The 139,741-nt window shown below is 50.4% G+C and overlaps 5 protein-coding genes and 1 long non-coding RNA gene across 9 annotated transcripts in view; 3 read left to right on the top strand and 3 right to left on the bottom strand.

Annotated features, from left to right (window-relative positions):
- The window catches only part of CCDC61 (coiled-coil domain containing 61), an 18,231-nt gene extending 5,407 nt beyond the window's left edge, over positions 1–12,824 (top strand). For 2 of the 3 annotated variants that reach the window (XM_020898081.2, XM_020898080.2), the window contains exons 2-14: positions 2,425–2,583; positions 2,835–2,917; positions 5,749–5,906; positions 6,474–6,635; positions 9,403–9,613; positions 9,692–9,774; positions 10,468–10,637; positions 10,746–10,821; positions 11,115–11,254; positions 11,329–11,407; positions 11,587–11,641; positions 12,324–12,402; positions 12,512–12,824. In XM_020898081.2, coding sequence (XP_020753740.2) covers positions 2,436–2,583; positions 2,835–2,917; positions 5,749–5,906; positions 6,474–6,635; positions 9,403–9,613; positions 9,692–9,774; positions 10,468–10,637; positions 10,746–10,821; positions 11,115–11,254; positions 11,329–11,407; positions 11,587–11,641; positions 12,324–12,402; positions 12,512–12,609 — 1,542 coding nt within the window. In that variant the 5' untranslated portion in view covers positions 2,425–2,435 and the 3' untranslated portion in view covers positions 12,610–12,824. The remainder of the gene's footprint in view (positions 1–2,424; positions 2,584–2,834; positions 2,918–5,748; positions 5,907–6,473; positions 6,636–9,402; positions 9,614–9,691; positions 9,775–10,467; positions 10,638–10,745; positions 10,822–11,114; positions 11,255–11,328; positions 11,408–11,586; positions 11,642–12,323; positions 12,403–12,511) is intronic. The other variant, XM_070450677.1, reaches the window with a different exon arrangement.
- A 559-nt stretch (positions 12,825–13,383) lies between these two features.
- On the bottom strand, positions 13,384–17,603 carry PGLYRP1 (peptidoglycan recognition protein 1). Its single transcript, XM_020898019.2, has 3 exons — positions 17,194–17,603; positions 14,336–14,457; positions 13,384–13,648 (listed from the first exon to the last, which is right to left on the bottom strand). Exons 1-3 carry the CDS (start codon positions 17,463–17,465, stop codon positions 13,467–13,469), a joined length of 576 nt encoding a protein of 191 aa, XP_020753678.1. The 5' UTR covers positions 17,466–17,603; the 3' UTR covers positions 13,384–13,466.
- Positions 17,604–29,980: 12,377 nt separating this feature from the next.
- Positions 29,981–56,087, bottom strand: LOC110139878 (insulin growth factor-like family member 1). The gene is made up of 4 exons (XM_070451578.1): positions 55,949–56,087; positions 31,191–31,244; positions 30,814–31,078; positions 29,981–30,152 (listed from the first exon to the last, which is right to left on the bottom strand). Exons 1-4 carry the CDS (start codon positions 56,085–56,087, stop codon positions 30,140–30,142), a joined length of 471 nt encoding a protein of 156 aa, XP_070307679.1. The 3' UTR covers positions 29,981–30,139.
- Positions 56,051–88,663, top strand: HIF3A (hypoxia inducible factor 3 subunit alpha). 2 transcript variants are annotated; one of them, XM_020898075.2, is made up of 15 exons: positions 56,051–56,111; positions 62,231–62,421; positions 63,830–63,975; positions 65,846–65,930; positions 66,369–66,481; positions 66,988–67,196; positions 68,771–68,877; positions 69,043–69,190; positions 74,944–75,062; positions 76,075–76,265; positions 77,343–77,447; positions 79,581–79,852; positions 81,201–81,318; positions 82,872–82,953; positions 84,404–88,663. In XM_020898075.2, the coding sequence occupies exons 1-15, from the start codon at positions 56,086–56,088 to the stop codon at positions 84,499–84,501; spliced, it is 2,010 nt and encodes a 669-aa protein (XP_020753734.2). In that variant the 5' UTR covers positions 56,051–56,085; the 3' UTR covers positions 84,502–88,663. The 2 variants fall into 2 exon arrangements, with proteins under 2 accessions (XP_020753734.2, XP_020753735.2); XM_020898076.2 differs by lacking the exons at positions 79,581–79,852; positions 84,404–88,663 and having other exon boundaries at positions 82,872–83,005.
- LOC139029825 (uncharacterized) lies at positions 79,650–89,093 on the bottom strand. The gene is made up of 2 exons (XR_011482056.1): positions 89,008–89,093; positions 79,650–83,008 (listed from the first exon to the last, which is right to left on the bottom strand). It is a non-coding gene; the product is annotated as an uncharacterized lncRNA (long non-coding RNA).
- A 247-nt stretch (positions 89,094–89,340) lies between these two features.
- On the top strand, positions 89,341–110,654 carry PPP5C (protein phosphatase 5 catalytic subunit). The gene is made up of 13 exons (XM_070450676.1): positions 89,341–89,481; positions 95,474–95,715; positions 101,581–101,728; positions 102,345–102,466; positions 104,440–104,505; positions 104,810–104,908; positions 105,734–105,839; positions 107,900–108,042; positions 108,141–108,228; positions 108,712–108,752; positions 108,848–109,026; positions 109,882–109,963; positions 110,137–110,654. The coding sequence occupies exons 1-13, from the start codon at positions 89,361–89,363 to the stop codon at positions 110,197–110,199; spliced, it is 1,500 nt and encodes a 499-aa protein (XP_070306777.1). The 5' UTR covers positions 89,341–89,360; the 3' UTR covers positions 110,200–110,654.
- Positions 110,655–139,741: the final 29,087 nt, after the last annotated feature.

The raw sequence follows: 139,741 nt of genomic DNA, 5'->3' as shown, positions 1-139,741 counted from the left end.
AGTTCCCCAACCAGGGATTGAACCCAGGCCCTCTGCAGTGAAAGCAAGGAGTCCTAACCACTGGACCAGCAGCGAATTCCCAGGGCTCGTCTTTTTCTCAAAATATTAAATTTTCTATTATCAGACTTCAGGAAGGACTAAACTGGGGAAAATGTGAGGACCAAAGGAGGTGATGGGAAGAGAAGGAAGTTAAGCACAGGAGGGGTCCCAGGGATCTGAGTAGGGGGCAGCTGTTGGTGGCTTTGTCTTTGGAGCACCTGTGGGACTCTGGACGGCGCTGTTTGTCTTGCGGAGCCACAGTTTCTCCATCTGTACACTTGGGAGAGAATGGGCTTGCCTTGTCTTTCTAGTCCCTCTCAAGCTCAGAAACAAAACAGAGTAGTAATAATAAGAATAATGATGGTCAGGTGTGGGGATGAAATAGATGAAGAGGATTAAGAGACACAAACCTCCAGTTATAAAGCAAGCCACATAATATGGTCAATAATATTGAAGTAACTTTGTATGGGGACAGATGGTTCCTAGACTTATCATGGTGATCATTCCATTATGTGTATAGATGTCAAGTCACTGTGAAACTAACATAATGTCCATCAATTACATTTCAATAAAAAAAAAGTGATGATGATGCCGATACATATTGAATGCTTGGTGTGTGTCATGCATGGCTCAATTTTGCTGAGATTTTAACATGGTTAATTCATTTAATCTTTACACCAATCCAAGGAGATGAATGCTGTTATCCTCCTATGGGCTTACAAAGGCCTGCAGGAACATCATCTGGCCCGTTACATCTCTTATCTCCTCACTTTCCCCTCTCCCTCCCTCACGTTGACCTCCTTGCTGTTTTAAGAATGAACTAGGAACATCCCACCTTGAAGACTTTGCCTGGCTGTTCCCTCTACTTGGAGCCTGTTCCCCAGATATTCACCTGTCTCCCCTCTTCCCTCCAGGCCTCTGCTCAGTGAGGAGGGCATGGCGCTTCCTTGGCCACCTTAGCTAAAAGAGCAACCCCCACCCCCCTAGCATCCTCTTTCTCCTTTTGACATTTTTAGGTCTCTAACTATTGCTACCCTTTTGAGGGTAGGGATAGAATCTGGTTTCTCAGCATATCCTTAGCACCCAGGATAGCATGTGCTTTATTTTTTTCTTTTTAAACTGGAGTACAATTGCTTTACAATGTTGTGTTAGTTTTGGCTGTACAATGTGAATCAGCTATAAATGTACATGTATCCCCCTCATCTTGTGCGTCCCTCCCAGCCACCCTCCACCCCACCCCTCTAGGTCATCACAGAGCCAAGCTGAGCTCCCCGTGCTCTATCTGTTCTGCGAGTTAGAGTGTATATGTCAGTGCTACTCTCTCAATCCGTCCCACTCTCTCCTTCCCCCTGCCTGTGTCCTTAAGACCATTTCCTACATCTGCGTCTCTGTTCCTGCCCTGCAGGTAGGTTCCATTCTGCACCAAATGGTTCCAAATCTGTACCATTTTTCTAGATGCCGTATATATGCGTTAATATGCAATATTTGTTTTTCTTTCTCTGACTTACTTCACTCAGTATGTCAGGGCATGTGCTTTAAGGATAAGGAATCTGGCTCCAGGAGAGGTTAAGTTTCTCGCCCATGTACATGCCCAGAGCTGAAGCTGGTTATGAACCCAGGCAGCCCGGGGCTGGCATTCTGAATGGTTCCCTAGAACTCGGGCTGAGGATGGAGGCCTGGCCCCCTGCTCCAGCTCCTCTAGCACCAACAGTGAGTGGTAGTCCTGTTGGCTAAGAGAAAGTCCTTATACTCGCAATGGACTAATGAAGAAGATCAATTATTAATTCAGTGTAAATGCTTCAGGTGTCTCATGGAGAATCTGTTAGCCATGCACTGGCTCTTCTCTTGACTTGGGCCACGCTGCTTAGGGGTAGCCACATGGTTTGTTCCCTGACCTCCTTCAGTTCTCTGCCCAAATGTCACCTCCACAGAAGGCCTGCCCTTGACCCCCTATTTAAAATCCCTGCCCAGCCTGATCTCAATGCTCCATCTCTCTTTCCTGCTTGACCTTTTCTTCGCAAATGTTTGAATAAATGAACAAGTAATAAATATATAATGCATATAAGGATTAATAAATTAATAATATTATTAATCATGATTCTCTTATTGGAAATCATATATTCTATTAATCAGCATATATTAGGCTTAATAACGTGCAGAACACAGTTCCCAGGGCCTTTATGTGTATTGTTCAATGTCATCCTCATGCCAGCTCTATGAGGTAGGTGCTGTTTCTGTACCCATTTTCCAGATGAGGAAACGAAGCAGAGAGAGGCAGAGTCTCTTTCCTAAGGTGGTACATTGGTGGGACCAGGATTCTGGCCTTCCAGCTCCTAAGCCTGGGCTCTCAGCCCCTCTGGGTCTCTGTCTCGTCTGCCTCTCCAGCGACACTGGCCATGGACCAGCCAGCTGGCCTGCAGGTAGACTACGTCTTCCGGGGTGTGGAGCACGCCGTGCGGGTGACGGTGTCTGGGCAGGTGCTGGAGCTGGAGGTGGAGGACCGGATGACGGCCGACCAGTGGCGGGGCGAGTTCGATGCCAGCTGTGAGTATGCCTGCCTGGGTGGGCTCGCCTGTCCTTCCCCAGAGTCAGCGTCTCCCAGAAGATGAGGCCAGTCAGGATCCTGCCCACCTGGCCCTTCTACCTGACCAGAGCTCTCTAAGGGGGGGAGGGTGTCTAGGACTCATCCCTGGGGCCAGAGGCACTCGTGTTGGGGAAAGGTGGAAAGCTTGGGTGCATTGCCCTTGGGCTGGGCAAGTGATCAGACCTCAGGAAGGACTTTTCTCTCTACCTAGTCATCGAAGATTTGACTCACAAGACAGGGAACTTCAAACAGTTCAGCATCTTCTGTAACATGCTGGAGTCGGCCCTCACCCAGGTAGGGGCCAGGGTTGGGGGAGGTTTCTGTCCTTTGGGTCCCTGGGAGGGTAGACGCCCGTCTGATGTATGCAAGACCTTCTACTTCTCTTTCATTGAGGAAATGGAGGGCTGTCTTTTCTTCTTTCCCAAATGTACATGGCTTATTCTCATTGTAATTGTGATGACAGTGATTCTCATGGAGAAAATTCAAGTCACAGAGAAATGTAAAGAAGAAAGTAAAAATCCCTGCATTCCTCATGCTCACTCCTGGTATTATTTTGTTAGTATTTTGATGAAAATCACTCCAGCCATCTCTCCATTTCTCTATTCACTTGTGAACATGTGTGGTATGTATATTTGTAGATCTCTAATTTTACAGAGTTGATAAATTTCCCAAGGTATTCTGTAACCTTTTACACAGATCCAACAGTATTTCATAAAAATTTAGTCATATCAGTGGATGTAGCTAATCATTTCACCTACTGGGAATCTGTTGTGTGCCAGGCACTGGGAATACAACACTGAACAAAAGACACAAAATCTGCCCTCATGAACCTGACATTCTAGTGCTCCCACTAGACAGATGATTGAAAAAAAAGAAATGTCAAGTAGTTGAAAGTATTAATAGGAAAAAAAGAAGCAGGTTGGAACATAGATACTATTCAGACATCATTTGAAAACTGTGAACTGCATTATTTCTCTGATTATGGATAAAGTTAACACTCATAAAATTGTGATGATATTAATGTGTGTGACTTATAAAGTGAGAGTCTTAATTCCCTTTCTATCCCTCGCCTTAGACTGTTAACATTTTGGTGTCTATAGGCAATATAGCATAGTGGCCAAGATTATGGATGCTAAAGTCAGACTCATCACTACCACTTACTACTTGGGTGCCTGGGGCCAATTACTTCCCCTCCATGTCTTAGGTTTCCTATCCGTAATGTGGGAATGATAGTCCCCTTTTCATAGTGTTATGCAGGTTAAATGAGTTTTATGTAAAAAGCTTAGAATAGTGCCTGACTCACAATAAGCACTAAACAGGTGTTGTCTATTTTTATTATTATTGTAACTTTTGAGTTTGTCATCTTTGTTAGTCGTTGCTTAGCATTCAAGTGTACCCATGCATCATGATTTATTTAACCCAGAGGTTCTCAAACTTTTTGGTCTCAGGACCCTTTTATATGCTTAAAAATTACCAAGGATACCAAAGAGCTTTTGTTTATGCCTGTTTCATCTAGCATTATTTGTTTGCCATGTTATAAATTAAAACAGAAAAATATAAAGATATTTATGAACTCATTTAAAAACAACAATAACAAAGCAGTTATTGACCTAAGTAATATTTCTAGGAATAGTAGTCTCAAAACCAAAATTATTTAGAAAGAAATGTCATTTTTTAAAAAAAAATTATCACAACTCTCTTTAATGTCTGGCTTAATAGATAACTGCTAGGTTCTCATGTGCTTCTTCAGTCTGTTGTGATGTGTCCTGGTTGCCATACATGCAGGGGAAAAAAAATCCTTCTTAGGAGGATATGTAGCTGGCAAAGGGAGTCCTTTAATAGTTTTTTCAGATAATTCTGCTCACACATTAAAATCGGATACGTCATAGTTTCTGAAAGGTTTCTTGCAGTGTGGAATCTGAAACCATATCAATGAATTTTTCCTATTCTGTCATATTGAAATCTATTGGCATATCTTGTACTTTGCAAGATCTTTTTACCTATTTTGTAACATCATGGGTTTGTAATATCACTTGTAACATCAGGAGTTGGTCATTTGGGAAATATTGCTTCATGGAATCTTGCAGATCTTTCAGAGGTTGACACATTTCATTATACAGTATCAGGAAGTCACATTTGTTAATATCCCCACTGATCTGGCCAGGAAAATCTTTCAACATTGAGAAGCTGTTAAGCCCGCAGTGGCAGGTACAAGTTTTCTAAAATTTGAATTTTCACTTTAAAGGTTGAATTTTATCGTTGCCAACAAATACTGTTAGCTGTTTTTCTTCAAGTGACAGGCTCACTTTGTTCATTTTTGAGAAAATGCTTGCCAAACATCAAAGACTAAATAACCATAGTTTTGCCTGTCAGTACCTTTTCAAGTAAAAATAGTGTTCCATGAAAAAGTGGCTAATTTAGCTCCAAGTTCAGTCCCACAGGTGGTTTTCTTAGAAAGTGTCACACTTTGATATGCAGCCAAATGTGGACTTTCTATTTTGTCACACACAGTAGTAAACATCTGTGTACTCAAGGGTCAAGATTCAAAACAATTAATAAGTTTTGCAGGTTCATCAGGGACATTCCTAGGTTCCATTTTCTGTTTTTATCTATCTCTTTGTGTGTTTCTCTCTGCCTCCCCGCCCCCCCCCCCCCCAAGTGGAGACTGTAGGGCAGGAGTGGAATATACAACAGTTGCTAGTACATTCGATGCCCCGGCTTGAATTCTGCTAATGGGCACCAGCAGTTTTACCCACCATGACTTTTGTACCATCAGTGCACAAGTCAGCACGGCAAGAAAAGGCAGATGACATCTTAGTGTTATTCTGCAAGTTGTTTTGACTGCATGTACTCCCCTAAAAGGGTCTCGGGGACCCCCAGGGCTGTGTAGACAACGCTTGGAAGTCACAGCACTAAGCTGTCTCCTGTGGCTGAGAGTTGAGGTTCTTTCCAGTTTGTCCCCCTGATGATATCCTGCACCACAGGGCCATCTTGACCCATAGCCCCAGGGTAGGCAGGCCCATCTAGCCCAACAAATGATCAGGGCATGGCCCGGGTGTGTATGTTGTGTGATCTGGGAGTGGCCATGTTGCGTCTTTTGGCAACTCCTCCATTCTCTCCAACAGAGCAGTGAGTCAGTCACCCTTGACCTGCTGACCTACACAGATCTGGAGTCCCTGCGGAACCGAAAGATGGGGGGTTGCCCAGGCCCCTTGGCCTCAAGGTCTGCCCAGCTCAACTCCAAGCGCTACCTGATCCTCATCTACTCTGTGGAGTTTGACAGGTGGGTACAAGGGTACCCACCAGGCTGATAGCTGGTGGTCAGGCGGAAGAGGATGTGGCTCGGACTTAGGAACCCCTGGTACCCAGGCAAGGTGGGGATATTGCTTAAGCCTTGCCTTTGAAAAGTTGAGGTTTATGTGATTTAGTATTGTGTTTGGCTGCAAGTATCAGGATAACCGTTACCAGGGCCCTAAACAATAGTTTAGCACATAACAAGATGTCTAGGTAGGTGGCTGCTACTCAACAGCTCCATTAGGGACTCAGGTTCCTTCTCTTTTTGTTTTTCTTTTGTCATCTTTGACGTATTGGCTTTTTGACCTCATCCTTATCTCTTTCTGGTCACAAAATAGCTGCCGGACCTCCAGACATTACATCTGTATCAAAGCAGAAGGGAATGAAACAGAACTGTGCTTGCTAATTGTATCTACTGTTTTCATCAGGAAAACAAAAGTGTTCCCAGAAGACTCTCAACCAATTTCATGTAGTAGTGTTTGGCCAGAAATGGTCACCTGTCCTTTCCCAGGTGGATTCTTGGCCTCTGAGATGCCATGGTTCTAATCCTTCTCAGGATTCACTACCCGCTGCCCCTCCCGTACCAGGGCAAGCCAGACCCTGTGGTCCTGCAGGGCATCATTCGCTCACTAAAGGAGGAGCTGAGCCGCCTTCGAGGGCTGGATGTCCAGGACACTCGGGACGGCCGGGAAACTGAGATCTGGCACCTGCGGGAACAGTGAGTCTTGGGGGTAGGGTGGGCAGCAGGGGCTGGGGGAGGGGACACATCCCATCATGCACCGCAGGACCCAGTGCTTAGCAGTGTTGGAAAGATGGCCCTCCCTCATTCCCCAGATATTTATTCTGTGCCCCTCCTTTGTGCCTGCCATGTGTTAATGGTGCTGGGGACACAGCAATGACTGAGACAGTCCTGGTTCTGTCCTCCTGGGGCTCCCAGTCCAGTAGGGAAGACAATGTCCGCAGTCAGAGAAGATTCACCATGGATGGGGGAGTGCAGAGGGGGACCTGACTGCCTGGTGAGGCTGGGGTGTCCCACACAAAGGGCAAGGCAGGTGCAAAGGCAGAGTGTGAGGCAGGGCTCTATTCAGTCGAATCCACCTTCACCAAGCGCCTTTTTTTTACTGACCTTTCCCTGCCCATGGGGTAGTGCTCGCCCAGGGGGCAGAGACATTGATCACATACCCACCTGAGTATATTGCAAATAGAGATGGAGTGAGACAGGAAAGGGAGCCTCTGCTTTGGGAGGCTGTAACAGGAACCTGGTAGGTTCTTGGGGTGGGGAAGAGTGTTCTAGGCAGAGGGAACAGCATGTGCAAAGGCTGTGCTTGGTGAGAATGTTTTGAAAACAAGGGGAGTGAAAGAGTGAAGTGAGAAAAGCACAGGTGCCTAGCATATTTACTGAGTGCCTGCTCTATGCTTCAGACTTGGTCTCCATCTGGTGTGGTCCTACACATTGGGGAGGGCTAATACTATCTTTAGTATTAATAATAATACCAATAGCTAATGTTTATTGAGCATTTAACTGTGTGCCAGGGACTCTGTTCAGTACTGTAATGATTTAATTCGTTTAATCCTCCCAAAGTACGCACTACTACCATTTTATAGAAAACAGGCCCAGAGAGGTTAGAGAATTTGCCCCATACACAGTGAAGTAATATGGCCAGGCTTGACCTAGAATCCAAGCAATCAGCTCAAGCCCCTTTCCCTTCCTCAGCCACTGTGCACTGGTGGCAGGACTGAGCGCTCAGGAAGGACCAGACCTCTGCCCTTTCAGCGGTGGGAGCTCTTTGGGCTGGAGAACCCTGTGATTCTTCCTGCTGTGTGCATGTGTTTCCCAGGATGGCCACAAGACGGCGCCCTCTGCCCTGAGAGCCATAGCCGGACAATTCTTGAAGTTAGGGAGTTTGGAAAGACGCCAAGATTCATTCATTCACTCATCCAACATTTAATGAGTTCCTACGGTGTGCCATGTACACTTCCCGGCCCTACTTGATGTTTATTGAGCCATCACTCAGTGCTGGACACGGTCTAAGCACTCTTTATAGATTCCTACAACCTTATCGGTAGGTGGTGTTATAATCCAGCTTCACAGAGATGTGAAGCTGCCCCAGGTCACACAGCTTGTAGGAGCTGGAATAGAGTTGAGTACAGTCAGCCTCGCCACAAAACCTGGATCCCGACACTGGGCTTGACCAGAGAGCTGGGGGAAGGATAGATAGAAAACAGATAATCATGCTGATCAGTGATTGGTGCTGCGAAGGAAGTGTACAGAGAGCCGGGTGAGGCGGGAGGCAGGGGGGGGGGGGGGTGGCGGCAGAGACTTGAGGGACCTGACCTCACCCCTGGCTGGGGTGGGGGGCCAGGCAGGCTTCACTGGGGACTTGATGTTTGGAGGATGAGTGGAGTCATTCCTGCCAGGAGGAGGAGAGCTGGTTCAGGAGGGAACTGCATTTGAAAAGAGCATCGTGGGAGAGGGAGGTGGGAGGAGAGGAGGGGAGCGGGGAAGTCAGCTGGAAGGGACCAAATGGAGAAGCTCCTTGGAGAGTGTCGGGGAGCCACAGAGTTTTAAAAAACGTTTAATTAGGAAAAATCCCAAGCATACACAGAAGTAGCAGTATAACACACAGGTACTTGTGCCCCAGCTTCAATAGTTATCTAACACATTTTGCCCATCTTATTTGATCTACACCCTTTCCTGTCCTCTGAGAAGCAAATCCCAGATATTGGATCTCCTCTGTAAACATTTCAATATGTATCTTTTAACATATAAGGTTATTTTTGATAAACAAACATAAGCACTGTTATGACATCCAACAAAGCTAACAAAAATACCTTAATGCCAGGGTAAACAAATGTCTTTTAGTAATTTGCTTGTGTGAATAATTATTCAGGCCCCACATTACAGTTTGTTGATATGTTTCTTAAATCTCTTAATTTATTACAGTCCCCTCTACCTCCTTTTTTCATGCTGCTGCTTTGTGGAAGAAGCCAGTTTATTTATACAGTTTCCCACATTCTGGATTTTCTTTTCTTTTTTTTGCCACATGGCTTTTGGGATCTTAGTTCCCCAACCAGGGATTGAACCCCTTCCCCTCTGCAGTGGAAGCAAGGGCGAAGTCTTAACCACTGGACCACCAGGGGTCTTGTTGGTTTTTATCACTGTGATTCATGTAGTCCCCTGTATTTCCTGTGAAGTGGTTGTTAAGCCGATAGGTTAATCAGATTCAGGTTTCTGGGGCGCCTTCCTCCGCGGTCCTGTGTATCTGCCTGGTGTCAGGTGATGTTGGGACTGGTGGGTGTGGACGTTGAGAGCTGGATCCTTGTCTTAAAAAGGTCCTGTCAACCCAGCATCTCTTGGTGGTTTTTAATTGCATTTCTCTAATTACCGATCAACAAGCGGTGCGTGCCCACCCGGGTGGAGGGCAGAGTACGGGACCGTGGCCCTCACCCGGCCCCGGCATTCGCCTTCTACCTCCTCCTCCCAGGGTGTCACGCTTGGCGTCTGAGAAACGCGACCTGGAGGCCCAGCTGGGCAGGTCGCGCGAAGAGGCGCTGGCCGGGCGGGCGGCGCGCCAGGAGGTCGAGTCGCTACGCGGGCTTGTGCGCGGGCTGGAGCTGGAGTTGCGGCAGGAGCGCGGCCTCGGGCACCGCGGGTCCGGCCGCCGAAGCCAGGATTGCCGCCGCCTGGCCAAGGAGGTGAGGGGGCGGGGCGGCCGGCGGGGCCCGGACTTTGGCTTCAGTCTGGACCTCCACGCCCCTCTTCCCTCCTGGCAGCTCGAAGAGGTGAAGGCGTCGGAGCGGAGCCTGCGTGCCCGGCTGAAGGCGTTGAACACCGAGCTGGCCCTGTACAAGAGGGGGTGAGGGGCGCGCCTGGGGCGGGGCCTCGACGCTTCGGACCTGCGGGTGGGCTCCGGGGCGAGATGGTCGGGGCGGAGCTCAGGTGGCTGGGCGGGGCCTGAGGGACGGGGCGGGGCCCAGGTAGGATGGAGAGGATGGTGGGGCCTGAGAGTGGGCGGGAATGGAGGGATGGGAGGGACCTAATGGACTGCCAGCGGCTTAGGGAAGAAGTCTGTAGTTGAAGACGATGGGCGGGGTCTGTAGAGAGATGGGCAGGCCTGAGGCGGCATTTGGGAGGCCGGATCTGGAGCTAGGGACCGCAGAGGGGCGGAGCCTGAAGGCTAGTTGAGCGAGAGGGCGTGGCTAAGCAGATAGAGATCCCGGTGATGTTTGCTGGCATGTATTGGGGTGCGTGTTGAAAAATTGGGGATGATTTCCAGGGAGCTTGGGAGACCTCTGGGAGAAGGGTCTTCTGAGAGGATGTGTTAGAATGTAGGGAACTGACAGATGGTTTTTTTTAGGGGGGTGGTTGGGTTCTGAGCGGTGAAGCCTGGGGGAAAGAGATCTGTGAGGACCGTGTGTAAGAATGTGAATGTTAAGAGTTGACTGCGGGGGTGGAGGGGGGTTGGGACTGAATGTTCGAAGATGGTGCAGTCCAGGAAGAGTGTTGTCGCCGGTGGGAAACTTACAGTGCGTTGCGTCTGTGCTCCCAGGAGACGGACCCCGCCGGTGGTGTCGTCCTCGGCGCGGGAAGATAGGGCTTCCACGTCCCGGGAGCGCTCCACGTCGCGTGGCCGTGGTGCCGCCCGCTCTTCATCCCGGGAGAGCGGCCGCGGGGGCCGGGGTCGAGGTCGCCCTGCCCGCCCCTCGCCCTCGCCCACAGGTCTGTGACGGCCCTGCCCTGCCCGTGGGAGGAGGTGGGTGGGACTAGAACTGTGGGGGCGTGACCCCAACCTCCTCCTTTCCACACCCCACCCCCACCCGGTCCTAGGTGGTCGCGTGCCCCGTTTCGACCCAACAGCCTTTGTGAAAGCCAAGGAGAAGAAGCAGAGAGAGATCAAGATGAAGTTAGAGCATGTTTCATCCTCACCTGCCCCTAGCCCTGCCCCTTTCCCTGCCGCTCTGAAGCACACCTTCATCCAACCCCTTCTCCCATCTCCATCACCTGTCGCCTGCTCTGCTTCCCACCCGACCTCCATCTCCTCTCCTCTCCTGATCGCCCCCTGGCTTGTCTCTCACACCCCTCCCTAGTCTGTGTTTCCGCATGGTTTCCCCCTGTTTAGCTGTGACCCGAAGGGGCTCAGCCACGCCTTTCCCGGGACTGGGCGCACAGGTGGACGCCTCATTTCTCGTCCCCCAGGCAGCAGCAGCGGAACCGATTGGGCAGCGGAGGAAGTGGGGACGGCCCGTCCGTCTCCTGGTCTCGCCAGACTCGGCCGCCGGCAGCGGTGACCGGTCGAGGAGACGCGGCTAACCGCTCCCGAAACCGCAGCTCCTCGGGTAACTGGGCTGGCGGGAGGTCTGGGCAGGACTGTGGCCGGTGCGCGAGGCTTACACTCTCCATCTCCCCCTAGTGGACAGTTTCCGTAGCCGCTACTCGTCCGCCAGCTCCTGCAGCGAGTTAGAGGATTTCTCCGAGTCCCTCCCTCGAGGGTAAAACTTTGGCTGGGGGAAAGAAAGGACCGCCTCCAAACGAATGTCTGGGGAGATTGGAAACACTCTTTTGAGGGGAGATTGGGTGATGGATGCTGGAGCCTTGAAAGCTTGGAACAGTGCGAGATGGGAGGTGCCCCAGACTTTTCGCATTGGTTCTGATCACCCCCTCCTCTCAGCGTTCACCGCCGCGGGAAGCCGCCCAGCCCCACCACGTGGAGTGGGTTCAATACAGTGAGTGTCTTTCCTGGGCTTTGGAGAAGGCGGGGCAGCATTAAACCACCAGAAGCTCCGCTCTTTTCCTCCCATGATTCCATTCTAGGGGGCCGGGTTGTAAAAGGCGGTTCGGGTTTCCTCTGGAGACCTTCGGGTTGGAGGGGAGAATGACGGTGCGGTGGAGGCTGGCTGTTGTTTAGTCACTAAGTCGTGTCCGACTCTTTGCAACCCCAAGGATTGTAGCCTGCCAGGCTCCCCGGTCCGTGGGACTTCCCAGGCAAGAATACTGGAGTGGGTTGCCATTTCCTTCTCCAGGGGGATCTTCCCGACTCAGGGATGGAACCCGCACCTCCTCCATTGGCCAGCAGGTTCTTTACCACTGAGTCGAAAGGGATGCTGATTAACAGCAAGGCTCTGGCCTCAAATTGCCAGGTCTTAAAACTTGCCTCCGCTTGCTATAACGTGTGTGATTGAGGGAGTTACTTAGCTTCTGTAGCTATCAATAGTTTATCGGCTAAATGGGAATGGTAATAGTATTCACCTCAGAAGGTTCTGGTGAAGATACAAGGCTCTTGTTTTGCATAAGTGCTCAGCAGATGTCACCCCTTATTTTTGTGAGGTCCTTTAGTTCAGAATTTCTGGTGGGGTTTGGGGGGTGCGGGAATAGAGGGTGCCTGACCCCCTTTCCTGCCATCCCCAGCAGCAGAAGTCCACCCCCCTTGAACGTGGTCGCCGTCAGAGACGCCTGGCCAGTTCGGGGAGCTGGGTTCCCATCAAAGGTGAGCCTGGGACTCCACACCTCCCCCTGCCCCAGAGCCCACTGGGACGGTACCGAGGGCAGGATTTTGGGCCCCTTACAGACCCCCACACCCATGCCTGCTCTCACAGAGTACAGCTCAGACCACCAGGCGGCTGACATGGCCGAAATAGATGCCCGCCTGAAAGCCTTGCAGGAATACATGAACCGACTGGACACGCGGTCGTGACCTCGGATGTGGACTACTGCTCCTCCAACTCCACCCACCGCTGGATTCGGTGTGGGGGTGGGGCTGGTGTGTCCTGGCCCCGCCCAGGCCCCCGCCCCTCCTGGTGCTCTTAGGGGTCTCAGGGTGTGAGGCCCCACCCCACCCCCTCCCGTGGGCATGGCATGCTGGGAGGGAGGGTAAGTGAGTTTTGTAAATAAACGTATTTGCCTTTGGGATCCCTCAGTTTATGACTGAAGGGTCAGGGTGGAGTGGGGAGAAATGAAGATCTGGTGACTGGAATGGCAGGGTGTTTAAACTGGGACCTGTGTGTATCTCTGGCTATGACTGGGAGGCAGATGGTACAGGTTCCGGAAAGACTCCCGCACTTTCTAAAGCAATGAAAGGGGGGGACCCGAGGGTTGGGAGTGAGCAGCTCATCCCCACAGCGATCCACGCAGAGATGGCTGCACTGGATGTCTTTGGTGGTGAGGTAGAGAGGGGGTGTCTTGTAGTGTGGCTCACTGTCCGGGAGGTGAGGACCCCTGAACTGCTGGTGGTGATGTCTCAGCGGACTTGGTGCTAATTCCTGGCGCTCTGACCTGAGACCTCCGGGTTCTGAGCTGTGATGTTGCTTCCGAGCTGGGATCTCTGGGGTCTTGGGTCAGGGTCGGCACCTCTGGGTTCTGAGCACCAGCAAGGTCAGGGCTCTGGGAGGTGGTGGGGGAGGGGGTGGTGTGAGGCTGAGGTCTGTGGGAGGGAGAGAGAAGAGGCGTATGGCAGGACACAGGAATACAATTTGAGCTTCGCCTTTATTGGGGCAGGGGGAGCCAGTGGGGTTTCTGATGGGATGGGTGGGGTGTGAGAAGACGGGCAGGACCTCACACGCTGCGGTAATGTGGCCACTGCTGGATGATTTTATAGAGCTGGTCCCCTGGAGAGAGCGTCTGCTGCACATCCCGGTGTCCTTTGACCTCGTAGTTAGGAGTCAGGTATCCCTGAGCCGCGCCACAAGCCAGCAGGCTCTGGGCCGCCTTGAGAGCACGGGCCGGGGGCACCCGATCTGGGAGAAAGGCAGGAGTTAGGCTGGGGCTTCCTCCAAGGGCTGAGGGCGTGTGGGCAGTGCTGTGATGTTGCACTGCGAGCTGGCCCACTTGGGCCCAGAACCCGCCTGCCACTGCTCTGTGCCTCAGTTTTCTCATCTGTGAAAGGGGAGAATGACAGCACCGGCCCACAGGGCTAGGGGACGGCAAGATGAGTGACTGTATAGAGCCAGCCCTCCGCAAGTGTTGGCCATCAAGATGATCATTTATTCACCCTCCTCTGCCCCCAGACCTTCCCATCCGATCCACAGCAATAGCTGCCACTTATCAAGCACTTCTGGGGCTTCCCTGGTAGCTCAGACGGTAAGGAATCTACCCGCAATGCAGGAGACCTGGGTTTGATCCCTAGGCCGGGAAGATTCCCCTGGAGGAGGAAATGGCAATCCATTCCAAGCACTTCTCAGGTTAACCCTAACCCTCCAGTTCATGGACTGACCTAAGAACTTTTATAGAGATGAACTCGTCATCACTGAAACCATGTGGTTGGAAATGGACTTTATCCAAAAGAGGAAACGAGGCTCAGAGAAACAGAATCACGCCTGAGGTCACAGAGCTTGTAGGTGACAGAGGCTCCCAGCCATGACGCACCACGAAGTGCCATCCCCCAGGACCCACGTCAGCCCCCTCGCTGATGGCTGGACACTTACTCATGTAGTTGCCCATGAAGGAGATGCCGATGGATATGGGGTTCCACGTGGCTCCAGAGTGGGCACCTATGGTGTTCCAGCCCCGGCCCTCATACACGAGCCCATCTTCTCCGATCAGGAAACTGTGGGTGGGAGAGTGATGGAGGGCTTCCTGGGGGAGGACTCCTTCTCCCTCCTCTGCTTACCCCACCCCGTCCCTGCCCCTGCCACTCACAATTTCCCCAGAAACCCTGCTCCTTATCCCCTAATCTTCCACAATAAAAAGTGATCCTGGCCCTTGCTATTTGGCAAGCACAGTTCTAGGTGCAGCTTTTTGCATCCCTAACTCCATGAGCTGCCACTGCCCCCATCCCGTAACTACTCAGAGAGGTGGCTGAGTGACCTCTGCCCGAGGTCACACAGCTGGATTTTCACCCAGGTCTCTGTGACTCCCGTCCACATGGTCTGATTCCTTGCTCTCTCCTGCCTCCCTGGAGGATTGGTTGAGCTCTTGATTCGTTGACTTCTCACGTGGAATCCTCTGAGGCAGACACTGCTGTCATCTCCACTTTAAGCTGAGGAAGCTGACTTAGAGTATTTACCCAAGGTCCTATCCTGGAGACTAGTGAGTTCTCAGGACTCTCTACTGAGAAGCTCCCCAGCCTGCTTCCAGCTTCCTCTTCCCTGCTGGGATGCACTTGATTGACAGGATCAGGGACTCGAGGGTTGGCACGGCAACCAGACACAAACCCTGGAGCCCCAGCACCTGTCTCCTTGAGGCTTCCAATCCTAGAAGCAGATCCTTCAGACGTACTCATTCAGCATGTCTTGATTGAGCGAGTTTGATTGGGCACGTTGGAATTAAGCCCAGGTGGCTGGGCTTCCCAGGTGGCTCTGGGGTAGAGAACCCATCTTCTGCCAACACAGAAGATCTTAAGAGACGCAGGTTCGATCCCTGCGTTGGGTAGACACCCTGGAGGAGGGTGTGACAACCCACTCCAGTATTCTTGCCTGGAGAATCCCATGGAGAGAGGAGCCTGGCTACAGTTATGGGGGTGCAGAGTCGGACATGACTGAGGATCTGAGCACATGCAAATTAACCAGAAGATTGGCTTTTTGGAGACTTGAGATTGGCCCCCTCAGCCCTCTGGCTCATGAGGTGGTCAAGAATGCACAGGACATGGGAATTCCTGATATTGGGTGCTGACATCACCACTTGGGATACCAGATTCTCAGAATACAGACTGAAGAGACTAGAAATACCACAGTGATGCTGACCACCAGGACTGGGCTGGGCATGGCCCTGCCACAGCCCCTGCCCCTGGCACAAGCAATTGGTACTCTCTGTATCTTTGTTAAATGGACGCGTCTCATTTAAACATCAAACACCACCACCAGGTTGGGTGGTCAGGAGCCCCATCTTACAGGTGAAGAAACTGAGGCTCCGAACAAGATGTGACAAGGAAGGGAGATTCAAAACATTGGGATCAGACTCTGCAGCCTAAAATTGGAGGAACAAACTTCAGTCAGGTTTCCTCTAAAGTGATTTAGACCAGAGGCCCCGAAGCCAAACTCTCTGGACTTCACTCCTTCAGGGAAACACTTAGAATCGGACTGCCCAACTCCTGGAAACAAAATTTTGAAGTTGAGACCTTTGGATTGTAATGTCTGGAGCCGGAAGAGCTGGAGATAACTCTCGGAGGCTTCTCGATTTCTCTGAGTGAGGTCCTCAGATTTCCTGGCCTCACCCCAGCCCTATGGAAGCATCTCTCAGGATGCAGCCTAGGAGTCTGCATTCCCAGTGAGGCGATTCTGGTGCTTACGGAGGCCCGAGACTCAATTAGAGTACAAATCCGTGTGTGGGACCCCAGCCTAGTCCCCTGGAGAGGGAGCTGGCGAGCGTGGGCCCCAGAGGCAGATCTAACCAATCCCGGCCCCTGTTTCTGCCCTTAGCCCCTGCCATCTGTTCTCCAAACCACAGCCAGAGGGAGTTTCTTGGACCCCAAGCCGGCTGGCATCCCTCTCACGGCTGCTGTCTGACAGTAGAACCGAGGTCCTCCCTGTAGCCCATCTGCCCCCTGCCGACCTCTTCCTCCTCACTTGATATCACTTTCCAGCTAGCTCCAGCCACCCTGACCTCTGTCCCTCAGGCCTGACCCCTTCCCTCGGCCTCCTGGCCTTTACCTCTGCAGTACCCCCAGTTCACTGCCCTGCGGCCCACGGCTCCCTCGTCAATCCCTCTGTTCCCTTTATCCAGCGCTTCCATCACCGTCTAAATTCATCTCGTGGACTTCGCTTATTTCTCACCTGTTGCTGCCTGCTGGTCTTTACATCCCTCTGGGCTAGATTCTGTGTCCACGGCTGGGTCCCCATGCTAGCCCCTGGCACACAGTAACAGACCATGCATCTGGGGGCTCCCACTGCACGCCAGGCAGTGTTCTAAGGTGTATTGGCTGGCTCAGCAATGGAGTGGCCCACGACCCCGTCGACTTTGCAGAGGGAGAGGACCCTGAAGCTGAGAGAGGGGCATGCCTGCCCCAGGGCTCAGCCAGGGGTAAAGGGAGCTGGGACGTAACCCCAACCCCGGCCTCACCAGGCACTAGACTTTACCAGGCGAATCCAGTGCACAGGACTTGTTCCTGCACCTGCAAAACCTCTCCCTTCCCCTGGGGTCAGAGCTCGGACAGCAGCCCCTTCCCCTCCCCCTTGCAGGTCCGCAGTGCCTGCACATGCTCAGCCCTAAGCGGCGACCCTGCATCCGGCATCCGGCATCCGGCATCCGGCGGCTCTAGAATCGGGTCCCCGCGGTCTCCCGTCGCCCCCGCGCGCTTCTCTCCCTACATCCGCGGCTCCAGCCCCTGCCTCCCCTGCGCACTCACTTGTAGCCCACGTCGCACCAGCCCAGCTGCTGCATGTGGTAGTACTGCACGTTTTGGGCCTGCTGCTGGCACGAGGCCGGAGTGCCGCAGACGCTGCCCGCCGTGTGCGACACCACGACGTAGCGTACGGGCTGTCTTAGCTTCTGGCTGCACGTGGACGCCCGGGCTTTCCACTCTTGGCGGGTCACGATGGGGCCGCAGTCTTTTTGAGCCGCCCCGAGGCCCAGGAGGGCGAGGAGGGCCCAGGCGAGCAGCGCGCAGCGGCGAGACATGGCAGGCAGGACGCGCGGAGATGCCTAGGGCGCGCAGCCGGTCCTGGGCCTTTATCTGCGGGGACGCGGTGGGGGCAGTGGGTTGGAGGGAGCCCTGCGGGAAAGGTCTTGCCTCACTCACGCCCGGGAGGGACTCCTCTTCCTTCTCGGGCGGGGCCCCAACAGGATGTGGTAGGGTCAGGTCTGGGCGGGGTGGGGAGAGGGGAGCCTGCTCATCCAGCTGGGAGTCGGGGGTGGGGAGAGGCACACGGGCCCCCCCGGGCGAAACCGTGGTTTCTGGAAGACTCAGTGTCTGGATCTCTCCTCTGCTTTGTCTCTGCCCTCGGTGGGGCATTGGACAACTCACCAGGAACTTCAAACCAGGAGGAGAGAAAACCGGGAGGCCCTGAGGCCTCTTCTCCCTTCTTCCTGCAAGGAACTGAAGGAACACCGGGGCCCATTTTTGAAAACACTTCTGGGCCTAAGCCCGATGTCATTTAACCCTTGCAGCAAATGGAAGAGGTGCATCATGGAAAGCCCACTTCACAGTTGAGTCAACTGAGGCCGGAAGTGGGCTGATCACCTTGCTGATACATGGGAGGTAGGAGAGCCTGGTGGTCCAGAACCCCCATTCAGAGCCAGAATGTTTGTGTTTGAAGCTGGTGACATTCCAGTGTGTGAGCTTGCACAAGTGACTTTAACCTTTCTGTGACTCAGTTTTCCCCACCTGCAAAATGGGCCTGATACTATAAAGTCTGTAATTCATGGGATGATCGCTTAGAAGATGTGTGACTCCGAGTGCCACATAAGCTTCACCAGGATTCAACCTCAGATCTGCCCTTAGTCAGACGCCCTAAGCTCCATCCTCCACAGGAGGGATCCTGAGGTCCAGAGAGGAACAGCCATTACCTAGCATCACTCAGTGGCTTGGGATCACAGATGGGGCAGAAGACTTCCCCGGGGACTCTGCCCTGCCCAGGCCTCCTTTCCCATGACCTCCTAGAGGCACTTGCTGTGTTCAGGGAAGACTCTAGTTTGTTTTCCCTTCTACTTTGGTAGATTAAAAAAAAAAAAAGTAACATATGCTTCACTTTAATGTATAGCAGAAGCTAACATAACGTTGTAGATCAACCATGCTCTAATGAAAAATTTTTAAAGGACTTCCCTGGTGGTCCTATGGTCGAGAGGCCAGCTGCCAATGCAGATGACACAGGTTTGATGCCTGGTGCAGGCGGATTCCACATGCCGAGGGGCAGCTAAGCCCACAAACCACAACTACTGAGCCCACACTCTAGAGCCCATGTGCCACGACTACTGAAGCCCGCATGCCAAGAGCCCGGGCTTTGCAACAAGAGAACCCATCACAGTGAGAAACCTGTGCACCGAAACTAGAGAGTAGCCGCTGCTGGCTGTAACTGGAGAAAGTCAGCTCGCAGCAAAAAGACCCAGTGCAACAAAAAATAAATACATGAAAAAAATTAAAAGTAATGTATGCTAGCTGTAACAAGTTGAATTGACACAAATGTTAATCAGCTGTGTCCCCCTCTGTCCAGCCCTGCCCACCCGAGGTCACCAGTGGGAACAGTGTGATATATTTTCTTCCACCATGTTCTCCATGCTCATACAGATCATGTTTATACCCGTGATATTGCTGAATGGCTCACCAGGCATCCTCAAGCAAGTTCATGAATTATCTCAGTTTGTGCTCCCAGCAAGGTGTGTGAGGCAGATATTATTAACCTGCCTTTTCTATAATCAAGGAAGCTGAGACACAAAAGGGTTATTACATTCAGGGAGAAGATGGTGATGCCTGGATATTGCCACAAGTTTCAGACTCCAGAGATTAAGCTCTAAACCACATTCTGCTTCCTACAAACATACATATATGGACACTTTTTAAAAAATAAAATTAAATCAAATCCATAAGGGTGGTGTCATCTGCATATCTGAGGTTATTGATATTTCTCCCGGCAATCTTGATTCCAGCTTGTGCTGCTTCTAGCCCAGCGTTTCTCATGTTGTACTCTGCATATAAGTTAAATAAGCAGGGTGACAATATACAGCCTTGATGTACTCCTTTTCCTATTTGGAACCAGTCTGTTGTTCCATGTGCAGTTCTAACTGTTGCTTCCTGACCTGCATACAGGTTTCTCAAGAGGCAGGTCAGGTGGTCTGGCATGCCCATCTCTTTCAGAATTTTTCACAGTTTTTTGTGATTCACACAGTCAAAGGCTTTGGCATAGTCAATAAAGCAGAAATAGGTGTTTTTCTGGAACTCTCTTGCTTTTTTGATGATCCAGCGGATGTTGGCAATTTGATCTCTGGTTCCTCTGCCTTTTCTAAAACCAGCTTGAACATCTGGAAGTTCACGGTTCATGTATTGCTGAAGCCTGGTTTGGAGAATTTTAAGCATTACTTTATTAGTGTGTGAGATGAGTGCAGTTGTGTGGTAGTTTGAGCATTCTTTGGCATTGCCTTTCTTTGGGATTGGAATGAAAACTGACCTTTTTCAGTCCTGTGGCCACTGCTGAGTTTTCCAAATTTGCTGGCATAGCATCGATTTGCCTTTTGTCACCTAATATTTCATAGGCATCTCTCTATGCCTAGGGGCAATACATCTACGTAGTTCTAATCTGCCTTTCATGATAGTTACATAATAATTCTTTTTTAAATTTTGTTTTTGGCTGTGCTGGGTCTTCCTTGCTGCACGCAGACTTTCTCTAGTGAGCAGGGGCCACTGTCTAGTTGCAGTACACGGGCTTCTCACTGCAGTGGCTTCTATTGAGGAGCGCGGGCTGTAGGCAGGCAGGCCCAGTAGTTGCAGCTCACGGGCTCCAGAGCACAGGCCCGGTACTTGCAGCTCACGGGCTCTAGAGCACAGGCTCGGTAGTTGTGGCGCTCGGGCTGAGCTGCTCTTCGACACGTGAGATCTTCCTGGATCAGGGATCCAACCCATGTCCCCTGCACTGGTAGGCAGATTCTTAAACAACTGGGCCACCAGGGAAGTCTGACATTTCTTCTTTGAAGATTTTCAGTCCCTCTTTACCATCTCACCCAGTGCTGCACAAAATATTATTGTAAGACATAGCAGCCCTTGGAGAAGGAAATGGCAACCCACTCCAGTATTCTTGCCTGGAAAAATCCACAGACAGAGGAGTCTGGCGGGCTGAAGTCCATGGGATTACATGACTGAGCATGTGTGCACGAGGGTGGAGGGAGATGGGTTGGTAGCAATAAACTGGTAGAACTAAAAAAAAAAAAAAAAGACATAGCAGCCTTACACATTGGAGTGTTTATAAATTATACATATAGACTTGCTAGGTCTAAGGGTATACATATTTAATAGATATTACCAGATTGTTTTCCCCAGAAGACTGTTAACAGTTCATATTTCTACTACTAATGTATTAGAGCCCCCACTCACCCCAGAAGTGGGTGTTATCACTTCTTAAATTTATGGGTATAAAGTGAAATCTCTTTGGAACATTAATTGGTGATTTTATGACCACTCGAGGGACTTAGTATTTCTCTGTTTGCGGCCATTTGGATGTGTCTTTGGTCAGTTGTCTTTAATTTTCCATTGCCAATTAAAAAAACAATGGATTGTTTGCCTGTTTCTTATCAATTTGCAAAGTGAAGAAAACAACCCCATTACTGGGATTGTTGAGTTGTTGAGTATGTATATTTTGTCTCAGTTCTTTTTAAGAGCATTAAAATCAGGTACATATAGAAAAAGGTACAAATGCACTTTATAGAGTTAATACAATTAATAAAATAGAATTGATAGTTAATAGAGTGAACAGTGGAGAGCTCTGTTACTTTCATACCATGAGGATACCATGCACAAATATTCTGGTCAGGAAAAAGCTACATTTTAGATTTTATTAGATATTGCTTAATGGCATTCCAAAAGAAGTTTTAGTGTTTAGTTTCCCCAGCAATGTGATCAGTCCAAGGAATGGTATCTCATTATTGTCTTACTTGCATTTCCTCAACCTTAGACAGGTGACTATCTTTTTACATATTAACGGATGTTTGTGTCCATCTTCTGGGAACTGTTTATTTCTTTAATCATTTCCTGTTGGGTTTTTGCATATGAGGATTTAACCCTATGTCTCTCAAATGTACTGCAAATCTTTTCCTCCATTCTATTAAAGTTTTTAAAAAATAGTTTGTTTTCTGTCTTACCTTAAGAAGATCTTTCCACAAATAAGATTATAAAACATTTTCCTTTAATAAAATGTTACTGTGTGTTTTGCTTTTAGACCTTTACCTGGGTTGGAATTTATAATTGCGTATGGTGTGAGCCTAGTTTTACATTTCAGCCCTGCCATGTATTAGCTGAATAACCTTGGGCAACTGGACAGCATTTGACATAGCTGAACACTTCCTTCTCCTCAAAATGCTCACTTCCTTTAGCTTTTGTGTCATAAAGACTTTCTTGATTTTCCTTCTACTTCTCTGGCTGGCCTTTTGTTCTCACTTTCAGACTCATTCTTCCCTTCTTGATAATTATACTCTTTCTGCCAGGTGATCTTATCCAGACAATAGCTTCAGTCACACCAAAATGCAGATGACTTTCCTATTTTTATGTCTGAGCTCTCAGCTGAATTCTGGATCTGCATATCCACCTGCCTACTTGATATCTCCACTGGGGTGTTCCAGAGGCACCTCAGACGCCAGATTTCCAAAATGGGTCATGATTCCCTCCTCCAGAATTGGCCCTCTTCTAGGACTCCCTGTCTGAGGGAATGATACGATCATCTTCCAGTTACAAAAGCCATAAATCTGAGTACCATCCTTGACCATCTCCTACTCTCTCCCCAAAAATCAGCACCCAAAATGATGCCCAGCACCAAGCAGGTGCTCAATAGATAGTTACTGAATGACTGGACACCTGTTTAATCCATCCCTAAGTCATGACGCTGCTATCTCCTAAATACTACACCCCACCTTTTTGTCTTTTGGTTGCGCTGGGTCTTCATTGCTCGGCAGGGACTTCTGCTAGTTGCTGTGAGCAGGGGCTTCTCCAGTTGCAGAGCACGAGCTCTAGAGTGTGCAGGCTTAGGAGTTGTGGCACACAGGTTTAGTTGCTCCACAGTATATGGGATCTTCCAGGACCAGGGATCAAATCCATGTCCCCTGCATTGGCAGGCAGATTCTTAATTACTGGACCACCAGGGTGGTCCGTCTCCTAAATACCGTCTAAATCAGGGTACTCCTGTCTATTTCTGCCTTCTCCACTCAGATTCAGTTACCATTTTCTCGCACCTGGATTTTGCTCCTACCTCATCAACGACCTTGCATCTTGCACCCTGGCCCCTGTGAGGCCCAGGCTCAAATCAAAAAGCCAGTCATATTTTTTTCTGTGGTTTCTCCTGACTCAGGATGAGACCCACACTCCTCGCCATGGCCAACAGAATGGGCTGCTTCCACCCCAGCCTCACCTCCATTGTGGCCAAGACCTTCTTCCGGAGCCTCCCAGCCACCCTACCCTCTTGCCGTCTGTGAAGAAACTTTGACTACCTTGCCCCCGGGGGACTCTGTTACAAAGAGGAACTTGAAGAAATCCCACAACCTTGTACTTTAACTTTCAGATTACAAAACACTCAACTAACCTTTTGTAAAAAGACAGAAATGTTTACACATCATATTCCTTAACGAAACTAAGTGTGCAATCATTAGCTAGGTGGGGTGAAGACTTCCTTTGTTAGAATTTTATTTATTCTATATCTTGTCAGCCTAAAATTGAGACATGCCCCTGTGAACATTTAGAGCAATTCATAACAATGGGTAATTGTTATATTTCCTTGAACCTTGAGACTGTATTACTTGAGTCTTTTAAATATTTTTAATGTAATTTTAAAATATTTATTTATTTAAATATCTGGCTGTGTCAGGTATGAACTCTTAGTTGCAGTATGTGGGATCTAGTTCCCTGACCATGGATCAAACCCCCACCCCCTGCATTGGGAGCTTAGAGTCTTAGCCACTGGATCACCAGGAAGTCCCATGTTAAGTTTTCAATTGAAGTATAGTTGATTTACAATATTGAGTTAGTTTCAGGGGTACAGCAAAGTGATTCAGTCACACACATATTTAAATATATATGTGTTTATATTCTTTTTCAGATTCTCTTCCCTTATAAATTATTACAAAATATTGAATATAGTTCCCTGTGCAACACATTAGGTCTTTGTTGGTTATCTATTTTATATATAGTACTACTTGAATACGTTTTTGATAGGATGAAATTAGATTTATTTGCTATGTTTTAGGAAGCTGAATTTTTAAAATATTTAATTCATTAGCTGTTGTTTGATTTTTAAAATACTTAATTCAGCCGGTATAAACCCCCTCTAGATTTTCTTGCAGTTAGTAAAAAATTACTTGTTTTTTTGTTATAGCAACAATGATCGGAGTCCAATTAAATGGTGATTCTAGCAAGAACAAGTTTAAAACACAAAGCAGAGTCCTTACGTTTCCCTCGACGTTCCCAAGCGTAGAATGTTCCCTGCTCACCTGCTCCATCCTAATTGTCACTTACTAGTTCTTCAGTGTCACCGTCTCAGACTGACACTACCTTTCTGATATCTTGGACTAAGACAAACCCTGCTATTTTACTTTCCCCACACTATTTCCATCTCTGTATTTGTCACAACTGTAGTTATAAACCTCCCTGTTTAATTCTTTAATCTTTGTTTCTCCTCTACAGTGAGGTCTCTAAGAAGGGCCATCATATAATTTATTGTCCAAACCATGACACCTAATAGTGAATGAGGGAGCCCTTAATATTTATGTTGCATCAATGGGCAACCATGAGATTGTCCCCAAAAGTACAGGATGTATAATTGCCCTATTTAAAGATAAAAAATGGGCTATCATTTCCCCCTCCCACACACCATTATATCCTAAGTTCTAAGCACATAGTTGGTAATAAATGCATGTGAATATCACATGTTGAGTCACCCTCGATTTCTCCATCTATGAAATGGACTTCGTAACAGTGCCTCCCTCACAGGGCTGTTGTAAACACTGGGGCTGCCTCTCACACGATGGTTGATAAATAAGAGTACAGATGGAGGCCTACATACCCTATTGTTAAAGATTTAAAAGTTATACACCCAGAACTTCCCTGGTGGTCCAGTGAGTAAGACTCTACGATCCCAATGCAGGGGGTCCAGGTTCCGTCCTTGGTCAGGGAACTAGATCCCACGTGGGTACTGCAGTGAAGATCTTAGGTGCCACAGCTAAGACCTGGTGCAGCCAAAGTAAATAAATATTTAAAAATATGTTGATTTATTTGGCTGCGTTGGGTCTTCCATGGGATCTTCACTGTGGTACAGGGTTTAGTTGCCCCACAGCATGTAGGATCTTAGTCCCCCGACCAGGGATTGAACACACGTCTCTTACATTGGAAGGCAGATTCTTAACCACTGGACCACCAGGGAAGTCCAAATAGTTTTTAAAAGTTTTACACCAAGCAAACAGCTGCTAAACAAAATATGATCTACCCTCTTCACAAAGACACCTCTAAAAAAGAAAACAGAAAAATACGTGCAAAGTGATAGTCCCTATCAAATGACTCTGGGTGGTGTAATTTCAAAGTGGACTTCCTTTTCTGCCTAAGTCCTTGGTTCACTCTAGGGAGATAGGGTGGGGGAAGGGGGGCAGCTTTCTCCCACATTTATTGGATCGCGAGGGTATCCTCTGTCAGTCTTCCAGTGATTTGCAATGCTCATGTGATAAACACTCGTTTTTCAGTCCCTTTTTATTGGGGAGGGGACTGCTCTCCTTTCACACCGCCCTCCTCCCCATCCAGGACTCCCTATAGGTGTCTTCTCCCCTCACCTGGGCTAACTCTAGCAACCTCCATTCACAGGTGCTCCCAGCTCCCCATCCTGCAGGAATGGAGAGGAACTGGAGGCTGGAAGATCCCATTTGAATTTAGAATTCCCTGACACCTTGGAATTCTACCCAGGAGCATGGAGACTTCCAGACAGGAGGCCCCTCCACTCCTAACTGGAAGACCACCCCTCTTCTTTTCCAAATGCCCTTTCCCCATCCCACCCTGGGGGCTACTGTGCACCCCACCAGCTTGCCCCTGCTCTGTCCACAGCCCCAGAGACAGGGCAGTTTCCTCAGGTTTAGACGTACACTCCCGATCCCCTCACATCACTGACTCAGGGAACAGGCCCATGTGCAAGTTTCAGAAAAAGGCTAAGAGCTACTTGTTCAGCAAATTCAGGGGCCTCGAGGTCCCAGACCATATCCAGAAATGGGGACTCGGGCAGATTTTAGCTCTTGGGGATGCCTTGCCCTGCGGAGACAGACTCAAGCCTAAATCTGAGGGCAAAAGTGATGTTAATTCCAGTCCATATAGCTTACTAAGTACGTGTTGTGTGTCCCACCTACCTGTTGTAGGTGCTAGGAATTCAGCTGTGAGCTAAACAGGACTTCCAGCACTCACGTTCTAGTGGGGAAGACATACAGTAAATAAGGACACGAATAACTACTTCTGAAAAGCCTGGTACACTGTATTTCACTTGGATGATGCAGCTAGCGTGCCTGGCAGGTAACAGGTGCCCTGGGTGTGTAGCGCCGTCAGCTCTGACCTGTGGATTATTCTTGGCCTTGTGGGAGATGGAGCATCCTTCCCCGCGCGGATCCCCACTTTCGCCGCCAGAGGGCGCGCCGACTCTGTTTGTCCACACGCGTCTCTGCGAGTTTTCTCCCTCAGGATCACTTAGCCTCGAAGGAGTCCTGTTCTGTGATTTTCCTGGGGGCTTGTCTCTACCGTGACATAACTGCTGTCCCTCACTGCTCTGCCCCCACAGCGACCAGGTATGCGGTCGGGACTGGGGTGGAGCGTCCCCCGTGCACCCCGCATGAGTTGTACTAGTGGACGTGGGTTGGGGGATTCCAAGCGCTGGACCAAAGTATATGAAGCGAACGCGTGAGGTCAGTGGTGAGGCTGGCCACACACCCGACCCCTCTGGAAATGCGGAACAAGGAGTCTAAGTGTGTGAGTCAGGGGTTTGCATGAGAGCCATCTTCGGGCAATGGAGGTGCTGGCCTGCTGAGATGGGTACCGAGGACCGCCCCAGCCTGCCAATGCCGCCGCATGCGCATCTCCTGATGGGGTGCAGAGGTGAAGAGTAAGCAAATGGCGGGCAGCTTTGGGTGATGAGAAGCTGTGGGAAAAGGTCCTTTTGACAGGTCCCTGTCACTCTCTGTCTACTCCCGTCCACACTTTCTGGCCCCAAATGTTTCAGGCCTATCTGTGCTTTCCCTGCCTCCGCTCCCAGACCAGTCATTTCTCCAAGGAGCTCTGTTCCTTTGAGCCAGGAAAGGCTTTTGGTCTTTTTTTTGTTGTTGTTGTTGTTTCCTTTACTAAAAAAAAATTTATGTATTTGGTGCACCAGGTCTTGGTTGCCGCACTTGGGATCTTTACTTTCGGCGTGTGGGGTCTAGTTCCCTGATCAGGGATCCAACCTGGGGCTCCTGCATAGGAACTCAACCACTGGATCACCAAGGAAGCCCCTACAGGTGTGGAATTTTTAATAAAATGCTTAGTATATTGGAAAGCACTTTCCACACCAATGGACGTTTTTCATCAAGGGGTTTAGAGAGAGGAGCCCATGAATCATGGTGACTGGGTATAGAATGGAAGATGAGAATAGTCAGTTTTTGCCCTGCACCATCTCTCCCATGGTCACCTCCATCTCCTAGAAATGGGAATCTTCTCTCAAACACAATGAGTTCATCATTCCATAAGCTCTCCAAGGGGGTGACTTTGCCACAATCTTAGTCAAGGCCCCAGTGGGCCCAGAAATGCGCCAACCAAGGCTGCTTCAAGTCCCATGCCAGGACTGGAGGTCACATAGGCACTAGAACTTTTCTCATTCTGGGCCATGTGTCACTGTGCTGAGCTGGTGGTGTCTGTGGAGAGGGTCCCACAGCACCTCAGAAATGATGGGGACAGTTCTCCTATCCCAACCTGAGGTGATTTTCAAAGCCCCACCTCTACCACCCCTCCTCCAGTAAAACAGCAAGAGAATCTACTGCCAGTCTCCCCCACCCAGCTCCCTCTTCTAGAATCTCACCCAGAAGGGACTGTGTCAACCTTGTTCAGTCACTAAGTCATGTCCGATTCTTTGCAGCCCCAGGGACTGTGGCCCTCCAGGCTCCTCTGTCCCTGGGATTGCCCAGGCAAGAATACTGGCATGGGTTGCCATTTCCTTCTCCAGGGGATTTTCCTGATTCCTTCGAAATGCAGGGATTGCACCTGCATCTCCAGCATTGGCAGCAGGATTCTTCACCCCTGAGCCACCTGGGAAGCCCTGTGTCAACATTACAGCAAGCAAAGTCTGATGGTGAGGAGAAAGATGGGTGGATCTGAACCCTGAGGGTATAGACTAAGAAAAGAGGCAACTGGGAAGGACAGAGAAAGGGTAGAAGAAAGAGAAAAAGTTGAGGGACACTTAGAGGCAAGATAAGAATCAGTAGATTTCAACCTGAAGTTCCCATAGGCTCTCACCTACAATCCTGTGCTGCCTGGCCCTTGATTTGAATGAAGACTGGGACCCACCCACAGGGCTAGATTCTGAGTGCCCCACCCCCATGCCCTGTCCCACATTCCTACTCCCTCATCTGCAGCCCCACCTCCAGATCTTCTCTTTCAGTTCAGTTGCTCAGTTGTGTCCCACTCTTGGCGACCCGTGGACTGCAGCATGCCAGGCCTCCCTGTCCATCACCAACTCCCGGAGTCTGCTCAAACTCATGTCCATTGAGTCGGTGATGCCATCCAACCATCTCATCCTCTGTCATCCCTTCTCTTCCTGCCTTCAATCTTTCCCATCATCACGGTCTTTTCCAGTGAGTCGGCTCTTTGCATCAGGTGGCCAAAGTATTGGAGTTTCAGCTTCAGCATCAGTCCTTCCAATGAATATTCAGGACTGATATCCTTTAGGATGGGCTGGTTGGGTCTCCTTGCAGTCCAAGGGACTCTGAAGAGTCTTCTCCAACACCACAGTTTAAAATCATCAATTCATTGGCACTCGGCTTTCTTTATAGTCCAACTCTCACATCCATACACGACTATTGGAAAAACCATAGCTTTGACTAGACGGACCTTTGTCGGCAAAGTAATATCTCTGCTTTTTAATATGCTGTCTAGTTTGGTCATAGCTTATCTTCTCTTTATTTTTATTTTCTTAATTAATTTTTGTGGTGTGCAGTATCTTAATTCCCCGACAAGGGATGGCACCAGTGCAGTGGGCACTTCCCTTGCAGTGGAAGCATGGAGGACTGTTTTTCTTTTTTCACCCTTCATTTTATTTATTTATATTTATTTTTATTGGAATATAATTGCTTTATAATATTGTAAATATAATATTTTACAATGTTACAATATAATATTGTAAAATATAATATTTAGCTTCTGCTGTACAATGAAGTGGATCAGCTCTATGCGTACATACATCTCCTCTCTCTTGGACCTCCCTTCCATCCCCCCGTCCCACCCCTCTGGGTCATCACAGAGCACAGAGCTGAGGCCCCTGGGCTCTACACCAGGTTCCCACTAGCTATCGACTTTACACATGGTGGAGTCTTCACCACTGGACCACCAGGGAAGGCCCCAGCCACATCTGCACCCAGCCCCCTTCTGGAACGTTCTGGTGAAGAATGACTTGAAAGGGTGTCCAGACCCACCTCCCCACCCTGGAACCAAACTCCTTCCTCTCTCCTTGCACTTACTTCATGGGCCAGTCCCATCCCTTCCTGGACTCTTTTTGAGTTGTGAAAGAAATGGAAATTATTTTTCATATGTGTTACTTTTATACTTACATAAAACAATTTTATATCAGAATTACACAGAATAGAGGATACCTCTTGTCCCTGAATTGGGTGTGTCCCCAGATGGGCCTCCGACAATCATAGCCCTCTCCCCCACTTTCTGTTCTAAGCTCTCATGGAATGCCGGTGTCACTGGGTGTGTGCCTTTAGAGGGGCCTGGGCTGAACTGACCTTTGGTTAAAGGTTCAAACATTCCAGAAGTTTCTAGGCCCTTCTCTGAGCAGAACTGACTCCAGAGGAGGAAAGTCTTACAAATTGACCACTCTGAACTTTCTCTCTGCTCTGCCTTACTAAGTTCAGATATGTCCGTTTCCAGAATCTTGTAAAGCCGCATATTTTGATTTCTTTCTAGGAAATCGTTTTTGGAGACCAGCAAATCCTTCCTTTGTGAGAGTCCCAACACTACAATTTTCGGGCCGGTGCAAAGTCCAGCCCCGGGCTTGGATTTCCAAGAGAGGGGAGACTTTTTTTCCTGCCTCCTGGTGCCCCGCTCAGAAGCGCCCCGCCCCGCGCTGAGCCCAGTGCCCGCCAGGGGGCGCGCCGACCCACCCTCCCTCCTTGGTTAGGGGGTTGGGAAAGACCAGTCCAGACTCGGGCTCCGCGCCGAAGACCCCGTCCCTCCCTTCCTGTGAGTCGCGTCCCCCACCCTGTCGAGATCAGTGCAAGAAAGCGGAGCCTTGTGATTGAAATGGAATTTTTATTCAGGGCAACCAGCAGGTCATGGTAACTTGAAATTTGTTCTTAAGTGGAAAAGTGGGTATATCTTGCCTCCTTTGGAAGTGGAGAAAGGACTCCGTCTGCATCGCGCCGTGATAGAATATGTAAGGTTGTAGAATTCATATTGTGCTCCTGGTGGAGAAAATGCCAAAGGGAATGACGGATCTCATTAAGGGTCCCCAGGGTCAGCCTGGGGATTGATCATCCCTCACAGTATTGGTCTTAGGGGTCATTGTGAGAGGTCAGGGTCCTGGGGACATCCAACAGCAAAGTAACCTCTCACGAATGTCCAGGGTCATAGAAAGGGGACCAGTCCCCCTACTCAGTACAGATTTAGGATGACTGTTACAAAGGAGACAGAATAAGGAGGGAGGGATTGAATCTGAGTGTCTCCTATCCCCCCCCAAACCCACTCCGTGTCCCAGATCTAAGGGGACAACACACCTCTTCAGGCTCATTCAGGGCGCAGCATCCAACCGACCTGTGATCGTCTGTCAGCCAACACTGGAGAGAGAGAGAGGGAGCAAGGGAGAGATGGACGAGGGGAGGGATGGACAGATTACGGGCAAAGGAGTGGAAAAGAAAGACATGAGCCAACCAACAAAGAGGAAGAAATAGATATAAAAACAAAAGGAGAAAGAAGCAACAGGGAAGGGAGAGGTGGATGGAATGGGGACGGGGACAGAAGGACCCAGAAAAGCACTGGGCCGGGGGGAGTTGGATCGTAGAACGGGTCTCCAGACCGCCCCTCTCCTCCACGCCGCCTCCTCCCTTGGAAGGCACAGAACCTCACCTGCTACAGACCCGATCATCCGAGGATGGGGCTGAGTAACAACTGTGACCTTTCACCTTCACCACGAAGGACTCCCGGGGCCTGTTGACCAACCACGGGCAGCACTGCTCGAAGCAGACCCTAAAGGTGCAGTTTCCGCACTTCTGGGTCCTGCCCAGGGGTACCACAGCATCATCATAGCAACAGTCCTGCCGGGGGTCGTAGAACTTGTCTCCACATCTCTCGTGTGACTGGCACAGCAACAGCTGAGGGCCTGTGGGGGACACTGGAGGAAACAGAGATGATGTTGCCCTGGCAGCAGGATGGGCAAGTCCTGGGCTGGGGTCTTCTGGGAGCGGCACCCCACCCCCAAGTGTCCACGTCCCTCCTGGGCTCACCTGGGGCACCGTGTGAGCAGAGAAGCAAAAGGATGCAGACAGCAGCCAAGACAGCTGTGGGAGAAAAAAGGGCTGACGTGTGGCAGATGGGGCAGCCACTGGAGCTCAGCCTGGAGGAGGGAAGGTCCCAGGGGGTGTCTGTCCTGACCGAGGCTCGGGGAAAGGTTAGAGGCGGACCTGTGTTAGGTGTCTGGGGATTATGGGTCTGTGGAAGTTGAGAGGAGGCCGGCAGGACTCAGGGAAATAGGTTTGGGGTTCTGAGAGATGTGGGTGTTCCCCTGGGAGGGAAGAGTTCAGAGCAGGAGGCTCAGCTGGGTCAAGCGCTAAAGGCAGCTGAGCTGACACTGGTGTCGTGTTGCATCCATGACCAATATTAAAATTTAGACGCTGGGATTTGGGGTGGGAGCCTGTCATAATGTATGGCATTGGGCATGAGTTTGGAAATTGATCAGGGACATGGATGGGGCTGCTCTTGATTTTCCCAAGTGGTTCAGGGCTAATAAACAGTCCTGCCAATGCAGGAAGCACGGGTTCGATCCCTGGGTCAGGAAGATCCCCTGGAGAAGAGAATGGCAACCCAATCCTGTATTCTTGCCTGGAGAATCCCATGAACAGAGGAGCCTGGTGGGCTACAGTCCATGGGGTCCCAAAGAGCTGGACATGACTGAGCAACTGAGCAGGCATGCACGCCCTTGGGGATGTGGAAAGGGTTCCGCTATAATGGAGTCACTTGTCTGGCTGGGGGCTAGGGAAGAGGAGTAATGGACTGAGGCGAGGATGGGATCGAGGCTGATTTTGGATTTGGGCTCGAAGAGAGTCGGGATTTGGTCCTTCTTACCCAGGATGCAGCATCGTGGAGTCATGGCTCTGGGTTGGCTGCGGTGGAGTGGAAGGAAGTGTGGCAGATCCCAGCAGGTGGTTTTATACTACACCCCTCCCCCCCCCCACCTGCCCCAGAAAGCAGTTCATGCTGTCATCAGCTCTCCTGTCTTCCTGCCAGGCCTGCAGAGACACGCTGGGCCCCTGGGGCAGCAACAGGTTTCAGATGTGAGTTTGGTCACGTCACTGTCGAACATGATGTCAATCCTTGAGAGCCAGGAGAGGAGACCGATGGGACCCCCTCCTCCCCCCCCCCCCCCCCCCCGCCACCAGAGCCTCCCTCTCACCCCCCACACTGCGGCCTCTTTTGCAAACAAGGATCCTTGGGGTCCTTCCCACTCTCCCAGGATGAATCCACCCACCAGCTTTTCCATCAGATCCTCTAAGTCTTCTACTTTCTGGACTTTTTTTTTTTTTAATAATTTTGTTTATTTATTTTTGGCGATGCTGGGTCTTCGTTGCTGCATGTGGGTTTTTCTCTAGTTGAGGGGAGCAGGGGCTGCTCTCCAGTTGCGGGGTGCAGGCTTCTCATTGCAGTGGCTTCCCTTCTTGCCGAGCACAGGCACTCGGGCTTCAGGAGTTGCTGCAGGTGGACTCAGTAGCTACGGCTCCCGGGCTCTAGAGCACAGTCTCAATAGCTGTGATGCACGGGCTTTGTTGTTCTGCAGCAGGTGGGAACTTCTTGGATCAGGGGTTGAACCCAGGACTTCTGCATTGGCAGGAGGACTCTTTGTCACTGAGCCATCAAGGAAGCCCAACCCTTTTTTTCTTTAAGTCTAGAATAGATGACAGACACATTTAAGAGCCTGGCAATAACAATTCATTGAGAATGAGCTGTGTGGCAAGGCCTGTGTTAGACAGGTTGCTGCGGGTGCAGTGATTACTCAGTAGCATCGTAGAGGGTACAGACCATCCTTAAGACCATGATGACTCAGAGAGGTCAGCTTTGGGTAAAAACTCAGTGGCTATGGGAGCCCAGATTAAGGTGGGAGGTCGTGAGATGCCTTGAGTGTTCAGGGAGGGATTCCTGGAAGAGGGGATATGTGAGCTAATATTTCAAGGATGAGGCTGAACTGTATTTTAGGAAGGCGGAGCCCCAGAGAGAGTGGAAGGCGGACGAGGGAGCTGGAGCGAGTGGGAGGGGGGCAGGGTCAGTCCCTCGTGAGCCTCGAGGACTCAGGACTTTATCCTTAATGCACTGGGCACCGTGTCCATGTCCTGAGCATGAAAGGAGAGTATTCAGATCTGTGTCTATGAATATCCCAGCAGGTCTGCTCTGAGGAGGGTGGACAGGAAGGTTGAGACTAAGTTAGGAGCCCAGGGAAGATCCTGCTACAGCAGAAATACATGTGCAGGGGCCAGAGTCCTAAATGTTTTCTTTTTCCCATTGATGCTCTCCAACTGTGGTGCTGGAAAAGACTCTTGGGAGTCCCTTGGAGAGCAAGGAGATCACACCAGTCAATCCTAAAGGAAATCAACCCTGAATATTTATTGGAGGGACTGATGCTGAGGCTAAAGCTCCAATACTTAGGTTACCTGATGCAAAGAGCCAACTCATTGGAAAAGACCCTGATGCTGGGAAAGATTGAAGGCAGGAGGAGAAGTGGGTAACAGAGGATGAGATGGTTGGATAGCATCACCGAGTCGATGGACATCAGTTTGAGCAAGCTCCAGGAGATGGTGATGGATAGGGAAGCCTGGGGTGCTGCAGTCCTTGGGGTCTTAAAGAGTCGGACACGACTGAGCGACTGAACAACAACAAAAAAAGGTGCAGGGTGCAGCATGCTCCCCTCCCGGCCCACGTCGCCCCTTGGAGTTAGGGGCATTTTGCAGTCGCTGAGTAGTTCCCAACTGTGGGCTGCAACATTTTAGTAGCTTAGACAACCACTCAAGTTGGTCATCAGCTATATCACTTTTTAATTGAAGAAAATATAGATTAGGGAATGAATTAGTGTGTGCTGCAAAGAATCTTCTTTCCAGGTTCTTTTTTTAAAAATTATTGACTTTTATATAATATAAAGGTATATATTATAGCTGCTTTACAATATCATGTTAGTTTCTGCTGTACAGAAAAGTGAATCAGCTGTATGTTTCCATATATCCCCTCTTTTTTGGATTTCTTTCCAATTTAGGTCACCACAGAGTTTCCTGTGCTATACAGTAGGTTCTCATTAGTTGTCTATTTTATACACAGTAGGAATAGTGTATATATGTCAGTCCCAACCTCCCAATTCATCCCGCGCCCCCACTTCCCCCTTGGGCATCCATGCATTGTTCTCTGTCTGTGTCTCTGTTTCTGCTTTGCAAATAAGATCACTTGTACCATTTTTCTAGATTCCACACATACAGGATATTTGTTTCTGTCTTTTGACTTCAATCTGTATGATGATCTTGAGACCAATCCACGTCTCTGCTAATTGCACAGAATCTTATTAATTATTTCACAATTAAATATTGTGTACTGCAGCTCGCCTTCAGGAATGTTGGAACCCATGTAATGATGTAATGTTTGCTTGTTTTCTGGCCGAGTTGCGGGTGTTGGTTAACGAAGTCATGAATGGAGGAGGCTTGAAGCAAGGGTGGATCCTCCTTTGCCGAATGCTAGTTGTCAAGTCATGTTCTGCAGTTTGGAGCAGCACATTGCTCCTGACCTTGATTCCATTCGCTTCCTGGAATCGCTCCAGGAGGACAGTTGCCTCTGTGAGTATCTGGGGTGCTGTAGATGCCTGGATAGCAGCCAGGATGCGGCAGAAGACATGTTTTCTAGGGCAGGGTTAGGGTTCTGTTTCTGAAGAGAGACGAGCCCAGACCTCACTCCTGGGCCGGGAGCTGAGTCACTGAAGAGCAGGAGAGTGAAAGGAGATCAGGACAGAGGTGGGGAGCCTGGGTGCTGCCCGGAGAGCAGCGCCAGCTCTGAGATTTGTAGACACTTGTGTGGGTGCTCAGTTATTTCAGCTGTGTCCCACTCTTCTCGATCACATGGACTGTAGCCCACCAGGCTCCTCTGCCCATGGGGTTCTCCAGGCAAGAACACTGCAGTGAGTTGCCATGCCCTCCTCCCAGGGATCTTCCCAACCCTGGGAATCCACAGCCATTAACTCAACAGCACTGAGACTTTGGGATAAGGTAACCCCGGGTTCACATCTTGCCTCGGCCCCTTCCTGAGGTATCGAAAAGCCCTTGCAAAAACTTCTGTCCCATCCTACCACCAGCCTCCTCAGAGAACCCCATCTACTGTGCCCACCATGAGAACTCACTGTCTGGGATGGCTCTGTCTTCTGCATGTGTGTGTGTGTGCGTGTGTGTGTGTGAGTTGCTTGGTTGTGCCCGATTCTTTGCGACCCCATGGACTATAGCCCTCCAGGCTCCTCTGTCCATGGGATTCTCCAGGCAAGAATACTGGAGTGGGCTGCCATTTCCTCCTCCAGGGGATCTTCCCAACCCAGGGATCAAACCCATGTCTCCTGCATTAGCAAGAAAATTCTTTACCACTGAGACACATGGGAAGTCACCTTCCACATCAGAGCCTAGATCTGTGAGAGGGGATCTGGCCTGTATTGACCGAAGCCATCTCTAGGTGTTGGGACCTGCCTCTACTTATGGCTAGAGAAAGTTCTAGCTGTCTCGGCAACAAGTGTAAGATCCTGACTTCAAACAACTATTTGTTTTATTCTCTCATTCTGTTTCTTGAATCCAAGCAAGATGCTGACCCAAGGTCCCACTGGGGGTTAGTGACTCAGGCTGGACAAGATCCCAGGTCTCCTGAACCCCAGTGCAGGGGCCTCTGGACATCCTTGGCCCAGACCATCTAGGAAGGACAAGCAGCCTCTGCTCATAGATCACCACTCTGGGGAAGACCCAGGTTAACGTTCCCATGTATCCTGGCTGGGGCTGGCAAGCTGGCTCCTAGGTGTGATACCAGGGGTTTGCTGTCAGTTCCTGCTCTCACCAATTCCCTACTGGCTTCCCCATTGCCCCAGGAATAAATAGACTAGGTCTTCCTCCTGGCAGTATCTGGGTGTTATTTCCATCTGGCCTTAGGGAGCCTCTCCCAGGAAACAGGCAGGAATGAGGTAGATTTTCAAGTGTATGGAAGGAATGTCAGGTATGCAGGAGGAGGGGCTGGGGCTCCCCAGAACCACGAGGTTCCTCCCCTGCTGGCTGATGGGGAGGCTGTGCCCTGCTTTGCACAACCCTATCCCTGGGATCACACAAACAGATCCCTGCTCCTTGCAACGTGACTTCAGGTGACCAAAGCATGGTCTGGCTTGACCCAGCCCTGGTTGGATCCTCCAAATGATATAGTCGATTAAGAGCTTATGTGTCTTAGGAGTGGCTGGAGGAAGAGGCTCTAGGCTGTGTCTCCTTGCATTGATCTAGGATCCAGATACTCTCGTTTCTGCTCAGTGGCTTGTTGGCACCTCAGAGCTGTTGCCTAAACTCACGGTTGCTGCTGGGGAAACACCTGGTGACTCCATGACTGTGATGTGCAGGGCTTCAAATACAGCTGGAACCCCAGCTGCCAGGGCTTGTGGGAAAGGCAGACTGATGCTTCCCAGCCTCTGCAGACAAGGAGGCCCTCAGTGAAGAGGGCCAGTGAAGGGCGATGGTGCCAAGTGTCCTTCCTACACATTCCTCATGGTTCCCCATTGCCCTCGGCTTATAATAACTCCGTGTGTGTGTGTGTGTGTGTGTGTGTGTGTGTGTGTGAGTTGCTTAGTTGGGCCCGACTCTTTGTGACCCCATGGACTGTAGCCCGCCAGGCTCCTCTGTCCATGGGGTTCTCCAGGCAAGAATACTGGAGTGGGTTGCCGTGCCCTCCTCCAGAGGATCTTCCCAACCCTGAGAATCCACAGCACTGAGACTTTGGGATAAGGTAACCCTGGGTTCGCATCTTGCCTCGGCCCCTTCTTGAAGTACTGAAAAACCCTTGCAAAAACTTCTGTCCCATCCTACCACCAGCCTCCTCAGAGAACCCCTTCCTACTGTGCCCACCATGAGAACTCACCATCTGGGATGGCTCTGTCTTCTGTGTGCGTGTGTGCTCAGTCATGTCTGACTCTTTGCAACCCCATGGACTGTAACCCTCCAGGTTCCTCTGTCCATGGGATTCTCCAGGCAAGAATACTGGAGTGGGCTGCCATGCCCTCCTCCAGGGGATCTTCCCAACCCAGGGATCAAGCCCCAGTCTCCTGCATTACAGGCAGATCCTTTACCATCAGAGCCGCCAGGGAAACCTTATTACAACCCAGATATCTCCCGTGGCTCAACAGCTATGTCCTCAGTTGTATGCCTCACCACTCTCTTCCCGCCTCTTGTGTGTCCCCAACACCCCCAAGTTCCGTGGTTCATACATGATGGTTTCGGCCAGACCCTCTCCCCACTCTCTTCACGTGCCTTCCATTCACCCCCCAGATTTCAGTTTAAACACCACCCTCCTGAGATGTCCCTCAATTCAGAGGATGAGGTCTGTAACATTATGACATCCTGATAACATCTTGGACATCGTCTCCTGAGCACTTTTCCGTTTTTTGTGGCTTTGTTGTCAAGAAAGACACTTGAGAATCAGGCCTCGTTGTGCCTCAGTGAGAAGGGAATGAGTTTCGTCTGGAACCAAACAGATCAAGGGTTTCAGATTGAGATAAACCACACCAGCGGTAACCCTGCATGAGCAGGTGGGGATCTAAATCACACTGTAAAGTGAAGCTACTCGGGGGGAAGTATCGTTCCAGCAACAGAACTAACGAGAGGTTGGTCAGCACCGGTGTTGTGGACAGTTCCCTGTGTTCCCTGGACTGACAACATCTTCTGCATTGAAATGTTTTTACTTTTCGTTTTTTGGAGAATTAAGTGTATTTATTTTTGGCCATGCTGGGTCTTCACGGCTGCTTGGGCTTTTCTCTAGTTGTGGCGAACTCCTCTAGTTGCAATGCAGGGGCCGCTCATCACGTGGATTCTCTTGTTGCAGAACACAGGCTTTAGGCCTCTTGGGCTTCAGCGGTTGTGGCTCCCGGGCTTTAGAGCACAAGTCCAATAGTTGTGGTGCACGGATTCAGTTGTTCCAAGGCAGGTGGGATCCTCCCAGACTAGGGATCAAACCTGTGTCTCCTGCATTGGCAGGCGGATTCTTTACCACTGAGCCACCAGAGAAGCCCTCGATTTTCAGTTACAATTCTGTATATATTCTGGAGACTACCTTTCAGATCTTTATTAGATTTGTGATTTGCAAATATTTTCTCCTATTCTGTGAGTTGCATTTTCACTTTCTCGACAGTATCCTTTGATACACAGAACTTTAAACTTTTTAAAAAGCCCAGTATAGCCTGTATTTTTTTTTTCCTTTGCCTGTTTGCTTTTGGTGTCATGTCTAAGAAACGATTTTCAAATCCAAGGCCATGAACATTTACTCTGTTGTTTCTTCTAAGATTTTTCTAGTTTTAACTCTTCCATTTAGGGTTTTTTAAAAGGTGATTTAAATTTTATTATTTTGCTTGTGCTGGGCTTCATTGCTGCGTGGGCTTTTTCTCTAGTTGTGGCGAGTCGGGGCTACTCTTCTTTGCAGCATGTGGGTGTCTCATTGCAGCGGCTTCTCTTGTGGAGCACAGGCTGTAGGCCCACGGGCTTCGGTAGATGCAGTGTGCGGGCTCTAGGGTGTTTGAGCTTCAGTAGTTTTGATTCCTGGGCTCAGTAGTTGTGGCTCATGGGCTCTAGAGCGCAGGTTCAGTAGCTGTGGCAAACAGGCTTAATTGTCCCATGGTATGTGGGATCTTCCCAGACCAGGGATCGAACTGTGTCCTCTGCATTGACAGGCAGATTCTTATTCACTGGGCCACCAGGAAAGCTTTTTAAAGTTTTTAAAGTGAAGACAAAATCATGGAAGATAGGAGAGTGTGCACGGCAGAGAATCTTCACAAATACTTGGTAATCACGTAGTTTTGGACTGTGTGTAACTCACATAATGATGCAGTATCTATTTTTCCCAGTGAGTCACATAGATTAATAAACACACAAGAGATTGGAAAGACTCTGGGCACAGGCTTGCCTGCTGCTTTCCAAAGATCCGGTGACTTGCTGTCCCATTGTGTCTTTCAAAAAAACGGGCTCAGCTCTCACGTCGTCCAGCCCAGGTGTTTGGCACCCAGTCCAGTAGGCTTGGCACCCAGCGTGGTGTTTCTACCAAAAAGAGGGTGGAGGTTGGTGTGGACATGGGCCAGTTCCCAAGAGAAGCCAATTGCCCAGGGCGGGCTTGGAGTTGGCATCTCTCGGGAGTGAGGAGCCAGTCCTGCCCCCATCCGGAGTTCAGAGCCTGGCCTCTCCGGGTGGCTGAGTCAGTTCCTGGGTGGACAAGTGGGAAGAGATTAGGGCAGTGGGAGTGGTTCTGAGAGCTATACTCAGGGAGGCTGTGGGGGGCCCGACCAGGGCGCCATAGACACAGAGGATACCAGCCCCCAAAGTGATGAGGCTTTGGAGTCAGAGAGCCCTGGGTTTGAACTTCTACAAATAGGCCATTTATAGGCAACACCTTGCATGAGAAGTCTCAGTTTCTCATGTTGGACTCTGACAGTTTTTTAAAAAAATAATAATTTTATTTATTTATTGGCGGGGCTGGGTTCTTCGTTGCTGCGTGGGCTCCTCTCTAGCTGAGGCGAGCGGGGGTTACTCTCTAGTTTCAGCGCTCAGGCTTCTCATTGCGGTGTCTTCTCTCGTTTCGGAGCCCAGGCTCTAACCTGGGAGGGCTTCTGTAGTTGTGGTCCCCTCGCTCCAGAGCACTGGCTCAATAATTGCGGCACCTGGGCTTAATTGCTCTATGGCCTGCGGCATCTTCGTGACCCAGGGATCCAACTTGCGTCTCCTGCATTGGCAGGCAGATTCTTTACTGCTGAGTCACCAGGGAAGTCCAAGCAGCTTTTTATTTTTATTTTATTTTGTTGAAGTATGGTTGATTTACAATGTTGTGTTCATTTCTGCTGTACAGCCAAGTGATTCATTGTACATATACATACATTCTTTTTCATATTTTTTTTATTATGATTTATCGCAGGATATTGGATATAGTTCCCTGTGCCATATGGCAGGACCTTGTTGCTTATCCATCCCGTATACGCAAATTTGCATCTGGTAACCCCAAACTCCCAAGTCTGTTCTCTATGTTTGTGTGACTCTGATAGCTTTTGAGCTTCACCTCACTCACCTCCAAGGCATTTCTGGGGAGACCATGCTCTCCTTCCCTTCGGGTCAGAAGGAAAGTCACACCCTCAACCCCAGTCCACATTCAAGAACCTCACTCTGGAGCTTCCCTGGTGGTTCAGTGGTAAAGAATCCTCCTGCTAATGCAGTAGACACAGGTTCCATCTCTGATCCGGGAAGGTTCCACATGCCTGGGAGCAACTAAGTCCATGGGCCATAACTATTGAGACTCTGCTATGGGGTGCAGCGAGTCGCAACTACTGAACCTACATGCGCTAGAGCTCATGCTCTGCAACAAGAGAAACGCTGGCGCAGGAACAGAGACCCAACACCACCAGAAATAAATAAAAATAAAAAAAACAAACCTCACTCTGACCCCAGGCCCTGGACCCAAGAACGAAATCAAAGTCACCGTTCATATTTGCTTCACATGGCACTGAACCCCCTTGGGGGAGGCCTGTTGCTGTTGTCTAGGGGAAACATAAGCAATATTTTACATACAGCGGTGCCTGAGTGTTGTTCGGTCATCCAGGACCATTCTTGGACAGTCATCGGCCCAGGGGGCAGCAGAAGCAACTGAAAGCCCACATCAGCAGTCCCCAAACACAGCGACTTCCCTGGTGGTCCAGTGGTTAAGAATTCACCTGCCAATGCAGGGGACACAGGTTTGATCTCTGGGCTGGAATCTAAGATCCCACGTGCCCCAAGGCAGCTGAGCCCGGGCGCCACATCTGCTGAGCCTGCAAGCCCTAGAGCCCGTGCTCCACAAGAGAAGCCACTGCAATGAGAAGTTCACGCACTGAAACTGCAGAGTAGCCCCCACTCACTGCAACTAGAGGAAAGTCTAGGCAGCAACGAAGACCCAGCACAATCAAAAATAAAATGAATTAAATTTTAAAAAAATAGCAACAGTCCCCAAACAAGTTGCCTGTCATCTGGGGATGAGTCTGGGATCTCCACTGGACCTGGAGCTCCATGAAGACAGGGACCACGGCTGCCTCATCACCACCATGGTCTTAGGTGCTCCCACTGGCAAAGGATGCTCAGAAAACCATGGGAAACAAGAGATGCTGGAAGCCTCATTGGTTGTAATCTCTCACCTCAGTTCCCTGGAACAGTTCACCTCAGACCCTGGCATGAGGCCCCACTGCAGGTCAGAGACACAGTCCTGACTGGTCCCAGACACCCTAAATCCCAACCAGGGAAACTCCATCAGGCTCAAGCCCAGCCCCTGAGAAAGTGCAAGGAGGCCCTGCATTCAGGGACTCCTGAACAAACACCAGCAATGCTTCTGGAATGTACCGCTCATCTGCGGAGTCAGGGACTTCCCCTCAGCACCAGGGTGTAAAAAGACTGAACTTCCTCCTGGGTTGTAGGAAGTTTTATCGCCATCTGGTCTCAGGGATCCCCTACTAGGGAGCAGGTAGGAACTTGGTGGAACTTCATATTTTCTGAAGCAATGTCAGGTATGCAGCATGCCCGTTAGGAGGCAAGACAGGGACTCCCCAGGGCCAGAGGGCCCCAACCTCTGATGTCTTATCGTGCTATTTATTCTCCCTGCAGACGTCAATGTCACAGGCTGGTCCCTGCTCCCTGTAACACAGGCGACCACTTGCCACACCTGATGGTCAGGCCACATCCCTTCCTGCTTCAGATATTGTGAATCAGCAGAAGCAGCAGTCACAACAACAGAAAAAAAAGCTACTCAAATGACAAATGACAACAAATAGAAGGACTTTTACAGCGAATGGGATCTGATCCATCTCTGGCAGGGCTGCAAGTGTTGAATCCATGTCAGAAGCCCTAGAGATGACCTGTAACAACACCTCTGAACTAGAAACTTTAAATTTTTTAAAATTTAATTTTAAAACTTTAATTAAAAAATGTTAATTGAAGTGTCATTGATTTAGGATGTGGTGTTAGTTTCAGGTGTAATTAGTTCATTTCAAAGTGAACAGGGAACTCTATTTCCCAAGGAAGAGATTGGGGCAGGGACTTCCCTGGTGAGGCATAGGTAAAGAATCCACCTGCCAATGTAGGATGGAGAAGGAAATGGCAACCCACTCCAGTGTTCTTGCCTGGAGAATCCCGTGGACAGAGGAGCCTGGTGGGCTGCTCTCCATGGGGTCGCAAACAGTTGGACATGACTGAAGCGACTTCGCATGCACGCATACATTGGAGAAGGTAATGGCAACTCACTCCAGTGTTCTTGCCTGGAGAATCCCAGGGATGGAGGAGCCTGGTGGGCTGCTGTCTATGGGGTCGCACAGAGTTGGGCATGACCCAGCACAGCCAAAAATAAATAAATAAAATTATTTTTTTTTAAAAAGAATCCGCTTTGCAAGGTAGGGAATCAGGTTTGATCCCTGGTTGGGGAATTAAGATCCCACATATTTGGGAGCAGCTAAGCCTGAGCGCCACAACTCCCGAGCCCACAGGCCACAGCTAGAGAGTCTGTCTCTGCTGCAATGGAAGATCTCATGGGGCACAACGAAGATCCTGTGTACTGCAACCGAGACCTGATGGACCCAAGTAAGTAGATCAAAAAAAATTGGGGACATTTTTGGGTAGGATGTAAAACCAATTCACTTGGGCATAAACAGTATTATGTTTTACGTGAATAAGAATAGACTAGAATACCAGAGAAAGTGCTCTGAGCAGAATCCTCAGCTATGTTGTTTCACGCTCTTTTCTCTGTGACTGTATATGAGCCGCATAATGATGTAGTATCTATTTCCCTCGGTGAGTCACTAAACCCAGTGGTTAGTACACTTGGGAATAGAGAAGGTTTGGGGGAATCACCTTCTCTTTTCCTGAGAAACCCTAACTTAACCTGCCCCATCACGTCGTGTTCCCGTGAAGGGGTTCCTCTCTGGTCCTCAGTGTTACCAGGAGTGTCCTGGAGGAATGCAAACCTGGTCAGCGCGATCAGGAAGGGACGTGAGGCCAGACCCGGATCCCGGCCGGGGTGAGGGAGAGGGGCACGGTGCGGAGGCCAGCGCGGGGAGTAGCATCACCGAAGAGGGAGGAGCACAGCCCCCCACCCCCCGGCCTGGAGCCTAGTGTCTCAGGGCCGCTGAGTTAGGCCCTGCGGTGGGACAGAGGAGGGGTCCCCGACACCGCAGGGGAGACTCAGAGGCTTGCTGTTGGGAGGACAGCAGGGGGCCAGGCCAGGGCTCGATGGACTCTGAGAGCCCTGACTCGACAGCCATGAGGCTTTGGGCTGGCATCCTGCTTCTGTTCCTTCTCAAGTGTCATTAAAAACCATTACACGTGGTGCTATCCAGTGCCACCGCCAGCTCCTTCAGAGACCCCCCCACTCCGCTTCTGCCTGATCTCAGCTGGCCTCAGCCTGCAGCGGCTTGAGGCAGGATTTCAGTTCCCTGCCAGAGACTGGAGTCATTTCAGTTCAGTTCAGTCGCTCAGTCGTGTCCGACTCTTTGCGACCCCATGGACTGCAGCACGCCAGGCCTCCCTGTCCACCACCAACTCCCGGAGTTTACTCAGGCCGCCGCAACGAGAGCACCAAATCCTAACCACTAGCCCACCAGGGACCAGGGGTCAGTGACAAGGCCCAGGCCCATCAGCTTTCTAGAAATAAATTTCCACATAGAGAGGGAAAGAGATGTGATGCAAGGCGAGTGTTTACTGAGAGGAGTAAAAGTGTGTGTGGATAGACACGTGGGAGGGCTCACCGAAAGTTACACCCTCAGGGTGGTTTGAATCACTTTTCTGGCGCATTTCTCCCGGGTCTCCTTTGTCCAGTCATCTTGCTCCCATGTGTTCACGTGCATCTCTTAGCCAACATGGAATCTAGTGAAAATGGCTATGGGTGGGAGGACATCACTTACTAATCGGTGACACCTATTGGCATTTCTGTGCATGTCATTGACTTTGAGGATGAGGAGCATGTGGTTTTTTGTCTCCTATCTGGGCAGGGCCCGGCTCCTCTCTTGCTCCTGCTGCTCTGGGGTTTCTCTTCACAGGGAACCATTCCAGCTGTTCACCCTGGGGCCCATCTGTCTCCTGCCTCTTGCCCTCCTGGGTCCTGTCTGTGTGCGGATGGCTCTGACTTCTGCTCCTGAGCCCAGCTCTGTGAGGATGCTGAGCAGAAGCTATCTCAGCTGTTGGGACTCTGTCTCTACTGTGTGTAAAAGATGCTGGGTTTCTGGATGGTAAGTATGAAATCAATTGGCCATTTATTGAATTCTCTCAACCTGATCCCTGGATTCAAGCAAGACACTAGGCTGAGGTCCCATGCTGGTCGGTGATACAGGCTGGAATAACCCCCAGGCCCCCTAAATCCCTCCAAGAGCCTCCAACCCCGCTGGCCCAGCCCATCTGGGAAAGGCAGGCCAGCCCTCGTCACAGACACCCCTGAATAAGACCCGCCATGTCCTTCCCCCAGCTCCAAGTCCAGGATGGCAGGGCCGGGCTCCTGGATGGGAAAGCCAGGATGAGGCTGTAAGTTCCCGTTTTCACCTGCTTTGTTGCTGGATTTCCCTTTGTCCCAAGAATAAATGGACTAAGTCTTCCTCCTGGCAGCATCTAGTGTTGTTTTTATGTGGCCAGAGAGAACCTCTCCCAGGAAACTTACAGGAGGTGGACTTACAGGAGGGCAGAGTGTCAGGTATGCAGGAGAAGGAGCTGGGGGTAGAAGCATGACCCAGAGAAAGGCACCTGGTTTTTAGGACTTACGGAGGCCTTTGTTTGTGTGTCAATGCACGACCCAGAAATTTTTTTTTGTTTGTTTTGCTGTATAATTTCTATTTTTAAACATTTTTATTGGAGTAGAGTTGATTTACAATGTTGTGTTAATTTCTGATGTACAGCAAAGAGGTTCATATACATATATACTTTTCCATGATGGTTTATTACAGGATATTGAATATATTTCCCTGTGATTTACAGTTGGACTCTGTTGTTTGTCCAGGCTATATATACCAGTTTACATCTGTTCATCACAAACTCCATCCCATCCCTCCCCAGTCCCCTCTCACTCTTAGCAACCACAAGTCAGAGTCTGTTTCTGTTTTGAAGATAGGTTCATTTGTGTTGTATTTTAGATTCCATGTGTAAGTGATATCACACGGTATTTGTGTTTCTCTTTCTGATTTATTTCACTTCGTATGATAATCTCTAGGTGCATCCATGTTACTGCAAGTGGCATTATTTCATTCTATTTTATGGCTGAGTAGCATCCCATTGTATATATGTACCACATCTTTATCCATTCATCCATTGATGGACATTTAGATAGTTTCCATTTCTTGGCTATCACGAATAGTGCTGCTATGAACATAGGGATGCATGTATCTTTTTGAATTGTAGTCTTCTGTGAATATATATGACCAGAAGTGGGATTGCTTGATCACACGGTAGTTCTATTTTTAATTTTCTGAGGAAGCTCCATGTTGTTTTCCATAGTAGCTGCACCAACTTACATTCCCACCAACAGTGTAGAAGGGTTCCCGTATTTTCCACACCCTCTCCAGGATTTATTATTTTTAGACTTTAAATCATGGCCATTCTATAATGAGGTGATACCTCATTATAGTTGCATTTCCCGAGTAATTAGTGACGTCAACCAGTTCATATTTTTACAAGCAGAATGAGTGATTCTGAGGGAGGGATTCCTGTCCTTGAGCGCATGCCCCTCAGGTGCTGTGTGTGCAACTCCCAAACTTCCATGCCATCTATGATTTGGTTTTGAGTCCCTCAGGCTGTGAAGACCGATCGTTTAATGAGAACACACAGAACCTCTCATGTCTCTACAGACCTACTGTCCGCCTCTCACATCACCATACACCCCTGTCAAAACCTTAACCCTGACACCCTGCTTCCTTTACCCCCTGATCGGACATCCCAAAATGCTGTCCCCAGTATCAGATTATTATCTTGTCCTAGATTAGATTTATCAGAAATCCCTCTTCTCCAAGTTGCTGCTGATGCTGCTAAGTCTCTTCAGTCGTGTCCAACTCTGTGCGATCCCATAGACGGCAGCCCACCAGGCTCCTCCATCCCTGGGATTCTCCAGGCAAGAACACTGGAGTGGGTTGCCATTTCCTTCTCCAGGGGATCTTCCCAATGCAGGGATCAAACAAGTGTCTCCTGCACTAGCCAGGGATCCTTCACTACTGTGCCACCAGGGAAACCCCACAGTAGGTCCTGCTAAGTGAGTTCAGAAAGGTGAATGAATGGCTTTCATTCAAATTGGCATAAGGGCAGAGGAATGAAGGTTAACATCTGTACTGACAGCCCGTATGCCTTTGTGGTGTGAAGGACTTGTGTCTGTTATGGGAACAGACAGGATCTATGACAGCACCTGGTACCCCTCTCCATCTGCTAAACTGGATACTACCCAACTCATGAGTATTTGAGTAAAACCAATAAGATCTTTAAAATGAACTCAGTTGAATTTTGTTTCCTAACACTTTTCCCCTCCACAGACAGGAAAGAAAAAGACAAGCCCTCTTCCTGTTACAGGATCAGGGAACCAGGTCAGTATTATGAGAATTGGTCCAAAAAAAACCACACAAGTATTTATTTTGCCTTTCACATAAGACCTGGACCTCAGGACATACAGTTAGTGGAAAAATAATTTTTTTCTTCATAGACGTAATCCAAACAAAAAAAGGTTGGGATAAAGGGCAGGATTACATGATTACTATTTTTGTGACTCATGAATGAATGGATCTAAGCAGTAACCAGAGATGAATGGCTGTGGACATTGTAACTTGAAGGAATGCTATGCGCCACCTGGTGGAAGCACAGAACACGGGCAACAAAGTACCAACGTTATACACAAGTATTCTTCCCTGGTGGGTTTCCCCGCTGGCTCAGCGGTAAACAATCTGCCTGTCAACGCAGAATACACAGGTTCCATCCCCCGGTCAGGAAGATCCCCTGGAGAAGGAAGTGGCAACCCACTCCAGTATTCTTGCCTGGGAAATCCCATGGACAGAGGAGCCTGGTGGGCTACAGCCCATGGGGTCACAAAAGAGCCGGACACAACTTAGCGACTAAACAATACCAGAACAAGAGACATTGACAGGCTCAAATCATTAAAAGTAATCAAAGTTAATTTCATGGGTAGTGATATAAATCAGAATCATGTGTCCCAGGAAAGGATGCAATAAGAAAACTGAATCCCTTCTGATGTGTTCCTACCAGAGATACATATCCTGGAGTGAATGATGAGCAAACATCAGACAACCCCAAATCGAGGGATGTTCTACCAAATAATCGGCCTGTAAGCTTCAGAAGACTGAAGACTGAATTTCCCTGGTGGTCCAGTGGTTAAGAATCTGTCTGCCAATACAGGGACCATGAGTTGGATCCCTGGTCCCGGAAGATCCCACATACCACTGGGCAACTAAGCCGGCGGGCCGCAACTGCTGGGCCTGGGAGCTGAAACTACTAAGCTCACGAGCTGCAGCTACTGAAGCCCGTGTATCCTACAGCACGCGCTCTGCAACAAGAGAAGCCGCAGCAATAAGAAGCACCACAAGGAAGACCAGAGCATCCAAAAAATAAATAAAGTTATAAAAATAAATTGAAAGTGTTAAAATACGTAATCAGTGTGATCTTAACCTGTACATTGCCATTTCACAACCAATCGGACACACACACACACACTTTTTAGGTGTGTATGTTTGAGTGTATATATCATCACATCCACCAGGGGGCGTGTCAGGCTTAGATTAGGGTTTGATTGCTTTTCCAACATTTAGGTAGAGGACTGGTTCTCGTATGATTTGGTCTCAAAACACCTTTATATTCTTAAAAATTATTGAGGAAAGGAGAATCATTTTTATAACATCTCTTTATTTGTTTATTTTAGCCACACTGGGCAGCATGCAGGATTTTAGTTCCCTGGCCAGGGATCGAACAGGTGCCCCCTGCCTTGTGAGCATGGGAATCTTAACCACTGGATTGCCTGGGAAATCTCCAGGATCCTGAGTCTTTGTGTGGGTAACATACAATATGGTGTGATGTTCATCCAGCTCTCTGAAAAAAAAAAAAAAAAAACTATGATATAATGTCTCTGTGGTGTACATCCTCCAAACCAGGCCCATTTCATGCTACCAAAGATTTAACAATTGGCACATATGATCAGAAATTAAACAATTCACTCTCAAGAGCCAGTAAGAACTGGCACCAGACACCACAGGACAGCTCTTCCTATTTACCTTATATTAGTCTAAACTGATCATTCTTAAAAATTCTTATTTATTTATCTGGCTGCACTGGGTCTCAGTTGTGGCAAGTGGGATCTAGTTCCCCAACCAGGGTTTGAACCTGGGCCCCCTGTACTTCACTGGGAGCACGGAGTCCCAGTCACTGGATGACCAGGGAAGCCCCTAGACTGATAATCTTTTAAAGATTTTTTTGATTGGAAAGTAGCAGTGATAAATACACTGCATGCTAATATCAGAGCAATGACATACTCAAATATCACATGGCCTCTGGAAAACTTTACCTTATAGTGGGAAGTAGCATAAGGCCAGGGGACTTCCCTGGTGATCCAGTGGCTAAGACTCCACACTTCCAATACAGGGGACTGGGGTTTGAACTCTGGTCAGGTAACTAGACTCCCACATGCTGCTAAGACCTGGCACACAGCCAAATAAATTTTTAAAAGAGTAGCACCAATAACGTCTTAGTATTCTGGTCCTACAGAGCTCATGAAAGAAGCTCAGAGACTCCCAAGGGTCTGCAGACCATACTTTGGGAATCACTGGCTTAGTGATATAATAATATCAATTGACTGTAATAATAGATACAAAATCTATTCAATCCAGTACCCCCTTTAAAAATAGTAGATTTTTTAAAAATATTGATTTTATTACCAGGAAATGAAATTCATGCACAGACTAACTCATCTGTACCTATAATCTTTAATTAAAAATTATGGTAGGACTTCCCTGGTGGTGCACTGGGTAAGAATCTGCCTGCCAATGTCAGGGACCTAGGTTCAGTCCCTGGTCCAGGAAGATCCCACGTGTCGTGGAGCAATTAAGCCCATGCACCACAACTACAAAGCCCATCCTCTAGAGCCTGAAAGCTGAAACTGCTGAGCTCACATGCTGCAACTACTGAAACCCGTCCACCTAGAACCTGTGCTCCGCAACTAGAGACTAGCCCTTTCTCTCCACAACTAGAGAAAGCCCACCCACAAACAAAGACCCCAGCGCAACCAAACATAAAATTAATTTAAAAATTATGGCAAGATATTATCCACAGTATAGAAAAGAACCAAAAGAAAAATAAGCTCAATAGTCCTTTACTAAACATGTGTGTTTAAGAATGAAGGAGGTGTTTGATTTTTAGAAAGGTGGTTTGTGTACATGATATGTATGAGGTCAGCCCAGCTGGGTTCAGGGTGACTCCTGGAAGCAAACAGATCAATATTCCCACAGTGAAATGTGGGCTGTTTACACCACAGTAGGATAAATATAGATCACCAAAGTAGCCCATGTGGGGTCAGCCTTTGCCATCAAGTACACTCGATGACACTATCTCCTTTTGGGAGCTCTTTGGATCTCCAAATTGTGGATGACTGATGGTGAGTCTGTAATTTATGATAAATAAGAAGTGCTCCATTAGGTCAACATTCTCAGACATTACAGGGCCGGATGTCCCTGCTTTTGATGACTAATAAGTTTAGATTTAAAGTGAATAAGACAAGATCCAGTCAAATGTCTATCTTTCTTGATAGATGACATTTTGATATAAGGGCTAAATGAAAAAATTCATATATCTATTAAGAGAGAAGAAAAAACAGAGTGACTGGCTAATTTGTCTGGCACTCAAATACCCTAAAGACGGGGAATGTCAGTGCTATGATTCTCTAATGTGAGAATCAGTTCAGTCCCTTAGTCGTGTCCGACTCTTTGTGACCCCATGGACTGCAGCACTCCAGGCCTCCCTGTCCATCACCAACTCCTGGAGTTTATTCAAACTCATGTCCATTGAGTCGGTGATGACATCCAACCATCTTATCCTCTGTCGTCCCCTTCTCCTCCTGCCTTCAATCTATCCCAGCATCAGGGTCTTTTCCAATGAGTCAGTTCTTCGCGTCAGGTGGCCAAAGTATTGGAATTTCAGCTTCAGCATCAGTCCTTCCGATGAACACCCAGGACTGATTTCCTTTAGGATGGACTGGTTGGATCTCCTTGCAGTCCAAGGGACTCTCAAGAGTCTCCAACTCCACAGTTCAAAAGCATCAATTCTTTGGGACTCAGCTTTCTTTATAGTCCAACTCTCACATCCATACATGACCACTGGAAAAATCATAGCTTTGACTAGACAGACACTTGTTGACAAAGTAATGTCTCTGCTTTTTAAGATGCTGTTCAGGTTGGTCATAACTTTTCTTCCAAGGAGCAAGTGTCTTTTAATTTCATGGCTGCAATCACCATCTGCAGTGATTTTGGAGCCCCAAAAATAAAAATCCAACTCTCACATATGTACATGACTACTGGGAAAACCATACCTTTGACTATACAAACAATTGTCCACAAAGTGCTGTCTTTGCTTTTTAATATACTGTCTAGGTTTGTCACAGTTTTCCTTCCAAGGAGCAATCATCTTTTAATTTCATGACTGCAGTCATGGTCCACGGTGTTTTTGGAGCCCAAGAAAAGAGAACTTGTCTCCACTTTCCCCCTTCTATTTACAATGAAGGGATGGGACCGAATGCCATGATCTTTGTTTTCAGAATGTTGAGTTTTAAGCCAGCTTTTGCACTCTCTTCTTTCACCCTCATCAAGAGGCTCTTCAGTTCCTCTTTGCTTTCTTCCATTAGAGTGGCATCATCTACATATCTGAGGTTGTTGATATATTAAAATAATGCAAAATTCTTGCTGGCTATAGGTAAAAATGGGAGCCTCTGTAGCCTAAGATGGCCGTTAAGAGATTCTTCTTGCACCCCATTCGAGCAGGAACCCAGGAAACCACTTCTGGTCCAGGCTGCACACTGCATCACAATAATCTGGATTCCCGGGCCACCAAATGTCAGAGGACTTACAGATTTACACACATCTCCTACGATGGCTCCAAGAGCTGAGACTTGCTCACTGAACTTCAAAGGAGGGATGTACCAGGGAGCAGGGGAACTTCGAGAACTGGGGAGGAGTGTCCAGGCCTCCAGAGTCTAAGGAGAGGTTTCACTGCAGGGGGCACCAAAGCCCTGAGCACTCGCGCAAGGGGACTTGGGTCACTGTATCTATCACTCCCATGGCGGGGCGGTTTCCTGCGTTTACACCAACATACACATCAGAGTCTTCACAGAGAACCATGGGATGCAAGAGATTTTTAGATGCGTGTGCTTATAGTCGTGCGTGTGAGTTTCGCGTGTCTTATGGATGACAGGTGCCGTTGTTACAGAACCCAGATAACTACACGCGTCACTTATCTGTGTATGCATCAGCACACATCCACGTGCCAACAGCAACAAGCAGGCTGACATCAAGCTATGCCTAAGGCCAAGACGGGCTTCCCTGGTGGCTCAGCTGTAAAGAATCCGCCTGCCAACGCAAGAGACTCGGTTTCCATCCCAGGGTTGGGGAGATCCCCTGGAGAAGGAAATGGCAACCCACTCCAACATTCTTGCATGGGAAATCTCATGGACTGAGGAGCGTGGCGGGCTGCAGTCCATGGGGTGCCAAAAGAGTCGGAGGACACAACTTAGCGGCTGAACAACAAGGCCAAGACATAGATCTCGATCGTGGAACGTGCCAGCTCGTGCATTTGTCAGAATCCACGTGTTGCTCCTGACTTGTGTGTTAATGGCAGCCTGTTACGTAACACCTATGTGTGTGACATCAAAATGCACATGGACATGTATGCACGTGAACTTGTGGGTAGTGACCGTGCCTGTCTGAGCTATGCCTGTTCACCCTCCAGAATGGACCCCCTTGACTGGCAGGGGAGTGAAGATTTGGAAACAATAGTCTAATCTGCTTCAGGGTTTGTTTGTTTTTTTTTTTTAAACTAAGAGCATTTTACAGAAATGATTCAGTCACGGAGAAATGAAGCAACATGCCCAAGCTCCCACAGCTGGAAGTGATGGAGTCAAAATTTGAACCCACGCAGGCTGGCTCTAGAACCATGGATCATAACCACTGATCAGCAGGAAAATAATGCTGCCCTCATAATGGAGCTGCGCTGATGTTCCAGTAAGAGCAGGGCTTGCACTTGGCATAGAGCCCGTGCATAACACTTAGGACTCGTCCTATTTAATCATTCGTCTGGTTCCAGGTTGGCTTGGCTCGAGTTTGGAGGGATTTTCTGCTCCTGGCAGTGTTCCAGGAATGCCAGCTGACCTTTATAAGCCCATGTTATTAGGAGTCAGAGCCAGGGAAGGGGAGAGCTGAGATAAAATCAAATCACAAGATGGGACGTCCCTGGTGGTCCGGCAGTTAGGACTCCGAGCTCCTAATGCAGGGGGCCCAAGTTTGATCCTTAGTCAGGGAACTAGATCACACCTGCCACAACTAAGACCAGGTGCAGCCAAATAAATAAATATGTTTAAAAATTAAAATAAGAATTAGATCACAAGAGGTGGAGGTTGTAGAGTGGTTAGGAGCTATTCCCCCCAGTCTTCGACAGCAGGGAGAGTGAGTCACATAGAAGTGAACATCAGCAAGTGAAACATCCAAGCAGATGTACAGAAAACAGCAGCCAGGAATGCTGACTTGTCAGACTGGGTATGTTCACGGTTCTGGGGCTTTGTTACTGAGCCCTATTTCCCTGTTGATAAAATAAGCATTTTTTTCTCTAATATCCCAAAGCCTAAGACTCCACCTCCATGGCACTGCTTGTAGGCAGAACTCCAAGGTAATGTTCTGTAAAAAGTGTGGCAGATATTTTCCCCAAATAGCTGCAGTAATGTTTCCAGGTCCACATGTTTTTCCCTGTGGAAGCTTGATCTTTCCCATCAGGATGTGGAGTCTCTTTCCCTCCACTGGGCAGGATTTTGTGATTGCCTTGACGAAAGGAATGAGAAGGAAGTGATGCTGCATGACTCCCAAGGCTAGGTCATAAAGGAGATACAACTTCGGCATGTGTCCTCACTCACTTCCTCTCCACTGGGACTTGGAAGCCATGATGGGAGGAAGCCCAAGCAGCCACATGGAAGGACCACATGTAGATGCTCCAGCCACAGTTCCCAGGTGAGGTTCTAGGTGACAGGCAGCATCAACCACCAAGCAGGTGAGTGAGGAAGCGTCAGATCATTCCAGCTTCCCTTGCCAGGGGCCTGGGTTTGATCCCTGATCAGCAAACTAGGTAGGATCGATCCCATAAGCCATGCAGCTCAGGCAAAAAAAAAAAAAAAAAAAAATTAACTCCTTTTTAAAAAATTAATCAATTTATTTGACTACATCATGTCTTAGTTGCAGCATGTGGGATCTTTGATCTAAGATGTGGCATGCAAGATCTTTTTATTGCAGCATGTGAACTCATTTGCAGCATGTGGGATTTGGTTCCCTGACCAGGGATTGAACTCAGGACCCCTGCTTTGGGAGCACGGAGTCTTAGCCACCAGACTACCAGGGAAGTCCCCCAAACATATCCTTTTAGCAAAAATTAGAAACTATTTCAACAAACACATTTCCTGTATTGCTTTTGCTTCCAGGAACAACCAAGTGAAGTTTAATGTTAACCTAGATCATAGATACCTGGCACATCTGTGTATATAAGTTTTAGTCCTGTTTTAATTTTTGTTTAACATACGCTAGTTTTCCTTGGACACCATAAATCCTCAGATTGGCTATCTGCTGTGAGTTGGATAACCTCTGCTTCCTTGAATAGGACACTGCTTCTCCTGCAGCCCTTTCTAAATTTGGCCTCTTATTCACACGTCTCTCTCCTGAAGTTCAGGACATAGTCTCTCAGTTTATCAAGATTCCTTTGAGGGTAAGCAGCTGACATCAACTCAACTAATCTAAGCACAGAATAAATAAATAAAACAATATTTAATAACAACAGCAACCACCAAAAACCCCATAATGGTTCCATGATTAAAATGGTGTTCAGGTATGGCCAAATCGAGGCACCTAAGTGCTAGTGTCAAGACTATCTTTCACAAACTTTCATTTCTGCTTTCCTCTGCATTGACATTCATCTCATAAAGCCTTTCTCAGCAACAGAGACCCATAAGCTCCAGGCTCACATCTCACCAGCTTGGCAACTCCAGTAGAAAGAACACCTTTCATGATAGTTGCAGCAAATGTCTCTGGGCTGGTTGTCACTAGACTAGTTAGGTCACACACCTTCCCTGAACTAATCACTGTGATCTGAGAAACAGAATAAACTGGCTAGGTCTAGTCCCTGGTGGCTAAGTGGTAGAGAATCCAACTGCCAATGCAGGAGACTGGTTCAATCCCTGGGTCGAGACGATCCCTGAGAGTAGGAAACAGCAACCCTCTTCAGTATTCTTGCCTGGGAATGGTGGGCTACAGTCCATGGGGTTGCAAGAGTCTGACATGACTTAGTTATTAAACCAACCCATCACCAGTCCCTGGAGCTGGTGTTGGTAGGGCTATGGCCAGTCCCGCTCAAATTAAATAGACGGAGGGACTTCCCTGGTCCAATGGCTGAAACTCTGCGCTCCCAATGCATGCGGGCTTGGGTTCGGTCTCTGGTCACGGAACTATATCCTACATGCCGCAACTAAGAGTTCATATGCTGAAACTAAAGATCCCATGTGCTGCAACTATGACCCGGTGCAGCCAAATAAATAAATAAGTAAAAGTATTTTTAAAAAAAAGGATTAAGAGGAAAGAAGTATTTCCCCAAAAGAAAACTGAGTGGGATACTAGGGTGGACAAAACCCACAGATTTCTGCTATAGTGTCCTTTTCTCTGCCCAAAGCTGCATCCAGAATACTGACCTGCGGTGGATCAACACCCACCTTAGACACGTAACACTCCTTGGTGACCTCGCGTCTCTACCTTCTCACTTACTAGAAAGCTACCACTTCTCCGCTCTTCTGAAAAGTGGGTGTGATTGAGTTTTACATATTTACCTGACATAAACTTAATCACTCACCAGTGAGAACCTGAAAAGGGAGTTCGAGAGGCAAGGAGGCGGGGTTGGGGACCTGAGGGGTGCCAGACCGGAGGAGCGGGGACCAGGGGGCGTGGGCGCGAGACGGAGGGATGGGAGGGTGGAGGGAAGGGGCAGGGGACTGAGGGGGACGGCGGGGTACAGAAGGGGAGGGACCGCAGAACTGGGGCGGGTGGGGTCGGGAGTTGGGGGCGGAGAAGCAAAGCGGGGGACTCGGTGGATAAGGAAGACGAGACAGAGTAGGCGGAGCTGGGCGACTCCGGAGGCAGAGCTGGGCCACTGGAGGGGGTGGGATTGGAAGTCGGAGGGGCCCGTCTGGGGGTAGAAAGTGGAGGTAGAAAGTGAGGTGGGAGTTAGAGGGTGGGGGCTGGGGTGTAAGGGACAGAGAGAACTAGGTGGATTCAGAAGAGAGTCGGAAGCTTGGCGGGATAGACTGGGCCAGAAGGCGAGGCCCGTCGACTGTGCATGGGGCGGGTGACACTGCCTAGAAGTCCGCGGCAAGGGGTGTGGCGGGGTGTGTGTGTGTATTCCTCGGGACCCGCCCCCTGCACACACACACTCGCCTGGCGTTCTAAGGCTCGGTCTCTGGTCCCGCCTCTTTCTTGGAAGTGACAGACCGATCAACCAATCAGAGCCGCGGGCAGGGCGCGGGGCAGCCAACCGCGCGGCGGGAGGAGGGGCTGAGGAGGGGGCTCGCGGGGCAGGGGAGGGGGCTAGGGGCCTCGAAGGGCTCCGGAGCTGCGACTGGCGAGTCATGGCGCTGGGACTACAGCGCGCAAGGTACTGGGCTTCGCGGGCAGGAGTGATGAGAACTGGGGGCTCTTCTTCCAGCGACCCCTGAGCCGGGTGGGGAAGGAGCGGGTGCAAGCCTAGGGCGCCCTCGGACGCGCGGTTGCAGGCACATCCCCGCCGCACCCTCCACCCTAGGGGATCGCAGGGGTGGGGGCATTTCCCCAAGCCCAGGCTGCCACGCCCCTCTAGCCAGGAGCGACTCTGGGGTCTTGGTCCCCGATTTCCTGCTGCTCCGGGTTCGCTTCCCCTTCTGATTAGGGGTGAAACTCGGGGTCCCCACGGAATTGGGGTGGTTGCACTTGAGCAGTTCCCGGGCTTCTGCGGGAGGCATTTTTCTTCTTCAGAGTAACTTTTCTGGCCTCCGAGCCCCCAGAATTGAGGTTGTTCTTTGACACAAGACCCCTGGGGTCCTAGGAGATACGGGACAGCCCCAAATTAGCCTTCCCAGATAAAGGGAGTCTCTTAGAATTGGGAGTCAGCTATTGATTCAAGAGAGAACCTCTATAACTGGACCCTCCCTGACACCGTTTCCCAAACCTTGGGTTGCCTAGAAATAGACAGAGGCGGTCACCTTTAAGAAGCCACCTGGGGGACCCTTCCCAAGGGCTTTTTTGTATTCTTGTGAAAGGTAGGGTCATCCCTTCAATAATAGGAACACAGCCTGACCCACTTCCCAAAGTCTAGCCTCTTATCTGACTCCCCCAACCCCACCCAGTCCCTGTGATGGTGGGAAGCGGCACCCAAGCCTTATTTGGGAAGACCCCAGAGAGGGTGCTGTGCCTGCTTCAGTGCGAGCTGGGCGCGCCCCCTGCCGCAGTGGCCAGCTAGGTCATCCTGGGCAGGGAGTGGGTTTCTGTGTTCTCTTCCCAACAGGTGCAGATCTGCTGGGCAGTACAGGGAACTGGTGTTCTGGGTCCACAGCCAGGGGGTCCTATCTGACCATGTTTTCATGGGACCCCGGAAAGTATCTCAAGCCCTTGATTTCTCCCGTCCAATCTGAGGCGTCCAGGAAGCCTCACCCCCTTCCCTCCTCCCTGGCTTCACAGGTCTGATTGGATCCATCTACACCCCCATGTTTTCACATCCCCCCCCCCTCACCTATACTCTCTCCCCCCGCCCCCAGTTCTATTCCAGTCTCTGGCTCTGCGCCTGCCAGGGAAACTCTATCCCACCCTTTCTGGGCCAGCCCTGCCCCAGCCCCTCCTGGCTGGGTGGGGGCCCCTCTTGGCTGAGCTGGGGGCGCTCCCCCTCCCCATCTAAGGACAGCCCTTTCCTTTGGTGTCATCTGAGCCTGCGCACCACCCACTCATAACTTGCATCCGGATCCCGGCCACGCTCCATCCCCTTCTGCACCCCTAGGATGGCATTTGGGCCAAAGAGGGTCTGGGTGATGGTGAGTGGGCCCTCATACTCCCTTACTGCTTCCCCCTCTTCCAGCTCTGGCTAACTGCCGTCCCACTCCAGGCAAGGGTGATTCTCGGGAAGCACTTAACCCTGGGTGTCCCTCAGGTCAGAGGGTTCCCAGAGAACATAAGACTTGGGGTACAGGCACCCCACTGGATTACCAGGTCTTTGAGAATGTGCAGAGTCAGGAGTAGAGAGACACCCCCGACCCCCTTCCCCAAGTCCCTTCTCCAACCCAAACCCTGCCTCTGGCCTTTTCAGGCCACCTCGGGGCAATGCCAAGAGGATCCTTGCATGATTCAGCCTAAGGCCCCCCAGATCCTCTATACTTTTTGCAAGACCCCAAATACCCAGTCGACTGTCAGGAGAGAGAGGCCCAGGAGCAGCCCCAAATATGGGGCCTGTGTCCCCACTTTCTCCGTGCCTTTGCTCTCAGGGGCAAGTTCTTCAGAGCAGAGAAGTGGGCTTCTCCCTCTCCTGGTGGGGGGGGGGCACCAGGCCCTACTCCCCATTCCAGGCCTTACCCTGGGGCCTCCCGGTTGGGCTCCACCCCCTGTTCTCTGCTGGAACACAGAGGAAGGGTGGCAGGGCTCCAACTGCACGTCTCAACCTGGGCAGAATGCCAAGGGGCTGGACCAGGGCTGGGCATGGGGCCAGCTGAGGAGACTGGCCAGCTGGGGAAATCCGGAGGCAGCAGGGGTGGGAGCAAGGGAAAGGACGGGGGTCCCTTGGGTGGCATGCCCACCAAAGCATGGCACTTAAAAGCCCAGGCCCCAAAGTCAGGGTTCAAATCGCAGCTCACCAGCTTCCTGGCTGTGTGGCTTTACGCCAGCAGGCTGCTCTCTGAGCTTCAGTTTCATAGCCTGGAAAATGAGAGTTCTACTTCCCATCTCCTGCACCAGATCTAGATGAGGAGTGGTGAGGGGACAGACCTTTGAGACAGAATACTCCATAGGAGGGCAACAAACTGTGTTCAAGTCAGACAGGATTCTGGGCAAAAGCAAATGCGTGGTTGGATTAACAGAAGCGTTGAGCACAGCTGCACATTGGTCGAGGGTCCTGGGATTACCAGCTTGGTGACTTGGGCTGGTAATGCAATTGCTTGGAGACTCGGTTTCTGACTCTATAAAAGGGAGATCACTTTTCCAGGTGCTTAGGGTTGTTGAAGGGAGTTAATGGGGTCTCTAAGCTCATGAGTTTTCAATATACCAGAGCTATCATTATTATTAGTATCACTATGATTTAGTCTTTTTCTCAAGGTATTATGTAAAAGTCACATGTGTGATTGCACACACATACCACACCACAGGTTTACCACCGAAGCCCGAGGGTTTCTCCAGAGCCTACGAGTCTCCTCAGCCTTCCATCCCTGATGTGGACAAAGAGGGAATAATAAAAGTTGCCTGCAATGCCGGAGACCCAGGTTCGATGCCTGGGTTGGGAAGATCCCCTGGGGAAGGGGATAGGCTACTCACTCCAGTATTCTTGGGCTTCTCTCATGGCTCAGACAGTAAAGAATCTGCGTGCAATGCAGGAGACCTGGGTTTGATCCCTGGGTTGGGAAGATCCCCTGGAGGAGGGCGTGGCAACCCACTCCAGTATTCTTGCCTGAAGAATTCTGCTCCAGTCCATGGGGTCGCAAAGAGTCCACCTATATATAGCATTGACCAATTGCCAGCCTCGATTCTAAGCCCTTGACGTACAGTAACTCCTTTAGTCTTCACAACAGCCCCATGAGTTTGTGCTGTTCTTGGGCACAGGGAGGCCATGCAACTTGCCCAAAGTCACACAGCTAATAAATCATGGAGTCGAGACTGGAAGGCTGAACCAGAGGAATTAACCCCAAGTCTGTTTAAAGAGAAAGGCCAGGGACTTCCTTGGTGGTTGAGTGGCTAAGTCTTCGCCTTCCAGTGCAGCTGGTAGGGGTTCCATCCCTGGTCAGACCAGGGAGCTACGATCCCACATGCCTGGGGGCCAAAGAAAAACCCCAAAACAAGAAAACAGAAGCAACAATGTAACAAATTCAATAAAAACTTTAATAATAATAATAAAATAAAAATATATAAATAAATACAGAGAAAGGCCAGAGACTAGACAGCTTGTGGAGTAAGTGAGAGACCCACCCACACTTGCTGTCAGGATATCTGGAGAACAGGCTGGGAGCTGGAGGGAGGGTCCTGCCGCAGCCACCAGCTAGCTCCTATGAAGGGAGAAGGAGTCGGCCACAGAGAGGATTATAGAGCCCAGTTGCCCCGGAGGTGGGGGGGCCAGCCCCACCCCTACCCCCGTCCCTGTTCCCATTCCCTGTTCCCTCTGTCTGGGCCCCCAGCTCAGGCCCGCCCACCCCCACCCTCTGGGCAGGAAGACAAACAAGGCTGGAACAGAACGGGACAGCAGGACGGAATGTCCTCTGGGCAGAGGAGGACTGGAGGCCCCTGCCCCCCACCAGCCAGGAGGGAGGGGATGAGGGCAGTTGCTGGCTCCCTCCACCCCTCCACCCAGCCTGTCCCCTTCTGTGCCTCCCTCTCACTTGCATGAGGAGATTTTTCCCATCTGTACAGAGACAGGAGGTACCACGTGCCTCCCTCCATTGTGCCTGGGGGTGGCGCTGCAGGGCTCCTGTTTGGAGGAGCAGTTGATGCCCCAGAAATGGCCTCTAGCTTTTAGGAAGGTCAGCTTCCCCCTCTTGGGTTTTGCTTCCATGGAAGTTGTGGAAGGGGCTGGGGGGAGTGGTTCATAAGACAGGAATTAGAAGAATGAAGGCTTTGAAATCTCACTGCCCGAGTTCAGATCCCAACTCTTCCAGTTAATGGCTTTATGACTCTGGGGGCGAAGGATTTACCTTTTCAGAGTCTCAGTTTCCCCTTTGTGAAATGGAGGTTTCAGAGCCTAGGCTTTCTTTAAAAAAAAAAAAAAATTATTTATTTGGCTGCCTCTGGTCTTATTTGCAGCGCCTGGGCTTAGTTGCCCCATAGCGTGTGGGATTTTAGTTCCCCTATCAGGGATCAAACCCTTGTCTCCTGCATTGGAAGGTGGATTGTTAACCATTGGACCACCAGGGAAGTCCCAGCCTAGGGCTTTCTTAGGATTGAATGAGTACACGTAGGCTGAGTCCTTACTTAGTGCAATGCCAGACTCATAAATACTTGGCAAATTATAGCTGCTTATTAGTGGTTTTTCATACTGTCCATGGGGTTCTCCAGGCAAGGATACTGGAGTGGGTTGCCATTTATAGCCAACTCACTGGAGAAGACCTTGATCCTGGGAAAAATTGAAGGTCAAAGGAGAAGGGGTGGAAGAGGATGAGATGGTTAGATAGCATCACCGACTCAGTGAACATGAATTTGAGCAAACTCCGGGAGAGAGTGGAGGACAGAGGAGGCTGGTGTGCTGTACTCCATGGAGTTGCAAAGAGTTGTACACAACTTAGCAAGGGAACAACAAATTTATGGTTTTTTATCAATAGTAGTATCTCAATACAGATAAGATTACATATACTATACTATATGTAACATATTCTTATCATTTTTCCCCCCAAAACTATAGAGTTTGGATTCAGAGAGACCTGGAGTTTGACTTTTAAGACAGTGCAGAAATAGGAAGAAATACTAAAACCTGGAGATAATCCAGGGCAATACAATAGGAGACAAGGGTTCGATCCCTGGGTCAGGAAGATCCCCTGGAGAAGGAAATGGCAAACTACTCCAGTATTCTGGAGAGTCCCATGGACAGAGGAGCCTGGCGGGCTGTAGTCCATAGGATCACAAAGAGTTGGACACGACTGAAGCAACTCAGCACGTACATACAACAAAGGAAACTGAAGAATTCAGGCAGAACAGTGTTCACTCCTTGTGGGCAAGCACTGCACCTCTCTGTGCCTGGGTTTCCCTGTTCAATGGGATGTTGTTACCTTCCTCCTAGGGATGTCTGAGCTACATGGGTTAATTTAAGTTACACACATGGCACAGGGTCTGACATAATAGTAAAAGCTGGATAAGTGGCGGATATTTCTGAAAACAAACAAAAAAACACGATAACTTTCTACTTCCAACCCCACACGCAGAATTCAAGCATTTGAAATAGATTAAAAGGCAGGGGTGAGTGGTTAGCCATTGGCTGAACAGAACCCCCCAAGACCCTAGGGATGGTTTGCTATATCTCCCTGGCAGGGCCCCGGGAGGTGGGTCGTTGGACTTTGAGACCTGTACTCCAAGATTCTGAGAACTCAGCTCAGCTGAGGAGGGAAAAGGGCAGGAGACGGGGTTCAGGGAGGTTGTAGGGCAGAGGGCCTGGAGGGGGCTGTATGCATCTTCTTGCACCCTCCCCTCCCTGGTTCCTGACCATCTCTGCCAGCCTCCTCCCAGCAGGAGGCCTCCCTGTTACCCAGTCGCCCCAAGCCCGGGGAATAATCAGCAGATAAGTCAGGGAGGGGACAGGGCGGCCCTGGGCACGCCTTGGAGAGGAGGGAGGCACCGGAGGGCAGCATGGGCTGGGGCACGGACAATAAAACCCGAGGCTAGGAGAGACTCCATAGAATAACCCACCCAGAGAGCTCCAGGAACTCGCCCGGGCCACACAGCGAGGCCTGCACAGTCGCGGCTCTTGACTTCTCTGAGACCCATGTGGCAGCACACCACGTGCTTGCCGCATCCAACTCTTTCCCTTCCCGGAGCGCCCCCAGTGAACGCAGGCCATGCCCGCAGGTCGAGCACGGAGCTGCGCAAGGAGAAGTCCCGGGATGCGGCCCGCAGCCGGCGCAGCCAGGAGACCGAGGTGTTGTACCAGTTGGCGCACACGCTGCCCTTCGCGCGCGGGGTCAGCGCCCACCTGGACAAGGCCTCCATCATGCGCCTCACCATCAGCTACCTGCGCATGCACCGCCTCTGCACCGCAGGTGAGCCTCGCCCCCGGGAATTCCCACCTGGGCAAGGCCCCGCCCTTGGAAAGGTACATCCCGAGGAGACCCCTCCTCTGGGAAGCCGCGTCCCAAAGGCCCGGCTCCCAGATGGCTTCCCTGCGGAGCCCCGCCCCTCTGGAATCCAAGTCCCTGGAGAGGCCCCGCCTCTTCGAGTTCTGGCCAATCGGAATCCAGTCCTAGGAATCCCCGTCCTCTTAGAAGTCTGTCATTTGTTAGGCCCCGCCCGTTGGAATGCTCCCTTGCATAGCTCCGCCTTCTTAGAATTAGAACGCTAGGGAATAGAAGGCTCAGCCCCTAAAGAATCCGCCTGCAAAGCAAGTGACCCGGATTCCATCCCTGGGTCGGTCGATTCCCTTGGAGAAGGGAATGGCTACCCACTCCAGTATTCTTGCCTGGAGAGTTCCATGGACAGAGGAGCCTGGCAGGCTATATAGTCCATGCGGTCACAAAGAGTCAGACAGAACTGCACGGCTACCACTTTCACTTCACTGTTTCCACTAAACTCCCTAAGGCACTTGGACCCTTAGGATTTGGTCCCCTGTTCAGGGTTATATTGTTTGTCCCCTTGAATTCCCACCCTGTTAAACTAAAATTCAGCAGGAAGCCTTCTCTCTCTCTTTCTCACACACACACCCCTTAGAATCCCAGGACCCTGAAAAGATTTTATTATGGGGAAAGTGGAGTCATCCTCTGGAGATTCTGCCCCCTTAGACTTTCCTGTCTTGTATTCTGCCCTCCTTAGAATTCTGTCGCTTGGGAGTCCCTGCTTCTTTAGAATTCTGCCCATCTGGAAGGTCTTGCCCCAAGAATTCTGAACCCCTGGCAAGTTTGGCCCCCTTGGAATTCTGACTCCCCTTATACCTTGGCCCCTTAGAATTTTGACCCCTGGGAATTTCATCCCGTTAGCATTCTGCCCTCCTCAGGGTTCTATTAGGGGCTTCGCAGATGGCTCAGTGGTAAAGAATCTGCCTGCAATGCCAGAGACTCAGGTTCGATACCTGGGTTTGGAAGATCCCCTGGAGAAGGAAATGGCAACCCACTCCAGTATTCTTGCCTGGGAAATCCCATGGGCAGAGTCTGGCGGGCTACAGTCCCCAAAGAGTCATAGAATACTACTTATTGACTAAACAACAAGAGTTCTATTCCCTTCGGAGACCCCTGCCTTTCTAGAATTCTGTACCCCTGGGAGGCCTTGTTTTCTTAGAATTCCAGTCCTTCTTGGTCCTTCCCTCTTCCTTGGGACTCCAAGTCACTGGGAAGGATGTGCCCCACTCACTTGGAGGTTCCTGTAAGTTCCTCTAAGTGAAGGAAAGCAGAGGGAGGCTAGCCAGAGTGGGCTCATGGCTGACTGGACACACCCTATCCATCCTGGCCCCGACACCAGGGGAGTGGAACCAGGTGGGAGCAGGGGGCGAACCACTGGATGCCTGCTACCTGAAGGCCCTGGAGGGCTTTGTTATGGTGCTCACCGCCGAGGGAGACATGGCTTACCTGTCAGAGAATGTCAGCAAACACCTGGGCCTCAGCCAGGTAAGAGGAGCTCCTACTTTGTGCAGGTGATGCTGGGATACAGACAGCACCAGAACCACCTTAGCCCTGGTTTTACAAGGCCCACAGTGCAAAGGGGAGGCAAATATGTCACCAGAAAGGAAAATTTGGAATGGGTAGGGCTGAGGTGGGGCAGCTCAAGGGGCTGTATAAGCCCGGGGTGGAGGCTGGTACCTGACCCAGACTTGGAGGGAATCAAGGGCTTCCTGGAAAAGACATCTGAGCTAAAACCTGAAGGACTTAAGTCAAAGGGTAGGGGCCACCAAAGACTAGGAATGTATATGGCCGAGGAAACAGAATATGCCAAGACACAGATGTGAGATAAAAGCAGAGCCTTTGGGACATTTCTCCGAGTTAGGTGCAGAGTGCAGTGGGAGAAAGTGAAAGAAAGGCTAGAGGTCAAAATTTAGGACTGAGATAGAAGATTTGCCTCCAGGGCACTGGGGAGTCATGCAAGGATTTTAAGCAGAGGAGAGACTGTGTCAGAAAGGTGCAGCCAGATTTTCATTTTAGAAAGATCCCTCTAGCTACTGCACAGAGATAGAATTGGAGAGAGTGAGTCTAGAGGCTGGAAACTCCGTAAAACGGTGGATGCAGGGTCCCAAACGGGAGAAAAGGAGTAGGATGAGGGGCCTGGGATGGGGAGACAAGAGACTTAGGGAGTAGAACTAATTTCAGCTCATCTTACGCCTAGTCCCATGAGAGGGCTACTGTTTTTTTCTTATATCACATTGATGAGCTCCACAGTTGGCATCTATTCCTTTCCCTTGCCTTGTTATCCCACTCTTTAAAAATGAAAATTTATTTATCTGCGTCAGGTCTTAGTTGCATCACGAGGGATCTTTTGTTGTGGCACATGGACTCTCTAGTCGTGGCCTTCCTGGCTTAGTCGGTGCGGCTCTCAGTCTTAGTTACTCCTAGGCATGTGGGATCTTAGTTCCCTAACGATTCTTAACCACTGGACCACAAGGGAAGTCCCTGTCCCACCCTTTATGCCAACTTCTCTGTTAGTTTGAGCTCTTGAGCTCAGAGAGGTGAATGTTTCAAGGTCCCAGAGCTAGGAAATGGCTAGGACTCCAAGATCTCATCACTCCCCTGTTCAGCTTTAGCTCTGACCACTGCTTCTAAGACAGTATTCCATCATTTCACCATAAGGGCTTCCCTAGTAGCTCAGCTGGTAAAGAATCCGCCTGCAATGCAGGAGACCTGGGTTCAATCCCTGGGTCAGGAAGATCCCCTGGAGGAGGGCATGGCAACCCACTCCAGGATTCTTGCCTGGAGAATCCCCACGGACAGAGGAGCCTGGTGGGCTACAGTCCATAGTGTTGCTCAGTTGTCGCACTGAGCGATTAAAGCACAACCCTGCTTTAGTTTTCTTTGTATGATTAGTATATTGTTTTATATGGCTCAGACGCTGAAGAATCTACCTGCAATCTGGGAGACTCGGGTTTGATCCCTGGTTTGGGAAGATCCCCAGGAGAAGGAAATGGCAACCCACTCCTGTATTCTTGCCCAGAAAATCCCATGGACAGGGGAGCCTGGTGGGCTACAGTCCATGGGGTCACAAAGTCAGACATGACTAAAGCGACTGAGCTTGCACCCCACTACCCAGTAAGTTCTGAGAGTTAGGGGTTTTGTCTTTGTAGTTACTTCTGTGCCCACATCATCTAGAAGAAGGCCTGGCAAATAATATGCTGAAGAAAGGAATGAATGAATGGATAAGAAGACTGGGAAAATAATCTGTGTTCATGAATTGGGGCAGGGTGATGAGGATGGGAAGGGTGAGATGGGTCAGAGGCCCTTGTAAAAATGCTTTTCCTCCAAGGCACCCCTCTGCTTCCCTCCCTCCCAGCTGGAGCTGATCGGACACAATATCTTTGATTTTATCCATCCCTGTGACCAAGAGGAGCTTCAAGATGCCCTGACCCCCCGGCAGAGTAAGTTCCCTGGAGGTCTCTGCCCCTAAATTATAGAAACTGAGGATCCATCCTGCCCTTAGCATATTTTCTCCCCTCTGGAATCAGTTCAGTCACTCAGTCGTGTCTGACTCTTTGTGACCCCATGGACTGCAGCACGCCAAGCTTCCCTGTCCACTGAGAAAAAAAAAAAAAATGGGAAGAGAAGGACGCTGTGGCCCTGCCCTGGGGGAATGCAGGGACTCACCCCACTCTGGGGCGGATCATCTTAAAGAGCGTAGCATACCCCTGGGAGACCCTCTCTGGTTTCAGGTCTAGATTTTGAGGATGAGGCTGGGAAGAGTTTAGTAACTGGGGTGCTGGAGGGAGCTGGGCCCTGTACCCGATGACCAGCTCCTCCCTCCCCCGCCCCCTCCCTTCCCCTCCTCCCCCCGCCCCCCACCCTGCGGCCCTCTTCAGGCCTGTCCAAAAAGAAGCCGGAGGCCCCCACCGAGCGGTGCTTCTCCTTGCGCATGAAGAGCACCCTCAGCAGCCGCGGGCGCACCCTCAATCTCAAGGCGGCCACCTGGAAGGTGGGCAGGACCTGGCCTGGAGGGGAGGGGCCCGCCGGGGCTGGACCTGAGCCCTAAAGTTCCCACAAGGGGTTTCAGTCCGTGGGTCTCCTGGGCCCGGGATCCAGTGGGGCTTTCTCAGGCTGGGTCTTGGACATGCTCTGGGTACTTAGGAGGTTGGGGATCGGGGGTCCTTGTATCCTTTCTTAGTCTGGATCTCTGTGGGCCTAGTGCTGGGAGTCCTCAGTGTCCTGAGTCTGGAGTCTCCATGGGGTAGGAAAATCTGGGGTCCTCAAAGCTCCCTGTGTCTGAGAATCTGGAGATTGTCAGAACCTTCTTAGGTTGGGGTCTCTATGGGGTCAGGGTCTGGGGGTCCTCAGAGCTCCCTGAGCTGGGGCTCTGGAATCCTCAGGGCTTTCTTCTTCACAGCTCCCTATGGGAGGGGCCCACAGGAACATACCTCCCAGCCCCTTGGGTAGCCCGAGGCCCAGGTGCATCACCCTCTTGCCCCCAACTACCCCCACCAGGTACTACACTGTTCTGGACACATGAGGGTCTACAAGCCCCCAGCACAGACTTCCCCGGCCGGGAGTCCCAACTTGGAGCCCCCCCTGCAATGCCTGGTGCTAATCTGTGAAGCCATCCCCCACCCTGGCAGCCTGGAGCCCCCGTTGGGCCGAGGGGCCTTCCTCAGCCGCCACAGCCTGGACATGAAGTTCACCTACTGCGACGAGAGGTGGGCAGGAGTCAGGGGCCCACCCATCACCTGCCAGGCCCAGCTCCCCGTCTTCCTTTCTGCCCAAGGTCACTCACCGTCTCCTCTCCTACCCCCCACCGCCAGCGTCTCCCTCTAGTCTGTTTCCGGCTTTCTGACTCCATCTCCCTCTGTCTTCATGTGTCTGCCTGTCTCTAAATTGTCTGTGGGTCCTTTTTTTTTTTTTTTTGACCTGCCTTTGGTCATGGGGGATCTTAGTTCTTTGACCTGGGTTCGAACCTGAGCTCCCTGCATTGGAAACGCGGACTCTTAACTTCTGGACTGCCAGGGAAGTTCCCTATATGTGGGTCTTCTTATCTGGGTTCAGACTGCTCGAGTTCAAATGCTGGCTGTGCATCCTTGGCCAAAGAACCTCACCTCTCTGTACCCCACTTTCCTCATCTGTCCTGTGAAGTGAGAACAGAGCCTACTTAGAACACGTGTTCTGAGCACTCGGCGAGTTGCCTGATGCAGAGTAGTCTAGACGTGCCTATTTTTTAAAAATCATTATCATCACGATTACTTTTTATTTCTACTTGTTCTCTCTTATTTTTCTTTTTGTGATGTTCTTTCTTCCTTTCTCTACCCCTCTCCTATTTATTTCATGTTCTCTTTTGTCTTTCTTTTCATCGCTCTCCCCATTTTTACCTTCTCTTCTCCCCTATTCAGGCTTTCCAGGTGGCTCAGTGGGCAGAGAATCCACCTGCAATGCAGGGCTGCAGGTTCAATCCCTGGGGTCAGGAAGATTCCCTGGAGGAGGGCATGGCAACTCACTCCAGTATTCTTGCCTGAAAAATCCCATCAACAGAAGAGCCTGGCGGGTTACAGTCGATAGGGTTGCAAAGAGTCGGACAGGGCTGAAGCGCCTGAGCACGCATGCATGCACGCTCCTCACGCACGCACACTGCTCACGCGTGCATGCTCCTCCACTGTTAATTTCCTATGGCTGCTGTATCATGTTAACACGTACGTAGTGGCTCAGAACAACATATATTGTCTATCTCAGAGTTCTGGAGGTGACAAGTCTGAGATGAGTCTTACGAAATGAAAATCAAGGGTTGTGTTCTTTCCAGAGGCTCCAGGGAAGAATCTGTTTCCTTGCCATAGAAGCTTCTCGGGACCCCCTACATCCCTTGACTCGTGGCCCCTCGCTCCACCTCAAAGCAGGTCACTTCCACCTCCATCATCGCATCTTCTGTTCTCTGACCGTGTGCTCCCCCCTCTTGTAAGGACTCCCGTAATTACACTGGGCCCACCCAGGGGATCCAGGATCATCTCTCCATCTCAAGATAATTAACTTCATCAATCTACAAAATCCCTTTTGCCATAGAAGGTAGTATGTTCACACGTTCAGGGAATTAGGACGGAGACTTCTGCAGGGGTCTTTATTCAGCCTGCCACACTCCTTTTCCTATTCCTTGCTCTCCCTTTCTCTCTGTTACAAGCCTGTCCCTCTCTCTTGCTGGCTTCATCCCTGTGGCCCGCCTCTCCTTCTTTTCACCAACCCTCCACCTTAGCCAGTTGAACTGACCTAGGCTCCACTGCACTCACCTCAGGATCGCGGAGGTTGCCGGCTACAGCCCTGACGACCTGATTGGCTGTTCTGCCTACGAGTACATCCACGCGCTCGACTCGGATGCAGTCGGCCAGAGCATCCATACATGTATGTGTTCAGGTTCCACTTCTGGTGGACAACACCAGCCAACACCAGCTCCGCGCTCCCCAAGCCCCAGGGAACATTCTCTTCCCTGACCCTTCATACCCCATGCCCTGCCCCCACTGCCTTCTCTCCTCAGTTTCCCTAACCCCTCCCCATGCCCCTCCCCAGTGCTGAGCAAGGGCCAGGCAGTAACGGGGCAGTACCGCTTCCTGGCCCGGAGTGGTGGCTACCTGTGGACCCAGACCCAGGCCACAGTGGTGTCAGGGGGCCGGGGTCCCCAATCTGAGAGTATCGTCTGCGTCCACTTCCTGATCAGGTAAGCGGGAAGGAGGTGGGATGTCTGTGTGCATGGGTCTGGTCTGCATATGTATGAACAGGTATGTGTGTATATGTACAAGTGTGCATGTGTACGGTGCACACATGTGTGAGAGGAAGTGTGCACATGTATGTAGAACATGTGTGACTGATCACACACAGGCATCTGCATGTAGACACACATATATGAGCGTGTGCTGGTAATTTAAATGAAAAAGACTATTTTCGAGTTATAATAAGACAGCTGAATCTTAGGACCTTTTAAAAAACTGACATGTAATTTACATGAGAAGATTCACTCTTTTTTTGTATGTGGTTCTGTGAGTTTCGACAGATGCACGAATTGTGTAACCCCAACCACAGTCAGGCTATAGTGTAGGGAATTTCCTGGCAGCCCAATGGTTAGGACTTGACTTATTTCTTGACTTTTACTGCTGGGGCCAGGATTCAGTCCTTGGTTGGGGAATTAAAATCCCACAAACTTCACAGTAAGGTAAAAAAAAAAAAAAGCTCTAGAGTAGTTTCATCACCCCCCAAGATGCTTATATAGTGAACCTCAGCCCACCCCCCAGTGATCTAATCTCTGACCCTAGAATTTTGCCTTTCTAGAATGTCATGTACATGAAATTCTGTAGTATGTAGTCTTGGAGCCTGGCTTCTTTCACTTAGCCTAATAGATTTTAAATTTATGTCGTGGTGTGTATCCATCAGTTCCTTTTTGATGCTAGGTAATCTATGCTATGAATATGTATGGACCGCTGTTTAACCATTCATCAGTTGGAGGACATTTGAACTGTTGACTATTTGGGGTGATTATGAGAAAAGTAAACATTCTCATCCATGATTTTGTGAGGTCATGTGTTTTCATTCTTCTTGGATCAACACCTTGAAATGGAATGGATGGGTCCTATGAGTCGGTGTATGCTTAACTTCAGAAAAAATTGCCAAACTGCTCTCTAAGGTGGCTGTACCCTTTTGAATTCCCATCAGCATTGTGTGAGGGTTCTAGTTCCTCTGCATCCTTGCCAGCATTTTATTTTATATTGTCTGGTTTTGTCTTCATTGTTGTTGTTCAGTCGCTGTGTCCGACTCTGCAACCATGTGGACTGCAGCAAGCCAGGCTCCTCTGTCCTTCACTATTTCCCGGAGTTTCCTCAGATTCATGTCCATTGAGTTGGTGATGCTCTCTACTCACCCTCTGCTGCCCCCTTCTCTTGCCTTCAATCTTTTCCTTTTCCAGTGAATCGGCTCTTCGCACCAGGTGGCCAGAGTATTGGAGCTTCGGCGTCAGTCCTTCCAGTGAATATTCAGGGTTGATTTCCTCTGTCTTCATCCAAACTGTTCTAATGAGCATGTAGTGGTAAAGCATAGGCTCCTCCCCCATTCCATCACACACCTTAGAAGTTTTTCACCATGACAACGTGTGACAAGGGCAGCGAATTATCACCCAAGACAGAGAATTACAGCTTTTCTTTGAAGTCTGTCTCCCAGGGGTATGGCATTCATTTCTAAAGCCATAGGAGTTTCCTTGGGTCTTTTTTTTTTTTTTAACTTGGCTGAGCTGAGTCTTAGTTGTGGCATATGAACTCTTAGTTGCAGCATGCAGGATCTAGTTCCCTGACCAGGATCAAACCAGGGCCCCCTGCTTGGGGAGCATGGAGTCTTAGTCCCTGGACCACCAGGGAAGTCCCTCCTAGGGTCTTTTTGATCAAGAAGAGATTGTATTAGAAAACAGAGGTTGGTAACAGGAATATTTATGCAAGTCTTCATACACAGGAAAACAAGCCTGGTCTTTGAAATGCTCTCCCATCAACCTCCTTTCAAATCAGAATCTTTGAATAACTTGTAGCCTTGAGAAGAATCAGAGCAAAGGAGAGGGGACCTGCCCTCCTATCTCTTCTGTAACCTCCTTTTATTCATTATGAAGACTTGCCTTTGGGTGGCCAGGCCCTGGAATTTCAGTCTTTCGCCCTCTAAGCAAAGAGCAGGCCTGGGGAGTTCAGTTTTACTGGCAGAAAATGGATGAAGCATGAATAGGAGGTTACTCAGTAACAGGTTCCCTCTCCTTTGCTCTGATTCTTCTCAAGGCTGCAAGTTATTCAAAGATTCTGATTTGAAAGGGGGTTAACTGTGAGATGAGAAGCATTGAGTATGAATATTGTGTGGCATGCAGCTGGGTGGCTCTCTGTGCCTGCTTGAGTGCTGACACTTTGTAGACCCCATCCCTCCTCTTCCACACCTGAGCCTCCTTCCGTTGCCGGTAGCACCTGCTCCATAAAAATAAAACTCACTTGCACGGGACACTTACAGCATTCTACACCGTGGGCTTTGTGCTCACAAGAAGCCCATGAGGCACAGCCGTTATTTCGATCCCCATTTTAACAGATCATTTATTTATTTGTTTTTGGCTGCATCAGATCTTAGTTCATACGCAGGGTCTTCGTTTCGGTGTGTGAGTTTCTCTCTAGTTGTGGCGGATGGGCTCCAGAGCGCGTGGGCTCAGTTGTTTGCTGCAAGCAGGCTCTCTAGTTGTGGCAGTGTGGGCTTAGTTGCCCTGAGGCATGGGGGATCTTAGTTCCCTGACTAGGGATTGAACCCATATCCTCTACATTGGAAAGCAGATTCTTAACCACTGGACCACCAAGGAGGTTCCTCGATCCCTGTTTTTGAGGAGGGAAAACTGAAGACCAGAGAGGGGAAGTCCTTTGCCCGATGCACACAGTTAGCTGAGTTTTGACCCAAGGCAGGTCTGGAGGACCCTTCTTTTGTCTTCAGTCTTTCCCAACATCAGGGTCTTTTCCACGAGTCGGCTCTTCACATCAGGTGTCCAAAGTATTGGAGCTTCAGCTTCGGCATCAGTCCTTCCAAGGAATATTCAGGGTTGATTTCCTTTAGGAGGGACTGGTTTGATCTTGCTGTCCAAGGGACTCTCAACAGTCTTCTACAACACCACAGTTCAAAAGCATCAGTTCTTTGGCACTCAGCCTTCTTTATGGTCCAAGTGTCATATCCATACACGACTACTGGAAAAACCATAGCTTTGACTATATGGATTAATGTAATTAATAATAGACTATTAAATTATTGTACATTATGTTATAGGTACATGTGTACATATTCTAATGCATACAATATCATTTCAACATATAATTGATATTAAAAATTATTATTTAAAAAGTTTTAAAAAGATTTTTTTGGCCATGCTGAGTGGGATGTGGGATCTTAGTTCCTCCATCAGGGATCAAACCCGAGGTCCCTACAGCGAAAGATCTGGAAGTTTGGAGTCTTAACCACTGGACTGTCAGGGAAGTCCCCTAAAAATTATTGGGACTTTTAGATTCTTTTTTCATACTCAAATTTTCAATCTAGTCTGTATTCTGTTTTACTATTTTTAGTATTTTATTTATTTATTTGGCTGCTCCCAGGTGGCATGAGAGTTCTTCCATCTCCACTGGGGCATGTGGGATCTTTAGTTGCAGTATGTGGGATCTAGTCCCCTTACCAGGTATCGAACTCAGGCTCCCTGCATTGGGAATATGAATTCTTGGCCGCTAGACCACCAGGAAAGTCTCTGGGGTGTGTTTTACACTGACCTGCTCTCCGTGCTCAGGCACGTCAGTCATGTCCGACTCTCTGCCATCCCGTGGACTGTAGCTTGCCAGGTTCCTCTGTCCATGGGATTCTCCAGGCAAGAAGACTGGAGCGGGTTGCCATTTCCTTATCCAGGGAATCTTCCCAACCCGGGGATTGTATTGCATGCAAATTCTTTGCCGCTGAGCCACTGGGGAAGCTGTTTACACGACAGTACATCTCAGGTCCAACCAGCCCTGTTTCAAGTGCTTTGTTTACTGAAAAGATGTATAATACATTTTGTAATTACATAGATAGGGCTTCCATGGTGACTCAGTGGTAAAGAATCTGCTTGCCAATGCAGGAGATGCAGGTTTGATCCCTGGGTCAGGAAAATCCCCTGGAGAAGGAAATGGCAGATCTCTCCAGTATTCTTGCCTGGGAAATCCTATCGACAGAGGAGGCTGGCAAGCTACAGTCAGTCCATGGGGTCACAAAGAGTCAGACATGACTTAGCAACTAAACAATGACGACGACGTAGATACATTTACTAACAATAATGTCTTTTACTTAAGGTCTGTCTTTTCCCACTAGCATTTCCCACCACGAGAGCCAAAGTCTTGTCTGTCTTGTTCACTGTTGAATCTCCAGTGTCTAGAACAGTGCCTGGCACATAGTAATTGCTCAATAAACAATAATGGCAAATATATAGAGCTCATCCTGTGCCACAGTTCTATGCATTTGACATATACTAACTTATTTAGGCCTCATGACAACCTGGGGAGGAGGTACTTTTCTTATCCCCACTTTACAGAAGAGGAAAATGAGGCCCAGAGAGGTTCAGCCATAGGCTCAAGGTCACACAGCTTGTACGTGGCAGAGTTGGAATCTGACTCCCAGGCTGCTGGCTGCCCTTGCTCTTAACCACTAAGTATTTCTGATTGTCTAGGAAAGGGCTTCTGAGGTGGCACAGTGGTAGAGAACCCACCTGCCAATGCAAGGAAGGGGTATAAGAGACATGAGTCCAATCCCTGGATTGGAAAGAGCCCCTGGAGGAGGAAATAGCAACCCACCCCAGTATTCTTGCCTGGGAAATCCCATGGACAGAGGAACCTGGTGGGCTCCAGCCCACGGGATCACAAAGAGTTGGACATGACTGAGCGACAGCACGAACAAGGGAAGGGCTGGAAGGAATGAATATGTGCATCCCATGTGGCATGTAGGCGCGTATGCTAGCCCCAGTGTAGACAGTATGTGTGCCTACCAGACCAGGAATACACCTGGGGGCATATGAGGGTTCCTGTTTGTGCCTGTGAGTACAGAGTGCATGTACACACAACTGTGTGAGCCTCTGTTTTTCAAGAGGGGTGGGGTAGCTTTGGATCCAGTCTCAATTGGGATGTTTCCAGCCCAGAAGGGGTGGGTAAGGATGGGGCAGGGTCCCAGCTTCTGGAAGAGCTGGTGGAAGGACCACCCACACTCCGTCCGCGAGAGTGTTATGCAAAGGAGATGCCACTCCGGGCCCCATTCTCCAGTTTACAGAGGGAACATTTGGCTGCTTCTGCAGCTAGAGACTGGGGAGGGAGGGGGCGGCAGAAGACACGAGGGACAGAAGCATATATTTATAAATTCGTTCCTTTGAATGTGGCAAATGTCTATGAATAGAAGCTTCCTAAATAAAATCTTATTCATAAAAATATAGCCCTATAAATTTTTCATATTTGGTAACATAAGAATATGGTACATATATAGTCTTCATCAATACATTTATAAGAATGTGTTTATAAGTAAATGTCTTTAAAGAGAATATTTAGTTCTCATGCCTTTCAATCTCCCTGTTCTCTGCCCCTCAATGGCCCCTTAGTCTCTCTTCTCTTTCTCTCTTCCCAGACTGTGCTAAATGCCAACTCTTTTTTTCCTGCCTTTCCTTCCACAGAGGGAATTTGGGAAGACACCCTTAACTTTCTTTTCAATGTTATTCTTAATATAATAATTTAAAAAAAGCAGTCAACAAAATTGAAATCTTTAAAACAAGTCAGCATGGCAGATTATTTTCTGCACAATGCCCTCCCACCCCTGGATGAGATGGTCTCCTGTAACAGGACATCACTAGGAGGGCACTGCCTAGGGGTGGGGCCAGACACCCTCTCTGACTCCCATTCCCCTTTCTGCCCTGTACCCCAGCCGGGTGGAAGAGACCGAAGTGGTGCTGTCCCTGGAGCAAACTGAGCGACACTCTCGCAGACACATTCAGCAGGGCAGCCCCTCTCAGAAGGATGCCCCTAATCCTGGAGACAGACTTGGTATGGGGCCGGGCTGGGGCTGGGTGGGGTTGTGTCCCCAGGATGCTTGGGAGAAAGCCCAAGTGCCTTCATTTGACCCACTTGGCCCCGTGTGACCTGCCTCCTGCTTCCTTCCCCTTCTTACTCTCTGAACCACACCAGCTTCCTTAGTGCTCTGGGAATGTAATACTCTTCCTGCCTCAGGGCCTTTGCACGTGCAGTTTCCTTTGCCCAGAGTGCTCTTTTCTGTCTTCCCTCTTTCTCCTGAATTGCTTCAGTCTTGTTATCCTGTGCTCTGGATCCTGCTGTGACCCCCAATTGTCCCCACTTTCAATTTGTTCCCTGCTCCCACTTCACTGTACTTTGGCTTCCAATAGTCTTGACCCTTCCACATCTGGCTTCTTTTTACCTCTTCCTTCTCTCCTGCTTAACAGCATCGTCCTCCCCCTCCAATCCTGGATAAATGAATTTCCCTCCTTGACTGTTCTTTAGGGCTTCATCTGCAGAGGGTTGCTAGCAGCCCATGCTCCTGGGTGTGGTATGAGGTCACCCACACCCTTTCCGTTTCTGACTTAGAACTGGCTCGGGACCACATCTTGACTTCTAGGGTCCTTAGAACCTCCTTGAGGGTCTTGGGCCGGCTTCCTCCCCCAACATGCCCACTCACCCTCCCTCCACCAGAGCCAAATGTCCAAAGGCTGTTCTGTGCTACTGGAGAATCAGGTTAGTTGTGTGCCCCAGTCCAGCTGTGTCAATCTGAAATATTAAAACATGTCCCCACCACTGGGCAGTTGCTACTGTCCCTATCTACTGTGTGCCCCACTCCATGTTGGCCCGTCCCCTAGGGCCCTTCAGGGCCACTGAAGGGGTGGCACCTGGCCCAGCAGGTCTTCTCCAGCACTCAGCTCCCAATGCTGTGAACGGGGTCCATGCTGATTATATCATCAGTTCTGCTCCCTGAGGTGGGCAGAGAGCTCTGCCCTCAACTCTGAGTGACCTTCCTGTGTCCTATGCATCTTGATGTGTCCTGCAGACACCTCTGGTCCCCGGATCCTGGCTTTCCTGCACCCCCCTGCCCTGAGTGAGGCTGCCCTGGCAGCTGACCCCCGTCGGTTCTGTAGCCCTGACCTCCGTCGCCTCTTGGCACCAATCCTGGATGGGACTTCAGTAGCCGCTACCCCCAGTGCACCCCCAGGCACACGGCGCCCCCAAAGTCCTCTTCCGGTAAGCATTCCCTCCACTTCAGCCCTCAGGATCCAGGCTTTTGGGTTTTTGGCTTGAACCTTGCTATTCTCTGAGTCAGTTTCTCCCTCTGTGGAGTGGAAAGGTTGGGGATGAGATGGAGTTGGGCTTCCTTCAAGATCTAGATTCCAGATTCTTTCAACTGTTATCTGGATCAAAATGTAGGATGTTTGGGACTGGCAAGGGTAACCCCTCATTGCTTGTGACTAAGCATCTGAATTCTGTTTTTTTAATTTTTACTTTGTGGCTGCACCACACAGCATGTGGGATCTTAGTTCCCTGACCAGGGATCGAACCTGCACCCCTTGTAGTGGGAGCACAGAGTCTTAACCACTGCACTGCTAGGGAAGTCCTGGGTTCTCTGAATTTTGACCTCACAGAGACAAGAATGCCTGATGTTGTAGATTACTCAAGCCTGGATTCAAACCCTGATTCTGCCATGTAGAGCTGCGTTACCCTGGAAAAATGGGGCCTTGGTTTCCTCACCTGTAAAATTAGGATAGTAGCACATAGCCACCTCATTGGTTATGGCAAGGGTTCAGTGATATCATTCATGACAAGCACTTGGTAAAGATTTCAGTAGACCATAATGGTTACTGTTTTTACTTAAGAGTCCAGAAAGCTGACCTTTGACTCAGGGGTCCATATTATCTAGTCTTGACTTTCCTTATCCCCACCTTCATGACCCCCCAAAATATCTTCTCTCCACCAGAGAAACAGACTGCGACCTTTGACCTCACCTTTACCCTTGGGACAACTGGACTCTACATTGCTTCCCCCCAGACTCCAAGATCTTTAACCCATCAGAGCCTGAGTATCTTGGCCTCAGACTTCGGTCTTTTGAACCTCTGATGTGTGCTCTGTCAGTCTACACCCAGGCACTCAGACTTTTGCACACCCAGGTTCAGAAACTCACATTTGCTATTTGACTCGATTGGTGTCCCAGCTGTCTGACAACTGACCCTCACTTCTAACCCTAGTTCAAATGTTTAGACTGCCTTACTGCCAACATCTCCCAGGCCCAAGATTTCCTTGAGTCTCTACTCTCTGTCCCCACAGGCTGATCTCCCAGATGAACTACTTGTGGATGTGGAGAATGCACACAAAGTCTTGGCCTCTGGGAAAGACCTGCAGGCAGTAGAAACAGATCTAGATATCGCTCAGGTAAGGGCGAGCATGGAGGGAATGGTCTTTACCTCTGGGTTCTGGGTGACATATCTAAGCTTTAGAGAAGGATGGTGGCGTGGTTAAGGGGATGAATGGATGAACAGATAGATGGGTCACTGAATTCACTAGGTGGGTGATAGTAGCAAGATGGATGGGTAATGCTTAGGTATCCAGATGGATGGATGGATGGATGGGTCACTGGATAGATAAGACTGTTGGATGGCTGATAGATGGAAAGTGTTTGGATGATTGATGGTCTGGAGAGATAAATGACAGTGGCCTGATGTATTACGTCGCACAGTTTCTGAGAATTAGAAATCTGGAAGCAGCTTAGCTAGATGGTTTCATCTGAGTCTTTCATGAGGTTGAAGTCAAGTTCTCAGTCAGGGCCACAGTCGCCTGGGGCTAGAGGATCCACTTCCAAATTCATGCACATGGTTGCTGGCAGGCTGCAGTCCATCATGGCTTTGGCTGGAGGTCTCAGTTCCTCACCATGTGGGCCTGTACAGAGGCTGCCTAAGCATCCTCACAGCATGGCAGCTGGCTTCCCCCAAGGCAAGTAATCAGAGAGAGAGACAGCACCCAAGACAGAAGATGTGGTCATCTATATCCTAATCTCAGAAGTGACATCCCACCACTTCTGCTGTATTGTATTGGTCAGACAGACCAACCGCGGCACAGTGTGGAAGGCAGGCACAAACAAGTGGGAATGCCAGAAGGCAATGATCCTTGGGACCCCCAGTGATTCACGTCTCTCCCTCAAACAAGGTACACTCACCCTCCCAAGGCCCCCCAAAGTCTCTTCCCATTACAATTTCAAGTCCAGAATCTCATCACCTCAGGCAGGTCTGGGTGTGGCTGAGCACCTAAATACAGTTCCTCTCAATCTGCTGGCCTCTGAACTAAAGAGACACGTTGTCTGCCATCTACATTCCCAATACCCAGTGACGGGACAGGCATAGAAAACTGCCAAAATATTCCTCTTCAAAAAAATGGGGGGAAGGAGAGAGCACATGGATCACTGATCCATGGCAGTTTTGAAATCCATCTGGGCAAATGTCAAAAGTCGCTTGTCATGTTGGCAGAAACCAACACAATATTGTAAAGCAATTATCCTTCAATTAAAACAAACAGTTACTTGATCAGAACTCATTCCTAGTATTTCCCAGTAGTTTTTCTATACGGTTCTTGGCTGTACCCTCTGGGCTCTTGGTAATTCAGTCATCCTTCCCTTTTCAGAAAAAGGTAGCACGTGTTTGTAGCTGAGTGGTTTTTGTAACCTGCTTTCTTCTTAGAGAGTTTTGATGATCCAAAGGTCCCTTTTTATTTTATACCATCTCTTTCTCTTTCAGTCCAAGCTGCCAATGCTTCTGTTTATGTGTCTTTGGAGTTCACTCCACTAGACAAAAGCCATACCCACTAATCTCTGAGATAAACCCTTCTCTACTTCAGGCTTCTGTTGAGATGGCTGAGTGACAGAGGTCTGAAGTTTAATAGAAGCTCTAAGGTTTGGTTGAAAAGACCTGTGAGGTACATCCTTAAACTGGAGAGTACCTTTTCTCAGACTGAGGATATTCGAGACACCACCTTTTGTCTTTCCAAGGTCTTTGTTATTGTTGTCCAGTTGCTAAGTTGTGTCCAACTCTTTGCAATCCCATGGACTGCAGTATGCCATGCTTCCTATTTCCTGGAGTTTGCTCAAACTCATGTCCATTGAATTGGTGATGCCATCCAACCATTTCATCCTCTGTCGTCCCCTTCTCCTGCCTTCAATCTTTCCCAGCATCAGGGTCTTTTCCAATAAGTCAGCTCTTCGCATCGGGTGGCCAAAGTATTGGAGCTTCAGCATCTGTCCTTCCAGTGGATATTCAGGGTTGATGTCTTTTAGGATTGACTGGACATGGTAGCTGGTGACTAAACTAGGGCCTAAATACCAAGAGGTGAGGATCCTTGGGGGCCATGTTGGCAACTGGCTACCATAGAGTCCTTCTGCCCATTTTACAGATGAGGAAAGTGAGGCTCAGACCCTTGATGGCAGGCACACAACTCAGAAGTGGAGGAGCTGGGACTCCAGCCCAGGTCCACCTAAAGCCAAAGCTCATGCTCTTAACTCCCTCCTGCCCTCTGCAGGACGTCGATGCTCTGGATTTGGAGATGCTGGCCCCCTACATCTCCATGGATGATGATTTTCAGCTCAACTCCAGCGAGCAGCTACCCAGGGCCTACCACAGACCTGCAGGGGCTGTCCCCCGGCCCCGTGCTCGGAGCTTCCACGGCATGTCGCCCCCAACCCCTGAGACCTCCCTGCTCCCCCGCTGGGGGAGTGACCCCCGGCTGAGTTGCTCCAGCCCTTCCAGAGGGGACCCCTCAGCATCCTCCCCCATGGTTGGGGCTCGGAAGAGGTGAGCTGCAGTCGAGCGGGGATAGGAAGGAAGAGGAGGGAATTCACTGGCAGCCCAGTGGTTAGGATCTGTGCTTTCACTGCTGAGGGCGCGGGTTCAATCCCTGGTCGGGGAACTCAGATAAAAGGGAGGTGGAGAGAAGGTCCCTGACCCCATCTTTCTCCTGCCCGATACTTTCAGCCTTATCCCTCCTCGTTCCTCCCACCCTGACCTCTGCTCCAGCCAGGCCCTTGGTGTCCCCAGCACTTGCCTGTTTGTTTCAATCTTTATGTCTTTGTCTGGGCTGTGCCCTCCTTCTGGAGTTCCCTCCACTGTTCTTACTGTTTATTCAAATCCCACCAGCCAACCTCTCCTTTAGGACATATTTCTGGCCTAGTGACAGTTTTTGTCACAGTGAAGAAGACACTGCCATGCTGTCAGAGAAACTGTCCAGAACCAAATTTCCCAACACCTCTGAGAATCTCTTGAAAGCCACAAACTCTTCCTAAGAAACGTGACACACACATGTATCGACACACGATTTCGCATATAATTTCAGAGGATCCGTGTCCCCCTTTCAAAGATGTTAGATCATTATTTTTCTTTAACAATTTTATTTATTTTGGGCTGTGCTGGGTCTTCATTGCTGCATGGGCTTTTCTCTAGTTGCAGGGAGCAGGGGCCACTCTTCATGGAGGTGCTTGGTCTCCTCACTGGGGTGGCCTCTTGCTGTGGAGCCTGGACTCTAGGCATTTGGGCTTCCGTCGTTGCCATTCCCGAGCCCTGGAGTGCGGACTCAACAGTTGTGGTGCCCAGGCTTAGCTGCACAGCAGCATGTGGGAACTTCCCGGACCAGGGATGGAACCCGTGTCTCCTGCACTGGCAGGCAGATTCTTAACCACTGAGCCACCACAGAAGCCCCCTCAATCACTATTATTAATACTCAAGTTTCTGCTCTCCAAGTTGCAGGCATGAGCCCATTAGTAACTATCCTTACGAGGCTTCCATGGATACATCTCATTATTTTCCAAGGCTCTCAGCCTGGAGCTGGATACAGGGGGTACCTAACAAAGATTTATAAAACGAGAGAGGGAGGAAATTAGTGAGTATAGTAGGTGGATGGATGGATAGGTGGATGAATGGAAGGTCAGATGGATGGAGGCTGTATAGGTATGCGGGTGAGTGATGGGTCATTGGCTAGATGAATGGGAAGATGTATTGATAGACAGAAGAATGAATGGATTGGTGGGTGGATGAGTAAAGTAATAAACGGGTGCTTGGGGGAGTGAATGGACGCTCCTTACCTGCGTACACGAGGTTTGCTGCCCAGGTTTGCTGGGCCCTGAGATTCTTGCCTGTCTCCCTCCAGGGCCCTGGTCCCGAGCTCAGAAGACGAGGCAGAGAAGGTGGAGCTCCTGGGCATAAGACCCCCCAAACGATCCCCCAGCCCAGAACCCGAAAACTTCCTGTTGCCTCCCCTCAGCCTGGTATGTGTGGGATTGCATGGCGTGGGATTCTCTGGCCCTCAGAACCTAGCAGGCTTAAACCTACTGTTTTTAGAGACGGAAAAACAAGGAGGGCAGGGGCTGGCTGAAGGTCAAATGGTCGGTCAGTCATTCAGTCAAGGGTAGGACCTTGATCTGCTGGCTCAGGCAATAGGTATGAAAGGGCTTTGCAAACAGATCTAAGTTGGTGGTAAGTGCTAAGAAGAAAAAAATAAGCAGAGTAAGGGGAGAAACAACAAGGGTGAGTATCTGTAGGAAACCTCAGCTCCCATGGCAACCACTTCCCTCCCCCTCCACCGCCCCCTGGTAAATCTAGCACTGTCCTGGCCTTGGATTATTCATGTAGCTTTAAGTGTACAGACACTAGAGTCAGACTGACTTGGGTTCAAATCTCAGGTCTGTCACCTAGTAACTCTGATACCTTGGGTGTGTGGGTGAGGTCACCACTCTGAGCCTCAGTCTCCTCATCTGGAGAGTGGGGATAGTTACACTCCATAGGACTGGCATGAGATGCAATGAAATCAGGCCCTCAGCTGCTCCTTAGTGGGCTGTTGATAAATGGTCATATAAAAACCAACCAAACAAAAGCCTGAATTCTCAGTCTGAACAGAGCTGTTTGAACATGAGGGTATAATATCAGGTTGATAATACCAAGTTTCTTACTTATTGAGTGTCTGCCATGTGCCAGATGCTGACTGCACTAAATGCCTAGCATAAGTAAATTATTCAATCCCTACAGCCACTCTTGAATAGCAATAATTATTTTACATTTTTTTCTTTAAGTTTATTTGTTTGTTTTTGGCCATGCCAGGCAGCTTGTGGGATCTGAGTTCCCTGACCAGGGACTGAACCTGGGCCCTCAGCAGTGAAGGCACACTGGACCACCAGGGAATTCCCAAGTGTTATTATTCACATTTACACTCAAGAGGTTAAGCAACTCTATTACTCAGAGTCTGGACAGGACACAGAGAGCATGTTCAAATGGGGTATTAAGGAGAATTTAGTAACAGGACTGTCCGTAAAGGTGTGGGCAAGACCCTGGGATTAGCAACACCACCTCGAGCCTGAAGGCACAGGGCAAGGCGGTGGTGACCAGATCCTTGAGAGAGTAGGGTCCACCTGGTAAGAGCTGACACCTTCGGTGGAGGGACACAGCCAACCCATGATGAGCCCGCGGGGAAGCAGCTAGAAGATCAGATATCCCTGGTCTTCCTCCTCCCGCCTGCTGGCATCTACCATCATCATGGGATGATATCACCATCTGCTGGTATCACTATCATCGTGAACCCCAAGGGAAAACACGGAGCAGCAAGGCTGCACCTAGATGGAGTCCATGGGAGCAGGTCAGCTTGCTGGAGCCCAGAAGGGAAGACCAAGGCTCTGGAAGGAGCTGCAGAGCATGTCTGGGACAGCGACTCACCCAAGGTCACAGAGCTGATAAGTGGCCACTGACCTCCACGGTGCCCTTAAGCATTGCACCATCCTGCCTCCTTGGATGTGATGGTAATGACGGCGGCTTTGTCTTTGTCTCCTAGAGCTTCCTTCTGACAGGAGGACCAGCACCAGGGAGCCGGCAGGATCCCAGCACCCACCTCCTGGAGCTGAATGAGCGCCTGGGTGAGTAGCAGCCTGGGTAGATGGGCCCTGGGTCCCTGTCTCCCGTGAGAGGTGCCTGAGATGGTTGAGAGAAGGTGGGGTGAGCCTGAGGGTGGTGGGGGGCTGTCAGTGCCTGCCCATGACCTTAGTGGAAACAGGCAGCCCCTCCTGCTTTCTCAGGGGTTGGGGGGGCACTGTGGGAAGAAAGAAGAGGAGGCCCTGAGGGAGGCAGGGGCTGGCCAAACCTGCCCCCTGAGGTGGAAGTGGAGCCCGGTCTCCCAAAGCCCTTGTTTGATTGCACCTTGGTCATTCCCAGCTTGTGGCCCTGGGAGAAAGTTTCTGCTTCTGGAGTCCCGGTTCCCCGCCTCTGTTAGTGACAGTATGCTCAGTCGCTCGGTCGTGTCCGACTCTGCGATCCCCGGGGCTGTAGCCCACCGGGCTCCTTTGTCCATGGAGGACAAAGGATTTCCCAGGCAAGAATACTGGAGTGGGTCACCCATTTCCTCCTCCAGGGCATCTTCCGGACCCAGGGATCGAACCTACGTCTCCTGCTTTGGCAGGCAGGTTCTTAACCAGTAGCGCCACCTGGGAAGCCCCTCTGTGAGGGCCTATTGTAAGAGTTCACACTTTAAGGAGATGTTTTGAGGACTTGTAGAGAAGCTGCCGAGACTGGTTTCATAAGAAACACTCAAAAAGCTCGCCCTTGCGGTGATGCTGGTCTGGTTCCAGAGCCCCCCTGCAGAGCGGGACAGGCTGCTGTGTCTGTGTGGCTCCCAGCATCACTGTCAACAGCCACGGCTCCCCTGAAACCTCTAGGCATCAGCCAGAGAGAGCTTTCTCAAGCATGAATCGGACCCTGGTCTTCCTCTGCTCAAAGCTCTTCTGTGGCTCCCTAGTGCCCTTCAGAAAGAGGCAGCCCCTCAGCCTGGACTCTAGTCTCCGTGGGGTCTGACCACTGCCTCATCTCAGACGACACTCTGCATCACATTCTCCATTCCAGCCACGGTCACTGTCCCTTGATTCATTCTTTTCCTTTATATGTGTAACAAATATTCACTGAACACACAGTAAATGCGAGGTACTGTCTGAGGAGCTGGAGACACACCTAGGAGCGAAGCAGGCAGAACTCCCTGCCCTCACAGAGCTGACATTCTAGTGAGGGAGCTGGTCCAGAACAAAGAAACAAATACAGTAATGCAAAACAGTGCTACTGGGGGAAAACAGTGCACGCAGTGGGGAAAGGAGTTTGGCAGTGGGGGGGTGGGGGTTGCCATTTTAGTTTTTTGGCTGCACCAAGCGGGATCTTAGTTCCCTGACCAGGGGTGGAACCTGTGTCCTCTACACTGGAAGGCGGATTCTTAGCCATTGGACCACCAGGGAAGTCCCAGCAGTCAGGCTTTTAACTGTCTGGAAGGGAAGACGGGCTGGGGTGATACCTCCGCATTGGTTTTCCTTCCATCTTCCCCCACAGGTCCGGGCCCCTCCCTGCTCTCTCTCTACCCGGACGAGGACACGGCCCAGCCCAGGAGCCACTTTCAGCTAGTGGCAGGCTTGGCCCAGGCCATCTGAGTCAGCTCCTCTTCTGCTCTCCTTTCTCCTCCCCAAGAAAGGATGTCAACCATACTCCAAGCCGGCAGCCAACGCACAGGATGGCGGTGCCCAGAGAAGGGTTCCCTCTCTCCTCTCGGTGACCCCCACCCGCCTCGGGCCTACCTCAGCCCCCACCCTTCCGCCCCCCAGCATTTGGGGGCGCTCGGGGGTGGTCTCAGCTCAGTGACCTCTGGGAGGGGGTCCCTGGCCCCCTCCCGCTTCACTCAGGACTTCCTTTGAGGTTCTCAATCCTGGTTACCTCATCCTTTTCTTCAATTCTCTTGGCTTTATTTTCGGTAATTGGGGGGTGGGGGAAGTTGGGGTTCAGATCTGTATTTCTGGGCTCTGGGGTGTATTGATAATCATATTCACGTTTCTATCCATCTTTCTCTCATTCTTATTTTTGTTGTTTTCATGGTATGTTTTTAATTGCTACAAGTTGCCCGGGGTTTATAAGAATGTGGGACTCTGATCTCCCCCTCTCATCGTAGGTGTCAGTGGGGAAGGGGGACCTCTGGGCCAGACCTAACTGCCTAACTGCCCCTCCTCCACACCCCATGACTTCTCATTGAGCCTTCCAAGCAGCCACCTAGCTCTGCCCACACCTCCAGTCTGGACTTCCAGCTGGTTCCAGCCTGACCTGGACACCAACTCCATCGCTGATTTTTCTATCACAGGTGTAGCCTCCTGCCTCTGCTTCCAGACCATACAACCTCCAACCCTTTCTGGTTCTAGTCCACACTCAGCTTTTGACCCTCTGTGGTTCTAGACTGTGCCACTCCCAGCCTCCTCTGGTTCTAGACTGTACAACCGTCAACATTCTCTGGCTCTAGATGGTGTGCCGCCGTCCCCATCCAGCTCTGGTTCCAGACTGCACGATGCCCAATGTGGTCTGCTTTAGCTCTCCCATCCTCCAAAGCACTGGAATTCTAGATCTTACAGTCTTCAGCTTTTTCTCATTCTCGAGTTCACACTTTCCTACTCTTTCTTCTTCACAGTCTCCAAAGCTATCTGGTTCTAAGGCTCACAACTTCCAACCCCCTCTGGCGCAGGACCACCAGAATCCTCTGCTTCCAGAACTCACTCTGCCTTCCTCTGGTTCTAGAGCTCTTCCCACACTTCTCCCTTGTTCCCAATGGCACATGCTCCCACTCCTGCTGATTCCAGCTCTTAAGACCAAAGATTTCCTCTGATGTTGGATCTCACAACCCCAAGCTCTCAATTGGTGCTAGTCTTCCTGACCTTTGATGCATGTCTTTCCAAATCCAGACTTTGTAATGTCTAGATCATTTTTGATTCATGATGCCCAGCTTTTTCCTTTTCAACTCCTAGACTTGCTTTTCCCATCCAAAGGAAGAGATGAGTTTTATGTTTTGAGCTTATAATTAGTACTTTTTGAACTAGACACCACATTCCAGTTCTCCTTCACTCTAGTCCTCATGATCTCTACCATTTACTGGTTCCGGACTATACATAAACCTCTATGTCTTGCAATTTACAAGACTCTCTGATTTCAGATCTGATTATCTTGCTCTTCTCTGGTCCTAGAAACTGGCTTTAAATGTCTTCTGATTTCAGGCCTCATCCTAGAAATTCCCTTGGTTCTAGACCTTACAATCTCCAATTTCTTCTTATTCCACATTTTATGACTCCAAATTACCCTGCACCTGGAACTCAGCCTTCAAACATCTTCTGATTACAAACCTTGCTTTATCAACTTTTCTGGTTCTAGACCTTACAGCTCTAAGCTTCTAGGGTTAAGCTCGCCCAAATCCCTCTGGTTCTAGAACTTGGTCTTCAGACTTTTTCAAATTCTAGTCTTTACTCTTTATCTTTGGTTCTAGATCTCACAGCCTCCCAACTGCCTCTGATTTCAGATTCACATTCTTGTGGTTCTAGAACTCAGCTGATTTTAGAATCTGGACCTTGCCCTGTAGATTCCTCTGGTTCCAAATCTTAAAACCTCGGACTCTTTGATTTCAGACCCCACCCTCCTAATTCTATTCTGGGCTTCCCACCCAACTCAACTTGCTCCAGTTACTACTCTCTGTCTTAAGTCTTTCCATTCCAGACCCTGACCCCCCAGGTCCTTGGGCTAATGGTCTTCCTGCTCAAGCCTCTCATATCTCAGTCTCATATCCCTAAAAATTCTCTGTCCAGACCCCCTCCACTCCCCACCTTAGTCCACCAGACATATACTTACCTTTACTTAACTCCAAGTATCTGGGGAACCCAGGGCTCCCTCACAATCCAGGAGACTTCCCCAGCCGCACAGGCACACGCACAGCCCAATCTACATATCGCGGGATGGGGAGGAGGCCCGGACTCCTCAGGACTCTGCCACCCCGTGTCCCTGCCCCTCTCCAAACTTCTTTCTACGATGGTGCTCTTCTTGGTCTCCCACAGGAGAAAGCCTCACTCTCTCCACCCAGTTCACTCCCTTTTTGGAAGGCACTTCTCATCATTTCATCAAGAGATGGCCTGTCCAGATCGGTGCTATGTTGGAGGGGGAGAAGGATCTGACCCCTCTCTCCCTCAGGGGGTGACCTAATCTGGGCTGGGGAGCGGCGAGGGACCAGACCAGCCATGCTGGCTCTGAAACCCAATAATCTCTAAACCGCCATAAAGATCTCGCCTTGGTAGGCACCAGAGCTCTGTGTGTTGACTCATCTCTAGGGTTGCTTCAGGGGGTGTGAGTGTACTGGGTGTCCATTTGTGATTCTGCGTGTGACACTGTGTTCCTACGTAGGTCTATGTAACATTGTGTGTCTGGTGATGTTTTCGTTCTGTGTGGGTCACTGTGACATAATTCTGTGAACCTGTGTATGGGGAGGGTTGTAATTCCTCCTACGTGTATTAGTGTCTGGGCGAAATGATTCAGCCTCATGTATCTTTCTCATCATTACTTTGGATTTCTGTGTTCCTGAGTGTAGGAGGCATTGTGATTTTTTTTTGTACCTGTGTGTTGTCTGTGTGGTGTTTGTGATTCTGGATGCATGTATAGGAATGTTTGACACTACAGTTCTGTGTACTGGTGTTTATCTGTGTGACATGATTCTCTGTACTTGACTCTGCATGTGTGTATATCCATGAAAGAGAGATTGTATGCCTAGAGACTCATGCGTACATGGGTGTGCCTGACCTGCCATGTCACCATCATAACTCCTCTCCTATGTTCCACAAAAGAATCTTTTCAAAGGAAGAAAACCACTTTTAAGCCTTGACACTTGCTGTACCCTCTGCCTTTCTCCCTTCCCTCCCTCCTCACGTGGTTATCTCCTACTTCTACTTTAGCTCTTCGTTCAGACATCCCCTCCTCCAAGAAGTCTTCCTTGCCTACTCCTGCTGGTTAAGGTGCTCCCATAACCTCCTGAGAGCTGCCCACTACCCACCACCCTGCCCCAACCATCAGCTCCAGGTACACTGTCCCACTTTGAGCACTTATAATGGAAAGGATATAAAAAGTACTGTGTCAGGCCCCCTGTCACTTTCCTTATATGATCTTATCAAACTCTCCTCTAATCCTATACAACATGCAGTTATCACCTCCATTTTGCAGAGGATGAAACTGAGGTTCAAAGATGATGATCACCTGGCCAAGGTCACACAGCAGGAAAGGGTTGAGTTGTATTCGAATTCAGGATTCAGATCCATTACAGCATCCCTCTCCCTCAAAACAATGAAAAATCTAACCCACAGGGTAGGCTCTGAAGCATACCGAGAGTAGAGTAGGAATGAAAAGCACAGGAATAAGGCGTGACAGGTTCATGTTCTGGCTCTGTGAGTTTCTTACTGTATGACCCTGGGCAAGCGCATTGACCTCTACCAATCTCAGTGTCCTTATCTGGAAAATGGAGGTGATACTAGCATTTACCTTCTTGGGTGACTGTTGGCTGTGCTAGGGTCTGATTGCCAGGACAAGAAGGTCTGAGGGTGGGATAGCTCGTGCTATCCCCAGGAGGGGAGCCGGAGCAGAGCCTTAAACAATTTAGTGTTGTACTTCAGCACTGAGTAGTGGCTGTGGGCTTGGGAAAGGTGGCCTGGAAGGGTGTACAGTGAATGGGGGTTGGGGATAGGAGTGGCATCTGGAAATGTTGCCTAAGGCTAGACTATTCAGGGTCTTCTAGTTCATCAGAAAAAGGCTTTTCTGAAAACTTACTCCTAACGGCACTGACGAGCCATGAAAGGCTGCTGAGTGAGGGGTGAGGAAAGAGAAAGGAGATGGTGCAACAAACTTCTGAGTCTAAGGGCTTCAGGGTACCTTTAGTTAACAAATCAGAAACTCTGACCCTTTCTTCTGTCGGTTTGAGAAACTGCCCGTTTTCCAGAGGGGCATAAGTGAGGCCCTAAAGAGGATGAGATTTTTTCAAGGTCACACAGGTACTTGACAATAGGGCTAGACACCCCCGGCTCGGGTTCCGCCTTAGAGACAGTACTGCCACAAAGAAAAGCCACACCCACCAGCAGAGTTGGCAAACCACCTACCATCCGGAGATGACGGCAGGAAGAGCCCACTCTAAGACCCCGAGAAACTTCTGCGGCACGGAACACGGAACTTTGGCACCCGGGGCGACGCCGGGCCTTTTTTGCCCGCGCGCCCCTTTTCGCCTTTCTCATTGGCTCATTCTAGGAAGGGCGCCGTCAGGAGGCCTTCTGGTCACCTTGTCCTCCGCGCGCTCTATGGCGAAAGGGCCCTGCGCAGGCGCGCGAAGGGAGCCTTCGGGGCCCGCGCTTTACGACACTTGTGCAGCAGCGGCAGCGGCAAGTCGGCCCTCCTTCGCGACGATTCGGCCGGGTGCCGCTGGCGGCCGTTGCCAGGGTGGGGGTCGCTTTGCGGCATGGCGATGGCGGAGGGCGAGCGGACTGAGTGTGCTGAGGCCCCCCGGGACGAGCCCCCGGCTGATGGCGCTCTGAAGAGGGCAGAGGAGCTCAAGACGGAGGCCAACGACTACTTCAAAGGTGCGCCCGCCCTGGAGGGAGCGAGGGAGGGTGGAGAGCAGCCCCAAGTCAAGGGGTGCCGGGCCCGCGCGGAACCATGGCAACGCGGAGCGGCAGCCTGGGCGCGGGGCAGGCACTACCAAGTGACCGGGCGTGGGGAGGGCGAGGATGGCGCTACTAAGGGGCGACAGAGGGGGCTGCGGACAGAAGGGGTGATGCCTGGAAGTGGCGAGCGGAGCGGGTGCTAAGTGGGGAGACTGAGGAGGGCGCTTCCAAGTGTGAAACGGGAGGGGGACCAGAATGGGAGCACCACCAAATGTGAGACCCCAGAGGTGTCAGCTTATGGCGCGACCTGAAGAGGGCGCTACCAAGTCGTGACATGGGGCGGAGGAGTGATGGCGCTGCCAAGTGGGGAGACTCCAAGTGGAGAGGCACCAAGTTGGGGGAAGGGGGGGAACTGTCCCTGTAGAGCAGGCGATCATGGGAATGGGAAATAGATCATTAGATGGGAGGGCCAGGAAAGAGGAGATTTGAGGTTACTCCAGGAGAGGGAAGGTTCTGGGGGTAGAGGTGAGGCAATCCAAGACTAGTATGACTTAGGATCTTAGGAAAGTAGGATGTGGGCGCACCCATTCATTCATTGATTCCGTCCGTTTATTGAGCATCCGCTGCGTGCTAAGGACTGTGCTTGACTTTAGGTACACAGCAGCAGGTGACACAGATGTGGCCCTGCCTTAGGTAGTTTGTAGTTTAGCAGGAGAGTCAGACATTGAGCAAACACACAGAGAAATAATAAAATACTTAGAAGCTGTGATGAGTCCTTTGCAAAAACCCCAACAGAGAAGTAGAGAATAAGGGTTGGAGGCCACGACCTTAGAGAGGTTGGTCAGGGAAGGCCTTACTGAGGAAAAGGCATTTCAGTTTCATAGGAGAATTGGGAAGGAGTGTCCCAGGTGGGCGGTGCCGCCTGTGCTAAGGCCCTGAGGTCAGAAAGGAAAGGAAGCTGACTGGCTGGCTTGGCTGGAACTTTAACAAGTTAGCAGGGAAACAGATACAAGATAAGCTTAGGACAGGGACCAGATCGCTTAGGGTTTCATAAGTCACTGCATAGACCAGTTCAGATTTGACTCGGCTCTCCCAGAGGAGCCCTTGTGTGGAGAGATGGACCAGCCTGGAACTCTCTGGTGAGGAATTTGGGCAGGATCAGCCTCTGGGTGGACTGTAACAGCCTGTGGGAATGGATGAGGTCACCTTGGAAGAGAAGGGGCTTAGGGTAGAAACTCAAGGAATTCTAGTGGTTAGAACTGAAGAGGCTGCATTGAAGTGGTCCTTGAGGTGGAAGGAAAACCAGGAAAGCTGAGAAAGGAGTGCTTCTAGAAGGAGGGGATGTGCCTGAGATGGGATGCTGCAAAAGCCAGCACCGAGCATTGATCGTTGGATTTGGCTCTGTAACTTGTTGGTAGTAGCCTTGACCCAAGCCATTTCTAGGGGATGATGGGGCTGGTAGCCAGAGGGGAGGGCGCTGAAGAGTGAGTGGGAAATGAGGAAGTGGAGACAGCCGGTGTTGACAGGGGTCTTGAGAATTTTGGTTCTGAGGGGGAGTGGAGAAATTGGGGGGTGGGAGGACGCTGCCTTTTTTTTTTTTTTCTTTTGAGAGCAGAAGAGACTAAGAGTATAGACCAATAGAGCTGATCCTGCAGGAGAGAGAGGAGGCCCACAGCAGAGGGCCCTGGAGGTGGGGTGTGGCATGGGAGGGATCTGAGCCTTAGCAGAGAGCTAGCCTCTGGTGGGAAGATCAGGTCAGACCAGAGCAGTGAGAAGGAGGTGGGACTGGTGAGAGGTGAGGCTGGAGGTAGATCCTGGAGGTGGGTCAGGGAGTGTGGATGTCATCATGAGGGTGGCAGGAAGCCATGGGACATTTGAAGAGAGGAGCAACACAGGCTGCTTAGTGATGGAAGGGGATCCCCCAGTGGCCTTGCAGAGACTGGACCCAAGGACGAGGATAGAGACCCATAAAGAGACAAGGATGGTGGACAGGTGAATGGGGGTGCTGCCCACCTGGCCAGAGAGACAGAAACCGACTCAAGGAGTGCTTCAGAGGGAGAATGATAGTTCCCTCTCTCACCTGGAGAGAGGGAACCCCAGGAAGGAAGAGAAGGATGCCAAAGGCCCAGAGGTGAGCCCAGCACCGAGGAAGTGAGCGGGGCTGGAGCGTGAGAGGCCAGGGTTGATGGTGAGGCTGCAGGGGGAACCTGAGCGTCCCACCTGGGGACTCTGAGGAGCCAGGGATGGTTCTGGGTGGGGAAAGGACGGGATGGGGTTTGTGCTTTAGGAAGACCCCCCCCCGGAGGGGCAAGACCAGGGGCTGGGAGAGCTTGGGGGAGGCTGAGACAGGACCCTGGACAGGAGAGGATGAAGGCCAGACTGGGGCAGAGATGGGCATTCGGGATGGATGTGAAAGAAGAGATTTGAGAGACTTTCTGGAGGTTGACCTGACAGAACAAGGTGACTGCCTGGCTTTGAGGGTTGACGGATCAGGTGTCCAGGCCAGGGCCCAGTCTCCAGCCTGGGGCGATGTGGAAGGTGAGACTGCCCCTGAAATGGGGCTTGAGAAGAACGGCAAGCCTGGGGGCATATGCTGAGATGAAGGGAGAATTCTGGGAAACAGTGGGCCCTCCGGGGGGCTCCTTGCCCCCCCCCCCCCCCCCCAGGACCTGGGTTCTGAGCTCTGGGAGGCTTGAGACTGGGCAGGTAGCCAGCGGCGCTGGTACTGAGCTGGAATGGAGGGGGGTGCCCCTCCTGGCCCAAGCCCCTTGCTGTCTGGCAGGCAGCTGTAGGCACCGAGGCCTACCCCGGGGCTAGGGGAATAACAATAAAAAGATTAATTACAGCTCGCCTTAATTGAGCCCCTGTGGTGGCCAGGTACACCACTTTGTCTAATCTTCCCCCGGGCGCTGGGAGGCAGGCAGGAGCGGCCCTGTTTGTTTTATAGAGGAAGCTGAGGCTCTGAGAAGTGAAACTGCTTGCTCAAGGTCAGAGTGTGCGAACAGCACCGCCCGGATATCCCCCTTCCTCAACACGTGCTTGGCTCCCACATTCAGAGCCCTTACCCACAGCCCTACCTGGAGCCGTGCTGGCCCCGGGGCGGTGAGGGGGCAGATGAGGGCTCCCAGGGGCTCGCAGGACCCTGGCTGGTTGACCCCTAGGAACTCAGTTCTGATTCAGAGACCCCAGGAGGGAAGAGCCTGGTCCCTCTTGTCATTCACCCCACTTCCCCTCTCTCTGAGCCTCATCGCCCCCCACTGCCTTCTGTATAAAGAGAGGGGTTCCATTTAACCCCCAAGGAGGCCTCTGAGTCCAAGACTTCACACGGTTAAGAGCTCAGGCTGCCTGGGTTCAAATTTTGTTTCTTTGTCTTACCTGCTGTGTGACCCCTGGGAAGACCTTAGCTTCTCTGCACCTCACTTTTCTCTTCTCTAAAATGGAGCCTCTCTTGAGGGTTACGTGCACGCATGTAGAACGGGGCCGGGATCTGTTGTCGGGCAGCTCTGTGACGCCCAGGCCCCTCCGGCTTCCTCTCTTCTAGTCTCTTCCTTTCAGCGAGTCGCTCAGTCCTTTCACGAGCATCTGCTGATCGCTTTCTCGGCTGTAGCCACATTTCATCTGAGAGTTCCTTTAACCCTCACAGTCTGCCCATGAGGTGGGACCGGTTGTGCTTCCCACATTTCAGATGAGCAAGCTGAGGTTCAGAGAGGGGAGGCTGTCTGTCCAGGGTCTCGTGGTCAGGATCCTCAGAGCCCGATGTCAGGCTCCCCACCCCATGCCCAAAGGTACGGCAGGCACGCTGGCCGCTGGCCTCTGGAACCTGGCCAGGAGGCTGGAAGGAGTCCTCGAAGGTGTTGGCATTCCAGGGAGGGTCGGTCAGACTCTGGCTGCCTCATTCCACCCCAGCGTGTTTCTGGGAAGTCCTGGGCCTGCCCTCCAGGGCTCACCATCCTCAGGGAGACACACCCATCACCTTACAGTGACTGCCCAAATGGGGCAGGCCTGGGAGAGCAGAGCCTAGGGGCGGGGGCCGCCCGGAGAGGTCCCTGACCCCGCCTGGTGTCAAGGAAGGCTTCTCAAAGGAGGTGACATCCAAGTCATTTGAAAGATTGCCAAACGTTAGCCTGCGGAAGGAATCGTTATATTGTTCCTGGTATCTCCCAGCACCTGGCTTCCTTCTCTACTGTTGGTGTGTCCTGTCTTTCTCTTTCTTTCCTACCTTCCTTCTTTTATTCGTTCAGGAACCACTCATGGAGCCGGGAATCCTCTTCTTCCGTGCTTTTCTTCCAACTCACTCCTCCTCCTCCGAGTCTCAGCCCCAGCATCCCCTCTGGGTGGCCCCAGCCACAGACACTGCGGGCGTCACTGTCTGGGGGTGGTGATCTGTGTGCGGTGTGTCCCTCCCACCCTCCAGCTGGACCATGAGCCCCTGGACAGCAGGGCAGGGGGCTGCTGTGTCCTCAGACAGGGCCAGGGTTCAGAGTAAGACAGACAGCGCCCCTGCCCTTACAGGATTTAAGTTCACATTAGGAGGATGGGCCATAAGCAAACACAGCAAAGGAAAGTCCTGTTTTCTCAGATGCTTCTGGAGAAAAGAACAGTGGGAGTTAGGGCAGGAGTTCTCGTTTTAGGCTGAGGGACGGGAGGACTGTCTGAAACTTTAGCTCAGAGTGGGTACGTAAGTTGCCCTGGGACACGCAGCTAGCTAGGAGTAGAGCGGGGATGGGCCCAGGCTGCCTGCCCCCATGTCTGTGTCTGCCCCATGCGGGTCTCCCCCAGAGGCCACTGGTACAGAGGATGAACACGGGAGCTCATGGTGCTTGGCCTGACTCGGAATCCCTGTCTGCCACTTTCTGGGTGATGTGGTTTTCCTCTTAGAGCCTCATCTGGAAAGTGGGGCTAGCGCAGCCATCCTGGGGGTGCCATGAGGGTTCAATGTGGGGACCCGTGTGCCAAGAGCCCCCCAAGGCACTTGGCACATCAAGTCCCCCCAGGTCGGGCGCTCCCTCTGGCTTCGGTCTCCTGCCTGTTGGACGGCCACGTGGGCCAAGACAGCTCTGCAGATAGAGACTGGGCGTCTGACCTTGGACGAGACCTCTTGGCTTGCTGTAGGAGGAGCACCAGACGGTGCTTGTGCCGTGGGGACGTGTGGGTGCCCCGGGTCGAGATGGAACGTGCAGGGCACGGCCATGGCTCATTTCAAATAAAATGGACTTTTCCCCTTGGCCAGATGTCACGCCCTGTCGCTGCACCCTGCTCTGGCTGTGGACTTCGGGATGCGTCCGCCAGCCCCCTGCCCTCACCTCCCGCCTCCCCAGGTTCAGCCTGCCCCAGACACACCGCCCGCTCACTGGTCCTCGAACATAATGTTCTCCTCCCAGTACCTTTGCACCTGCTGCTCCTTCTGTGGGGAAGCTCTTCCTGTGGTCTGGTTTATCTCTTCCTTTCAGTCTCTTTGATGTGTCGCCTTCCTGAGACCTAAGTAGGTCCCTTTTCCGTCCCCACTTCCTCCTCTTCTACTGGAACCCCTCTTTGGGCTTGTGTGCTTGCTCTGGGGCTCAGGGCAGACTCAGAGTTGCTGACTCCCATCTCAGGGCTGGGAATACCCTAACATATATATGTTATAACATATATATAACACATAACATATAATACTAACATACCCTCTCCGGGGCACATTCAGAAGACCCTCCGGAAGTCCCAGAGGAAGTGTTGCCCAGCTGGGGCCTTGGGGGGCGATGGTTGGGTGGTCAGGTATGTGGAAGTGATTTAGGGACTTAGGGATTTGGTCTTGGGCTCGGATGGGACAAGTCAGGAAGGGGAGCAGGCTGGAGAGACGTTTCTGAGCCCTGTTCTGGGCCTGAGTTTGTCCATCTGTAAGTGGGAGGACTGGCCAGTACCCAGCCGAGGAACCCTGCTGGCTGGGGATGGCCCCCTTGCCTCATCCCCGCCCCCTTCATCTTCACAGCCAAGGACTACGAGAACGCCATCAAGTTCTACAGCCAGGCCATCGAGCTGAACCCCAGCAATGCCATCTACTACGGCAACCGCAGCCTGGCCTACCTGCGCACCGAGTGCTACGGCTACGCGCTGGCCGACGCCACGCGGGCCATCGAGATGGACAAGAAGTACATCAAGGGCTACTACCGCCGGGCCGCCAGCAACATGGCGCTGGGCAAGTTCCGGGCCGCCCTGCGCGACTACGAGACGGTGAGCGGGCCTGAGCCGCGCTGGTGTTGAGGGCCAGGCGGGGCGGGCTGGCGCCTCCTCGTGCTTGGCCAGACCTGACGGGCAAGGCGTGAGGAGGCTGTGCGCACATTTACTCACCGCTCGCTCATCCAGCACACGCCAGCTGGGTTCACAGCCCAGCTCTGCCCTCGCTGCCTGGTGACCTTGGGCAAGTCACCTGGCCTGTCTCTGCCTTCTTCCCCACATCCCTGAAATGGGAGGGCGAAGACCTGCCTCTCGGGGTTGCTGTGAAGAGCAAATGAGCCTCTGCTTTTCAGGCATTTAGAACAGCACCTAGCACGAAGTCAGCACATGCAATTAACTATTCTGATTATTGTTGTTACTACTGTTGGTGAACAAGAAGCACACAGCCCTTCTGGTGGAGCTTATAATTTGGAGGAGGGCAAAAAATGAACCTGTTATTGGGAGGGCAAACAGTCATTGCAGGTGAGGATGTGGGCCTGGGAGAGAGAATAGGGCAGGATGCTGTAAGGGACAGCACGCGGGGGTGAGTTTGGATGAGGAGACGAGAGAGGGGACCCGGAGGACGACAAGGACTGGCCAAGCCAGTCGCTCATCCTCCGCTCCCGATGCTGTCACTGCTTTGGTTGTGATGGGGGCAGGCCTCACAGAGCACGCCTGCGTGCCAGGCTTGTCCTCTCCTGTTCACGTCAGCCGGCTGAGCGACTCGTGTGGCAGTCCTGTGAGGCGAGAACTGTGGTTACCCCCATTGTACAGATGGGGAGACTGAGGCCCAGGAGGCTCAAGTCCCCCACCCACCTGCATGCAGTGGGTAAGCAGTGGAGCTGGGGTCTCAGCACAGGCAGCCCAGCCTCCGGCCGGCATCTTCCCCCGTCCAGAGAGTTGCTCCTTGAGAGTAGGGGCTCTCTTTGTTCTGGGACTCTCCCTGGGACGGTGGCCGGCACCCAGCAGGGGCTTAGCGTTTGTTGAGTGACTGACTGTCGTGCCGCCCTTACACTCGCACACACCCTCACTCCCTCCTTCGTTTTCTCCGTCCCACGCTCTGAGCAGCTTCTCTTGCATCAGGCGGGACGACACGGGAGGCCGAGAGCTGCGGGCTGCGGTTGGAGGGGCAGGTCAGGCGGCCGGGGCGGGCCGCTGGCCGCCAGCCCAGAGAGGAGGGCGGCCTTCAGTGCAGGTTTGCGCTGAGCCCCAGGCCAGGGCACCCGTGGCAGGGCAGAGCAGAGGCAGGAAGGAGGTGATTTAGAGCCCGAGAGGCGGAGTGGAGGTGGGGGCTGGGTGCCCCCCCCCCCCCCCCCCCCCCCGGAGGATGGAGAAAGGAGCTGCGGAGCAGGGTCCTGACAAGCTTGGGCTCCCCATCCGTCCTCCAGCCGGCCTTCGGCCTGGGCTTGGGGTGTCCTCATCTGGTGGTGGTGCCGAGAGGCGTGGCCACCTCCAGGGTGGCTCTGCTGAAGTGGTGTGAGAACAGGTCACGGGGCCTGGAGGGCTCAGTAATTAGTAACTCAGGAGGGCAGTTGGGCTGGGTGGGGGCAGGTCTCCAAAGGGGGGAGGGGCTGGGAAGAGAAGGGAGGGGGGCCAGATGAGAGGAGCCCCAAGTGCAGATCTGCACGGTGTCTTCCCTCCCAGGTTGCAGGGCCGTCTCCCCAGGGCCCGGAATGGAGGTTTTCTCACTGCTTTGACCCAGCCTGGGGCCTCGCAGCACATGCTCTTGGGAGTCTGAGATGGTCACTTCCCGCCATCTCACCGGCATACACAGCTTTATCCCAGGCCTTGCAGAATTCCTGGGGTCCAGGTCACGGCTGCTGTTCCTTTCAGGGCTCTGCCAGCAGCCCTGGGGACCCCCTGCAGGAGCCTGAGGTCCTTGCCTGCCTGGACCACCCGCCTGCCTGCAGGCTGTCCTTCCTGACACGTTTCATCAGACTTTGGTTGCAGGGCAGAGGGGCCAGCCTGGGGTGGCTCCCCATGCAGTCTCTACCTCCAGAGCTATTGTGTGGTGACACGCTGGGGATTCGCGGAGGATGGGCTCAGACCCCTCTTCAGTCGTGGCACCGCTGGAGGCGGGACAAGACTCGGCCTTGGTTAGGGCATCACACAGCCTGGCCCTCAGGTGAAGGGCCTTTGCTTTCTCAGCCTCAGTTTCCCCCTCTGCACGCTCGCTGCTGGCCCAGCTCTGTCGCGAGCTCTTTATGTGCTTTGTACATGAAGGAAAACGGATTCACCATTTTACAGCATGGAAACTGAGGTCTAGAGAGACGATGTCCCTCCTCCAAGGTCGCCCAGCAGAGACGAGAGACTTGAATCCAGAGTCCATGCTTGTAATGCTCAGTGGGCTATTTGAAACCAGCACTTCTGTCTTCATCAGATGGACTAGAGAAGACGGCAGTTCAGTTTGGAGGAAGTACAGATACGTGTGTATGAGAATATTTTTCATTTATGTGAATACGGGTGTGTATGAGGTGTGAATTCTTGAGTCATGGTCTACAGTTCTGCAGGTCACTCGTGCAGGGACTGGATGCACCAGCTCCACGGTCAGGTTGCCAGGCTGAGCGCTTTGGATCTCCTGCCTCAGTGGCCTTGTGAGGACTCAGTGAGAGTAGGGCCCCCACTCAGGGGCACTTTCTGGGTGCGCTTTCTCCTGGGGGTGTCTGGGAAGAGCCCACAGCCCCCCAGGGAGGGCTGTGTGCAGGCACAGGGCCTTGTTAGGGGCTGGGGGCTCGGGGGTGTCTCCACTCTGCTCCGCCTCCAGGGCCGGGGCTAATCACCCCTCTCCAGGTCCGTGTTGAATCCTCCCACCAACGCCTCTCTCTCATCTCCAAGTTCATTCTTTCATGGGGCCCCTGGCTCCAGGATTCCCCACCACTTTACTGGGTCCTCTTCTCAGAAGATTCCGCCTGTGTTCTCTCCTGTCTGTGGCTGGAGCTCAGACAGTCATGAGGGCCCAGGTCGGGTCTGGGGTACTCCTTCTATACTCCCCACCTCCTCCTGGGACTTCCTGGCTTTGGAGGGTTTGCAGTCCCATGTGGTGCCACTGGAGGTTTTACTGCAGAAACAGGAGTGAGCGTGGTTACCAGGCACCACCCAGACCTGCTGGGGACGTCCTGTTGCATGGAGCATGTGCTCTGGGTCACCTTCCTGAACTCATAGAGTTCCCGTTTCCCAGATAGACTCCGGCCCCGTGGTATTACGTGGGGGTCAAGAGCCCTTGTTACCATTTCATCGGTCTGAGTCCCTGGAGTTACTGCCTGGAAATACTCGCAGCTGAAACCACTTTGTAAAAACAGCTGTTTATTCTGAGAGCGTTGTGGTTTCACATGCAGGTATAAGGGGTAATGCAGAGACCCCACTGCCCCACTTTCCCCCAGTGACATGCCTGGCATCACTGTCAGGATGCTGACCGGACACAACCCAGACCCCACTTGCTGTGAGATCCCTCTTTTATTTATTTATTTATTTGGGTTATGGCTGGTGTTCTTTTTTTTTTTTTTTTTTTTTTTTTTTAGTTGGAGGCTAATTACTTTACATTATTGTAGTGGGTTTTGTCATACATTGACATGAATCAGCCATTGTGAGATCCCTCTTAAAGAGAAGTCCAGCATTCAGTTCTGAGCCAACAGGCCTCGGGGCCTCCCCTGGCTGCAAGGCCTGGAGGCAGACCGGGAGGCCTGGCCCCAGGGCCTGCTCTTAAGACCAGGATCCACAGCATGTCCCTGGAAGGCGTGTCGGGTGCTGTGGGGACAGTGGCAGTAGGTGGGGAGGGGGACCCGTCCCAGTGTGTGCGGTGGGAGCAGGATCTTCAGCAGGAAGAGAACGGAGTCCTGGCTTCCTGGGTCAGTGACTTCACCTCTCCGGGCCTCAGTTTCCCTGTCTGTCCATGAAGTGGAGCTGTGATGACATCACAGAGCTGCTCTGAGGAGAAAGTGAGCGGGTCATCGCTACAGCGTCAGGCACAGAGAAAGCTTAGCTGGGCGCTGTTACTGCTCTATTCCTTTGTTGCCGGGGTCATCAGTGTTTGCTTCCGGCCCACACCCTGGCCCACGAGCTCTCTGAAAAGAGGGCGCTGGCTCAGAGGAAATGCTTGGTGGGGCATCCGTCCACTCGGGGCGCTCCTTACGCCTGGGACACAGCCTCAGCCCTGCCCTCGTGGCCACGACCACCTTCCACTGGGCAGGTAGAGCCGTCTCCTGCGGTGCTCAGGGCTGGGACGGGGCGGTGGGGGGTAGCCCAGGGCGCTGTAGGAGCCCAGAGTGGGTGCCTGACCCAGCCTGGGAGATGGGAGAGGGCCGGGGCGGGGCGCTGAGACCTGGGGGAGGAGGATGCAGAGCTGGAGAGCCACTGAGGCTGGATGTGAGGTGTTCTGGGCCAGGGGTGTACCAGCCTGCAGGTGAGAGGGGGCCGGCATGTTTGGGGACTTGTGGCTTTGGTCTGGCTGGTTCCCGCTGGGCAAGTAGGGAACGCAGAGGGCTTAGGCGGGCCCTCGTGGGCCAGGCAGAGTGGCGGTTTGGACTTCACCCTGGGCCGTGGACTCCTAACCTCTGCTTGTTGGGAAGGACTCCAGGGGCTGTCTGGGGCCACCTCTCTCCCAGGCCTTGCGCCACACCCCACCACAGGTGGAGCCACCTGGCAGGGCGCCTTGACCCGAGCCTGCCCTGACCGGCTTCCTGCCACCTGGCCTGGTCTGCATGCCCGTTCTCGGGGGTGAGCCACACTGCCCCTCTGGGCCCATCAGGAAACACCTTTGCCCCGGCTTCTGACACACAGCCAGACTTTCCACCAGGGTGCATTCGCCGCCTGGCACCCCCGTTTTCTGCACCCTAGCACAGGGCTGTGGGAGTCCACTCCTGGGGAGGCCAAGAGGAGGGGCAGGTCAGGCAGGATCCACTGATAATTACAGGAAGAGTTAGAGGTAACTGAGGCTCAGAGGGGTGAATTCATTTGCCCACGGTCACCCAGCACGTAAGTGCAGAGCTGGGGCCTGAATGCAGCCTCCGCTCCCTCTGGACTTGGGGGATCAGAGTCTGTAGGAAGCGAGGCAGAAAGTAGTGGGAGGGGAGGGGAGGGGCTCCTCTTCCTGGGACCTGAGTGTGTCCCACGGCCAAGCGCCCAGTGCTTCCTGCATGCAATCCCATGTCACAGACGCGGCAGCCCGTGAAAGGGGCCGTGGGTGACTCACTGCTGCACACCCTTCACACGTGTTTGCTCGTTCCGTCCTCCCAGCGGCCCTCGGGGTTGATGCTCTGTCGCCTCCACCTTCCTCAGGAGGGAACCAAGGGAACTCACTCATCCCGGGTCTCCCCAGGGCCGGAGGTTGACCCCGGGCGCGTGAGCACCAGGTGCCGGCGGCTGCCCGCAGAGCTCGGGCTGCGTGCCAGGCCCGTGCCGGTTCCTTATCCTCCCCAACAGCCTGTGACCTCCCCCACCTCATAGATGAGAAAACTGAGACTCTGGGTTATCCAGCCAGTCATTGCCTCTTCGGTTGAGTTGGGCTGTAAATCATGACTTGGGATCCAGCCCACAGGGTCCTCCCAGCCTCTCTGGTTCCAGCGAGAAAGCTGGAGCAGGGCCAGTTTTATTTTGACGATGGTCAGTGGTGGTGTGTTAAGAGCATCTGAATGGGTTAATACGTTTTCCCTCCCTGCAGCCCCGTGTGGGCAGCCTGTCGCACCCAGTTTGGGGACTCAGAAACCAAGACCTAGAGAGGGAGCGTGTCCAGGCTTGCACCCCTCGTGCACGGGGCCGGGTGCTCTGCTCAGCGTCCGTGGAGCCCCGGGCCAGGCCAGCCAAGGGCAGTCATGGTGCCCCCGCCTCGCCTGGGTGCTGAAGCCTCTTTCCTTCCTTCTGTCCTCTCTTGCCCGCCTTGCGTACCAGGTGGTGAAGGTGAAGCCCCACGACAAGGATGCCAAGATGAAATACCAGGAGTGCAACAAGATTGTGAAGCAGAAGGCCTTCGAGCGGGCCATTGCAGGCGACGAGCACAAGCGCTCCGTCGTGGACTCGCTTGACATCGAGAGCATGAGTGAGTCAGGCCCGGGCGCCCCGCTGCGCCGTGCGTGCCGGGGCGCCTCTGGTCCCCGTGCCTACGCACTGTCTGTGCTCCTGGAGCCCCCGCAGTCCAGAGTGGGGGCTGGAGGCCTGGTGCGGGCAGGCTGCCGTGCTGTATCCGTCCCGCAGTTGCACCCATCCGTCACGGGCCTAATTTGTCCATAGGTCCTCTGGTGCTCAGAGGCGTCTGTCATTCTTTCCACGGATGATTATTGGGTCCCTACTGTGCCACTGTTGTGGGCACTGGGAATACGGCTGTGACCCAAACAGCCCCTGCCCCCTTGAGTGGGTGTCCTAGTGGGGAGACAGGACTGATCGTTCACGTGTTAAATGCTAGCAGGTCAAGTCGTGGGGAGAGGCTGCCAGAGAGGGCACGCCCCGTAGGCGGGAGGTCAGGGAGAGGGCCTGTGAGCCCGCATGAGCAAGAGGAGCCAGCTGTGAAAGGCCCCGGCCGGGGAGTGGAGTCTTCACCCCGTCCCCTCAACCTGTGTGTCCAGCGCTGAGCCTGCCCCGTGCCTGGGGGCCAGGCTCCACTTCCCACCCTGACAGTGGCCGCGGCCCCTGACTCTCCTCCCCCCCTCACACACCAGCCATCGAGGATGAGTACAGTGGGCCCAAGCTGGAGGACGGCAGGGTGACAATCGCCTTCATGAAGGAGCTCATGCAGTGGTACAAGGACCAGAAGAAGCTGCACCGGAAGTGCGCCTACCAGGTAGGCGCCAGAGCTCGGGACCCGGGGTAGCGTTAGGGCGTTGGCCTGGCCTGCACCCCACCACCGCGGGGGCACAGGGAGCAGGGCGGTCCCGCCGGCTGACGCTTGCTGAGCCCACGGTGTGCCGGGCACCCTGCAGGTGAAGTCTTCATCTCCAGCATTTCCGTCGGTTACTTTTTTAATAGCTTTCGTCTCTCAGCCCCATATGTTCATGCATGTCATTTACCTTTTCTGTGAGATCCTTCAACACATTTTCCACACAGTTATTTTAAAGTCTCTGTCTAGATCTCCCACCATCTGGGTCAGCTCTGGGTCTGCTTCCGTTTATCTGCTCTTTCCGTCTTACTGCGTTTTTCTCGTGGGCCAGACATTTTGTGTAGAAGCGCAGTAGCGATGGAGGCGGATACCTCTCCTGCAGACACGGGCAGGCCCTGCTTCTGTTGGGCTGCCAGAGTGAGGGGCTGTGTCCATCCCCCCTGCAGTTCAGGAGCAGCTTTCCAGATGTATCCAGAGGGGAGGCAGGACTCTCCGGGCGCGGGGCTCGGGATCTTCGCCCTGGCGGCATCCCAGGGACGCCTGTGCGCTGTCAGGCCTCCAGCTCACGGAGCTGTAGGAAAGCGCTCTGATGTTCAGCCCCGCTGCCAGAGGCTGGGGTGTCTGAGGGGCGCTCTGCTCTCAGTCTCGCCCCCACTTTTGTGCCTCAGGTGGCTCTGGTCCACCACGTCGCCTCTGTGTGGCCATGGGGAAGAATACGCAGGCTGGGGCAGAGGTGCTGTGTCACACCCGCTGCCCTCTCGGCCTTGCCCTCCTGCTGCACCGACGGGGGTGGGGCGGCATAGGCACCGTGTTCCCCGGGAAGAGCTTGTCGCTCGCTCTCTTGCAGTTTGACTCATTTAGGTTTCTTTGAGTCCTCACTCTGAGATGTTTCAGGATGTTCTTTGTTTTTTCTTTTTTCTTTTTGTTTCTTGACTTGTTTCCATCATTAAGGCAAGAGTGACAACCTTTTATAACTTTGTACATTCTGACCGAAAGTGGATACCTCCTACTTTTCTTTTTTAGCACTGTTTTCCCAACTTTTTACTTAGCAAATTGATTAAACCCACAGAAGTCAAAAGCCCAGCACAGTTAACATCCATAGCCCCTTCACTTAGTCACCAGTTATTGAGATATTGACACTTTTGCTTTATCTTTCTATGTATATGCTTGTGTACACACACAGTATTTTCTTTTTTTCCTTCTTCCTGAACCATTTGAGAATAAGTTGCACCATAACCTGTGTCCTCTAAAAACAGGACATTCTCCTGCATGACTATAGTCGTTCCCATCTTGGAAATGTGGTGGTGATACAATGATACTGACTGAAGCAGGCAGTCCACAGGCTGGCCGTTATTGCAAACACTGTCAGGGGTACACGATGTTGTCAGGTCCGTCTTCAGTCCGTAAGGACTAATAGTGTCTGTACTTCCAGGCTGATATTTTAGTTTTCCCCAGTTTTTTCCCCCAAACATCATTTTTAGCTGTGCTTTTTTTTTTTTAATCCGGAATCCATTGAGCGATCAATGATTGCATATGGTCTGCCGTTTTACTTTTTTGTTCATTTAAAGCACCCTCATGCCTTTTGGGGAGATTTTTGTGACTTTGACACTTGGATGTTTGCAAGCCAGCTAGTCGGTTAAACGTTCCATATCTGGATTCATCCCACGTGGTTCTGCCTGATGCTGATTGTTTTAAGAGAAATGAAGAATCTGGGTTTTCCCATGAAATAGTCCTGATGTTTTAATGCCGCATAGCCCACTCGGGTTACAGGCTCTGTTCCCAGCAGGCCCGCCCTCGGCCAGGCCTCTCATGCCCCCTCCTCCCCTTTCTGCTGCCCTCCACCCAGCAGCATCTCCTGGCCAATCTGGTCTCCCCGGGGCCAGGGTGGGCGGCTGGCCCTCCAGCTGGCCCCACTCACAGCCTGCCCTGCCTTCCAGATTCTAGTACAGGTCAAAGAGGTCCTCTCCAAGCTGAGCACGCTCGTGGAGACCACGCTCAAAGAGGTGCGCGCTGGGGGCAGTGTGCGGGCGGGTGGGCAGCTCCCTGGCTGGGAAGGGGCCACGGAGCTCAGAAACTCATAGAACCCCCCCCCGAACCCCCTCCCCACCCCCCGGCTTGGTCTCCCTTCCTCCCCACCCTGTGTCTCTCCTCTCTGTCTCCTCCCCTCTGCATTTCTGTGCTCCCCGCCTGTGTCTGTTGCATGGTTCTTCTCCGTCCACTGTGACCTCTCACCCCTCCTCTCCCCTCTGCCCCCTCCCCACATCTCTCTCTGGGCCCCTCCCTCTCCGGCGGCCTCTTTTCTTCCAGACAGAGAAGATTACAGTGTGCGGGGACACCCACGGCCAGTTCTATGACCTCCTCAACATATTTGAGCTCAACGGTTTACCCTCGGAGACCAACCCCTACGTATCCTTCCTCAGAAGGGCCAACCCCTCCTCCCCGGCCTCTCCTCCCGAGTGTGGGGTGCAGGAGGGAGAGGACTCCCTGCCTGAACCTGAGAAGGGAGAGGCCCCGAGCCGGGGTGGAGCAGCCGGCGGCCTTGCTCTCTGGGCTCCGGGGCCAGACAGGCCCGGGCTGGTGCCCGCCTGCTGTGACCTGGGCACGAGGCCAGTGCGTCCAAGACCCAGCTTCTCCTCATCTTGAAACGGGGCTGGACGCATGTGCTGCTGCAGAGTGCATACGTGAGGGTGGGCAGCCCTGCCCATGCCTGGCTTCCCTCTTGGCCGTGCCCTTTTCCGACTGTGTGATTCGGGCAGGTCTCTTCACCTCTCAATTCCTCAGGTTCGTCGATTGTAAAATGGATCTGCCTCATTGGGCTACTGAGAGCGGTAGCATGTTCAAACCTGTGACAGGCTCGGAGGCCCCGGTCCTCGTTATATAAGTGTTTGCTCACGTTAGGATACTTGTTTGATGAATGACCACTGGGCGGGGCTACCAGGCCCATGTCCCGTTTGCCCTGTGGCCTTGGGCCTGTGTTTGGGGGAGAGCTCAAGCTGGCTAACCGCCCAGGGTCTCTCTGCCGTCAGTTTCCCTGAGAAGCAGGCGAGACTGGGGACCTTGGTACCTTCTGAGGCTCAGAGAGGCCAAACTACTGGGCCAGACCCAAAAGGTGAGGAGGGCCCAGGTGCCCCGAGCCCTGCTGGCGTTCTTGACCCCAGGGTGGTGCCAACAGGAGTGGGGTTGGAGGGGTTGGGGAGGGAGCACTCCCCCTTGTTTTCCTTAGCAGGGCAGATATTTAATGGCGACTTTGTGGACCGTGGCTCCTTCTCCGTAGAAGTGATCCTCACCCTTTTTGGCTTTAAGCTCCTGTACCCAGATCACTTTCACTTACTTCGAGGTGAGCTGGGGGGTCAGTGTGGGGTCTGGGGGATCAGTGTGGGGTCTGGGGTCAGTGTGGGGCCATGGGGGATCAGTGTGGGGTCTGGGGTCAGTGTGGGGCCCTGGGGGGTCAGTGTGGGGTCTGGGAGGTCACTGTGGGGTCTGGGGTCAGTGTGGGGTCTGGGGGATCAGTGTGGGGTCTGGGGTCACTGTGGGGTCTGGGGGATCACTGTGGGGTCTGGGGTCAGTGTGGGGTCTGGGGGATCAGTGTGGGGTCTGGGGTCAGTGTGGGGCCCTGGGGAATCAGTGTGGAGTCTGGGGTCAATATCGGGTCTGGGGGATCAGTGTGGGGTCTGGGGTCACTGTGGGGTCTGAGATCAGTGTGGGGCCCTGGAGGATCAGTGTGGGGCCCTGGGGGATCAGTGTGGGGTCTGGGAGGTCACTGTGGGGTCTGGGGTCACTGTGGGGCCATGGGGGATCAGTGTGGGGCCATGGGGGATCAGTGTGGGGCCATGGGGGATCAGTGTGGGGCCTGGGGGATCAGTGTGGGGTCTGGGGTCAGTGTGGGGTCTGGGGGATCAGTGTGGGGTCTGGGGTCAGCGTGGGGCCCTGGGCAGGGCACGTGCAGGACAGTGACTGCAGGTGTGTTAGCCGTGCCTTCACTGAGATCGTGCATGGGGCTGCCCTGTGAGGTTGGGTAGGTTGTGCGCTGTGCATCAGCACTGCATTACTGGGGCTCTGTGGGCCCCAGTGAGGACTTTGGTCATGGGAGGCCTCTGAGCAGAGGAGGGTCAGGGCCCATCTCTGGTATTAATAGAACTTGTGGGCCTCCGTGTGGGGAACAGACCAAGAGCTAAGAGAGGGGGCAGGGAGACTGGTGGTAGCTGGACCCAGGTGGGAACAGTGGTTGGATGGGGCTTCGCTTTTCAAGTAGAGCCTCAGTGTCTGCTGGTGGGCTGGATGCAGATGTGAGAGAAAGAAGGGGTTGGAGGGGGGCACTCCCGGGTTTTGGCTGGAGCATCTGGAGAGCCGTGGCTGTCACTGAGAAACTTGGGGGGTGACGGAAAGAGCAGAGTGTGGGCTGGAAGGTGGGGAGCTTGGATCTGGATGTGGCTGTGAGGCAGAGAGGAGATATCTAGGAGGCCCCTGGGGGCTATAAAGTGGGGGTTCCTCAGCGTATGTGTGGTGTTGGGCTGGGTCAGCTCACCAGGGAGTAAGGACCGAGGGGGAGCCCCTGCCTGCTGAGAGGTGGGGCGGTGCACAGGAGAGGCAACCAGGAGTGGAGGAGAAGCAGGACGGAGTGAGGACAGTGGGCTGGGTTGGGGGCTCTGAGACGCATGAGCTGGTCCAGTGGCGGAGACTCCGCACTCGCAACGTAGAGGGCCCAGGTTCAATCCCTGGTCAGGGGACAGGAGTGCTGATGCCCTCCAGGTTCACATCCAGGTTCAAGGAGTTCTCGCAGTGCACCTGGCACGTGATACAGATCCCATGCGTTCCTTCTGCAGGCCTCCTTGGAGGAGGAGGTGAAGAGCTGGACTCAACAGTCCAGACTCGGCTGCCGTGGGGGGCCTGGCCTCCCCCAGCCCCAGAGGGAGGAGGACTGTTTCTGGTGGGAAGGTAGAAGCCCAGGCGTGGGACTGGCCCACGGCAGGCACTCTGCAGGGGGCTTCTTTCTTCTCCTCCAAGACCCCCCACCCCCTGCTTGATGCTTCTAGCATAAGTGTGGCTGGTCCTTTAAGAAGGAATCCGAGTCTCATGGGGATAAGGGACGTGCCTCTGGCTACTTAGGGTCAGGACCAGGGCTGAACCTAGGCCTCTGCCACTCCGTGATCAGGGCCAGCCTGGGCCTTGTGACCATGCACCATGGATCTTCTCAGCCTGTTTGCCCCTCTGGACAGAGGGCTGAGAACAGCGTCTCCACCTCGTGGGCTTTCTGGGAAGGACCCGCGGGGTGCTGCGTGGATGCCGCTGGCTGGGGCTGCTGCGCGGTCCTCCTCGGCCTCGGCTGGGGTGTGAGCTGGAGGGCGCCCTGCCCAGCGGCGGGGTGCTGAGGTTTCTCTTCATCCTGCTGTCGGCCAGGCAACCATGAAACGGACAACATGAACCAGATCTATGGCTTCGAGGGGGAGGTGAAGGCCAAGTACACAGCCCAGATGTACGAGCTCTTCAGTGAGGTGTTCGAGTGGCTCCCGCTGGCCCAGTGCATCAACGGCAAAGTGCTGGTGAGGCGGGCTCCCGCCGGCCGCCCCGCAGGCGGCGAGGCAGGGGGTGGGGCTGTGGCCGGCCCCTCCCCTCACACTGCTGTCCCGCCTGACCCCAGATCATGCACGGGGGCTTGTTCAGTGAAGACGGCGTCACCCTGGACGACATCAGGAAGATTGAGCGGAGTCGGCAGCCCCCAGATTCAGGTGACTGCGTGGCCGGGGGCAGCCCCTCCCTCCCAGGGCTTGCGGGCCCTGGCCCTGCCCGCGCGGACAAAGGACAGCGAGGCCAAGCCTCAACTTCCTCTCCTGCATGTTGGGTCCGTGCACCTCCCTCCTGGGCGGCACTGGCCAGGAAGCAGGAGTGTCTGCAGTAGTCACTTATTTAACTCCCTCCAGGGGCCTCCCTGGCAGTCCGGTGGTTCGGACTCCACGCTTCCACTGCAGGGGGCTGGGTTCCATCCCTGGTCAGGGAATTACAATCCGGCGTGCTGCAAGGTGCAGCCGGGAAAAAAAAACTTAAAAACATACTCCTTCCAGCTTTGGGGATCATACAGATTGAACGGGGTCTGGTGGGGAGGTTGGCAGGGAGGCCTGTGGTGACCCAGAACCCCGCCTCATGGGCCCCGTGCCCTCCATGGAAGGCGGCACCCTCGCCCAGCCCCTGACACTCATCTCTCTCCCCTCCAGGTCCCATGTGCGACCTGCTCTGGTCAGACCCACAGCCTCAGGTCAGTCTGCCCGGGGCCGTGGTCTGCAGGTGTGGGCTGTGGGCAGGGCTGGCGGGGCGGGGGGAGTAGACGCCCTGAGCTGCGTGTCTCCCCAGAACGGGCGCTCGGTCAGTAAGCGGGGCGTGAGCTGCCAGTTCGGGCCGGACGTCACCAAGGCCTTCCTGGAGGAGAACAAGCTGGACTACATCATCCGCAGCCACGAGGTCAAGGCTGAGGGCTATGAGGTGGCGCACGGCGGCCGCTGCGTCACTGTCTTCTCTGCCCCCAACTATTGGTGCGTCCCTACCTACCACCCACCGGGCCGCTCTTCCCAGCCCACTGGTTTTCTTTTCTTTTTTTTTTAACTTTTCATGATAGAAAATTCCAGAGATACATCAGATACTGTAATGAACGCCCACAAACCCGTCACCCAGGTTCAACAGTTACCGACTCTCGCCCTCCCCCGCCCCCGCCACGGGCTCTTAGGGAGCTAACCCCAGGCATCCTCTCTTCCACCCAGTGATGGCCCAGGGCGTCTCTGAAGGAAGGAACTCTTCTGTACGTAACCATGATAACCACTGCCAGTCCTTCAGGTCACCTGAACCCGGCCAGAGTTCCCTTTCCCCGTGTCCCTCCTCAGTGTCTCTTTGCAGTTGATTGCTTCCAAGCAGGACCCAGATGAGGACCGCGTTTTCAGTCTTCTGGTCTCTGAGTTCCTCGTCCGTCTTGCCCTCCGCTTTGCTAGTGTTTGGTCGAAGAAACCAGAGTCTCCCATGCTCTGGACGAGACCAAGTCCATCCCAGCTGGCCAGTCATCACGCTGCTCTGTGCCCCTTGTTGCCTGGTGGTTAGAGCCAGGGCGTGGTCAGATCAGGGACCGTGTTTTGGCCTGAGCCCTGCCTCCACCCTCTGCCCATCCTGTCACTGCTTCTTGGGCCTGCTCCTCCCAGCCCCCGGCACCCACGAGGCTCTCCCCTCCATCCCTGCACCTCTTTCTGGGCTCCCAGGGCCCCTCTCCACCTCGCTTCCTCTCACCTGGCATCTGTGTCCCTGTCTCTCTGTCCGGAACCCTTCTCCCTGCTCCTCCTTCATCCCCCAGCCCCTCCCAGCCTCTGACTGACCACACGGCCCCTCTGCCCTTGTCCCCGCAGCGACCAGATGGGGAACAAAGCCGCCTACATCCACCTCCGGGGCTCCGACCTGCGGCCCCAGTTCCACCAGTTCACAGCAGTGGTGAGTCTGCCCCCCCGCCCCGGGTCCTCAGCTCTCTCCAGCCTGGGCCAGAGGGGAGAGCCGTTCTCAGGGGAGGGCTGGTTTCTGCCTCTGGAACTCCAAGGACCCTCCTCCCGCCCCACCCCTGCTGCCCACCCGTTTCTGTGTCTGACTGTGTGCCTCTGGTTTTGCAGCCTCACCCCGACGTCAAGCCCATGGCCTACGCCAGCACGCTGCTGCAGTTAGGGATGATGTGAGGCCTGCGTGGCAGGGCCCCACTCCCCATCGACCCCAGGCCCAGCCCAGGGCAATGTTGGACCCCCTTTTACTTTGTAAAGTTTGTATTTATTCCCCTTTAGGTTTGCAGAGGGGGTGGGGGGCTGACCAGACGGTCTGCTCCCCCGGCAAAGAAGGAGGAGGTGGAGAGGCTGAGGGTGGGGCTCCGACTGGGCATTCTGGAGGAAGGCCAGTGCAGCCGTGGGGGCCGGGGCCCAGAGGCTTCCCCGCCCCCCTTGCTTGCATGGCCCCTCCCCTGCTAAAGCAATAGGGCCCCGCCATAGGAAGACCCCTGGAAGGAGGGTCGTCAGGGAGGCCTCACCTGCACCCCCCTCCTGGCAGCCCCAGGGTGGGGCTCGGCTGGGGCGCACCCCCTTCCCCAGCTATTTTATGTCTGTAATTAAATATGTTAAAATAAAGTCATTATTGTAAGTCAGCTTGTCTCCGACGGTGGGGCCTCAGAAGCTGCCGGTATTGGGGTGACCATTTCATTAGGGGACCTGGAGGGGTGCAGGGGGGCCATGAAGTCCTACCACCTCTGTGCCTCTCATCTCCCTGGAGCTGGACAGGCCCATCCTGGGGCCAACCAGCCAAGCAGTCCCTGTGTCTGTCGTCCTAGCAGGCTCCTGGGGCGAGTTCTACCGCCTGGGACAGAGAACCCCATCCACAGTTCACGTGCAGGCGGGAGCCCTGACCCCTCACCCCTCGTCAGCGAGTTTTCACTGAGGCTGCGCAGGTCAGCCTTGCCCTCGCCCGACCCCTCTCGGTGAAGGCCAGCCTCGGTTCTCACCTCACGCAACGAAGCAGATGTCTTCCCCTGCCAAAGCAGGCTGGAGGTGTTTTTTGCCCCTTTCGCTTTTATTCTCCGTTGGCAGTTAATAGTGAATCCCATCTCTATTTCAGTTTTTAAGTCTGAGCTCTAAATGAGGCGACTTCAGTCCTGATTCTGTGGGGCATTCAGAATAGCCTTGGGGGTCGGTCCGCTTCTCCAAAGCCAGCCGGGTGGGCGTGAACCACCTCCCCGGGGAGTGCGCGCTGTCTTGAGGAAAATGAGCACAAAGCCCCTTGTGCCGATTGCGTTTGCTTCTCGTAAGAAATGAGTTCTGAGGAGCCCTCTGGATCTGCAGGTGGAATTCTGGCAGGTGAGACCCCAGAGGGGGACCCTCTTGCCACTGCAGTTCAGGTGTCCCCAGTCCCACCTCTGTGTCCAACCCTTTGCTAGAACTCAGGCAGAACTCAGAAGAGCTGTTCTATGCATGGTTACAGTTTATCACAGCAAGGAAAAAAAATCAGTAGAGAGAAGAGACACGAGAGCAGAGAGTGGGCGTGGGCTTCTGGTGTCTCTGCCAGGGGAGTCGGACAGCGCTGGCTTCTCCCAGCAACAAGGTGACGACAGGGAAGGCCACCCAGGCCTTGGTTCTCAGGGTCTTGACTGCAGTTGGTCACGTTGGCTGCCCAGCCCACGTGGCTGACCTTAATCTCCAGAGAGACTAACTGATGTCATGTGGCCCAGGGTCCCCAGCATAGATCTCGGGAAAGTATAGGCCACGCAGAGGGGAAAAAAAGAGACCCTCATCAGGGAGGATGTTCCTCGGACTCACAGGGCCCCCTTGACCAGACCTTCCTTTGAGGGAGATGAATCCTTTATTGCACTGCAAACCCTGAAGCTCACTGGCTTTAAACACGCACAGGGATATGTCCACCTTTCTCTTTTCCATGGGTTGACAAGGCTGGGCCACACAGTTCTCTCTCGGGCTCTTCCGGCAGCTGTGGTCAGTGGCCTCACTGAAACACTGGCCTGGCTGGTGGTCCAGGTGGGCTCACTCCCGTGCCTGGTGGCTGGGAACTGTGACCAGAGGACCTACAGCCAGCTTCCCTGTGACTTGGGCTGCTCCCCATGCAGCAGCCGGAGCCCACCAAGGAGCTCCCTGAAACTCATGATCTGGTCTCGAAAGTCCCCACACGTCCCTTCCCCCATATGGTGTCCCTGGAGCAAGTCGCTTAGGCCAACCCAGATGAAGGGGCCTGGGCAACAGTTGACAGACACCAGTAGTCACCTCCCCAGGGTACTGCCTGCCGCCCAAGGCTTCGGCAAGACCTGTGCTGATGGCACTTTCAGAGGAAGCTTTTTATTTTTTGTTGCTTTTTTATTTTTTAAAACATCTTAAAGTTTATTTGTTTTTATTTTTCGGCTGTGCTTCATTACTGCACATGGGCCTTCTCTAGTTGCGGTGATCCAGGGCTCCTCTCTAGTTGCGGTGCAGGAGCTTCTCACTGTGGTGGCTTCCAGAGCACAGGCTCTCGGGCGCCCAGGTTTCCATAGTTGCGGCTCGCAGGCTCAGTACTTGTGGCACCTGGGCTTAGTTGCTCTGTGGCATGTAGGATTTTCCAGGATCAGGGATTGAACCCCTGTCTCATGCACTGGCAGGCCGACTTTTTACCACTGTGCTGCTAGGGGAGCCCTAGAGGAAGTTTTTAAATCATTCACTTAAATGCGGAACATTTTTTAAAGTCCTTATTGAATTTGTTACAATGTTTCTGTTTTATGTTTTGCTTTTCTGGCCTTGAGCTATGCGGGGTCTTAACTCCCCAACTGGAGATCAGACCCACACCCTCTGCTTTGGAAGGTAAAGTTTTAACAACTGGACCTCCAGGGAAGTCTCCTTAAATTTCTCCCCCCCCCCCTTAAATTTCTGATTAAAAGTAAATTTATTGGTTGGTCCCAAGATGCGTAGCATTAACTTGAAACCCAGAGATGCCATTATTCCTATAGGAAGAGGCCTGTAGCTAGCATTTAACTTGTCATCCGTTGGGTTTGGCCTTTTAAGGATAAATCAGTTCTGGATTGCATCCTGCTGGCAGTGTCCTCTTAAGATATTGATGGTTTCTCTTTTTTAACTTAGTTTTTGGAGACAACTTTAAATAGAGATAGTATTTGGAAACAACTTTAAATAGAGAAAGTTGCCAGAAAGGTCCAAAGAACTCCAGGTCCAAAGAACTCCCGTGTGTGGGTCAGCTGCGTTCATGTATTACAGAACATTTTGTTCCATTTGCTTGCACTGCACTGGGGGGTGTGTGTTTGTGTGTGTCTCTGTGCACGCACACACACTTTTTTCCTGAATCCTTCGAGAATAACTTGCATGGCATACATCATGATACTTTATCTTTACATTGTCCGTGTGTTTTTCCTAAGATTCAGGCTGCTTTCACATAAGGACCCTACAGTTACCCACTAGTAAATTTAACGTTGCTACACTATTTGTATTTAAACCTACTGACTTGTATTCCAGTTGTATCCGTTGGCCTGGTCAATAATGCCCTGGGTTAGGGATTTCCCTGATGGTCCCGTCGTTAATAATGCCCCTTCCAATACAAGGTATGTGGATTCGATCACTGGTCCAGGAACTAAGATCCCATGTGCCTCAGGGCAACTGAGCCCTACTAGAGAGAAGCCTGCCTGCCTTAGCAAGGATTCTGGGTGCCACAACTAAGACCCGACAGAACTAAATAAATAAAATTTATTTGAATCCCCTGGGTTACCTTTAGTTCGGTCTCTTTGGTCTTTAATCAGGAACATTTTCTCAGCCTCTTTGTCTTTTATGATATTGGCATTTGTGAAGAAGACCATCCTTCTCCCCATCCTCTTTGTTTAAAGAATGTTAATTTGGGATCTGTCTGATGTTTCTTCCTGATCAGACTCTGTCGTGGATCTCCAGCCGAAACAGGACACAGTTCAGTTCAGTCTCTCAGTCATGTCCCACTCTTTGCGACCCCATGGACTGCAGCTCTCCAGGCTTCCCTGTCTATCACCAACTCCTGGAGTTTGCTCAAACTCATGTCCACCGAGTTGGTGATGCCATCCAACCATCTCATCCTCTGTCATCCCCTTCTCTTCCTGCCTTCAATCTTTCCCATCATCACGGTCTTTTCCAATGAGTCAACTCTTTGAATCAGGTGGCCAAAGTACTGGCGCTTCAGCTTCAGCATCAGTCCTTCCAATGAATATTCAGGACTGATTTCCTTTAGGATGGACTGGTTTGATCCCCTTGCTGTCCAAGGGACTCTCAGGAGTCTTCTCCAACAACACAGTTCAAAAGCATCAATTCTTTGGTGTGCAGCTTTTTTAAGGTCCAGCTCTCACATCCATACATGACTACTGGAAAAACCATAACTTTGATTAGATGGACCTTTGTTGGCAAAGTAATGTCTCTGCTTTTTAATACGCTGTCTAGGTTTGTCATAGCTTTTCTTCCAAGGAGCAAGCATCTTTTATATTGGAGCCCAAGAAAATAGTCTGTCACTGTTTCCATTGTTTCCCCATCTATTTGCCATGAAGTGATGGGACCGAATGCCAGGATCTTAGATTTTTGAATGCTGAGTTTTAAGCCAGCTTTTTCACTGTCCTCTTTCACTATCATCAAGAAACTCTTTTGTTCCTCTTCATCTTCTACCTTAAGGGTGGTGTCATCTGCATATCTGAGGTTATTGATATTTCTCCCAGCAATCTTGCTTCCAGCTTGTGCTTCATCCAGCCTGGCATTTCTCATGATGTACTCTGCATATACGTTAAATAAGCAGGGTGACAATATACAGCCTTGACGTACTGCTTTCCCAATTGGAACCAGTCTGTTGTTCCATGTCCGATTCTAACTGTTGCTTCTTGACCTGCATACAGGTTTCTCAGGAGGCAGGTAAGGTGATCTGGAATTCCCATGTCCTGAAGAGTTTTCCAGTTTGTTGTGATCCACACAGTCAAAGGCTTTGGCAGAGTCAATAAAGCAGATGTTTTTCTGGAACTCTCTTGCTTTTTCTATGATCCAACGGGTGTTGGCAATTTGATATCTGGTCCTCTGCCTTTTCTTAATCCAGCTTGAATAACTTGAATATCAAGTTCTCAGTTCACGTATTGTTGAAGCCTCGCTTGGAGAATTTTGAGCATTACTTTGCTAGCGTGTGAGATGAGTGACCCTGTATTTGTGACGATGATGGTGAGGGCTCAGTTGTGTCCAACTCTTCGTGACTCCACAGACTGTAGCCCACGAGACTCCTCTATCCATGGGATTTCTCCGGCAAGAGTAAGTGGGTTGCCATTTCCTCCTCCAGGGGATCTTCCCAACCCAGGGATCAAACCTGAGTCTCCTACGTCTCCTGCATTGCAGACAAATTATTTACCGCTGAGCCACCAGAGAAGCCCTGTATTTGTGATATATATTGGAAATAATTTTCTCTAAGTTTTTTTTTTTATATATACTAGTATTGTGGTTTAAAAAAAAATGGAATGACATCACAAAGTTTTCTGTTCCAACTTGTCATTTTTATCTTTAGATTTTGGTTGTGGTGTTGTTGCCACGCAACATAAATAATTTTTGGCTGCGAGGCTTGCAGTATCTTAGTTTCCCGACCAGGGATTGAACCCAGGCCCCTGACAGTGAAAGTGCTGAATCCTAACCACTGGACCATCAGGGAACTCCCTATTTTTAAGAAATCAAATGGATTGGTTTTTCTTTTATTGCCTCTGGCTTGTGAGTCAGGCTTAGAATGCTTTTCCCTGCACCCAGGGAAATTCCCTCTGGCTTCCTTCTGGTGTTTGCACAGTGAGGGTGAGGAAACAGACCACTGGCCCGGAGCACCCGGAGAGCAAGAAGTCAGGATCTGGCCCCCCAGATCTGCTTATATCCAGAGTTAACATGACCATGGGGCTAGGGGCCCAAAGAATCGGGGAGCCAGCTTGAGGAGCTGGAAAGTGAACATGATGGGAGTGGTTGAAGCCTGAGGGTGACAGGAAGGCTGAATGTCCATCTCAGGATGACTAATGGGCAGCTTCAAGGGGACCTCTTGCTTTTCAGCCTGTATTTTAGAAACCAGCAGTCAGGGACTTCCCTGGTGGCCCAGGGGCTAAGACTCCACACGCCCTTGGTTCAGGGAACTACATTCTGTGTGCCATAACTAAAGATCCCAAGTGTCATGAGACCCAGCACAGCCAAATAAGTAAATATTTAAGAAAAAAACAAAAACAGCAGCCACAGGGATGTAGGAACCCTCCTTTGGTGGTAGGAATGGGAAAAGACACAGCCACTGTGATACACCGTTTAATAAAGGTTAAGCAATCCCTTATGACTATACAGTGGAAGTGAGAAATAGATTTAAGGGACTAGATCTGATAGACAGAGAGCCTGATGAACTATGGACAGAGGTTCATGACATTGTACAGGAGACAGGGATCAAGATCATCCCCATGGAAAAGAAATGCAAGAAGGCAAAATGGTTGTCTGAGAAGGCCTTACAAATAGCTGTGAAAAGAAGAGAAGCAAAAAGCAAAGGAGAAAAGGAAAGATATTCCCATTTGAATGCAGAGTTCCAAAGAATAGCCAGGAGAGATAAGAAAGCCTTCCTCAGCAATCAATGCAAAGAAATAGAGGGAAACAACAGAATGGGAAAGGCTAGAGATCTCTTCAAGAAAATTAGAGATACCAAGGGAACATTTCATGCAAAGATGGGTTCGATAAAGGACAGAAATGGTATGGACCTAACAAAAGCAGAAGATATTAAGAAGAGGTGACAAGAATACACAAGAACTGTACAAAAAAGATCTTCATGACCCAGATAATCACAATGGTGTGATCACTCACCTAGAGCCAGACATCCTGGAATGTGAAGTCAGGTGGGCCTTAGAAATCATCACTACGAACAAAGCTAGTGGATGTGATAGAATTCCAGTTAAGCTATTTCACATCCTGAAAGATGATGCTCTGAAAGTGCTGCACTCAATATGCCAGCAAATTTGGAAAACTCAGCAGTGGCCACAGGACTGGAAAAGTTCTGTTTTCATTCCAATCCCTAAGAAAAGCAATCCCCAAAAATGCTCAAACTACCACACAATTGCACTCATATCACACGCTAGGAAAGTAATGCTCAAAATTCTCCAAGCCAGGCTTCAACAATACGTGAACCGTGAGCTTCCAGATGTTCAAGCTGGATTTAGAAAAGGCAGAGGAACCAGAGATCAAATTGCCAACATCTGCTGGATCATCGAAAAAGCAAGAGAGTTCCAGAAAAACATCTATTTCTGCTTTATTGACTACGCCAAAGCCTTCGACTGTGTGGATCACAATAAACTGTGGAAAATTCTGAAGGAGATGGGAATATCAGACCAGCTGACCAGCCTCCTGAGAAACCTGTATGTAGGTCAGGAAGCAACAGTTAGAACTAGACATGGAACAACAGACTGGTTCCAAATAGGAAAAGGAATACGTCAAGGCTGTATATTGTCACCCTGCTTATTTAACGTATATGCAGAGTACAACATGAGAAACGCTGGGCTGGAAGAAGCACAAGCTGGAATCAAGATTGCCGGGAGAAATATCAATAACCTCAGATATGCAGATGACACCACCCTTATGGCAGAAAGTGAAGAGGAACTAAAAAGTCTCTTGATGAAAGTGAAAGAAGAGAGTGAAAAAGTTGGCTTAAAGCTCAACATTCAGAAAACTAAGATCATGGCATCTGGTCCCATCACTTCATGGGAAATAGATGGGGAGACAGTGGAAACAGTGTCAGACTTTATTTTTTTGGGCTCCAAGATCACTGCAGATGGTGACTGCAGCCATGAAATTAAAAGACACTTACTCCTTGGAAGGAAAGTTATGACCAACCTAGTTAGCATATTAAAAAGCAGAGACATTACTTTGCCAGCAAAGGTCTGTCTGGTCAAGGCTATGGTTTTTCCAGTGGTCATGTATGGATGTGAGTTGGACTGTGAAGAAAGCTGAGTGCTGAAAAATTGATGCTTTTGAACTATGATGTTGGAGAAGACTCTTGAGAGTCTCTTGGACTTCAAGGAGATCCAACCAATCCATCCTAAAGGAGATCAGTCCTAAGTGTTCATTGGAAGGACTGATGCTGAAGCTGAAACTCCAATTCTTTGGCAACCTCATGAGAAGAGTTGACTCATTGGAAAAGACCCTGATGCTGGGAGGGATTGGGGGCAGGAGGAGAAGGGGACGACAGAGGATGAGATGGCTGGATGGCATCACCGACTCGATGGGCATGAGTTTGAGTAAACTCCGGGAGTTGGTGATGGACAGGGAGGCCTGGTGTGCTGTGATTCATGGGGTCGCAAAGAGTTGCAGACGACTGAGCGACTGAACTGAACTGAACTGAAGCAGAATTACCATCCCTAGGTACAGCCCCGACACACAGCAATTCTACCTCTAGGTGTATACCTAACAGAAGCGAAAACAGGTGGTTCAAACAAAAACTAGTACACAAATGATCATAGAAACATTATTCACTATAGCCAAAAGGCACAAACAACCCAAAGACCCTTCAAATGGATGAATGGATAAAAAAATGTGGTCTATTCATAGAATAGAATATTAACTCAGCCTTTAAAAGGAGTGAAGTTTTGGGACTTACCTGGTGATCCAGTGGTTAAGAATCTGCCTTCCAATGCAGGGTACTCGGGTTTTTTTCTTGGTCAGGAAATAGATCCCACATGCCACAGGGCATCTAAGCCCGTGGCTACTAGGAAGCCTGTGTGCCACAAGGAAAGAACCGCATCCCAGAACTAAGACCTGACGCAGTCAAATAAATATCTGAAAAAAAGGGGGGAGGGATGAAGTTCTGATCCATGCTACAACAGAACCGTTGAAAACATGATGCTAACTGAAGAAGCTGAATACAAAATGCCACATATTGTATGAGTCCATTGGTCAGAAATGTCCAGAAGGGGCAAATCCATAGAGATAGAAATTGGATTGGTGGTTGCCAGGAGCTGGAGGGAAGGGAGAAGAGGAAGTGACTGCTTAACGGGTACGAGGGTTTTTTAAGAGTGATGGAAATGTTTTGGAACTAGAAAGACATGAGAGTTGCACAACGTAGTGAATGTAATACATACACTTGAGTCATGCATTTTACAACGTGGTAAATTAATTGGTAAATTGCATGTTATGTGGCTTTTTGCCACAACAACAACAACAAAAAAACACATGGGACCAACATTTAGAAAAACGAAATTGTATCCCCTTTAGAAACAGGGAAGCAGGGTGCAGACGTAGGGAGAAGTCAGCCAGAGTAAGGATGCTGGAGGGCCACTGCCCAGCCTGGCCTGCCGAGACCCTGGGCTGGAGAGCGTTCTGCCCAGACCTGTAGGGGTCTCTCTCACCAGCTTTGCGGAAGGCCTTCAAGGGAAACATGCGGATCCGTGCAAACTTCAGTTTCCTCGTCTATGAAGTGGAGACCTTTTCAGGCAACTCATAAGGAACTGCTACATGGCTGGCTCTAAGTACTTTACATGTATTAACATTTAATTCTTATGCCAACACTATGAATAGACACACTTTTAAAAAATGTATTGAAGAATATATAATTGATTTACAATGTGTTAATTCTGCCGTACAGGAAAATGATTCAGACATATATATGTAGACATATATATATACATTTCTTTTCATATTCTTTTTCATTATGATTTATCACAAGAATTGAATACAATTCCGTGCGCTACACAGTAGGACCTTGTTATCCGTTCTATACATAATAGTGTACATCAGCTAACCTCAAACTCCCAGTCCTCCCGTCCCCGCCCTTCCTCCCCGCCCCGGCAACCACACGCCTGTTCTCTAGATCTGTGAGTCTGTTTCTGTTACATAGAGAAGTTCATTTGTATGAACAGACACATGTTTTGATGCCCACTTTGCAGAGAAGCACATTGAAGGGCAGAGAGACTAAGTTCTGTGTCCTGGCTCACACAGCTGTCAAGCAGCAGAGCTGGAATTTGAACACAAAGCTGGCTCAGCTCTGTGCCTTTAACCATTTTGCAGTAATACTGAGCACTCCCCGCATCAGGCAGTTTGCAGGCATGAACGCGTTCAGTTCAGTTCAGTCGCTCAGTGGTCTCCGACTCTTTGTGACCCCGTGAATCGCAGCACGCCAAGCCTCCCTGTCCATCACCAACTCCCGGAGTTTACTCAAACTCATGCCCATCGAGTTGGTGATGTCATCCAGCCATCTCATCCTCTGTCGTCCCCTTCTCCTCCTGCCCCCAATCCCTTCCAGCATCAGGGTCTTTTCCAATGAGTCAACTCTTCGCATGAGGTGGCCAAAGAATTGGAGTTTCAGCTTCAGCATCAGTCCTTCCAATGAACACCCAGGACTTATCTCCTTCAGGATGGATTGGTTGGATCTCCTTGAAGTCCAAGGGACTCTCAAGAGTCTTCTCCAACACCATAGTTCAAAAGCATCAATTTTTCAGCACTCAGCTTTCTTCACAGTCCAACTCACATCCATACATGACCACTGGAAAAACCATAGCCTTGACCAGACAGACCTTTGCTGGCAAAGTAATGTCTCTGCTTTTTAATATGCTAACTAGGTTGGTCATAACTTTCCTTCCAAGGAGTAAGTGTCTTTTAATTTCATGGCTGCAGTCACCATCTGCAGTGATCTTGGAGCCCAAAAAAATTAAGTCTGACACTGTTTCCACTGTCTCCCCATCTATTTCCCATGAAGTGATGGGACCAGATGCCATGATCTTAGTTTTCTGAATGTTGAGCTTTAAGCCAACTTTTTCACTCTCTTCTTTCACTTTCATCAAGAGACTTTTTAGTTCCTCTTCACTTTCTGCCATAAGGGTGGTGTCATCTGCATATCTGAGGTTATTGATATTTCTCCCGGCAATCTTGATTCCAGCTTGTGCTTCTTCCAGCCCAGCGTTTCTCATGTTGTACTCTGCATATAAGTTAAATAAGCAGGGTGACAATATACAGCCTTGACGTACTCCTTTTCCTATTTGGAACCAGTCTGTTGTTCCATGTCTAGTTCTAACTGTTGCTTCCTGACCTACATACAGGTTTCTCAGGAGGCTGGTCAGCTGGTCTGATATTCCCATCTCCTTCAGAATTTTCCACAGTTTATTGTGATCCACACAGTCGAAGGCTTTGGCGTAGTCAATAAAGCAGAAATAGATGTTTTTCTGGAACTCTCTTGCTTTTTCGATGATCCAGCAGATGTTGGCAATTTGATCTCTGGTTCCTCTGCCTTTTCTAAATCCAGCTTGAACATCTGGAAGCTCACGGTTCACGTATTGTTGAAGCCTGGCTTGGAGAATTTTGAGCATTACTTTCCTAGCGTGTGAGATGAGTGCAATTGTGTGGTAGTTTGAGCATTTTTGGGGATTGCTTTTCTTAGGGATTGGAATGAAAACAGAACTTTTCCAGTCCTGTGGCCACTGCTGAGTTTTCCAAATTTGCTGGCATATTGAGTGCAGCACTTTCAGAGCATCATCTTTCAGGATTTGAAATAGCTCAACTGAAATTCCATCACATCCACTAGCTTTGTTCGTAGTGATGTTTTCTAAGGCCTCCTCACAACAAGAATCACCATTTCACAGATGAGGAAACCGAGGCACAGAGTCAGGCAAGCAGTCTGCCTGAGGACACAGCGAGGAAGAAGCAGAGCTTCTTGAACAGATGATAAGACCTTCGACGCTAATGCTAAAAGTATTGCGTGTGTGGGAAAGCTTTTGACACTTTGCAGCAAACAAAATAGACAAACTGAATTTTCATGATGATCAGACACAGAATACATAAAGATTTAAGCTGAATAAGAATTCATCCCACCTGGATAATCTTTTTTTTTCTCCATTCAGGACAGATGGTTCACAATCTTACCACGGATAATAAAGGCTTCTAAATCCCTCAGGGTTTTGCAATTCTCAAAGCATTTTTGCTAGCCATCTGTCCTTTCAAGATTTCTCACTAGATAACTTTTGTGACTGGGAAAAGACCCTGTTGCTGAGAAAGATTGAAGGCAGAAGGAGAAGAGGGTGACAGAGGATGAGATGGCTGGATGGCATCACTGAGGCAATGGACACGAACTTGGGCAAACTCCAGGAGATGGTGAGGGACAGGGAGGCCTGGCATGCTGCCGTCCATGGGGTTGAGACGAGTCGAACACAACTGGGCAGCTGAACAACTTCTGTGACTGTCAACTCTTACAGGTCTGGGGGCGCTGTTAAGGTCATGTGTGTGATGTTAAGTCAGTCGTGTCCGACTCTTTGGGACCCCATGGACTGTAGTCTGCCAGGCTCCTCTGTTCATGGGATTTCCAAGGCAAGAATGCTGGAGTGGGTTTCCATTTCCTTCTCCAGGGGATCTTCCCAACCCAGGAATCGAAGCTGGGTCTTCTGCGTCGGTAGGCAGATTCTTTACCGCAGGAGCCGCCAGGGTCATAGTGTTCTGTATTTTAACAACGTTGTTCCAGCAGATGGCAGTAAAGCACCAGGTAAAGCCAGTGCCTTTTCTATTTCTTTATTTAATTTGGCTGCACACAGGCTTTCTTGAGCTGTGGAGCTTAGGCCTCTCACTGCCGAGGCTCCTCTTGTTTCAGAGCACAGGCTCCAGGGCGGGCTTCAGTAGCTGTGTCCTGTGGGCTCAGCTGCTCCCAGCCATATGAATCTTCCCAGACCAGGGCTCGAACCCATGTCCCCTGCATTGACAGGAGGATTCTTAGCCACTGGGCCACCAGGGAAGTCCAAGGGGGTCTATTTCACATTTTTTTTTTTCCTGATCTTCATCATTTGTATAAGATACACATATTTCTAATTTGCATCATTTGATTTCAACTACCAATTTTAATTGAGCTGAAATCAGAGAATTTGACATTTACCCTTCTTTATGTCCCCTCCTATCTGGACCACAGTCTTCCTGTCATTAACACAGGGATTTTTTTTTTTTGGTAAATTCATTTATTATTTATTTATTTGGCTGCACCAAATCTTAGTTGCAGCCTGTGTAATCTTTTGGCTGCAGCATGCGGTCTCTTATTGCAGCTTGTGGGATCTAGTTCCCTGACCAGGGACAAACCCCAGCCCCCTGCATAGGAAGCGAGGAGTCTTAGCCACCAGACCACCAGGAATTCCCAAAAGGGACGTTTAAAGGAGATTTCTTAGCCTCTTTTCCGGATCTGCCCCATGACTCATTTGGGGCAGTCTCTCTCTCTTTGGATCTGGCTTAAAGGCCTTGGCTGCTGGGTCCTCAAATGGTATCCTGGACACTCCTCTCCCTAGTGGCCCTGCCCACCCCTCCTCCCCCAGCCCCATTTCCCTCCTCTTTCCTGGGCTCCAAAGCCCTGTGTCTCACTCGAAGACAGTTATCAGCATTGAAAGGAGAGGCAGACAGGCGTAAAGACAAAGCAGGATTTATACAAGAAAGAAAAGACAGAAAGCTTCCGGCCGTCTGGGAACAAGTTTTGTTTTTACACTTGAGGTGGGAGGGCAAAAATGATTATCCAGAAACTTTGCAACAGAAAAGAGCAAGCTTGGGATTTCCCTGGTGGTCCAGTGGTTGAGAATCTGCCTTCCAATGCAGGGGACTCAGCTTTAATCCCTGCTGGGGGAACTAACATCCCACACGCCACGGAGCAACTAAGCCTGCACACCACCACACTGCACAACGAAGACCCAGCACAGCCAAAAATAAAAACGATAAATAACTCATCTCTGTGTGTGTGCTCAGTTGCTCAGTTGTATCCAGCTCTTTGTGACCCCGTGGACTGTAGCCCACCAGGCTCCTGTCTGTCCATGGGATTTCCCAAACAAGATTACTGGAACGGGTTGCTGTTTTCTTCTCCAGGGGGATCTTCCCGACTCAGAGATCGAACCTGCTTCTCCTGCATTGGCAGGCGGATTCTTTCCCACTGCACCATCAGGGAAGCCTATAACTCATCTCTAGGTTACTTACTTTAAAAAAAAAAAAAAAAAGGAGCAAACTTGCTGGAGCCACTAAAGAAAGCCATTTCAGATACTGGGGATTCTCCAGAAAACCTAGAGAGTTTGGTGGTGGAGTGTCTGTGGGAGGCTGTGTCTGTGACTCCAGGGCAGCTTCCCTTTGGCAGTGAGTGCCCTGTGCTTGGCCCAGGTTGGCTCCACTCCTGTGTCAGGGTTTCCTCAAGATCTGTGTTATCTTTGTCTATAGGTCTCGATCTAAGTACATGCGTCCATGTCTATACTGACAGCTACATCCTTATTTAGAGCTACAGCCGTGTCTACAGCCGAGTCCTTGTCTGTGTATCTACAGTGATATCCGGTTCCCATCTAGATCCACCTCTGTGTGAGTTTCCTAAGGCTGTGTAGCAGATCCCCAGAAATTGGGTGGCTTAAAGCAACGGAAGTGTGTTCTCATGATTCTGGAGGCTGGAAGTTCGAAATCAAGATGTCATCAGGGCTCTAGGGGAGATTTCTTCCTCTCCTCTTTCAGCGTCACTCTCTTGACATTTCTTGTCTCCAATCTCGACATTTCAATCTCCAATCTTGTCTCCAGTCTCCCTCCATCTTTATAAGGGCTTCTCCTCCTCTCTCTCCCACGACACTTGTCACTGGGTTTAGGGCCCACTTGGCTAATTCAGAGCTTCCCTGGTGGCTCAGAGGTTAAAGTGTTTGCCTGCAGTGCGGGAGACCCGGGTTCAAACCCTGGGTCCCTGGGTCGGGAAGATCCCCTGGAGAAGGAAATGGCAACCCACTCCAGTATTCTTGCCTGGAGAATCCCATGGAGGGAGGAGCCTGGTAGGCTACAGTCCACAGGGTCGCAAAGAGTCAGACACGACTGAGCGACTTCACTCACTTGGCTAATTCAGGATGATCTCATCTTTTCTTAAAAATATGAAATATGTATTTATTTTTATTGACATATAGTTGATTTAGGGGCTTCCCTAGTGGTTCAGATGGTAAAGGATCTGCCTGGAATGTGGGAGGCCCAGGTTCGATCCCTGGGTTGGGACAATCTCCCGGAGACGAAAATGGCATCCCATTCCAGTATTCTCTCCTGGAGAATCCCATGGACGGAGGAGCCTGGCGGGCTACAGTCACAAAGAATTGGACATGACTGAGCTACTAAGCAGACACATATAGCTGATTTACAGTGTTGTACGAGGTTCAGGTGTATAGCAAAGGTAGCAAGAGTGGCCCACCATCACTGATCTGAAATATCTGTAAAAAGTCAAATTAGTGTTTGGAGATTCAAGTAACAAACCATCTGCTCTCATTTAGTCTGACTTCCCAGAATCCTTGCTGAATTTCAGCCCATAAGCCAGCAATAACACAGCAACTTGTAAATCCCCTTCCACACTCAGGCAGGTCTTCATGTGAACTCTGAAAAGACTGCCCTCTGAAAAGGCACTTGCAGGGCTTTTGGTGTGTGTGTTGGGGGGCGGGGGGCAGGTGCAAAAGATTCCACAGTCATTGCCATTTTTTCTGTTGGAACACACTCAGTAACACCAGCCTGCCAAGCCTGAAGAAATTCAGGTCTGTTTTTTCCTCTGGCTTCAGACAGCAAATACTTCCTCATGCTCCCTACACAAAACTTAAAATGAATGCCTCAGAGATCATAAAATGAAATAATTTTATTAGAAAGTGTCAGAGGAATGAAAGATCACGGACTTCTAGGTGAATGGAATCAACAGAGGACATGTTTTAAGCAAATCCACCTTTTCAGTCCATCTCCATCTCCATCTCCATAATACCCTTTCCTCAATCAGCTGTCAATGAAGGAAAAAAAAAAAGTTGAAGAAGTGACCACGGTTCCCAGAAGGTTCTGGTCCAAATTTTTATTAGAATTACCTTACAGCTGTGACCTGTAGTTAGAACTCTTCTCGCTACAGTTTCCTATTCAAGCCAGTATTTCCCCACAGTTTATTATCTGCCCTTGGCGGATGCTCTCACGGGTCAGGAAGGTGGCTCTGGAGCGGGACACACCGAATCTGAGCGCGTCTCTGCCATCCGCCGCCAGAGGGCGCACTGCAGAGACTCGTCTCCCAAAAGGCTAGTGTCGATTCTTCCCCTCCCTATCTATGCCTGGTACTTCCCCCATCAAAAAGGGCAGTGTGGGAGTTTCCCTGGTGGTCCAGTGGCTAAAACTCCATTCTCCGCACGCAGAGGCCCCAGAGTCGATCCCTGATTAGGGAACTAGATACCACATGCTGCAACTAAGAGTGCCCATGTGGCAAAACAATGTTGCTACAGCTAAGACCCAGGGCAGTCAAATAACTTTTTTTTTTTTTTTTTAAGAGGTGGAGCCTGTTTCTTCTCTGTTTGATTCTGGCCTGGCTTATGACTTGGTTTGACTAAGAAGTCAAATTCCAGTCAATCACTTCCCCAAACCCTTCCTATAAGAAGGTCAAAGCCAAAGTCCTATGGAGCTCTAGACCGGCTCTGTTCAATAGGGTAACCGATGGCCACAGGGACGGGGGAGATTGAAATTTAGATGTAATTAAAATTAAGTAAAATTGAACATTTATTTCAGCCACATGACAGGGGCTCAAAGCTACACGTGACCCGTGGCTACCATACCAGGCAAGTACAGTACAGGACGTTTTCATCACCACAGAAAGTTCTCTTGGATAGCACTGATGACAGAATTCCCCGCTTGCGGAGGTCCCTAGGGTCGGGTGTGGGTCTTGGCCTGCAGACAGGCCGGGAGGGTGCCCCAGTCTCAGACCTCAAGGAGGAACTGTCCCCCCTCCCCGAACCGAATCAAACCGATCGGGGCTGACTCCCAAGGATGTGACCTGGTCCTAAACCTGCCCGAGGAAGAAACCAGGGCTCCAGGAATAGAAAAGTGACCCCTACCTTTCCCTCCATCAGGTTCTCTGAAGCCTGATGCCCACAGGCCCTGCCTTCCTTATTGCAAGGCCCGCCTTTCACACAGGAAGCCCTGCCCCTCCAGCATGTAGGCCTGCAGTGTGCTTGTGTTAGTTGCTCAGAAGTGTCCGACTCTTTGCAACAACATGGACTGATTAGACTGCCAGGCTCCTCTGTCCATGGAATTTTCCAGGGAAGAATACTGGAGTGGGTTGGCATCTTCTCCTCCAGGGGATGTTTCCGACCCAGCGATCGAATCTGGATCTCCTGCGTTGCAAACAGATTCATTACCGTCTGACCCTCCAGGGAAGCCCAGGCCTACGGATATGGTGTCAACTCAGCCAAGTTGCCATGGCCCATTTGTCCACCAGGTGGCGCTCCAAGCCCACTGGTTAAAATCGCCCCCCGGTGGCTACGGGTGCGCCCACGGTCCCCACCAGGAGGCGCTCTGGGACTGACGGTTAAATTCAGAAGGTTAAATGGGAAAAAGTATTTTAAAAGAATGTGTATATGTGTGCAACTGAGTCACTTCGTTGTACAGCAGAGATTGGCATGACATTGCAAATCAACTAGTGTTCAAAAAAAAAAATCATGTGATTGACGGAGTTTTCTGAGTACTCATGATGTGCAGGGCACTGGCCCAACGTCTTTAGCTCCACAGCTCTGCCTGTGTTTTGAACGTCTGGAAGGTGGACTTTACAGTAGGCCAGCAGTTCTCCAATACTTTGGCCACGTGATGCGAAGAACTGACTCGTTGGAAAAGACCCTGATGCTGGGAAAGATTGAAGGCAGGAGAAGGGGATGACAGAGGATGAGATGGTTGGGTGGCATCACCGACTTGATGGACATGAGTTTGATTAAACTCCAGGAGTTGGTGATGGACAGGGAAGCCTGGCGTGCTGCAGTCCATGGGGTCACAATGAGTCGGACACAACTGAGCAACTGAACTTAACTGAGTGGTTCTCCAAGTAAGGTCCTAAGACCATCTGGATCAACTTAGAAATGCATATTGTCAGGCCCACCTGGAACCTAGAGAATCACAAACTCTGAGGGAGAGGCCTAGCAATCTGTATTTTAAAAAGCTCTCCAGGTGATTTTGATGCTCCACCCATTGGAGAACCCCTGCTGTGGGTTCTGATTCTCCCCTGGAGCCTTAGGGTAGTGATTCTCAGTCCCTGATACACTGTCACAATATCTTCAATTCTTACATCTACACTGGGAAGAAAGCTCTATTGTGATCCACCTTTCAGATGAGTAAATGGAGACACAGAGAGGTTAAGTAAGTAGCTCAAGGTCACACAGCTTACGAGTGGCATCACAGTGGATGAGCCAGGCTCCAAACCCCTCTTCCAAAAATCTCTCTTAATTTTATCTTCCCAATGGTTTCCTCTTCCCCTGTCACACCACCATGGGCTCTAGGATGGGGGTCCCAGGAGGTCTCCACAGGGCAGATCTATTGCCTCCACATCTGTGACTCACTGTTTTTTTTCCTTGGTTGTACTGAGTGACAGCTAGGCTGGTCCCGATAAGGGTTGGTTTGGAGTCAAAACTCCAGTTCTGGAGCTTCCTCCCTGAAAATCTTGGCACATTTGAAACTACAACCTGGGAGGCACCAACAGGCTGCATTTGGGGATGAAAGCCCCCTTGGATTAAAAATTACACTGGGGACTTCCCTGATGATACACTGACTGATATACTGCCACTGCAGGAGACACAGGTTCGATCCCTGGGTTGGGAAGATCCCCTGGAGAAGGGAATGGCTTCATTTTATCTTCCGTCAACCTGATAAAGGGCATCTGATAAAAAAAAAAAATACTACATCATACACTTCATCATACTTTATTAAAGAGTTTCCTCCTAAGATTGTGAACATGGCAAGGCAATTTCCCCGTATCTAGTTAATATTGTATGAAAGTCCTAGCAAGTGCATGGTGTTTTAAAAGGGGAGGGATTGTGAGTTTGTGACTGTCTCTGTGTCTTGGCGTGTGTCTGCATATCTGTGACTGTGTGATGTGTGGGGATGTGTGTGTGTGAATGAACAGCCTGTTCACGTGACCAAGGCACAGAGGGACATTCAGTTGGCTCTGAGCAGGGTTTACCAGAAAACGCCAGCGCACGGGCTCCTCTCTGAGCCCAGCGTCTCTCCCCATCTCTCTTCTCCCACACCCTCCCCCCTTGCAGAGTCCCAAACAGGTGAGGCCCCCTGAGTCTGGCCAGCCTGCCCCTCCCTCTAACCGCAGCACTCAAGCCCCCTCTTCCTAGGCTCCAGTGATGTTCTCTGTGCTTGTTATTTAGCCGATAAACTGTGTCCCACTCGTTTGAGACCCCATGGACTGGGCCCCACCAGGCTCCCCTGTCCACGCATGGGATTCTCCAGGCAAGAATACTAGAGTGGGTTGCTATTTCTTTCTCCAGGAGAACTTCCTGACCCAGGAATCGAATCCACGTCTCCTGCACTGGCAGGCGGATTCTTCACCACTGAGCCACCTCAGAACCCCATGTTCCCTGTGGAGTAAAGGGTTAACTTAGTGGGCTTGATCCCTGCAAGTTCAAAAAAAAAGAACCGGCCTCCTGGGAGGGAACCTCTAAGCCCTTGGAATGTCCTGCCTGATAAGAGTGTCTTTGTTTACCTGGAGCCTTGGGCCAGAGAGTCTAAGCTAACAGTGTGATTTATGCCAAACAGCTGTTTTTGTTCAGGGAGGAGTGGGGTCTTAAGTCAGGCTGCTTGAGTTCGCTCTCTGGAGGGGCCTGAGACTGAATGACCAGGCTTAGGTGACCAAGGCCCGGGCAAACTCTCCAGGGTCCCTCTAACTCCCCACAAAAGTCAGAATCACATCCCAATTTTTCAGAAATCCCCTAGCTCGTTAAAAAATGAAGCTGTGTTGGGGTGTTCCCAGGTGGTCTAACGGTTAGGATATGACGCTTTCACTGCTTTCAGCTTTAATCCCTGGGGCGGCGGAGGGTGGAGGGGGGGGGGGTAACGGCGAAGATCCCACAAGACACGTGGCCAATAAAAAAGAAGTGTCAAAACATTCTGAGCACACCACTAATTAGTGGTCTAATTTGACCTGTTACATCTAAGGAAGAAAGGCTTGAGTACATACTGCAAATTAAGACAATCACTGCTGCCCAGTAGACAATTAGCGGGTTTCGGGGGTGGGAGTGAGGATTTCTAGTGCAATGCAGTGCAAGCTGGGCTGGGGCTTGGGTTTCAAGAATCAGGGTGGCCTACCTGTGTGGGTAGAACATCAGAGACCCTGGGAAATGCCCTTGCTGGGAGAGTGGCTGAAAACAATGATGCAACAGCACCCTGGGGCCTTATGTACTCAGAATGCATGGACTGGCATCCTTTTGTAAGCACAGCAAGAGCCATGAAAGGCCGTATATCACAGGGTCTCCCCCTTTTTATTGTGGAAAAAATAAAATACCTCAAATAACCTCTGTATCTCTCTGGGTGTCCATCAACAATGGGAATGTGTGAACGGCTGGATCAGGCAATAGAGGTGTGTCGGGCTATGTCAGATTCGAGCATAATCAGATCTTGACTCTGTGACCTCAGGTGACCTCTCTGGGCCTCAGTTTCTTCATCTGTAAAATGGGGATAGTAGTATTTGCCTTGCAGGGTGACTGGGAGACGTGTTAAGTGCTTCTAAAAGCTCTTGGCACACATGAAGTGTGCACTTAAGTACAAAAGTTATTAGTTAACCTGGTTATAAAGGGGAAAGGGAGAATTTATAGGGGAAATGGGGTGGGGGATGGAACCAAATCACAAAGAGCACAAAAATCACCACCTATGTGATCATGTTTATCCAGTCACGTGAAGTGATGCCTATGTAGAGGAAATTAAACAGAACTACTATTTAACAGAAAAATTCCAAGATGAGTCTCTTCTTCTTAAGCTGTCAGAATCTGTCTGAGCCCACTTCTGCACCTTCCAAAAAAGCCTAACCTGGTTATAAAGGGGAAAGGGAGAATTTATAGGGGAAATGGGGTGGGGGATGGAACCAAATCACAAAGAGCACAAAAATCACCACCTATGTGATCATGTTTATCCAGTCACGTGAAGTGATGCCTATGTAGAGGAAATTAAACAGAACTACTATTTAACAGAAAAATTCCAAGATGAGTCTCTTCTTCTTAAGCTGTCAGAATCTGTCTGAGCCCACTTCTGCACCTTCCAAAAAAGCCTTTTCTGCTTAAGGCAGTGTATTGAGTTGAAGAGTGTGTTTTAAAAATTCAAATCCAAGGAATTCCCAGGTGGTCTAGTGGTTAGGGCTCTGCGTTTTCACTGCTGAGAGCCCAGTTCGATCCCTGCTCAGAGAACTAAGATCTTGCAAGCTGAGCCTTAGCAAAAAAAAAAAAAAAAGAAGCAAAAATGATGCAAATGAACTTATTTACAAAACAGAAACAGACTCACAGGCACAGAAAACAAATTTATCTGGGGTCCTACTCTCACTTAAAACCACTGACTCTGAACCCTAGATAAAGGATGGTGATTCTCAACCTTAGAGACTCATTGGGATTCCTTGGGGAACATTTAAGAAATTGGGATGCCCTAGACTCACCTTCAGAGAGTTTGAAGCTGTTGTTCTGGGGTGGGGCGCAGGCATCAATGATTGTAAAAGCTCTCCAGATGACTCCACCATGCGGCCCAAGGTTGTGAACCATTTCTATAATTTCTCCAATCCTCCGATTTCGTAGGCAAGATGCTGAAGCCAGGTAAGAGGAGGAACTCGCTAAGTTCACAAGACAAGTTGGTGACGGAGCAGGAGCAGAACACAGGAGTCCTGATTCCCACACAAAGCTTCCTTTCTTACATGTGGCGGCCCTGGACCCTGATGGTGATGGTGTTGTTTTTACTATTATTGTTATTATTATTGGTGGCGTCTCTGGTGGCTCAGAAGGTAAAGAATCCACCTGCAATGCAGCAGACCTGGGTTCGATCCCTGGGTCAGGAAGATCCCCTGGAGAAGGGAATGGCAGTCCACTCTAGTATTCTTGCCTTGAGAATTCCATGAACAGAGGAGCGTGGTGGGTTACAGTCCATGAGGTCTCAAAAAATCGGACATGACTGACTTTCACTTTCATTATTATTATTATTATACAGCATGAGAAGACTGATATGGCTTATTTTAAAGTCCTCTGTAGAATTGAGAAACTCAAAGACTTAAAACCAGTATTCTTACACCTGAAACTAACATAGTATTGCACATCAATTATATTTCAATTAAAAATAAATATAAATGAATAAAAATTGAGACATTAATTATAAAAACCAGTATTCCAACTTTAATTAGTAAAATTTTCTACAGTAAAATGTTAAAATTGTGTATGGTGCCAAAATGAGGGATAGTTTTTCCATGTTTATTGAGGTTTTTCCATAGCAATCATACATTATTTTTAATTTTCTTTTTTGGCTGCATAGCATGTGGGATCTTAATTCCCCAACCAGGAATCGAACCTGGTTCACCTGCATTGAAAATGTGGCATCTTAACCACGGGACCACCAAGGAAGTCCCATACATGAATTTTATAGTCAGATAGAGAAAGTCTATATAATTGGCACTGGGAGAAAAAAAACAAGTGGGCTAAATAGGGTGAGATGGTCATGGAGCATTTTAATGGAAATGCCACCTCCAGCCAGGAAAGAAGAAGAAAGATGTACAACGGATTTATTTTTCCCTTCAACCTCTAAGCTCAAAACCTTCCTGGTGTGTGAGTGGGTGGCCTTGGAGGTGGCCTCATTTCTGAATAAATCTTAGTTCAGTTGGAATAAAATCTCTCTAGTCGTGGGTCAGATGTGTGTTCCTCATTCCCATGACCCCTCTCTCATTTTTTTTTTTTTTGTCTTAATGTCCTCCACAGCCCAGTTATTTAGCATTTAGGACTTAAATGTGTCATTAAAAAAAATAATTGAAATATAGTTCGTTTATAATGTTGCATTAGTTTCAGGTGTACCCCAAAGTGATTCAGTTTTAAATGTATTAAATATACATTTTATGTATGTTTAAAATTATATATATAATTTTTTCAGATTCTTTTACATTATAGCTATTACAAGACATTAAATATAGTTCCCTATGCTATACATTTGTTGTTTAGTCACTTCAGTCATGTTCGACTCTTTGTGGCCCTATAGACTGTAATCCTTGGTCCATGAGATTTCCCAGGCAAGAATACTGGAGTGGGCTGCCATTTCCTTCTCCAAGTGATCTTCCCAAGCCAGGGACTGAACCTGTTTCTCCTGCATTGGCCAAGCAAATTCTTCACCACTGAGCCACTTGGGAAGCCATGTTATACAGTAGGTCCTTGTTTATCTTTTTATATATGGTAGTGTGTGTACTGGAGAAGGCAATGGCAACCCACTCCAGTGCTCTTGCCCGGAGAATCCCAGGGATGGCGGAGCCTGTGGGCTGCCGTCTATGGGGTCTCACGGAGTCGGACACGATTGAAGTGACTTAGCAGCAGCAGCAGTGTGTTAATGTATGTGTTGTATGTGTGTGTGTGTTAATTTCAAACTTCTCATTTCTCTCCTCCCCCCAACTTCCTTGCTATCCCTCTGGTAAACATAAGTTTGTTTGCTGTCTGTAAATCTATTTCTATTTTGTCAATAAGTTTATTTGCATCATTGTTTTAGATTCCACATATAAGTGCTATCACATATTTGTCTTTGTCCGATTTACTTCACTTAATGTGATAATCTAGTTCAATCCATGTCGCTACAAATGGCATTATTCCATTCTTTTTTGTGGCTGAGTACTATTCCATTGTACATAGCACATTTTCTTGATCCATTCATTCATCTTCCAAGTGATTTCCACATCTTGGCTATTGTAAATAGTGCTGCTATGGACATGGGGTGCATGTGTCTTTCCGAATTAGTTTTCTCCAGAGGTATGCCCAAGAGTAGGATTGCAGGATCATATGTTAGCTCTATTTTTAGTTTTTTAGAGGAAACTCCATATTGTTATTCACAGTGGCTGTACCAATTTTCATTCCCACCAACAGTGTAGGAGGGTCCCTTTATTTCACACCCAGATATATGTGGTTTTCCCCTCCACATGGTATCTTTCAAGCCCAAAAGAGACTATGATCTACTTCTCTTCATGCTGTTTCTTAAGCTTGGTTTACCAGTTGTCTTTCTGCCATGTTGCTATCTTCAAGTAGATACTTATAACCTTTGGCAAATGTAAACACAATTTAGTATTCAAAGACTTCAAAGACAACAAAACACATCATCTTTTAGAAAATATAAAATAGTTTATTCTCTGTCTTTTTTCCTTTAGTTAAAGGTTTCCTTTACTTAAGGATTAGTCACTGGCCAAGACTCTTCTCACCATGTGACATTTTCCAGACACCAGGAAGAAATGCGATCAGCCTCCACAACACAAACAGGAGAAGCTGCACCTGACCGTTTTGTACATTTGGTTTATGAGTGCTTTCAAATTGTGTGCTTGTGCTGCTGGCTTCAGATTTTCATTCGTGGAATATTCTAGAAGACAGACATAACAGGCATTTCACTACTGTACCCTGAATGAGTGACTACTTGTAAAAGAAATGGTTTTAAAAGTCATGGAATATGTAACATGCATACAGACATGTGCCCCAATCATAGCTTAACAAATAAACATAACAAACTCCATGATAGAATGACTCATCTAGAAATGGTCAGGGGCTTCCTGGTGGCTCAGTAGTAAAGAATCTGCCTGCCAATGCAGGAGACCCTAGTTCAACCTCTGGTCTGGGAAGATCCCACATGCTTCAGGGCAGCCAAGCCTTGCACCACAATTGCTGAGCCTGTTCTCTAGAGCCTAGGAGCTGCAACTATTGAAGCCCCTACACCCTCGAGCCCGCCTCCCCAACAAGAGAAGCCACTGCAATGAGAAGCCTGCACGTCGCAACTAGAGAGTAGTCCCCAATCCCCAACTAGAGATAAAGCCTGTGCAGCAAGCAAGACCCAGAACAGCCAAAAAAAAAAAAAAAAAAAAGTGTCACTTAAATATAAAAAAAAAGAAAAAAGAAAGAAATGATCAGCCCAGAAGCCCCAGGTGTCCAGTTCATCACCAACTCCTCCCTGCCCCAGGGTAATTCATACTCTGCTTTGAGATAAACAATTCCTTGCTTTTCTGTAGATGTGTATGTTTATTACAAAACCATGCATCTCTCAACACGATAGATTTGACTGTCTTTGAGCATTAGATTCATACAATCTTACCATATGGATTATTTTGCCGCGTGGCTGTTTTTTTTTTAGGAAAAATAAATCATGCAAAGAAAGAGAACATGGGGCCTCCCAGTTTCCTGGCCACGTTTCCTCCCTTGGAAGCTTGTTTCTTCGCTTTCGAGAGTGGAGAGAGCTGCCGGAGAAAGTTCAGGGCCTGCAGCTGGTGGCTGTAACCTGAGCCCCAGCTCAGATGAAAACATCTCTCTCCCCCCAACACATAATCCCGAGGTTTTGTTGATTATTTCCAGAGAAGGGGAGAGAGAGAGAGAGAGAGCTCAGAACGGCCCTGGGAGGGGATAGAGTTGCCAGGTCTGTGTTATTGAACCGTAGGGGTGTATTTCAGATTCTTGTTCTGTGCAATGAAAATGTGGAAGCCAGACAGTGTGTCTCTGAAAAAGCATAATCATTTCAAACAAGTGGAGAAGTCCCATCTGATTCCAAGCAACGTACAAACCAAACCTCACCGACACTGCTCAGCTCTTCATCTGAAATAGCAAAAAAAAAAAAAAAAAAAAAAAAAAACTGCAGAACAACCCCCAAGTTCATCCATAGGGGAGGAGTTAATTAGGTTGTATTTAATAGGACTCCAGTGTTCTTGCCTTGAAAATTGCATGGACAGAGGAGCCTGGTGGGCTATAGCCAAGGGGGTTGCAATACACACACACACACACACACACACACACACACACACACACACAGTGGCTTTCACACAACATTGACCATGGTCCGTGGTAAGAAATATATTTTATTGTAACCCAGAACACACACACACACCATAGAGAATAAAGCTTCCTAAAACATAATAGGTGAGATGAATTTGGATATTTTGTATTCTGTTGTTTCTCATGGGAAAAATTGTGAAAGACCTTGACATGTATTAAAAAGCTGACAGGTGGCTTTGCTGGAAAATTCGACATTATCTGCCACCCCTTTTCAGGTTTTCTGATTCTATGTCTCTGAATCTTTGAATTCTTCACTTCTCTGTAAATTGCAGATAACAAAACAATACAAATGATCTCTGTCCACAGACACATGAATGAATTTTGTCTTGGTGGACAAATAATTTCCCTCTCCTGATGTGGGGAAAAGCCAGTTTTCTATGTATGAAGGAAATTCATTTTAGCTTTCTTGATGTTTGTTGTGTGTCCATTTTATGATTGTAGGAGAGTTGAGATTTTACCTCTAAAAAGATGGTAAAGAGATTCTCCATGCAACATGAATTTGTGGGAAAAGAGTACTGAATACTCTTTTCAGTGTTTTCTTTCATAATAGCTATAGATTGCTCTTTTTAAGTGTTCTATAATCAGATTTAAAAGTTTATTGCTTAGGAATTCCCTGGAAGGCCAGAGGTTAAGACTCTGTGCTTCCACTGCAGGGGATACAGGTTGATCCCTGATAGGGGAACTAAGATCCCATATGCCACTTGGCAAAAGAGCAAATAAACAACAACAAAAAACCCACTGCTTATTTCTTGCACCCCACCCTCCCCAAGTTAGGAAAAGACAAAACAAGTGTCTGTCAGGAAAATCATTCATTTCCCCATCTTGGATGATGATAGTAAAGGAAGCTGATGTGCACTGAGTGAGTTCTCTGTGCCAGACCCCATTATTCGTGTATCATCTCCTGGAATCTCCCAGCACCCCATTTTGCAGGCAGAGAACCTGAGGCTCAGAGAGATGGAGCAGTGTGTTTAACATTTCCCGACTCTGATGTCATAGAGTCTGGGTTTGAGCCTGAGCTTGACCTAAGTTGTCTTAACCATCACCTTAAAACTCCTCCCTCTTGCATTAGTGCCTCTGGGGAATTTACAGCAATTTTTTTCAATAAAAGTATTCCCCTAGGCCTTCCTCTGTGTCTGACCTGTGTTGGGGAGACAGTGGTGACCAGTGACAGCCCCAGTTCGGCCTTCCCAGGGCTCACAATCCAGTGGGGGAGACAGACCCATCTCCAGAGTGGGCAGAGTTGGGCCAAAGGAGACTTAAGGGGGTGCTGGACCCAGTTTGAGCAATCAAGGAGGGCTTCCTGGAGGAAGCTGAGTCCTAAAGGACAAAGAGTTGTGATCCAGGTCGTGTGTGACCAAGGTCTTCATAGAGAAGCCCAAGGGGCTCTGAGAGTCCAGAAAACCTTACAATGATTGGAAGAATCCAAACTGAACAAGAAAGGTCAAGTCCAGATCCTCCCCAGAGTGGCTCTTGGATAATCACATCTCTTAGGACTGGCCATGAGGTTTGTTCTCTGGTTGGCACGAGATGGGACAGAGGAGGGTCTCTGATGAGAGCAGCTGGCCATCTCTGCCAGACACAGCCCTGCTCAGGGAATTCTGTGGATCTTTGTTTTCCCCAGTCTGCTCTGCTCAGTTCTGGAGCCGGGGTCACCAGACTGCCCCCCTTATCCTCTCTCCTTGAGGTCCAAGTGCCCAGTCAGAGGCACAGCAAGTCAGACAGATGTAAGTTCAAATCCTGGCTTCCCTACAAACTGGATGGGTGGTCTCTGAGCCTCAGTGTCCTCATCTCCATAATGGGTTGATAATCTCTAGTCCACGTGCCTATCGTGAGGGTTAAATTTGGATCAGATCACACCTCTGCTCCGAACTCCCATGTTCCTCTGGGAAAAAGCCACGTCCTCCCAAGAGGACTCCCTGATCACAACTCCCACCTCTGATCACAGCTCACACCTTCTCCCCTGCCTCCCTCTGCCCCAGCCACACTAGCCTCCTTGAGCTGTGCTTGGCCACTCAGTTGTGTCTGACTTTTTGTGACGCCATGGACTGTAACCCTCCAGGCTCCTCGGAACATGGGGATTCTCGAGGCAAGAATACCGGAATGGGTTGCCATGTCCTCCTCCAGGGGATCTTCCTGACCCAGGGATTGAACCCAGGTCTCCAGCACTGGAGGCAGATTCTTCACTGTCTGAGCTGCCAGTGAAGGCCACTAGCCTCCTTGGTGTTCCTCAAACACCTCATGCTCTCCATCTCCAGGCCCTGGGTGTTTGCACTGGCTGTTTTCCTCGTCTGGAAAGACTTTACTCCACTTATTTGTCAGGCTCATGGATTTTGTCTGCCTTGTTCACTGCTGTATAAACAGTATGAGAACTGTACTTTAATAATAACGGTAATTTTATATATTAATATAATAATGATAGTAGTAATGATGATAATGATTACAAGAGCCTGTAGGCATATTCAGGGGCTCACACCCATCCTTCAATTCACCCTGTTACAAGTCTAAGCTTGTACTTCTTACCACACGACAGGCTAATAAACTGAGAGAAGAATCACTGGGGCAAGGAATAGCAACTTCATTTGGAAAGCCAGCAGGCTGAGAAGATGGTAGACTGGTGTCCCAAAGAACCATCTTCCCTGGGGCAGATGCTAGTTTATGCTATAGAACAAAGAGGGGGAGGTAAGGAAGCAAAGTAAAAAAGGTGATGTTGTTTAATCAGTCATGACTGACTCTTCTGAGAGCCAATGGACTGTGGCAGCCAGAATTCGGGCTCCATGGGATTTCCCAGGCAAGAATACTGGAGTAGGTTGGCATTTCCTCCTCCAAGGAATCATCCTGACCCAGGGATTGAACCCAGGTTTCCTGCATTGCAGGCAGATTCTTTACCACTGAGCCAGGAAAGCCTCCCCAAAAGGTGATAAGTTATTTTAACTATTTCCTGGTTCCAGCCAGACTCCAGAGATGTGTTCATTTCCTCCTGCAGCCATTCACAGGTGAGCCTGATCAGGAAGTTTCCTGTGAGCTAAACAACGGTATTTTATTTTATTTATTTATTTTTGGCCACACATCACAGCATGTGGTATCTTAGTTCCTCGACCAGGGATCAAACCCTTGCCCCTTGCATTGGAAACACAGAGTTTTAACCACTGAACCACCAGGGAATTCCCTAAACAAAGGTATTTTAGCTTAATGTTCAGGCATAGGAAACAATGTTCCTGGAGATTGGCCATTATCCATACTTTAAACCATAGGCAATATTCCTTTAGAAGCAATAAAACAAGAAGTTTAAAGTAAAAGAAACAGATCCAATATGGAGTCAGATTTGTTCTTCCCAATTACAGCTCCCCTACTGGCCCTCCTATCTCTGGGTCCCAGCATGCACTGCAGCCAGACCAACAGGGGTTGGGGTTGTCCCAGAAGATGGCTCTCATTGATTCTGACCATCTGGCAATTCTTTTAGCTGGGCCAATAGGGAGAGGGAATTCAAGAAATCCATGGGAAAGGTTGCCAGGATAAAAAGTAAATTTTTGTGGTAAGATCTGTTACAAGCAGTGGAGATTTTTGACAACATACATATGTGGGATGATGGTGGGGAAGGGGGTGAGGAGAGGACGTGAGCTGTGAATATTCATTCCAACCTTGATTTGGCTACGGGGACCTGAATTTAGAGAGAGGAGGCAGAGAAACTGCAGATCAGATAGTTCCCCGGGAGCAGCCACCCACAGTATTTATGGCTATCTGGAGTGACTGGCCTCATTGACTGTCATCAGGGGGAAAAAAGCTCCCTCTAGGGCAGGGGAGGGCGGGCGTCTCTCATGTGGAGTTTACTATTTACCTGTCTATACTGAAGAATAAGCACTCCTTTGTTCCAGCTTCCTTCCCAGCACTGCAGACAGAGGCAACCTTCTCTCTTACTCGTTGTTTATTTATTTTTAGAGAGAGTG

Source organism: Odocoileus virginianus, chromosome 20 (genome assembly GCF_023699985.2).
Source record: "Odocoileus virginianus isolate 20LAN1187 ecotype Illinois chromosome 20, Ovbor_1.2, whole genome shotgun sequence".
Classification (NCBI taxonomy): domain Eukaryota; kingdom Metazoa; phylum Chordata; class Mammalia; order Artiodactyla; family Cervidae; genus Odocoileus; species Odocoileus virginianus.
This window is presented reverse-complemented; position numbering and strand designations above follow the sequence as displayed.

Coding starts and splice junctions, on each gene's coding strand:
- LOC110139878 (XM_070451578.1), bottom strand. CDS start 56,087: ATGACTCGCCAGTCGCAGCTCCGGAGCCCTTCGAGGCCCCTAGCCCCC. Junction 31,245..55,948: donor CGGCTCTGATTGGTTGATCG/GTCTGTCACTTC, acceptor TTTCTCCCACAG/CTGTCTTGGCTGCTGTCTGC. Junction 31,079..31,190: donor CTGCTCACACGGTGCCCCAG/GTGAGCCCAGGA, acceptor TGTTTCCTCCAG/TGTCCCCCACAGGCCCTCAG.
- PPP5C (XM_070450676.1), top strand. CDS start 89,361: ATGGCGATGGCGGAGGGCGAGCGGACTGAGTGTGCTGAGGCCCCCCGG. Junction 105,840..107,899: donor TCACTTTCACTTACTTCGAG/GTGAGCTGGGGG, acceptor GCTGTCGGCCAG/GCAACCATGAAACGGACAAC. Junction 108,753..108,847: donor GGTCAGACCCACAGCCTCAG/GTCAGTCTGCCC, acceptor GTGTCTCCCCAG/AACGGGCGCTCGGTCAGTAA.
- HIF3A (XM_020898075.2), top strand. CDS start 56,086: ATGGCGCTGGGACTACAGCGCGCAAG. Junction 66,482..66,987: donor TCAAGGCGGCCACCTGGAAG/GTGGGCAGGACC, acceptor TACCCCCACCAG/GTACTACACTGTTCTGGACA. Junction 79,853..81,200: donor ATGGTTGGGGCTCGGAAGAG/GTGAGCTGCAGT, acceptor GTCTCCCTCCAG/GGCCCTGGTCCCGAGCTCAG.
- PGLYRP1 (XM_020898019.2), bottom strand. CDS start 17,465: ATGTCTCGCCGCTGCGCGCTGCTCGCCTGGGCCCTCCTCGCCCTCCTG. Junction 14,458..17,193: donor TGGTGCGACGTGGGCTACAA/GTGAGTGCGCAG, acceptor TCCCACCCACAG/TTTCCTGATCGGAGAAGATG. Junction 13,649..14,335: donor CTTCATGGGCAACTACATGA/GTAAGTGTCCAG, acceptor CCTTTCTCCCAG/ATCGGGTGCCCCCGGCCCGT.